The sequence below is a fragment of the Xenopus laevis genome, chromosome 2S (assembly GCF_017654675.1).
Source record: "Xenopus laevis strain J_2021 chromosome 2S, Xenopus_laevis_v10.1, whole genome shotgun sequence".
Taxonomy (NCBI): domain Eukaryota; kingdom Metazoa; phylum Chordata; class Amphibia; order Anura; family Pipidae; genus Xenopus; species Xenopus laevis.
This window is the reverse complement of record NC_054374.1, coordinates 135,976,685-136,111,824: the sequence shown is the minus strand read 5'-3', so window position 1 is coordinate 136,111,824 and position 135,140 is coordinate 135,976,685. Positions and strand designations below refer to the sequence as shown.

At 39.4% G+C, this 135,140-nt stretch overlaps 3 protein-coding genes across 3 annotated transcripts; 1 reads left to right on the top strand and 2 right to left on the bottom strand.

Annotated features, from left to right (window-relative positions):
- The first annotated feature begins 13,155 nt into the window (after window positions 1-13,155).
- On the top strand, window positions 13,156-22,482 carry neurod4.S (neuronal differentiation 4 S homeolog). Its single transcript, XM_018250120.2, has 2 exons — window positions 13,156-13,784; window positions 20,421-22,482. The coding sequence occupies exon 2, from the start codon at window positions 20,456-20,458 to the stop codon at window positions 21,407-21,409; it is 954 nt and encodes a 317-aa protein (XP_018105609.1). The 5' UTR covers window positions 13,156-13,784; window positions 20,421-20,455; the 3' UTR covers window positions 21,410-22,482.
- A 40,140-nt stretch (window positions 22,483-62,622) lies between these two features.
- Window positions 62,623-66,654, bottom strand: birc5.S (baculoviral IAP repeat-containing 5 S homeolog; the record flags this gene model as incomplete). The annotated part of the gene is given in 4 exon segments (NM_001087631.1): window positions 62,623-62,980; window positions 65,620-65,737; window positions 66,183-66,292; window positions 66,396-66,654. Coding segments are annotated over 4 exon segments (483 nt in total). The 3' UTR covers window positions 62,623-62,863.
- A 12,872-nt stretch (window positions 66,655-79,526) lies between these two features.
- On the bottom strand, window positions 79,527-129,312 carry LOC108709885 (rap guanine nucleotide exchange factor 3). Its single transcript, XM_018250118.2, has 27 exons — window positions 128,492-129,312; window positions 111,574-111,627; window positions 107,220-107,326; window positions 104,308-104,429; window positions 102,283-102,460; window positions 99,728-99,812; window positions 99,468-99,528; window positions 99,078-99,154; window positions 98,469-98,615; window positions 98,219-98,337; window positions 95,584-95,663; window positions 95,272-95,350; window positions 94,493-94,643; window positions 93,758-93,840; window positions 91,648-91,687; window positions 90,541-90,622; window positions 89,848-89,994; window positions 89,070-89,167; window positions 87,894-88,019; window positions 87,500-87,681; window positions 86,401-86,491; window positions 86,161-86,211; window positions 85,761-85,848; window positions 83,922-83,986; window positions 82,285-82,339; window positions 80,893-80,964; window positions 79,527-80,046 (listed from the first exon to the last, which is right to left on the bottom strand). The coding sequence occupies exons 1-27, from the start codon at window positions 128,630-128,632 to the stop codon at window positions 79,916-79,918; spliced, it is 2,712 nt and encodes a 903-aa protein (XP_018105607.1). The 5' UTR covers window positions 128,633-129,312; the 3' UTR covers window positions 79,527-79,915.
- Between the last annotated feature and the right edge of the window lie 5,828 nt (window positions 129,313-135,140).

The window sequence follows — 135,140 nt, the reverse complement described above, 5'->3', positions numbered from 1 at the left end:
TGGCGTCAGAACGTGCCGTTTATAAACTTAAAGAGACAGCACTTGTAGCTGCTGCTCTCATCTCTACCCTTGTTTTCCTGCAGTTTGGCTTTCATGTGCCACATTTCGTTGCTTCGCCCACACTTAACACGCGCCACCTGTTTCACTGCGTCCCATCTATTGCTACACGTTCCTTCCTCCCAGGTCACCTGCAGCTGCCTCCCTAGACGGTGTCGCTTCCTTCCTCACAAGAGTCCTCTCCACTCTCAATGCCCCTCCCGTCCCCTATGGCAAGTCTTTCTCCCCCCTCCCATCCATCATCTCAAATCTCGCTCCCCTTCGCACCAACTATCGCATGTCTGGGAAGGGGATGTGACTTCCTGTGTGAGGAGAATAACTGACTTTACTGTTGTGAGGTAATTTTGAGTAAAACAGCAGAAAAAAAGAGAGCAAACACAGAAAGGAATCAGAAGTTACGATTTCTAACTATGTTGCAGACAGAAAAAGTCTCGCTCCCCCTCCCATCAATCAACTCAAAACTCGCTCCCCCTCCCATCCACTATCGCAAGTCTCGCTCCCCCCCTCCCATCACTATATCAATTTTCACTCCCTCTCCTTCCCTTGGCCCACCCCCATCTCTGATGCAGCAGAATGTCATCACATAGAGCAAGGTCCTGCAAAATCTAAAGAAAGCAAAAGTAATACAGGTACCAAAAGGGATGCAGGGAAAGAAAAAAATCAACAAGGAGGGACAACAGCAAAAAAAAGTAATGCATTTTGTAAAAAGCAAGGACAGGATGTAAAAATTGAACTTAGAAACTGTAGATTATAATAAATAATGTACCCCCTACTTTCTAAATATATTATAAGCACCTCGGAGTTATGTGACCTGTATAAAGTCACATAACTCCTCGGTGACTGATAATATCTTTATAAATTACAGTAGGGGGTACATTATTCACTATATATATTATCCACTATATATATATATATATATATATATATATATATATATATATATATATATATATATATATATATATATATATAATGAGACCAGGTGAGGCCATGCGCACACCTCAAAGGTGAGGTAACCAGGTGCCGCAGCTGTATCGAATATCCACTTCTCTCTTGTTGTAAGCAGCGCACACTGGATGATTTTTTAAAAGATTAATTTATTTTTCAAAATTTTAAAAGCATAAAGCACAGATCAACGTTTCGGTCCTGGTCTTGGACCGTTGTCAAGATCACACCTGTTATTAAAAACAAAGCTTTATACACACATCAAGGCACTAAACAGGAAATGAGATCATTGACATTCAAATTAAGGATATCCTGTGGATCAAAGCAGTCATAGCAAACAATCATAACAAATGTGTAATAAATAGCAACAATGTTGTTTTAAACCAAAACAATTGTAGCACTTAACAGCGATACAAATTTTTTTATACTATGTAACTGTCCCAGATCTAACTACTGTGACCGGCATGACTTATGTTATTATTGCTCATCTCTGATTAAGAAAACAAGTAAGGGACAATTGTTCATTGAGACCGTGTGGCATAAGCGTATTAAGTTTTTTTATCCAAAAACACTCCCTTTGTAGGAGCATCTTGGATCGATCCCCTCCTCTCCTGGGGGGGGGTATGTGATCAATGCCAATGTATTTGAAAGTGGGTAAATGATGACCCTTTTCTAAAAAATGCTTAGCCACCGGTTTCATAGTGTAATTGTCCCTGAAAGCCGTGCTGATTGCCGAGCGATGACCATCCATTCGCTGGCGTAGGGTCAAGTCGGTTTTGCCCACATACGACAAACCACAAGGGCAAGTGATCAGGTATATTACGTGGGTGGTTGTACATGTAATGTGGGACTTGATATTGAATCGCCTGCCAGTGTGTGGATGGGTAAAACTCTGGCCTGGGGTCATGAAACGGCATGAAGTGCAGGTTGGGCACTTAAAGCACCCATTTTTTCTTCCCGCTAGCCAATTGGTACCTTCTTTTTGGTAACACTCAATTGGATCTGTCTTAACGAGTAAATTATGCAAACTGACTCCTCTCCTATAGGCCATCAATGGAGGATTTTGGAGTATTGGTTTTAACCCTTTATCAGCCTGCAAAATATTCCATTTCTTGTTCACAACTGACTTAATTTTCCCTGACACATCAGAGTACTGGGAGGAGAATACCAATCTCTGTGAGGGTCCCTTCCTTCCATAATCACCACTCACTCTCTGTCTGGCCTTGTGTAGGGCTTGTTTAAGTACTCTTCTAGGATACCCCCTTGCTAAGAACCTACCTTCCATTTCTCTGAGTTGTATGTTCTTACTAACTTCGGTGGAATTATTGCGCAAAACTCTACAGAACTGCGAGATCGGGAGGGAGGATTTCGTTGCCGCCGGATGCTGACTGTTGAAATGAAGTAGAGTATTACGATCAGTTTTTTTTCTAAATAGAGAGTAATCAAATTTATGCCCTTTACGTGTAATTTGTATGTCCAAAAATTGAATATTGGTAGTACTGGTCGTCGCTGTGAATTTCACTGGGCTGTCAAGGTTATTTAGATATGACACCATGTCCGTGAATGAGGTTTCGCTACCCCGCCATATGATTAATATGTCATCGATATAGCGTTTGAAGAATAAGCATTGTTCTCCAAACTTTGGCATAATGTTGTTTTGCTCAAATTGGTGCATGAATAAATTAGCATATGCAGGTGCCATGGCCGCTCCCATGGCGGTACCTGACACCTGCATATAGTATGTGCTCTCAAATCTGAAGTAATTCATGCAAAGACACATCTGCAATAATTGTAAAACAAAATCAACATTAGGACCTTCATATACATCACTTTGTATCACAGTTCTACGAACAGCCTCAACACCCATGTCATGAGGAATGCAGGTATATAGATTTACAACATCCATGCTAGCAATAGTGATATTCTCCTCTTCACCCACATTAAACTCATTAATGAGTCTCAAAAGATGGGGAGTGTCTCTCAAGTATGTTGGGGTGGTTTGTACAACAGGCTGTAAAACTGAATCGATGAATATTCCAATTGGATATAGTAAACTATCTCTGCTGGACACAATGGGGCGTCCTGGGGGCATTGTTGGATTTTTATGAACCTTTGGCAAAGAGTATAAAATGGGGCATTTAGGAAAATCAGTATTTAAGAATGCCCTCAGATCATTAGTGATCAGGCCATCCTCATGGGCCAATTTGATACACTGATCCACCTGTTTCTTGAAAGTATTAACAGGGTCTCCTTTCAACACTCTATAAACCTTAGGATCTGACAATTGTTTAATGATTTCACCTCGGTAATCATCATAATTTAACAAAACTATCCCCCCACCCTTGTCAGCTGGGCGAATCACTATTCGGCTATCTTTGGATAATGAGTCTATGGCAGCACTTTCAACCCTAGTTAAGTTGTTTCTAGATTTATGTGAGTTGATAATAGAAAAAACCTCGTTTTCTACATCCTGTTTGAACAGTTTAATGGCCGGATTCGTCAGCGTGGGGTTGTACAAACTTTTAAGTTTCAATTGTGCAGGCTGCTTGTCCTCCATGTTATCCCGAAAAATGTCCTTTAAACATAACAGTCTACAGAATTTGAAGAAATCTACTTCCCAGTCGAACGGTTTTAGAGGGGTAGTGGGCACAAAGGTTAATCCCTTCTTTAATAAACACTGTTCCCCATCAGTTAGAGTATGCTGGGATAGATTGAAAATAGGGATTTCTAGGTCTTGCGGCCCCTTCCTCCTCTGCCCCCTCCTCGTGTGATGCTTCTTAGATTTTCCCTTCCAGTGGGGGCCGCAAGACCTAGAAATCCCTATTTTCAATCTATCCCAGCATACTCTAACTGATGGGGAACAGTGTTTATTAAAGAAGGGATTAACCTTTGTGCCCACTACCCCTCTAAAACCGTTCGACTGGGAAGTAGATTTCTTCAAATTCTGTAGACTGTTATGTTTAAAGGACATTTTTCGGGATAACATGGAGGACAAGCAGCCTGCACAATTGAAACTTAAAAGTTTGTACAACCCCACGCTGACGAATCCGGCCATTAAACTGTTCAAACAGGATGTAGAAAACGAGGTTTTTTCTATTATCAACTCACATAAATCTAGAAACAACTTAACTAGGGTTGAAAGTGCTGCCATAGACTCATTATCCAAAGATAGCCGAATAGTGATTCGCCCAGCTGACAAGGGTGGGGGGATAGTTTTGTTAAATTATGATGATTACCGAGGTGAAATCATTAAACAATTGTCAGATCCTAAGGTTTATAGAGTGTTGAAAGGAGACCCTGTTAATACTTTCAAGAAACAGGTGGATCAGTGTATCAAATTGGCCCATGAGGATGGCCTGATCACTAATGATCTGAGGGCATTCTTAAATACTGATTTTCCTAAATGCCCCATTTTATACTCTTTGCCAAAGGTTCATAAAAATCCAACAATGCCCCCAGGACGCCCCATTGTGTCCAGCAGAGATAGTTTACTATATCCAATTGGAATATTCATCGATTCAGTTTTACAGCCTGTTGTACAAACCACCCCAACATACTTGAGAGACACTCCCCATCTTTTGAGACTCATTAATGAGTTTAATGTGGGTGAAGAGGAGAATATCACTATTGCTAGCATGGATGTTGTAAATCTATATACCTGCATTCCTCATGACATGGGTGTTGAGGCTGTTCGTAGAACTGTGATACAAAGTGATGTATATGAAGGTCCTAATGTTGATTTTGTTTTACAATTATTGCAGATGTGTCTTTGCATGAATTACTTCAGATTTGAGAGCACATACTATATGCAGGTGTCAGGTACCGCCATGGGAGCGGCCATGGCACCTGCATATGCTAATTTATTCATGCACCAATTTGAGCAAAACAACATTATGCCAAAGTTTGGAGAACAATGCTTATTCTTCAAACGCTATATCGATGACATATTAATCATATGGCGGGGTAGCGAAACCTCATTCACGGACATGGTGTCATATCTAAATAACCTTGACAGCCCAGTGAAATTCACAGCGACGACCAGTACTACCAATATTCAATTTTTGGACATACAAATTACACGTAAAGGGCATAAATTTGATTACTCTCTATTTAGAAAAAAAACTGATCGTAATACTCTACTTCATTTCAACAGTCAGCATCCGGCGGCAACGAAATCCTCCCTCCCGATCTCGCAGTTCTGTAGAGTTTTGCGCAATAATTCCACCGAAGTTAGTAAGAACATACAACTCAGAGAAATGGAAGGTAGGTTCTTAGCAAGGGGGTATCCTAGAAGAGTACTTAAACAAGCCCTACACAAGGCCAGACAGAGAGTGAGTGGTGATTATGGAAGGAAGGGACCCTCACAGAGATTGGTATTCTCCTCCCAGTACTCTGATGTGTCAGGGAAAATTAAGTCAGTTGTGAACAAGAAATGGAACATTTTGCAGGCTGATAAAGGGTTAAAACCAATACTCCAAAATCCTCCATTGATGGCCTATAGGAGAGGAGTCAGTTTGCATAATTTACTCGTTAAGACAGATCCAATTGAGTGTTACCAAAAAGAAGGTACCAATTGGCTAGCGGGAAGAAAAAATGGGTGCTTTAAGTGCCCAACCTGCACTTCATGCCGTTTCATGACCCCAGGCCAGAGTTTTACCCATCCACACACTGGCAGGCGATTCAATATCAAGTCCCACATTACATGTACAACCACCCACGTAATATACCTGATCACTTGCCCTTGTGGTTTGTCGTATGTGGGCAAAACTGACTTGACCCTACGCCAGCGAATGGATGGTCATCGCTCGGCAATCAGCACGGCTTTCAGGGACAATTACACTACGAAACCGGTGGCTAAGCATTTTTTAGAAAAGGGTCATCATTTACCCACTTTCAAATACATTGGCATTGATCACATACCCCCCCCCAGGAGAGGAGGGGATCGATCCAAGATGCTCCTACAAAGGGAGTGTTTTTGGATAAAAAAACTTAATACGCTTATGCCACACGGTCTCAATGAACAATTGTCCCTTACTTGTTTTCTTAATCAGAGATGAGCAATAATAACATAAGTCATGCCGGTCACAGTAGTTAGATCTGGGACAGTTACATACAGTAGTATAAAAAAAATTTGTATTGCTGTTAAGTGCTACAATTGTTTTGGTTTAAAACAATATTGTTGCTATTTATTACACATGTTATGATTGTTTGCTATGACTGCTTTGATCCACAGGATATCCTTAATTTGAATGTCAATGATCTCATTTCCTGTTTAGTGCCTTGATGTGTGTATAAAGCTTTGTTTTTAATAACAGGTGTGATCTTGACAACGGTCCAAGACCAGGACCGAAACGTTGATCTGTGCTTTATGCTTTTAAAATTTTGAAAAATAAATTAATCTTTTAAAAAATCATCCAGTGTGCGCTGCTTACAACAAGAGAGAAGTATATATATATATATATATATATATATATATATATATATATATATATATATAAATATATATATATATAAATATATATATATATATATATAATTTGTGAAAAATGCTGTTGCACTCTAGGGACTTTTGCAGTAAAAAACTTTATTAGAATCTACGTTTCGACCCTCAATGGGGTCTTTATCATCTCGAAATGTCGATTCTCCCTTTCCATTGACTGTAACCAGTCAGTAACCAATCAGAGACTTGAGGGGGAACTACCTAGTTTTTATTTTTATACATAACTGTTCCTTTAAGGTACTCACTTTGTCCCAAAGCAGGGGCAGAGGGAGGAGAAAAATTGTTGATCAATCATGTCAATCCCTGCCCCAATGCACCCTACAGTCTAAAGCCACTCATGGGCTGATAAAAGCTGCCATTGGACAGAGTCACCAGTTTATCGACTCTTGTATGGGGCCCTCCGATGAGCCCACCTGACCAATATCTTGGCAAAAATCAGCCAGATGTTGATTGAGCAGGTCTGGGAATCTCATCAGCAGTGGCGTAACTAGTTGTTACTGGGCCCCATAGCAAATTCAATTTAGGGCCCCAAAATATTTATAAGTTGGCCTATTTTACCAAGATATATTAAAATTAATTAGGGTCTCACTGGGCCCCCTACACTCCTGAGCCCCCCTGCAACTGCAGGGTCTGCTTCCTCTATAGTTACGCCCCTGCTCATCAGTCAATGACTGTATCTGCTCATTGATGCTGTCCTCACTCCAAAGGCCTGTATCCCTGTCAATGGGATTCCATTGTTTGGGCCATCAATCCAATATCTAAGTCTGCTCATTTGGCCTGTCCGCTTAGGGGGTTATTTACTAAACTCTGAATGCAAAAATCCCGAAAAATTTGTAATTTTTTTATAAAATCAGACTTTTAAAAAATCACACATTTTTCAGGAATTTATCCAACCCTGAGGATGGAAAAGTCTGAATCAGAAGATCCAGCATCTCAGAACTGTCGAGGTTGCATATAAGTCAATGGGAGAAGTCCCAATGATTTTTTGATGTGCGCTGGGTTTGAGCAATACCCTGAAGTTTTCAGAGTTTTTGGGCAAAAAGCATAAGAAATCTGAGTTTTCAGGTGAAAAATCTGAAAAAATCGTGAAAATCTGACTTTTTCCCGGCAAAGCTAAATTTCGGGAAAATGTAATAATAAATAAGCATAAAAAACCCAGAGTTTGTAGCAGAAAATGTTGAGATAAAATCGGACATTGATAAATAACCCGCTTAGACTGGAGTATGTTTATAAAAATGACCTCTGAAGTAGGGATGGGTGAATTTGACCCATTTCGTTTTGCCAAAAATTCGCCGCTGGCGAAATGTCGCAGACGCCCATTAAAGTCTATGGCCGTCCAAAAAATTTTGTCGCACGGCGCGGCTTTTTTTTTTGACGCACGCAGCCATACGAGTGTATGGGCGTCATTTTTTCGGCGAAACGAGGCGAAAAAATTCGCCCATCCCTACTCTGAAGTCACTATTTTCTAAATATACAGTGGTGCTTGAAAGTTTGTGAGACAAGAGATAGTCTTGTAACATATTCCAGCTTTATGGGTACCAATACTCTTTTTCTGAGGTCCTCAGACACCTCCTTTTCTTGAGTCATGATACACATGCACAATTGTGTTGTGTGTGAGATCAGGCTTTGCTGGTTCCCTGTTCTTTAAATAAAACAGGGTCTCTTATACACACCAGATTCTCCTCCCATTGACTGAAAACACCAGACTCTGATTTTACCTTCAATTATATTATAATCCTGACGATTCACGTACTTTTTCAATCAGATATGTTATTGGATCATTGTTTTCATTAAATACATGACCAAATATAATATTCTTTGCTTCATTTGTTTAACTAGGTTTTCTTCATCTACTTTTAGGCCTTGTTTACAAATCAGTTGATGTTTTAGGTCACATTCATCTAAAAATATAGAAATGTATAAATAGTTCACAAACTTTGAAGCACGACTGTACCTCTAAAATTTTATACAAGTGAATAGAGAGTTGTGGAGTTTTCATCTGATAATCTGTACAATCATTTGAGCAGATTCCATTTAACCTAATGACAGACTGCATGGGCACCTACACTGCCACAGTATCACTGCTTATACCTACATAGACTTCTCTCTCCCAGCCGAGTCCAACTGGGTACCAGACAATGTTTGGCCTGGGTCAGCCTCCCCTGATCACACCCTGTTTCTGGAGACAGTTGAGGACCAAGCATTATGCAATGTACTGCACTTGGTAAACAATCCCTGCGATTTCTAAAAATCATTACTAAGTACAGATGGGCAGATTGCATTATGTGCTCTAGCCCTTAGTCTCAAGGATATTCAGCAGTTTAATCAGCTGTTTGCTTCATCATATAAATCATGTAGATATTTGTCTATAACACTTATTTTATAGGGGACAGACAACTGTAAAATTAGAAGAAGAAGGAGAAGTACATCGCTACTGAAGAGTGGGTGTGAAAAGAGATGTGGGAGGGAAACTGGGAGATTCAGGGACAGTTGAAAACCTAAAGCTGACAGATGGGCGGCTTTCAATTTGTTTTCCCTGGGGGAAGCCTTTAGCAAAGCAATATCTTGTGATCAAGCCAGTCAAAGGGGACTCTGACAAAGCAACAGGGGTGCATGCAAAGGCAGTGCTCAAACTTCCATGTAATGAGTGAACTGATATAAGCCAGAGATGTACAGCAACATGTTCTGCATCCTTCTCATGCCTTCCCTTAGTAGGGGTTATTTATTAAATTCTGAATGCCAAAATCCCAAACAATTAGTGATTTTTGTAGTATAAAATCGGGCTTTAAAAAAATCACGAATGTTTGGAATTTATTATACCCCGAGGATGGTCCGAAATCCGGCATCTCAGACCTGTCGAGGTTGCATATAAGTTAATGGGAGAAGTCCCAATGATGTTTTGATGTGCGATGTGTTTCGTGCAATACCCCAAAAGCATACAGTATCGGAGTTTCAGGTGAAAAATACGAAAAAAATCTTGAAATTCTGATCTTTTTCCTGCAAACCACATTTTCGGTAAAATGTAATAATAAATAAGCAGAAAAAACCAGTGCGGATGTAATCAGACTTTTTGGCAGAACATTTTGAGATAAATTCGGACTTTGATACTGTAAATAACCCCCTTATTGTGTAAAGTTGGACACAAGGGACAAATGCTATGCAATTATTGTGGTAACGGAAGCTATCGAGAATTGTGCTCCTCATGCAGGGGTGCTTCGCCAATGAGGCGAGTTGAGGCTGTCGCCTCTGGCGGCAGCGCCCCACTAGGTACCAGGGGCAGCAAAAATGCTGCTCCTGGTACTTTAAGAGGGAATTTCCGGGGGAGGGGGGCAGCAGCAACTGCTGCTGCCTCAGTCAGCGGCAGGGCCAGGATCGCCCCTGTCCACATGCATGGGCATATAGCAAGATTTAAGAATTATGGGAGTATGGTTATTTACTAAACTCTGAATGCAAAAATCACAAATTGAACTTATAAAAAATAACGAATTTTTGTAATTTATTAAACCCATGGAACATGGAAAAGTCCGAATCTGAAAATCTGGCATCTCAGACCTGTCGAGGTTGCATATAAGTCAATGGGAGAAGTCCCAATGATTTTTTTGATGCAATACCCCGAAGTTTTGGGAATTTTCGGGCAAAAATCTGATTTTTTGGGTGAAAATTTTTTTGAAAATCGGATAAAAAATCTGAAAATCGGATTTTTTCCTGCAAAGCAAATTTTCAAGAAAATATAATAATAAATAGGCGCAAAAAACCTGAGCGGATTTGATCGGAGTTTGTAGCAGTAAATATTGAGATAAATACGGAAGTTTCAGGAACAACACTAGAACATAATGAATTGCTGGGTTACTGTATGCCCTGGACCCTTGTGTCCAATAGCAGTAAAATGCATCAATACCTGTATTGTAGTAATACCTAACGATTTATATTATGCGACAGAACTGATACATACTGTAAGAGTTATTGTTATAGATATTATGAAACTATTTATATAAACTATATAAATTTAATAAACTTCAATGTTCCACAAAGTTGGATGGTGGGCGCTGTAGCTCAGAACTATCTGTGTATAGATAGAGCAGCATTGGATTTCAACAGTCATGTCCCTTTTTTAAAATAGTTTATTATGTGCTCTCTGCATCCCAGTTTCATCTATAAAGACTTATATACAATTATACATTTTACCCACACATTCATTTAAGATGCCCTTTAACCACATACTATAGTTGAAGCATCAGGATTAGGCCTGGCTGATCAGTGGCAAATACTGTTACATGCCTGGGCTTTTGGACATGGCCTCGCCTTAAAGAATGCTGCAGTAGCATGACTCTGCAACAGATGTGACTGCCTCAGGACAATAGGGCACGAGCAGAGACACAAGGAGCAGAGACAAAGACTTGTCAGACAGAAAGGCGGATAAATAGCAGCCCCATATGTTCCCTTCCACCGGCTGGGGAGGACTCTTGCCATAACACTGCAGACTCTTTCCTTGTGTCACTCTCTCCCCATCCCACATCCAATGGCTCATTGTCAGCAAGCCGAGCTGGAAACATGAACCTGTTGCACCCATCTCCATCTGCTCCCAGTTTAGAGAGGACAGGAGGGGGGCAGACTGATGCTTGCTTCCAACGGATGATTTCTCACAGATGCACGGCTTGTGGCTTTAAGGAAACGCGGCGATTGATAATGAATGGATTCCTGTTAGCTGGGAAACACCCTCTCTACTTTGTTACTGCACCTTTAATGGCGTCCTATGAGGGGTCAGTCAGCTGGGGCAGTAACTGAGAACTCTCTATATTACAGGCAACAAAATGAAAACTAGATTTTGCACAAGCCTCCTTAATATTATTATAATACACAAAAGCCATGAATATCCTGTAAATTATATCCTTATAAACGGTGAGTAGTGATGTCATCAGTTATAAACGGTGAGTAGTGATGTCATTTCTGTCACATGACTCACTAAAATTTGTGTATTATAATAAATAAAGTACCCCCAGTTGTAAAATATGAGGATATTAGAAGTTACCTCGGAGTTCCATGACCTGTATAAAAACACTCGGCCTTCAGCCTCGTGTTTTTATATGGTCATGAAACTCCTCGGTAACTAATAATATCCTTATATTTTACAAGAGGGGGTACTTTATTCACTATATTATTAATATTGATATTGACAGTTTATTTGGAAGCCAGAGGTTTCCATCATCATAATTTTATCATCAGAAGGAATCATAGAAATGATGGCGGGTGGTTATCACTATGGGGGTTATTTACTAAATTCTAAATCCTGAAAATCTGAAAAATGTGTTGTTTTTTTTATATAGAAATACTGATCTTTCTGAATTTTTTATATACCCCGAGGATCGAAAAAGTCTGAATCCGAAAATCTGAGGTTGTATATAAGTCATGGGAGAAGTCCCAACGATTTTTTGATCTGCGCTGGGTTTCGTGCAATAACCTGAAATTTTAGGGGTTTTAGGGCAAGAATCAGCATAAATCTGAGTTTTCGGGTGGAAATTCTGAAAAATTCATAAGAGTCACATTTTTTCCCACAAACACAATTTTTGGGAAAGTGTATTAATAAGCCGAAAAAAAATGTGCAGATTTGGTCTGAGTTTTTTCAGAAAATGTTGAGATATATTCGGACTTTGATAAATGGGCCTCTTAATGTTGGGTATCTATCTATCTGCCTGTCTGTCTATCCATCAATCATCCAATCTGCCTATCTATTATCTGCTCACAGTATCTATCTTTATGTACATTGCATTACTGACTCAGTAAAGTTGTAAGTGTTTCTGACTTATAGTTGTTTTTGGCTGCTGGTTCATTTGCTTTGCTGGCGCAGAGATTATATTGCAGTCACTTCTTCGGCTGCTATTGGCACTTCCCATGGCACTCTAAGGGCCTCTGGATGTAAAACAGATTTATTATGGAGACTTATACATATATAAAATATGATCATTTTAAGTAAAAAAAAACACAAGTTCTACTAGTAAGTGTAATTTTTGCAGATAAAAATTACTTTGTGTCCCTATACAGAGGTAGATCACCCTAAAATTAAATTTTACAGTCATGTATGGAATAGAAATGCGTAATCTCTATCTTCATTTTTGAATCTATTCAGATTCTCTTCTGCATTTCACTGACCTGATATGTGAAATGCAAGCAGATTTCTCCTATTTAACCTCTTTTAATCTTACATACCAGTGCCTGGTTGCTAAGATAAGTTGGACCTTAGCAACCAGGTATATTTAAATCCCACACTGAGGAGATGCAGAACATAAAATAGCAAATTGCTTTAGGATATCACAGTATACTATACATTATACAATGCGAAAAATTAGTGAAGGTTATACGGAGCTCACCCTTTCGTGTAGCGTGTTGGCCGCAGCTCTCGCGATACTTCGGCAACTCCAAGCCGGCATCTGTAAGGCAATCTCTGTGTATCGCTGTTCAGCGCTGGCCCATCCTCCACATCAAGATTCGCTACACATATTCTTTGACAAAATGGCTTTATTCAGGTTCCATAAGTGATAGCAGGCAGTGGGTAAGTGGTACAAACTAACGCGTTTCGTGCCCTTTCTATTGGCACTCTGATGAAGTGCCAATAGAAAGGGCACGAAACGCGTTAGTTTGTACCACTTACCCACTACATATAAAGTAGCTCTCTCTTAGTGCCAGATCTGTTCTTTATTAAATCTACAGCAGCTCTCTCACAGCGCAAGATCTCTGAACTTAAATCTTACATATCTATTTTCTTCTGTCGTATAAAGTATGGGTGTCATAAACAAATTATTTGCTCGTTGGATTTTAGAGAGGATGTCTGTACAGAAATGGACCTTTTAAACGAAAGCCAGAGAAAGGGATGCCTTCAGCTCAGGTGTGGATATCAAGACTAAAATAAGCTAAGGACAGCAGCAGCCTTGAGCTCTGTCTAACTATATTGAGATGGAAATTAGACAGAGATGGGGTTAAGGGATACAGGAGAGAGAGACTTGTACAACCTTGTGCTCTGCCTACTGTGAGGGGAGGAGCTTAACTACAAGCCTTAGTAGTGGGAAGGGAAGAGTGAGCGGCAGTGCTCTCATTTACATTGGATACAGCAAGTCAGACCGGGAGCTGTCCAGTGCTCCAGCCTCCTGAAATAACTCAGGGAACGACCTGCTACTCACTGCCTCCTGTTGTTACTCACTGTCTCCTGTTGTTACTCACTGCCTCCTGTTGTTACTCACTGTCTCCAGCTCAGACCGGAGAGAAAAGGACGCTGCAGAGCAGGAATAAGGTAAGAATATATATGTTTTATTTTATTATGAGTGATCTAGAGTATTGTCCCGTATCCCATACTCACCTGTATTCTCTTGTATCAGTATAACCGCCTGTATGGTAAAGAGGAGTCTTACACGAGTAAGTGAATAGACTTGCCGGCTAATTCCTCCATAGAAATACAAATATGTTCTCTACTCAAACAAAATGCAGCGAGTCGACAGAGAGATAGAAAGACAGACTGATAGAGAGACAGATATAAAAATGGAAGGAATTATTCAGAAAATTAAATCATTCAGCAAGTTTAGGTGAGTGATGCCAAGTTCAGTCCCCCTGTCCTTACACACATATTAGTATCTTTAATGGATTATTGTGGATATACTGTAGCTGTACAGTCAGTGCCTTACCTGTAACACAGTATTATTAGTGTGATGCACTGAGAGCAGTGTTGTGCTTTGTTTTACATCACATCAGCAGTGGCTGACCTGTAACAACAACAATAGTAACAATAGATACAGTTTGGTGTTTTTTTCATGACACTGTGGGGCAGTTTTATCAAGGGTCGAAGTGAATTCGAGGGAATTTTCAAAGTAAAAAAATTTTAAATAATTTTTTGGATACTTCGACCATCGAATAGGATACTATGACTTAGACTGCGACTTCGAATTCAATTCGAAGTAAAATCGTTCGAATATTCGACCATTCGATCATCGAACTTCGGCTTCAATACTTTGCCAAATTAAACCTGCCGAAGTGCTATGTTAGTCTATGGGGACCTTCTACAGCATTTTTCTACGTTTTTTGAAGTCGATCGAACGATTTTATTTCGACTGCAGAATACCCAAATTCGATGAAAAAAGTTTGAATTTGAAGTATTTAAATTCGATGGTCGAATTTCGAAGTAGTTTTTACTTACGAAATTCGACCCTTGATAAATCTGCCCCTGTGAGTTTAAAGTGATTGCAAGGTGCCTTTGTTTTGTAAAATTAGGGTAAATCGGTGAAAGCATATGTCCTGGGCCTCAGACATTACAGATGCCCCTTGAAGGGAAAAAAAGAACCATATAACACTAGTTGTTAGTTATTTTTAGCAGGCCACCTAACAGAATTGTTCACCAAGACAGGGCCACAGGTCGGTTATTCGGCAACTTACATTTTTACCCTCAGATTTGTCCTCTTGCCTTCTTGCAATGGTCAGAGACCCCTGATCTCTAAATTCAGCTCGATGTGTAATGTATATAATGTAGAATGGTAGTATCATCATTTGAGGTCTCAGCTTTGTTACTTATTACCAGTAAAGTGTCTGCAATAGATTAATAGTAAAGTGAAGCACACTAGCAGTATAGGAGAGATTGTGGATGCACACCTAAGGCCAATTTCAAAAAGTTTAAAGCCTGTCTAAATGATTCAAGTAAATATGCAAGTGCATGTAATTTTGAAACAGGGTTTTTTTGTTACAAAGTTATGATCATAATATTGATAAGCCACCATACCACGTCAAGGTAAAACCCCACATGGTGGTCCCTAACTTATTTATCTTTAGTCATAGTAAAAAAGGAACATTACCTCTCTATGTAGTAACAATTCTTTATGTAAACATCTCCTGTGCTTTGGTTTCAAACTCTGTGCTAAATCTTCCCCCGCCAACTGCTAAGCGGCTTTTAAGAGGGAGAGACTGCCTTAACCAACGCCCATTTTAGAAAAGTAGAAGTCAGGTGTTGTAATTAAAAACAAAGTAGAGTGATATGTGCAGTTGCACAATAGTGTGTATACATGTGTAAGTGAAATGTGAAGGTGTATATGGTAGTGGTAAGGGAAAGTGTATGTGTATTTGGGAGTATGTATGAAAGTAAGCATAGAATGAAAGGGTGTAGAAGAGAACTAAATGAAAGACACAATTAAGTGTGTGTGTACATAGAGAAGTGTCTAATGGGACGTTGGTTTTTTCACGGCTAGATCCTCCCATGCCGCTAGTAGGGATGTAGCGAACGTCGGAAAAAAAGTTCGCGAACATATTCGCGAACTTGCGCAAAAACGCGAGCGGTTCGCGAACGGTTCGCGAACCCCATAGACTTCAATGGGAAGGCGAACTTTAACATCTAGAAAAGACATTTCTGGCCAGAAAAATGATTTTAAAGTTGTTTAAAGGGTGCAACGACCTGGACAGTGGCATGCCAGAGGGGGATCAAGGGCAAAAATGTATCTGAAAAATCTGCCTGTGTGTGCTTGGAAGAGATAGTGTAGGGGGAGAGCTGTTAGTGATTTCAGGGACAGATGATAGTAAGTTTGCTGGCTAGTAATCTGCTTGATACTGCTCTGTATTGGAGGGACAGAAGTCTGCAGGGATTTGAGGGACATTTTAGCTTAGGTAGCTTTGCTGGCTAGTAATCTACTGTTCTCTTTAAACAACTGCCATACGTTGACCTTGTAGGCATTGTTTGCCCAGTTTTTTTGGACGCAGCCACTGAAGCACAGTTGCCATAAAAAATATGCCATATAAATGCTGAAAATAGTCATTTTTTGCCATACGTTGACCTTGTAGACATTGTTTGCCCAGTTTTTTTGGTTGCAGCCACTGAAGCACAGTTGCCAGAAAAAATATGCCATATAAATGCTGAAAATAGTCATTTTTTGCCATACGTTGACCTTGTAGGCATTGTTTGCCCAGTTTTTTTGGTCGCAGCCACTGAAGCACAGTTGCCAGAAAAAATATGCCATATAAATGCTGAAAATAGTAATTTTTTGCCATATACGTTGAGTCAACGTATGGCAAAAAATGACTATTTTCAGCATTTATATGGCATATTTTTTCTGGCCTCTGTGCTTCAGTGGCTGCGGCCAAAAAAACTGGGCAAACAATGCCTACAAGGTCAACGTATACACTACTACAGCGGTGGATACGGATTACGTAAAATATATGAATGCTGCTTGAAAAAAAGTAACTCAAGTGGTTTTTTCTAGAGACGATAATATTATCAATATTTAGACAAAATGTGAACAAGCTCACACAGCTAGATGGCGGGTTGAAGAAAACAGTGTGCAAATAATGCCTACAAGGTCAACGTATACACTACTACAGCGGTGGATACGGATTACGTAAAATATATTATGGCTGCTTGAAAAAAGTCACTCCGGTGTTTTTTCTGGAGACGGTAATATTATGGATATTTAGACAGAATGTGAACAAGGTCACACAGCTAGATGGCGGGTTGAAGAAAACAGTGTGCAAATAATGCCTACAAGGTCAACGTATACACTACTACAGCGGTGGATACGGATTACGTAAAATATATTATGGCTGCTTGAAAAAAGTCACTCCGGTGTTTTTTCTGGAGACGGTAATATTATGGATATTTAGACAGAATGTGAACAAGGTCACACAGCTAGATGGCGGGTTGAAGAAAACAGTGTGCAAATAATGCCTACAAGGTCAACGTATACACTACTACAGCGGTGGATACGGATTACGTAAAATATATTATGGCTGCTTGAAAAAAGTCACTCCGGTGTTTTTTCTGGAGACGGTAATATTATGGATATTTAGACAGAATGTGAACAAGGTCACACAGCTAGATGGCGGGTTGAAGAAAACAGTGTGCAAATAATGCCTACAGGGCAAATAATGCCTAAAAGGTCAACTTATGCACTACTACAGCGGTAGTAAAATAAAAAAAAGTAAAATAAAAAAAAAATGAATATTAAAAAAAAAAATTAAAGTTGGTGCTGCTGAACTACTAGGAGCAGCAGATTAGCACACCAGTCCCACTCCCCAACACTGATAGACTAATAGCACTGGGCTCTTATAGTAGTAGTAGTAGTAGTAGTAAAACAACAAAAAATAAATAAAAGCAGTCCTTACAAGGACTACTGTTATTGCAGCAGTCAGCAGATGAGATCAGAAGCAGGACAGCTGCCCACTGCAGCTACATACAGAGCACTGCAGTAGAAGGTAGATTACTAGCCAGCAAAGCTACCTAAGCTTAAATGTCCCTCAAACCCCTGCAGACTTCTGTCCCTCCAATAACAGAGCAGTATCAAAACGATTACTAGCCAGCAAACTTTCAACTGTCCCTGAAATCACTAACAGGCAGCAGCTCTCTCCCTACACTATCTCTTCAGCACACACAGGCAGAGTGAAAAAACGCTGCAGGGCTTCGGTTTTTATAGGGAAGGGGAGTGGTCCAGGGGAGAGCTTCCTGATTGGCTGCCATGTACCTGCTGGTCTGGGGTGAGAGGGCAAAAAAAAGCGCCAACAATGGCGAACCCAAAATGGCGAACGTCGCGCGACGTTCGCGAACTTCCGGCGAGCGCGAACACCCGATGTTCGCGCGAACAAGTTCGCCGGCGAACAGTTCGCGACATCTCTAGCCGCTAGCATCTATGGCTTTTAAGGGAGACAGATTGCACAAACCAAGGCACAACAAGTGACACTAGCAGTATAGCAGAACAATTTTACTTTTACTAGTACCAATAAAACAGTGAAAGCAAGTGCTGGTATCTTACCTGAAGTACAATCTCCTTGCAATGTGGCACACAGTGATATCAAAATGTGGTAACCATGATACACATTAACAGTAATTAGGGATGCACAGAATCCACTATTTTGGATTTGGCCGAATCCTTCGCAAAAGATTCGGCCGAATACCGAACTAAATCCGAATCCTAATTTGCATAAGCCTTGAATAACCTAATTTTGCATTGCATAAGCAAATTAGGGGTGGTAAGGGGAAAACATTTTTTACTTCCTTGTTTTGTGACAAAAAGTCATGCGATTTCCCTCCCTGCCCCTAATTTGCATATGCAAATTAGGATTCGGTCAGGCCAGGCAGAAGGATTCGGCCAAATCCTGGCCAAATCCCGAACCACATCCTGGATTCGGTGCATCCTTAACAGTAATACTAGGGTTGCATTGTGACAGTAAAGTAATATATACTAATGGCAAAGTGATGATAGTAGCAGTTTTATATTTAATTCTAATGCTTTTATTATGTGTTGGGTATTCAGCATCGTTGCTGTATTTTTTTTTTTTGCAGCACAAGTGATGCACAGAGATGGCGGCTTGTCTTGCTTTAGTAGAAAGAAACAATAAATCTCACCTATAATAGAAATGTAGTATTTTTTTTCAAAAAAATGTTTCGAACAGAATAAAGGCTCTGTATTTGACCTGTACATTGCCAGTAACAGAAAATCATATCAATCTCATATAAAAAATTCCTTGTGGGGGGTTTTTTTCTGCCTTACATTTAGCAGCTTAAAAAAGTCTGGAAGCATATGTAAAGGCGTTACTTTCTTGTATTTTTAGAAACAAACAATATGGAATGCAAAGGTGTTAGTTATATAGAAACACATAAGGTTCAAACTGAATCAATTCTGTGTTTCTGTATAATAAACTTTCCATAACATTAAATATTAAAATCAAAAATACACTCTCTCTAAAAAGGAAAGAAATAAAGACATGTCCAATATGCTGTAGAGGAAAGTAAATTATAAGGTTTAGCAGGAATTTTGTTTTTTCTGTTTATACTTAAAGGAGAACTAAACACTATGATGTAGAGAGTGATATTCTGAGACAATTTGCAATTGGCTTTCACTTTTTATTATTTGTGAGATACTTAGCTTTTTATTCAGCAGCTCTTCAGTTAGCAGTTTCAGTAGTCTGGTTGCTAGGGACCAAGTGACCCTAGCAACCATACATTGATTTGAATAAAAGACTGGAAAACGAATAGGAGAGGATCTGAATAGAAAGACGAGTAATAAAAAGTAGCAATAACAATACAGTTGTAGCCTTACAGAGCATTTGTTTTTAGATGGGGTCAGTGACCCCCATTTGAAAGCTGGAATGAGTCAGAAGAAGGCGACAAATAATTTAAAAACTATAAGAAATAAATAATAAATAATAAAGACCAATTGAAAAGTTGCTTAGCATCGGCCATTCTATAACATACCAAAAGTTAACTTAAAGGTGAACCACCCCTTTAACTTGTAGGTGGCCAAGATCATCTTCATTCTGCCAAAAAGGGGGGGGGGTTTAAAAAAAAGAAACACAGGTTAAATACTATATGTTACTATAGTAACATTCTAGCTATTCTAGATTCAAAAACAAAAATCAATAAGAACATTTTGACCAAAACAGGGTGATTTTCCTCGCTTGGCTTTTTATAAATAAACCCCATAGAACAGTGTAATAAAGGTGTTACACTCTTAATAATGAACCCACTGTGGCATATTTCTAAAGAAATAAACTAAATAAACAGTACACTGAAAAAGGTATATGAATAAACTGAGTTTTTAAAGGTTCCTATGTTACCTCTAGCTGTGAATTAACTCTATATATATCACAATCATAACTATAATCAATTGAATTATAAATGATTGAATAAGGCCATTTGTTTTTACATCTCTCTAAACCTGGCATAACCCATTCAAGCCAATGGGACAAATTCATTTAGCAATATTCTTTCCTTTAAATAAGCTTTTGCATTCAGATGTGCAGTTTAACTAAAAGACATATTTGCCTGAAACTGAAACTCATTACCTATGTACTAGCCTGAATATTTTAAAATCTGTTTAGCTTGAGTACTGTGATATGTGTATATAAAAACAATACTGAGCATCCAATTAAATGTTGATCACTCTTTCATGGTTTGCCATTGCAGGATACAGTGTGAAGAAAACCTAAAATCCTGCCAAGATGTCGGAGATGGTCAATGTGCATGGATGGATGGAGGAGGACCTTAGTTCTCAGGATGAGATGAATGAGAGGAATCAGCGACAATCTGCCTATGATATCATTTCAGGTCTAAGCCATGAGGAAAGGGGAAGTATAGATGGAGAAGAGGATGATGAAGAAGAAGAGGATGGAGAGAAACCAAAAAAGAGGGGACCAAAAAAAAAGAAGATGACCAAGGCTAGACTGGAGAGGTTCCATGTCCGTAGAGTAAAAGCCAATTCAAGGGAGCGTACAAGAATGCATGGACTTAATGATGCCCTGGAAAATTTGAGGAGGGTCATGCCGTGCTATTCCAAAACACAAAAGTTGTCTAAAATTGAGACCCTTAGATTGGCCAGAAACTATATATGGGCATTATCTGAGATTCTAGAACAAGACCAAAATGCTGAGGGAAAGGGCTTTCTGGAAATGCTCTGCAAAGGTCTTTCTCAGCCAACAAGCAACTTAGTAGCTGGTTGCTTGCAACTTGGACCTCAGGCCATGTTCTTGGATAAACATGAAGAAAAGTCTCACATGTGTGACTCTTCTCTTAATGGTCATACTTATAGTTACCAGTCCCCAGGACTACCCAGTCCACCTTATGGTAACATTGATGTTCACCACTTGCACTTGAAACCCTCTTCTTTCAAACCAGTAATGGATCCTTCTGCAGTAAGCCATACACTTAACTGTACCACTCCTCCATATGAAGGAGCTCTAACACCTCCACTTAGCATCAGTGGTAATTTTTCCTTGAAGCAAGATAGTTCACCTGACATGGATAAATCGTATGCATTCAGGTCCCCCTATCCAGCTCTTGGGCTGGGTGGATCTCATGGACACGGGTCACGCTTTCAAACCAGTGTTCCAAGGTATGAACTACCCATAAACATGACTTACGAGCCTTACCCACATCATGCTATATTCACTGAATAAACATACTAAACAAATTACTTTTTATACTTGACCCTGACATGACATTTTTGGATGACAATGAAGAAGAGTGTCACCTTTCCTATTGAATTCTTAATGTATGGTGCACCACTCATTTATCAGAATACTCTTCTAAAATCACCAACCCTAAGATGACTGTTGGTCTTATTGTACATATGTTTTGCAGTTTGTAGGTCAATTTTGAGACTCTTGGAGCCTGGAAAATTATGCATAGAAAATTGACATAACATTGATAGCTATGAATTGTAATGAGAAATCAAAACATTGATGTCAACTTTGCTATTTGGTGTAAACATATAGTAGCAGATCAAAAGAACAGGAACATGGCTCAGGCGAACAAGGCTGGGGAGTGCATTGCTTCTCTAAACATTTTTCTAGAACAGTTCATCTCATGGGAGGTAAAAAAAAAAGTACAATGTATGCAAGGATCAATTTAAAGCACAAATTTATTATGTACCAATTGCACTACACTATCCAATGCTATAAGAGATAACCATTCATCTTTGATACTAATACTACTACTACTGTATCGAACAGAGCCATAAATGCATTTTTAATACAATGTGTATATTTTTATTGAGAATGCCCACACCTAGATATCATTAAGCACACAAGGCCAACACCCTCCTAATTATTATTTATAAAACTCTTTTATTTATTTTATTATTATTTTGTAATATTGTGTTTGTCACATTACCATAAAATAGAATGCTCTTACCTTTGCTGATGCTCACACTGTTAATGAATGATCATTTTGTATTTGTTGTTTTCAAAACTGCATCCTTATTTATGTCATTATTTATTTTAATATTGATTTTTAAATTGATATAAGACTCCTGGTCTATTTTTATTTAAGTTTATTGATGTATAAATAAATGCTCAATGACGACACGTGATAATACTGCTGATTGAACTGGCCAATCGTCGGGTTTGCTTCAGCCCAATATTGTGAGGCTGATTTACCATACCGTAACATTTTGTATAAGAAAATATTGTGACTGCATTTTCGAGGTCATTGTACAGAAAAGTGATATTTTCAAATAAAAAATGAAGAATATGTCCTCTGACTTGACATGTTGGATATTAAGTACATGATTTTGTCAAGCTGGCTTTGTAAGAAACTGTTAAATGGAGGAGCAGAGGCTATATATAGGTAACCAGTATGAAGAGGAGGTTGTGTGTGAACAGATGCATTAAAAAAACATTATGGGGAAGGTTTATTCAAGAAACACTAACATTGTAATGGCTAAAACTGCTACTGGCAACATAAATGTTGGAATGGCAAGGCTCTATAGGTGGTTGAAGGCACCACAAAAATAGCAGAAGTTTTAGGAATGAAAGCCCAACAGCATCGTTACCTCCATAGTTTACCATGAAATATATACTTTCTACTCCCTGCAATGTCCCCACATTTTAAATAACAAAAAGGTTCTTCACCTTCCTCTAGATAAGGGTTCTGGAAAATGATCTGGAAAAGACAAAACTTTTTGAATCGGATTTAAAAATGAACTGTGCATCGTCAACCAAGATGATTTAATTAATAGTGGCCTTTAAGTGCTAATTACAGGTACAAAATATGCTCAGCAGATCAGCAGTGTCCCAATAGGACAGGATAGCCTCAGCCAAGACATAAGCAGATTACATATGGCAATGCTATACCTAGGAAGTGAATTCTTTAGGGGATGAAAATTGAGTTTGCTCTTTGCTCACCTATGGTGAATATGCTACTAAAATTAATATATTCCATGGCTCACTTGTATGGAAAGATCTTTCTTCCTTATTTGTTTCCAAGTGAAATATACACAATGTAGTTGGATGGTGCTATGAAAATGTATCTGCATATTCCTTGCGCTGTGCAGTGCTTTGTTATTAGCATTATAAGTCAGGGCCTGTGTTTAGTAGGCTAGAGAGGGCATTTGCTTTGGGAACTCAGCATCACATGGGCTCCTTGGAGGAAATAATGTTGATAAAAGCATAGTGGACATAATTGTATTGTATAATGAGTATTGGATATTTTATATATGTATATACTATATTAGTTATTCATTACTTATTAGACAGTGTAACTCACTAACTGTTCTACACAATAAACCAACTCAAAATAGATACAAACAATGAAACAGCTATTCCGCTATCTAATTAGATTGAGTGTACAACACAATTGTACATTATTCTGACTTGTGGGTCAAAAGGACCCAACCCACAACCTGTACATATATATTTTAATACATATATGAGAATTATTACACAGAATGCTTGGGAAAATTCGTTTTTAGGGGTTCCTTAATTGCATGATGGGGAGCACCATGTCTTTAGCTTGTGATAAACCATTTAAACCGTTTCATGGTAAAGTGTGAGTTTGCAGTTTGTAGTCTCTGTGGTGCCTCAATGTGCAGCTTAGAAAGACTTAAACATTATAATTACAGAGAGACAGCGCAGAAGCAAAAAATAAAGAGTTGCTGGTATAAAGAAGCTTTTTGTAAATAATGAGTTTAATAGGTCTCATACCATATTACATATTTAAGAATAATATAGGGACTTGTTTGTTGAGTAGAACCTCAAATGTGCAGCAGTTGTTGGGTCAAATCAGTAGAATTTGTATACTTGCATCTAAAGCTGCACCTTGCATTTGTGCCAATGAGCCCTGCATGTGTGCAATGTTCCACCTCCAAGGTGGCAGTAGCTTCAGGGTTCTCACAGTAGCCTGCACAATTGGGCACAAACAACATTTTAACAGCAAGCAGTAAAAACTATGGCATCCCAAGATTTTCCAGCAAAATGATATCTGATTTATGTTAAAGTGCAGGAGCAATTGTGAGAGTTACGCGCAATTGTGCCAAGTGCATAGTCGTCTTTTGCCCACAATTACGATGGAATTGTTTCGAAAACTGCTGTGCTGTGGGTAAAAAACATGGCAACTTGCACCCAAAAATTGCACTTTGCTAGATTCTCTTTGAAGAATGCATACAATATAGATAGGAATACTAGTAGCAGTCAAAGTGCAGGGAATACTTTTTTGTTTTTCTCTTACAAGCTGTACAAACAGTAGAGGGTTGAACGCTTCACCTACCAAAACTTGTACCGGTATAAGAAAGTTCTCAGTGCTTGAGCAGTTGGATAAACTGTGATTAGGGCACATAAATTAGACAATTCCGGTCATGTGCATCTGACAGTGGGAGACAATTAAATTAACATGTCACTATTTGTATCACTGCAGCTGAGCATGTGCCTCCCTCCTCACTCCAAAGGCATCTGCTCCCACTTTCCATGACAAAAGAAACTGCTAACCAGTGACCTCTCTCTTCTGCCAGCATCAATTAATTCCTTTCCTTCCAGTTAGAGCAAATTAAATTAACTTCATTGACAGCAAAATGTACCGTAGATTCATTAACATAACCCGTTAGCTCATAGAGATTATATGGAATCTCCTGACAGTTTTACAGTTATGGAGAAAGCCCTGAAGGAAGGCTCCATTGTGGTGTTAGTGCAATTAAGGTGCCAGCATTCACATAGCCATGTTTGTGCACTTACAGGGGCAAGATGGTGATATTGCTCCATAAAAATATTTTTAAGGTTACATAATGTTATCCAGAATGCTCCTGGGGTTTTCTGGATAAGAGGTATTTCTGTCATTTGGATCGTCATGCCTTAAATCTATTAGAAAATCATGTAAACAAACAAACTCAATAGGCTGCTTTTGTTTCCAATAAATATTATTTTTTATCTTAGTGCAGATCAAGTACAAGGTTCTGTGTTATTACTACAGAGAAAAAGGAAAACCTTTGTAACACCTATTTGGGCCACTCGGGGTTAATTCACCAGCTAGAACACTAGAGCATGGGTTACACGTGACTTAGTCATTGTCTTAGACATTGTCTACATGAGCTAATGAGCCAATAAAATTATAATATGGAATAATTACCATAGTGCTGCAGTTACTGGATAATCTATATAAAAGAGAATGAATTGGAGGAAATCAAGTGGTACTCTGTCTCAAAGATATAGTGAATAAAGTACCCCCTATTGTAAAATATGAGGATATTATAAGTCACGGAGGAGTTCCGTGACAATATAAAAACACAAGGCAGAATTCCGAGTGCTTTTATACAGGTCATGGAATTCCGAGGTAACTTCTAACATCCTCATATTTTCCAACAGATGGTGCTTTATTTATTATAATACACAAGTTTTAGTGAGTCATGTGACAAAAATGACATCACTATTCACCGTTTATAACTGATGACATCACTAGTTACTGTTTATAAGGATATAATTTACAAGATATTCATGGCTTTTGTGTATTATATAGGGTTACTATTATTTTTATAACTTTCCAGCACTGCACAGGCTCCTTGGTACATTGTATACAACTGGTTGTCTCATTCTTCCCCCTTGGACATCTGTGTTTGTTGTCTAATGACCAGTATTATACTTGACAATATAATGGAGTAACTAATACTATTGACTCTTGCTGTATAGTTGAAGCGTGTGAAAGGGTAATGCATAATTGTTTTAATGGTGTTTTTTGATTTGCATGCATTATATTTGTCTATGACAGTTTTGTGGCACAGGTATACCATAGATGATTGTCAGATGGATTATATTAAAATTATTTGAATACCTGGACCAGAGACGTCTATTTATGATAGAATATGGAACGGTTAGAAACCATAGACAGCATGAAACATGACAGCATGTACTGTATCTTCTTCCTAGGAAGTATCTGAGTGAGGAAATGTGGGATGTGTGTGTATATGTGAATTCTACTCTTGCTATACATCTTTCTACATTTTCTATAGGCTGTTGAACCAAGGCAAAGGGATCAATGCAGATAAACAACTAAGCAAACAGAAGTGTTTATAATACCAACTCTCAAAGATGCACTGAATGAATTCTCAATTCAGGTTGTTGTTTTTTTTTTTTAATTCAATCTCTGGCATATTTGTGAAGAAACTCAAAATCAAAAATTGATTGGAAAGAAAGTGACATAATTCTCTTCATTATTATCATTTTGAATGTTTACAACAACTTAAATAATATTGCATGAATGTTAAAAATACACCTCCTTGGAAATGTTATATGGCTTATACTGAAGCATAGCAAAGGAATTCCAACGGCACACAGGACTGTGAGAAATCTTCAAAAATGTATTTCAATGCGGAGTGCGATGTACTCTGTTGTGGGGCTGCCGAACCTCTGCCAGTGAGCACCAGGCATATTGTTGTTATCTCTGTAAAGGTTGTGGACAAAACAGGCTCAAAACCGCAGAATCTTTGCTGCAAGGTTTATTCAACAAGGTTTATTCAGTGTTGAATAAACCTTGCAGCAAAACTTCTGCGGTTTTGAGCCTGTTTTGTCCACAACTTTTACAGAAATTACAGTCTATTGACTTCTAAGTGGGACAGAAGCAGTGGCGCAGGCAAGTAATGGTGTAATTGGTATCAACTTATATTATATTGTTGTTATCTGTTGGGTGTGCGGGATCCTGCTTTGTTCCTAGCTTGGTTATACTGAAGCATGTCAGGTTTTCCATTCCAGTTTTCAAGATTTTTTTCAATTGATAAATCTTGATTTTTTTTTTTGTCAAGATTTTCTTTAAGCACAAAAAACACCACAATCTTGAAATGTTAAGAAATAGGCCCATTGGTGCTTTATAAACCAAAGCAATTCTTTACTAGTGATGGGCGAAATTATTTGGCAGGCGCAAATTCACGACGAATAAATTAGTGAAACTGCCAGGAAAATTTGAAAGTTTGACGCCCATTTTGCTCACGAATTTTGTGGGAAATTTGCTAACTTTCGGGACAAATGGGACAATATATTGTCAGTTTCCCAGCTGCCCCAGGTCATGTGACTTGTGCTCTGATAAACTTCTTTACTGCTGTACTGCATTTTGGAGTGATATCACGCCCTCCCTTTTAACCCCCCAGCAGCCTAACAACAGAACAATGGGAAAGTTACCAGATAACAGCTCCCTAACACAAGATAACAGCTCCCTGGTAGATCTAAAAACAACACTCAATAGTAAAAGCCAAGTCCCACTGAGACTGATTCAGTTGCATTAAGTAGGAGAAATAACAGCCTGTCAGAAAGTAGTTCCATCCTAAAGTGCAGGCCTAAGTCACATGACCAGGGGCAGCTGGGAAACTGACAAAATGTCTAGCCCCATGTCAGATTTCAAAATTGAATATAAAAAAAATCTGTTTGCTCTTTTGAGAAATAGATTTCAGTGCAGAATTCTGCTGGAGCAGCACTATTAACTGATGCGTTTTGAATTTTTTTCCCATGACAGTATACACTGTACCTTTAAAGTCAGATTTTTTTATATTCAATTTTGAAATGGGGCTAGACATATTATCAATTTCCCAGCTGCCCACAAGTTAAGCATCTTTAGTATCCTAGTATCCAAAGCAGAATGGAGCACCTGGGCCCACTGAGAGTTTGTATATATATATATATATATACAGTATATATATATATATATATATATATATATATATATATATATATATATAAAGTTTCTAACCTAGCCAATGTATCATATAAGCAATAGTTCAGAAAAAGAAAAAAAAAGCTTTAATTGCGGTCTTGTCATACCATCAGCTAACCAATATTTTTAAGAGTACAAGCATTCAAGATTTAAAAATATAAAAATATAAAAAAAGACATCTGTTCCTCAAGCATTATGGTCTTTTCCTAGGTGCAAGGGTGACACAGCTATAACTTATACACCAATTTAAAACATTTTGTACAATTTGCCTGGTTCCTGTGACCTGACGTTGCACTCTGTATTAATGTTTCGCAGTTTAGGTACATAATAAAACAACCTTTTTGAGAAGCTTGATAGTTCTTGAAGAACAGTAAACTAAATGTACTCATTGGTACTAGATTTACTTTTGCAATACAAAGTGTAAAGTTCCCATTAAAGGGAGAAAATATAGATTTAGGTGTGAGGAAAGGGTGAATAAAATCCCTTCATCACAGATCTTCTTAAACTTAGATCTAGTTAAGACCCAGCTTTTTCACAGAATCCAAATCCATGTCTCATACTGAAGAGATAAATGAAATCCAAACAGTCTGTCTACATGCCGGGATTATAACTCCTAGACTGCACCCTATCTATACTACCATATGATGGGTTAGCTTGCATTTAGAGATTACATGACAGATGTACAAAGGAGCACTCACAATTCCCAGACACTTGTTAAACCAGTGGTTTTGAGCATTTTGGTTGGGGGTCCCCTGCTTACGTCCAACATAGTGACAACCACTCTGTAATTTTCCTAGGGATATCTAGAACAGCAAACTTGGATTCAGCACCTATCTCCCCATTCCTGGTCTCCAGGCTGCAGTTTAATCTATAACAGCAACTAAAAATTCATTTTTGTTTTATTTCAGGAAATAAAGAGCATAAAAGCATTCACCCTAAATTTCAACTGAAATCAGCTCTTCCACCCACCCTCAGGCCTTACGATTAGTGATGGGCGAATTTGTGAAACGCATTGAAGTCAATGGGCATCAAAATAATTTAGACGCCAGCAACAATTTTTATACGTGCAACTATTTTGCCAAATGCATTAAAGTCAATTAGCATCCGATTAATTGGACAATTTGTATGCGCACATCAATTTCTAAATTTTCGCAACCATTTCGCAAATTTATTGTGAAATGCGGAAATTATCGCAAAACTTGGAAATTCGCTGCAAATCCATGCCTGGCAAATTTATTCGCCCATCACTACTTATGATGATTGGTTTGTGTAGCAATATCCTTTCAACAAGTTTTCATGGGCACAGAAGAAAGTTTCCAAGGGCTAAGCTGGTGAGACAGAAGAACACTTATAGCTGGACACTGCACAGCCTTGAAGGCAACAATGTGGTAATAGAAACCCTTGCAAAATGAAACCCTTAGGATTACTGCAGCAGTAGATACCTTCATAAAATGACAAATAGCAATCAAGTTATCTGAAAAAAAGATAGATATCCAAAGGTTCACACTCCTATGGGCATCATCTCAGCCAATTACTGATAGAGAATGTCATGACTGCTCAATCATTAAGCACAAGAGATCATCCAACTGGTTACTGTTTATCTAGTATGCAACTTGGAATAGGCAGCCTACAAGATGAAGTCCAGCCTCCTATATGTTTATAACCAATGGTACAACCTAGAACTCATTCTATGAGACAAATCCAATACTGGCAGTGGCCTGAGTTTCAAGACATCACTATTAGTAGTTGGCAAAATTCCTCATGTATGGGCAACATGGCCTACACAGAAGATGGGGCTTCTTCTTGGACACTATGGGCAATGCTTAGCTTTAGTATGCATGAAGCATTGCTTTGCTCACAGATCAATGAAAAGTACCATGAAATTATAAGCGAAAAATTTCTCCATGTACAGATTCCCCGCAAACTACCGGGTTTCGCCGCGGCAAAAATATTTGAGAAACTAAGTCAAAAATTAGCCACGCAGCTCATTTTGAGTTGAGCAACAAAAAAAACTGATACCCAGCAATACAAAAAGAAATGGCAAGAAAGTTGTGCAAAAAATGCATTTGATCCTTCCGCATAAACCAAAGGCATCTGAGCCATCCCATTGTCTATATAAGGACATACACATAACTATATGGTTTCATTCATTTTGGGATGTGAAAGATATCTGTTGGTGCTCGGATTTATTATTAGCAATGCCTGTGTTAGTAATCTATAGATGGTACTTTTTGCTTAAACAGCAACGTAGTGTAGTAGTAGATACCATTACTAGTTGACCAGAGGTAATGTCAAAAATCATAGACATGTTTTTAAGAAACCAGCAACATGGGAGACAAGTGGATAGGAGGTCCTTTAACAATGTAGGGGTGGGTAGCAGTGAAAAATGAATGTGATGTTGCCCTCCCAATTTTTATTGGTAGCCCCAAAGCAGAAAAAAGGTGGCAAGAAAAAAATAGACTTTAACGTTAGTTAGAAAAAAATGTGTTTGTGTGCTGGGACCTTAGATTGTAAGCTCGACTGAACCAGGGACTGGTGAAAAATATTTATGAAGTGCAGTGCGATGTTTCTGTTAGGTACAATATGTCTCTTACTTGAGCAGGCAGTTCCTTAGAATTCTGGGGCGTGGGGAAGGGTTAATTAAGTATTTCTCATGGCTGTAGATTATTTTAAACTCTCTTAGGGCCATAGAGACTCCAGGGCATTCCTTTCTTCCTCTCAATTAGTAATTAGCAAAGATGAATAAATTATATTTGGAAGGATTATGTTGTCTTTAATAGACTGGAATTGACAGTCATGAGTTCCAGTGCTAAATGACAGAATTACTGTACTTTGCAATACCAGAGTGAAATGAGCAAAAATTGTTCCTTTCCTATAGTGCGTGTATAACACACCTCATAGGCAGTTAATAATATACTGATACATTAGCTTAGCACCATCTAATTATCTGCTGTATGTGTTACCAAGGCTGCACAGGTACCATATTAGTGGAGGTCAATGCAATTCATTATATAGCATTAGAGTTTAGCACATAGAGTTTAGCAATAGAATTGCAGTACACGGTTTGTACCCTCGGTGCAATTTTATTATGACACGAGAAGCTCTAGCAGACAATAAAAGTTTGTTTCAAGAATTCCTGGAACCTGGAATCTCCTTTATGATGCTAAAGACTAAAGCCAAATCCTTGAGCTTGTTGAGAGGCATTAAGCTTGGATTAGGGGTGGGTGTTACATAAATGTTGATGAAGTGACAGTTATCCTTATGTACAGTATTCTTAGATTATTGTATAGATAGTGTATTTCTTTTACCAAACACCAACAATGTCCTATGCAATGGGAAAAGGATTCAATGAAGAGGATCTCAATAATTAATGAATTATGTATATATATATATAAATATATATATATATTCTGTACTTTTTTTTAAAAATAATATTGTCTAAAATGTTAAACCACATTTGGCTTTTTGTGAACCAGTTTTTGTGATTGGTGGAGTCACAATTCCCAGATACAAATGCTGTTGTGTCAAGATCAAAAATACACTATAGCTAAAATAAAAAGCAAGAGAGTAAGGAAATTGATATTGTCCCAAAGTTTGCCTCCAGCTGCACCCTACTTTGATTCAAGTGCCAGTCTTGCTCAGCTTCAGGACCATCTGCTGCAGTAACTGACACCATCATTGCCGGCCCTCTGATCCTTTAATTGTTTGGTTTCTTGCCAACAACCAGGAAATTTAAATATTTAAATATTTCATACTAGTTAGTGCTCAATCAATTCCCTTTGTAGATGGTCATGTGAAGACATCTCAAACATAGCTGAAGCTTTTCTTCTATTTTCTTATTTTACAGACTTGCCCAACTCTCATTATAAACCACAAGTCAAATGCAGTGATTCATATAAATAGCTTGCATTTATTAAAAAAAAATCCCTAAGAGCAGCTAGAATCTTATCTTTATGTTAGAAATGGCATTGGCCTGGGACACTATTATTAATGGAAATCCCATTTGCCAAAAGAGATTGCTGGAATGAATACATTTTTAAACTATTCTATTATAGCACTCAACAACAATAGTAATGCTACATTAGATTAAGTGATAGTGAAAAGAACGCCTTGATACATGAATAAAGACCAAGCTTGTAAAACTGGAATGTGCAGTGTCCTGTGGCAAAACAATACAATGAATAAAATGCAGGTAAATATCTGCTTGAAGTTACCCTGGGTCTAGAGAGAGAGAGAGAGAGAGAGAGAGAGAGAGAGAGAGAGAGAGAGAGAGAGAGAGAGAGATAAAGAGAGAGAGAGAGAGATAAAGAGAGAGATAAAGAGAGAGAGATAAAGAGAGAGAGATAAAGAGGAAAATTTACTTACCTATGAAGTTGCGCCAGGGTTGGCTTCGCCGCACTTTGCCAGGGCGCCGCTAATTCACTAAAATCTGAAGTTGCGCTCAGGGAGGCGAAAGGTAGCGAAGTCAAGAAAAGCGAAGTTATACTAGCGATGCCTAATTTGCATACGACGCCAAGTTAAAGTACAATGGACGTATATGTAGCAGCAAATACATTACACTACACAAGCCTGGGAAAGCTTCATAAGATAAAATAGAGTTGTTATTTTGCCCTATACATGTACCCACTGTATAGTTTAGGTGCCATATGTTAGGAAATGTAGGGGACAAGGAGGGTACCCCCAAAAAACGATCTTTTTCAGCCTATCAGCCTATCACCCTTAAAAAAGTAAAAAAGACACCAGCGTTTTTTGGGACTTTTTTGAAGCAAGCCCTATCTACTCTATTGCACTTCGCCTGGTCTGAGGTGGCGAAGGCAAGTCTGGCGCAAGAGGTAACGTTCAGTTCAGTAAAAATAGAGCGAATTTACGCCAGCACACGTTAGTAAATCGGCGAAGTAACAAAATTACGTCACGCTGGCGAATTTGCACTAGCGTTAGCCGTTTTGTGCTTTAGTGAATTTGCCCCAAAGGGTGAGAGAGTGAGAGAGAGAGAGAGAGAGAGAGAGTGAGAGAGAGAAAGAAAGAAAGAAAGAAAGAAAGAAAGAAAGAAAGAAAGAAAGAAAGAAAGAAAGAAAGAAAGAAAGAAAGAAAGAAAGAAAGAAAGAATGAAAGAAAGAAAGAAAGAAATGGATAGACAGACTTCCAGTGGAGAGAGAGAGAGAGAGAGAGAGAGATAAAGAGAGAGAGAGAGAGAGAGAGAGAGAGAGAGAGAGAGAGAGACTTCCAGTGGACCAGTTTGGTATCAGACCAATGAACTTTGTATAATTATAGAGCCAGGGTCACTACAAGCAGGTATTCACCTGCATTTTATTCACAGCAGGGTTTTTCCACAGAAAAAAAATGAGTGGTCCATTGTGCTACTTTTTGTTTATTAATCCCTCCTCATCTGCACCTGGGCAATTTCTTATTTATGGTTGTGGTTATATGAGTAGCTAGAATAGCAGTGTCGGACTGGGACACCAGGGGCCCACCCAAAAACCTTTGACTAGGGGCCCACCAATTAATCTTAGACTAGGGGCTCACTCTTAGTACTATTATTCATCCTTTCCTCACTCATCTATTTTCCTTTTCTTTACATACTATAATCTATTATTCCATCTATTTAGCCACTTTGTCATAGAAATAGAGAATGGCCATGAAATAGGCCAAATGTTTAGCAGCATGAGGGCCCACTGACACCTTGGCCCACCAGGACTTTTCCAGGTATCCCTGTGGGCGACACTGCAGTATAGTATACACAATAAAACACAGGCATTCTCTCTTGCAGTTCTATCCTTGTTTACTACATATTTTTATTCTGTATCCATTACATATTTTTACAGTACAAGGGGGCTCAGCCATCTAATCCCGGTTGCATAAAGCAGAAGCAGATGAGTTACTGATAAAGGCTTGCAGGCTTTGTTAGATTATGGTTTACTATAATCTTGTCCGAGCGCAGTTTGGGGAGATTTTAATCAGAATTTCCACAGTAATAATCCTGTATAAACACTGCAGAAAAGCCTTCAATCCCTTGCAAAGTTGTAATCAGGCAGCAAAGAATCTACTTCCACTGGAGGGAATTGTTTCAGTTCAAAATACAATATTTTATGGGTCTTGCTTATTTCTTTCGGAGCCACCCTAGTGTGTCCTGGTGTCTCCGTCAGTGCAAGGGTTAACAAGAGAGACACGGCCTGATTGGCCGCTTTGAGCTCTTACAGATTCCTTTTTTTTAACACTAAAGACTCACCAGAGGTCCTGCATGAACCGTACTTTGAAATAATAAAAACTCACTCAGTTCTGGGATGGTTGGTGACTCTGTAGAAGAATAAACAAATGCATTAGGTCTTGATCATTCTTGATCTGATCACTGCTAGTGCCAGAAGCATTAAACTTGCCATGTTTCTATGCAAGGAACCCAAATATTTTACTTTTATAGAGAAAAAGAAAAACCTTATATTACGGGAACACATTTAGATCTGGATGTCTATGTTAGGTAGAAAGAGCAATTCAGAACACTGGGCATAGATGCAACTTTCAAACATCGGAATAGTCCCATAATATCCTATTGCCTCAAACATAAGGATTACAGAATAAATGTGGCCACAAAACTGACACAGACGTCCCTAGGATTTAGGCTAAAAAGGCCAAAGAGAATGTGACACTCTCAGCCGGCACAAGCTCACTGATGAAACCCCATGTGATGTGTTGACTCATGCCTTTCTTCTAAGGTTGTGTAGCGCTATAGTAAACTGACTTTACTGTGGTCAGTTTTAGCTACTTTCAGTGTGGGGTAATACCACAAATGAGGCCCTCTCTCTCAGGGGTAAGCCCTCGCAACGGGGTAGAGGCAGGGTGTAGTGCAACTGTAACCAGGTGCAATCGCACAATAAATGGGCTCCAGTAGTTCTTTAATGCTTAACCAGAACAATATATTTATTTAAACATAGCACAGATCCACAAGGAGTATTCAGAACAAGTAGCATAAAAGAAGCAAATACTCACAGCACCATGCATTGGGCTGGATCCCTACAGGCAAGGGTTCATGTCAGCAGAGGTAGCAGTAATGTGAAAGGTACAGCCAGCTTTCAGGATCTCTTTAGTTGGCATGTAGGGGAATTCCTATCATCCCTAGTCTCAACACTTTGTCCCTACTTCTGGGCTATTAGTACCCGGGATCTTAATCCCTCTAATGTCTCCTCGTAGGAGCTTTGAGCTGCTCAACTACCTAAGCTATCTATCACTCCTAGAGTGATCTATGACAGAGTACTGCTATCAATTTACTAGGGCCAATGCTCCTAGGATCACAATACCCATTCCCTTCCAGCCTGCTTGGTTGGGCTAAAGTAATGGACCCAGACCTCATGGTTCCCAAGACCTTTATACTATTGCACAGTGCCATCTAGTGTACATTGTGAGAACTACAGGGGTTACATAAGCACAAGGTCCCCATAAGGACAAACTTAGGTGTCCATATTACTAGGGATGTGCCTGTCAATAATATGTAAGGGTGTCTAAATTTTCACATCCCTACAGTTGTATACACAATTAGCTGCTTTTCAGATAGCTAAGAGGCATTGACCCTGGTTACAATATGTAATACACAATAAAAAGAGAAGTAAAGACTACTAAAGGCTACAAAACAATCACTAGAAAGGGTAAATGTATAAAAAAGGAAGACTATGTAAATGGAGCTGAAAAGCTTTCTCTTCCAGTTGCCTGACACTTGAACCAGAGAGAATGGGAGGTTTTGTTGGGTGTAAACACGCGAGGTGAAGCCCCTTAAAAGACCAGTAACATCAGAAAATTAAAGTTTTTTAAAGTATTAAAAATACAATGCAGTGTTGCCCTTCACTGATACAACTGATGTGTATTGTTTATATAAATAAGCTGCTGTGTAGCAATGGGTTCAGCTATTCAAAGGAGAAAAGACTCAGGTTACACAGCAGATAAGCTCTGTAGAACAAATTTCAAGTAGCAATTAGATCTATCACCTGGTGTAATTAAATAAATTAACTAAAGGGAACTGACTTGCGTCAGAGAAAGTGACAGTGTTAATCAAGATAAAAAAGATATCCCCTTAATTAATTATAGCATGTAATAAAATTGATTACCAAAATTGTATTCCAATTAATTATAAACACACAATAAATTATAACTAATATTTGGGAGAAGAAAAAAAAATCAGGGATTAACTCCCATATATTGCTCAATTAATCCTAATAAAGTGCTAGTGCAATAATAAATTCTGTGCGACTGACTAGGTCTTATCCGTAATTAAGTTAATTTTGTGCTCAATAAAATTCCCTGATTTTCAGGCTCTCATTCCTAATGACGTGATTTAGTACATGGGATAATGTGTGAAAATTTTCTAAATTACCCCTTAAAACTATTTCTCAATTACTATTGCTTAACAACCCTTCCTTGTGACTTAAAAAATGAACGTATTCATAAGAATCATTTTTTAAGTCACAAGGAAGTGTTGTTAAGCAATTAACAATAGTGATTGAAAATAGTTTTAAGGGGTTAATTTAGAAATTTTTCACACATTATCCCATGTACTAAATCACGTCATTAGGAATGAGAGCTTGAAAATCAGGGAATTTTATTGAGCACAAAATTAACTTAATTACGGATAGTCAGTTGCACAGAATTTATTAGGATTAATTGAGCAATTTATGGGAGTTAATCCCTGATTTTTTGTATTATTTCTCTTCTCCTAAATATTAGTTATAATTTATTGTGTGTTTATAATTAATTGGAATACAATTTGGGTAATCAATTTTATTACATTCTATAGTTAATTAAGGGGATATCATTTTTATCTTGATTAACAAGCTCTGTAGAATATAATGGTGTTATCTGTTATCCACTATTTGACCTGTGCCATATAGCCTTTTTTTCAATTTCATGTTTATAGGAACTATAGTAGTGTTTCTGAAGCAAACAGATCAGTTTTACCAGTGCAGAGCAACATTACTTGACATTTTCATTACTTTAAAACAACATTCATTTTTTGGTGTTACTGTTCCTTTAAATGTTGTTGAACCAGAAGCAAAGAATCAAAGGAAATCAGGCAGGAGATCCCGGCAGTTGTAGTTCTAATAGAGCTGGAGGACCTGCACTTTACTGTTTACTAGGAGTTCCATATCCAGAAACCACAAATCACATCCACATCATGTAAAAGTTTGCGACATATACCTTTATTAGGGAATAAAGTTCATAGTGGGGGTCATTTATAAAGTTTGCGCAGCGCGTATTTATTCGCAAATGGTTGTATTGCCCTAAAATATTGCACAAGGCAATTTTATCAAGGGCTGAATTTCGAATTCATGTGTTGTTTTTTTTTTTTTTAAAACTTCCATTAACTCCCATAAATTTGAAGTTCGACTTCGAAATTTCAATTCGACAGGAATACTGTCTTTTTTTTCCCAAAATGAATCAGTTAATAGTGCTACTCCAGCAGAATTCTGCACTGAAATTCACTTTAGGAGAGAAATGCTTTTTGGCAGGCTGCTGTTTTTCCTTCTCAATGTAACTGAATGTGTCTCAGTGGGACATGGGTTTTTACTATTGAGTGTTGTTCTTAGATCTACCAGGCAGCTGTTATCTTGTGTTAGGGAGCTGTTATCTGGTTACCTTCCTATTGTTCTTTTGTTTGGCTGCTGGGAGGGGGTGATATCACTCCAACTTGCAGTACAGCAGTAAAGAGTGATTGAAGTTTATCAGAGCACAAGTCACATGACTTGGGGCATCTGGGAAATTGACAAAATGTCTAGCCCCATGTCAGATTTCAAAATTGAATATAAAAAAAAATCTGTTTGCTCTTTTGAGAAATGGATTTCAGTGCAGAATTCTGCTGGGGCAGCACTATTAACTGATTCATTTTGGAAAATTTTTTTTTTTCCCATGACAGTATCCCTTTAATAAATCTGCCCCATACAGTGATGCACGAATCCAGGATTCAGTTCGGGATAGGCCAGGATTCGACCTTTTTCAGCAGGATTCAGATTCAGGCAAAATCCTTCTGCCCAGCCGGTAATTTGCATATGCAGATTAGGGACGGGGACGGAAGTCATAAAACAATGAAGTAAAAAATGTTTTCTCCTTCCCACCCCTAATTTGCACATGCAAATTCAGATTTGGTTCGGTTTTCAGCCGAACCTTTACAAGGGATTCAGGGGTTTGGCCGAATCCAAAATAGTGGATTCAGTGCATCCCTAATTTTGCCTTTAGGATCTATTTTTAAGCAAAAGGTGATAATAAATGGCCAATGGGAATAGTTGAATGTGTTTGCTATTATATATACCAGAGATAACACAATTATATATATAGTTGGCTATCATGCCACACATTGGGATTACATTGGATTAAACTGTAATATATGGCATATTTGACATGAGCTAATAACGATCAACTCATGCTGCACTTGAAAACATAGGAATTAGCTGTGATTATAGAGAGAGTGCATCATACATATTCGTATCAAACACTCTGCTGAATGCAACCACAGCACGGAACACAGTAACTAAGATTAGAAAATAAAGATACAGTATGGAATATAAACCATACAGCAGCCACTGGCGTTAGTGTGTTATCCTAACGGCTTCAAAGATCGTGAGTTAATTCAATAAAGGAACCAGTTGTATCATAGGTATGGGATTCATAATCTGGAAACCGATTATCCAGAAAGCTCCGAATTACGGGAAGTCCACGCTTTTAATTGAATAATTCAAATCTTTAAATGTATTTCCTTTTCCTCTGTAATAATAAAACGGTACCTTGTACTTGATCCCAAGTAAAATGTAATCAATCAATCCTTATTGGAAGCAAAACAGTTTTCGTTGGGGTTTAATCAATCTTTCAATGATTTTTTAGTAGAATTAAGGTATAGAGATCAAAATTATGGAAAACCTGAGGTCCTGGGCATTTTCGATAACAAGTCTTATACCTGTCATTTTAAATAGATCAATTGCTTGAAAATTCCAAAGGGTTAGAGCTACAGTATATAGGGCTGTTCGTGCGATCCTCTCGAAAGGTCCCAGTGGCATAGGCCTCTATTATGTTCAAAACTGGGGACCAACTCATCATATCAGTCTAATTTAGCTACCTAAGTGGGTTTTCAAATCAGGCAGTGATATGTTTGTTTGGTGACTATGGAGACTAGTGATGGGTGAATTTGAGGCGTTTGGCTTTGCCAAAAAATTCGCGAATTTCCCGTGAATTTTTTCGCCGTCGTCCGTTTTTTGGATGCTGCCGCAAATTCGCTGGTGAATTTTCGCATTGGTTTCGCGAAATCACAAATGGAGACCCTTTATAATCAGAATGAACCTTTAAATTTGATTGATGGATATGCAGTGAGTACTCAAACCAAGGCATATAATTTGTCTTCACGGGCACATGTCTTGGTGCAGGTCACATTCAAATGATATGGACTGACAAACCTTTTCACAAATCGTGTTTTTTTTCTTTTTCTCTGAAGCTCTAAAACTTTGATATTTATTAGAAACCACAAAAAACTAATACAAAAACTCATCAAGTAAAAGTTGTCAAGATCCTTTAGATTTAGATTTTGATCTTTTAATAAGTTTGTGGTTTTAGAGAAATAGAGGTTAATCGTGGTTTCAAAAAGCAGGTATGGGATCCGTTATCTGAAATCTCGTTATCCAGAAAGCACTCTGTAGTAATAAAACAGTAGCTTGTACTTGTACCCAACTAAGATATAATGAATCCTCAATGAAAGCAAAAACAGCCTATTGGGTTTATTTAATGTTTACATGATTTTCTAGTTGACATAGGGGGTTATTTACTAAACTCCGAATTTGTGATTTTTTTTTTTTTTTTATAAAATCTGACTTTTATGAATTTTTCCGAATTTATTAAACCCCGAGGATGGAAAAGTCCGAATTAGAAAATCCGGCATCTCAGACTTGCCGAGGTTGCATATTGGAGAAGTCCCAATGATTTTTTTGATGTGCTCTGGGTTTCATGCAATACCCCGAGTTTTCAGGCAAAAAAACAAAATCGGAGTTTTGGGGTAAAAAATCCAAATAAATTGCATAAAATCTTGAGCTAAAATTGGACTTTTATAAATAACGTATGAAGAACCAAATTATGGAAAGATACGTTATCTGTAAAACCCCAGGTCCCGAGCATTCTTAATAACAGATCCCATACCTGTTGTACCACTAAAATGCGACCTTTAATGAATGGGTCTCATACTATTGCATATCATGGAATAAGCAAATTAATTATTCTACAAAAAACATTGTCAGAACTGATGGCTTAATTAGTACATTTCTAATAATTCTACAGGTACGGGACCTGTTATCCAGAATGTTCGGGACCTGGGGCTTTCAGGATAATAGACCTTTCCATAATTCCTTTTCATACCTAAAAAATAAAAATTTACTTGAAAATCAAGTAAACATTAACCCAATAGGTTGGTTTTGCTTCCAATAAGGATTAATTATATCTTAGTTTGGCTCAAGTACAAGGTACAGGTATGGGGCCCATATATGGAATGGTCATCTCCCCATAGACTCCATTTTATTCAAATAATCCAAATTTTAAAAAATAGTTTCCTTTTTCTCTATAATAATAAAACAGTTCCTTGTACTTGATCCAAACTAAGATATAATCAAATCTTTTGGAGGCAAACCCAGCCTATTTGATTTATTTAATGTTTAAATGATTTCCTAGTAGGCTTAAGGTATGAAGATCCAAATTACAGAAAGATACATTATCCGGAAAGCCCCTGGTCCTGAGCATTCTGGAAAACAGATCTCATACCTGTACTAAACAAAATCTTGTTTTAAAATTTGAATTATTTGGTTAAAATGGAGTTTATGGGAGATCACCACTCATTCCGATTTTGCTTGATAAAGGTTTTAAATCTCTAGTACCTGGGGATTCCAGATAACGGATCTTTCTGTAATTTGGATATTCATACCTTAAGTCTTCTGGGAAATCATGTAAACGTTAATGTACAAGTACAAGGTACTGTTTAATTATTGTTATTACTGTTATTATTATTGTTTTATTATTACAGAAAAAAAGTCACAACGGTTTTGATGCAATCGACTTTTCCGCCACTCATCCAACATTTTTTGACAGAGACGAATTTTCGTGGCAGTTTATTGATCCTGATGAAGGGCCCACCCCGAAACGTTGAATGAATAAAAGGGGATACTCCCCGACTGCATTAACCAGTGTGTGTGCGGATCCGTTTTCTATACACATACGTTGCTAAGGGACCCGGCCGGGTCAACGGAAGAAACGCACCACCAGTTGCAGGATTGGTGAACTACAGATGTGCGGTAGGAGAAATTACATTGAAAACATGGAGCTGGTCACTGCTCCTGTATAAAGTATAACAGACAAGAGAAAGTTAGTTCACGAGAGGAAAGGATAATTTCTCTTCCTTTTCACAGCCATTTATCCATGTCTCTTAATGAACATTCGTACACATACTTTCCTAGCAACTAAGCTGACTCCAAGCAATTTTAGATACATCTATTTGTATTCTTATTAGAACTGACTGTATAAAGTGGTTGTCATTATGATTACTACTACCCAACACCATTTTCAAGATGGCACTGGTAATTCCTGGGAGACTTACGTCAAGCATGTTACCTCATTATTAGTGATGTCTTTTAAAAACAGAACTCCTTCTATTTCCTCCAAGATCTTCCCCTGTCCCTCAGATATCACTCACCGTGAACAACACCACCTTTCATTCCACCACACAGGCACACTTCCCTGGAGTTCTTCTAGACTCACATCTGTCTTTTTCACCACACATTCAAACAATTGCAAAATCTTGTCTTATTGAACTGCGCAACATTGGCGAATACAACCATATCTCAGTTCAGAATCAACTAAAACACTGATTCAGTCTCTCATCATCTCCCGCCTTGATTACTGCAACTTACTCCTCGCAGGTATTCCAACAAGTCGCCTTTCACAACTCCAATCTGTTCTAAATGCTGCTGCTAGACTCATTCATCTAGCTCGCCACTCAACATCAGCTGCTCCCATATGTATGTCCCTTCACTGGCTCCCAATCTCTTCTAGAATCAAATTCAAATTACTTACACTCACATTCAAGGCCCTTAATAATGAAACCCCTCCCTATATTTCATCTCTGATCTCCAAATACTCTCCTTCATGCAACCTACGCTCTGCTTCTGATCTTCGCCTCACTTCTTCTCTCATCACTTCTGCCCATTGTCGTCTACAAGACTTCTCTCGGGCTTCTGCTTTTCTCTGGGACTCTCTGCCTCGAGTGGTCAGACTTTCTCCTTCTTTCCAAACTTTCAAGCGCTCCTTAAAGACCCACCTGTTTAAAGAGGCTTATTCAATGTACCTTAATTAATCAATCATTGCTGTATCAGAAATCACAAATTGTTTCTAAAATCCTAATGTCTCAATTGTACCCTAACCTTTTAGTTTGTAAACTCTAATTTGTAGAGCCCTCTAATCCTATTGTATTCTGTAACCCTTGTTTGTTATCCTCCATTTATTCCCTGTTTGTTACAACTAAGGTAAAGCACTGCGTATCTTGTCGGCGCTAAATAAATAAATGATGATGAATAAATGATGATGATGCCCATCGTCATTACGTTTACATAATTACGCCAGTGCAATGATGCAATGCATCATGGTGAATGCGAAGCAAGAAATAACGGGAAAGTTACAAGAAACCAAAGCTGCTTGTGTTTATGTATTGTCACATGTGGCATTAGCCTAAATCACTAGATGGGAGTAAATTATCTGCACAGGTGCAATCAGCTAAGGGAACCCTGTAGTTCCCAGCAGGTCAGTGCTCATATTTAGTGATGGGCGAATTTCTCCCGTTTCACTTAGACGAAAAATTTGCAAATTCCTGAAATTCACAAAGCGGTGAAAAATTTGCGGGAAAAATCGTGAAATCGCAAAGTTTCACAAAAAACTTGAAAATCTGACATTTTCATGAGAAATCTTGAAAATCATCAATTGTCACCCGCGTCCAAGCTGGCGCTGGCGTTAAAGTCAATGGGCATCCGAATAGTATTGACACGTGCTGACTGACGCGCGTCCAAAAAATTTGCCAGTGACTTTTCGCAAGAGATTCGAGAATTTATTCGCTGGCGACGAAATGCGGAAATTCGCTGTGAATTCGTGCCACACAAATTTATTCACCCATCACTACTCATATTATGTCCAGGGTTCCCTTGCACCCAGTTCACCCAGGTTGAAGGACGGCAGTGGCTAGGAGCAGATATAGACACAGGTATATTTGGAAATAGCATTAAAGCAAGCAAAATTGCCAGCCCATTTTATCCCTTTCTGTTTCCAAATGCACCCTATTTTCTTGTCCTTGTATGAAATTAAAATGAAATCAGAAAAGTCCTGGGAAAACTAGAGCTGTGGCCTGTGATTAATTTGACAGGCTGAACATAGAGCTCACCATCTGTCTCACTGCAGCCAAAGTGACAGTAGCTTTTGTTTCCAACCAAATACAGGAGGGACTGACATCACAACCCCCTCCTCTCCCTGGCACCTACATAACATAAGGTTAAAGCCACACCTGAGGTGCAAGTGGGGTAGAACCTCTCTACATTCCCTTTCACTTCTCCAGCTCTGTATTACAAATATAATATTATATTAAATGACAGCAATAGAAAAAAAGAAGGGTTCGCTGAAACATTCCAAAAGCACTCAAATTCAATCTGACTATTGAGAAATCAAATTAATTACTAGAGAAATGTATTTAATTGATTTAAATAAATGAGGTGCAAATGAGAGGTTTTCCTGAGCTCACATAAACTGGGTGCTGGTAGATTAGACAGGTGTGGCCCTCAGCAGTGCAAGAATCCTGCAACCCAATTTCATTGGATAAAAAGTCTTAGGGTAGGACTACACGGACGTTTTCTGCGCGATCCGACGCGCTGCGACAAAACGCCAGAGACAAATCGCATGTGACAGAAATAAGGTAAGTGAATGCATTGACGGATGAAGTAACAGCGCGTCAAATCACACCGAAAACGTCGGTGTAGTCCTACCCTTAGAGGCACATTTACTAAAGGATGAATTGTGGATGTTTAGCAAAATTTCACCACGACTTCTCCTATTTATTAATGGAGAAGAGGACAATTTTCAGCACTAGAGAACTTTTGCATTGTTTTGCCAGATGAATTTTCGCTCATTAGAAACAATCGTTAAACCGCAAATTTATCAAAATGTAAACTTTCCAATACGTTACCCTTTTCACCAAAGTCTACTTTGCCTGGTTCTACCTGTGTAACTGTTAAATATATGTTCTTTACACTTTTTTAACCATTTGAAGCACATGCCACATTTGTATTTAGGCTCGTGTCTAGGACAATAGAGGATCTCTTTTGTCTTGCCTTGGACATTTTTAAGAATAAGTGGCCACTTCCAGCAATTTCACCATCACTAATAAAGACATTCATATGCCCTGTATGTACCCGCCATATTTAAATTGACGTAAGCGTATTTTAATGATGTTTCACTAGGAAGAAAAAAACGCTAGAGAAAATTTGCTAAGAAACTTTCCGCTGATGAATTTTCATTATTTTGATGAATATGAGTAGTCGTAGTGAATTAATGTCTGACGTAGTATGGCGAAAATCTTGATCTAAGTATGGAAGGCATGGAGAAGAGGCGCTTAAGGGGTGATAGGAAAACTATGTATAAATATATAAGGGGATCATAGAATAATCTCTCTAATGCTTTATTTACCAGTAGGTCTTTCCAGCTGACACAAGGTCACCCATTCCGATTAGAAGAAAAGAGGTTCTGCCTAAATATTTAAGGGTTTTTTTATAGTGAGAGCTGTGAAGATGTGGAATTCTCTCCCTGAATCAGTTGTACAGGCTGATACATTAGATAGCTTTAAGAAGGGGTTGGATGGCTTTTTAGCAAGTGAGGGAATACAGGGTTATGGGAAATAGCTCATAGTCCAAGTTGATCCAGGGACTAATCCAATCATCTTGGCGTCATGAACATTTTTTTCTCCTTCTGAGGCAAATTAGAAAGGTTCCTGAGGGTTTTTTTTTTTTTTGCCTTTCTCTGGTTTTACATAGATGTATAAAGTTGAACTTGATGGATGTGTGTCTTTTTTCAAACTAACGTATTATGTTACCATGTTACTTTCAAATTACACTATTTGTACTATAATTTAAACATTCAAAATATATAACTATTAAACTAAAACTTCTTCCATGAAACCCCCTGGTTGCCTGGCTGATTTGCAGTTGGTTCCATGTGTAGTCTCTATGGATCACATAACAAATGCTTTGATCAGCAGCACTAATTAGTGGAAGCCAACATTACATTCCCATACAGCATGTCAGCGTTCTTTCATTTTTTTTTTTAAAAGGTTTTTATTTTTTTTGTTTTGAACAACACACAAACAAGACAGTCACAGTCCATGTACAATTCAGGATAAACCACACAGCATTATTCACTGACAGAGCAAACACAATGCTTATACAGTACAGGGAAAAAATAGAAGGTAGCAATACAGGTCAAATTCCGATAAACGGCCTGAGTACGACCACCAAGAGAGTCTAGACAGGTGGTGCCTCTGGAAGCTCAAGTGTTGGGTTAGCATGTAACCAAGAGGCCCAGATATTATTAAATTTAGTAGGTGAGCCTCACGCTGCATATGTTAGTTTTATAAGTGGTAGAGTTTTGTTCACCAGTGTAACCCAATCCAGCAGTTTCGGTAACTCAGAACTCATCCACTTAACGGCAATTAGTTTTTTTGCATAAAACAAGACTGCCCTCATCAGTTTCCTGGAGTCAGCCCGAGGGAGGAGGTCCTCCACTACTCCTAGGAGACATACCTCTGGAGACTTAACCCTAGGCAAAGCCAGATTCTCATCCATGTAACCCATCACCTCAGACCAATATCTGCTAATGTGGACACATTCCCATACCATATGCTCAAAGCCCGCATCCACCACTTGGCATTTTGGGCACTCGGCATTAGGTGACTTCCCCATAAATTTCAACCGAAGTGGAGTGATATATACCTGGTGGAAAAATGTAAATTGTATAAATCTATCTCTCGTGGCAATGAGGAAGTCATATATGTGAGCAGTTGCTTCTGCCCATTGTTCCTCGTCAAGGGCAGGAATCACCTTAGTCCACTTAAGTTGTGCTTTGGCAAAAGGGGTAGGTGTGGCTGACGGCAGTAATTTGTATAAATGTGAGAGTAACTTATCTGGTTCCCAGAGCCTATCCTCCCATACAGTTGTGCCCAAAGTCGGTTTGAGAGAACTAAATTGTGACTGAAAGGCATGACGCAACTGCAAATATCTAGAAAATTGTAGACCGTGATTTCCCAATTTCTCTTTCAGCACTTCAAATTGGGGGAAAGTGCCGTCCACTATTAGATCGGATAGCCACTTGATTCCCATCTGGGGCTAGTAATAGAAGTCAGGAAGATTAAGAAACTGCTGGAGATTAGAGTTTCTCCAAATGGGCACATGCGGGGAGGTACCCTTGCTGACCCTCGACTTTTGTCTCATTACCTTGTCCCATACTCTGATAGGGGTACTAAGAACTTCAGGTATTTCAGGTGAGTCTTTAAGGGATCTGTATGGCGCATTACGCAGGGCCTCTAGCGAACCCATAATATTACCGTGCAAGACTGTTAAGGGGTTATCAGGATCCGGATTGAACCAATTATGTACATAAGTTAGTTGTCCGGCAAAAAAATAGTGCTGCATATGAGGTAAGGCCAGGCCTCCTGTGTGATACGAGGCCGTTAGAGTGTCCCAACCGACTCGTGGGGATTTATTTGCCCAAATAAAGGACCTCATTTCACTATTAAGTCTAGTAAAGAACCGGTTTGCCAGCATTACCGGAGCATTTTGGAGCGGGTAGAGGAATTTCGGGAGGTAGATCATTTTAAAAAGGTTTATTCTGCCCCAAACCGTTAACGGTAGTTTAATCCAGTGCAGAGCATCGTTCTTAAATTTGGCAACAATCGGATCTAGATTGGTTTCACAGAATTTGGATGTATCTCTAGTAATTTCTATGCCCAGGTATCTGAATTGGGAAACCCATTTGAGACCAATGCAAGTATCCCCCACTCTTGAGTCCGCCAGAGAAAATAGGTTGCTCTTTTGTCTATTTATCCGAAGCCCACTGTAGTCACCAAAGATCTCTACCGTGGTTAAGGCTTGGGTAAGGGAGTCACCATCATCATTCAGAAATAGGATTATGTCATCCGCATATAAGGCTATTTTGTCTTCCGTCTTGTTGACCCTAAGGCCTCGAATCCCTGCATTAAGACGTATCGCTATGGCAAGGGGCTCGACCACCAAGGCAAACAGGAGGGGGGACAATGGGCAGCCCTGCCTAGTCCCTCTGCCCAGAGCAATTTTATCAGAGAGGATGGTATTAACACGAATACGTGCAGTGGGTCTTTGGTATAACAACTGCACCCAAGCAATAAACCGAGGGCCGAACCCGAACCTTTTTAACACTGCCCATAGGAAGGTCCAGCTAACTGAGTCAAATGCTTTTGTGATATCGAGGGACGCTAATAGGCCCTCAGAGTGTGTCACCTTGGAATATTGAACATGAGTAAAGACTCTTCTCAGGTTCAAGGAGGTAGTTTTTTTAGGCATAAAACCCGACTGATCACAATGTATCAGTTCTGTTATGACTCTCGCAAGCCTATTTGTTAGTGTTTTTGCCAAAATTTTGGCGTCCGTATTGAGCAGGGAGATAGGCCTGTAAGAGTCACAACGGGTCGGATCCTTCCCAGGTTTAAGAATTAGTATGATCACCGCCTCAAAGAATGAGTCAGGGAGCATATGGGATTCTAAAGATGCATTAAGGACCTTAGCTAAGTGGGGAGCTAGTTGTTTGCAGAGGAGTCTATACCAGGCAGCCGGCAGACCGTCCGGGCCAGGGGTTTTGTTGGAAGGTAAAGCCCGGATTGCCTCAGCAATTTCCTGACGAGAGATAAGATTATCTAGGAAACTACTTTGCTCAGCAGACATCCTGGGAATGGGAATGCTGTCTAAATAGTTCTCTAAATTGGTTCCGTCATTAGGGTGCTGTTCAGCATAAATGTCACTAAAGTACGAAGCGAACACATTGTTTATTTGTTGAGGGTTTGTATGAGGACTGCCGACATTGTCAGTAACAGTTGAAATCACCGTAATATCCTCCTTAGTTTTAGAAAGGTGGGCCAAGACCTTACCATTCTTGTCCCCTGATTCAAACACTTTTTGGCTCTGGTACAATAGTTTCTTCCTAGTCATATTCACTAATTGCATGTCTAATTCCTTTTGGGCCTTTACTAACTGGGCATGTTGTTCCTCCGTTTTTCCCATGGCAAATAAGGCTTGGGCCTCTTGCAAGTCTGCCTCTTTTTGCTTCAAGACCTCCCTAGCATCCTCCCTGGCACATTTTATAGCAGTAATAAGAGACCCCCTGGACACTGCTTTAGAGGCATCCCAAGTTATATTAGTACTCGCAGTGTCGACATTAGCCTCCCAATAATGGTCATAATCTTGAACACATTTGGATGCGATTGATTCGTTAGTTAACCACAATGGGGAGAGACGCCATAAAGAATGTTTGGAAGCTATACCCAGAGAAATTGTAAGCTCAAGTGGGGAATGGTCTGAGTGTGCCCTCGGTAGATATTGGATCTCCTGGAGGAATTGTGCAAAGTTAACGGTGCCTAACGCCAAATCGATGCGTGACAGCGTGCTGTGAGATTTAGAGTGACACGAGAATTGTGTTTCTGCTGGATATTTAGTACGCCATAAATCAAGAAGCCCTAGAGCTGCCATCCATCCCCTGAGATAGGCGGCAGATGCTTCCACACCTGAAAGTCGGTCAGCTTCTGGGTTCACCGTGCTGTTAAAATCACCTAAGTAACAGATAGGATCAGCAGGAAGGGCCAACACCTTTTGAGATATCTGTTCTAATAGTGTAAGGGAGAACGGAGGAGGCATGTATATGTTTACAAGGATCAATGGCTGATTGTGAATCTTGCAATGTAAAATTATAAATCTACCAAAGAAATCAGTATGGAGAGTGAGAAGTTCAAACGGTACCCCTTTTTTAATCAGTATAGAGACTCCTCTGGAGTAGGTTGAGAAAGGCGCATGATATGCATGTCCCACCCAGTGGCGTTTGAGGGCTAATAGTTTTTGACCAGTCAGGTGGGTCTCTTGGAGTAGGACCACCGCCGGGCGCCGTTTATGAATCAAGTTAAGGACAAGCGCTCTTTTGAATTTGGAATTGAGTCCTCTAACATTCCACGTTACAAGTGTCACATTCGCCATGATTATAAGAACAAAATGAGTTGCCACCAGAGCGAGATGCCCTGTCGTAGCCTGTCAGATAGCCAACAATGCATAGACTGTGAGTACACACAACAAAAAACACAACATATAAAACCCCAACTTGATGTACAGATCAGCGTAGTACGTCTCCTTACGAGACTTTCCATGGACTTGAGACCCCCCCACCCTGCCCACCCCCCAAACCTGGGTGGGCCTATACCAAGAACTGTTAACTTGCTGAGGATGATGTCCAATTAGCAAATCAGCTACTCGACAACCAACAAATGTGTAAGCCAGGAAGGCGAAAAGTTAAGTTCCAATTACACCGTGCCGTTGCGCACGTCCTGCTTCACCTCCATAGAAATAGGACTGGAACCAAAAAAAAAAAAAAAATGCAATAGGCAACATAGAACAAAAATGCAGAAAGTCTCCCTGCAGAGGGGATATGGTGGGCACTGCCCAGGCCTGCGCAGCAAACGCCCGGGGGGGGGAGGGGGGCACCGTTAGCTTACCAGTACAGGTATCTACTCAGTTCAACGATGAATGTGCATAGTGGCCATCAGATGTAGGGCTGTCCACTACCATAATACATCCGGACTGATGGAAATGCGGCTGAGGTGTAGGCATTAGGGTGGGGTACTTCCAAACTTGTGTTGACAGCCCTGCAGTCTCCATCTGTCATTTAGGAGCAACTTGAGACAATGATGCAGCTGTAGATGCGATGCACGATGTGTTGTTGAATAGGAGCAGTACCGGCCCCAAAAATACAAACAACGGTGGTTCACAACGGAGCCCCCTCACCAGGATCCTCACCCTCTCGTTGTAGGTCAGGTCGGGGAGCTAAACGCAGTGTGTCTAGCCATTGATCAGCCTCTCCTGCTGTTTGAAAAAAATGCGTGCGATTCCCCTGAATGACTCGCAATTTAGCTGGGTACACCATCGAGTAAACAATGCCAGCGCCCCTGAGTCTCCGCTTCACCCCTTGATAGGAGGCCCGCAGCTTCTGCACAGCCTGGGAGTAGTTGGGGTATAGTGAAATGTTCGCGCCATTGAAAGTCAGTTGGCCTGTTTTTCGTGCAGCCGCCATAGCTGCGTCACGGTCCCGATAATTTAGGATCCGCATTATCAGGGGCCTAGGAGGAGCGCCCGGTGGCAAGGGGCGCATGGGGACACGGTGTGCCCTTTCAACAACGAAAATGTCAGAAAAAGTGTTCTCATCCAATGTCCGCTTCAGCCAGGCCTCTACGAAAACTTCAGGGGAGTCGCCTTCACTGCCCTCCGGAAGGCCCACCAAGCGCAGGTTATTGCGCCGATTGCGATTCTCCAAGTCCTCTGCCTTAGCCGAGAGAGCTGCTACTTGTTGCTGTAGAGTAGTTAGCATTCTGGGATAAGGGGCTACAGTATCTTCCAGCGTGGAAATACGAGTCTCTGCTGCAATGGTCCGTTCTCGCAGATTTTGTAAATCTTGGTGTAGGAGAAACGTGTCCACTTTAATCGCTTCAAGCTGCGCTGTGGTGCTGGAGTGCGAGCTGGTAATTGCCTCCAGTAGTTCAGCATTTGAGGGCTCACCGGCAGGCAGATCTTGACTAGAGGCAGGTGGAGGGGGAGACCCAGGCCGCGAGGCCAAACCATCCTCGTGGTCCCGCTCAGGATGTGGCGTCTGCAGGTATTTGTCCAGTTTCTGCGACTGTTCAGGCTTCCCTCTCTGTCCATACTTTCCCATGGTTGTATTAAGCAGTAACAGCATAAATTACTTGCCGTTCCAGCTGCTGTGGCAATCAGGATAACTGGGTTGTTAGAGAGCTGCTTTAAACACGACCGTTCAGATCGCCATCTTGGCCACGCCCAGCGTTCTTTCATTTTGAATGTATAATCAGTGTCAGGAGTTTTGGCTATAGGACATCAGGCATCACAAGGAAGTGAAGTCCAGGCCATGGTAAAGCTTCTGGGTCATTCCAAAATATGTGGAGCATGAGATACCGAGCATTGACACCATTTCTTCAACTGCATAGAATAGGAGAGAAATGTGACGGCGTAAAAATCAAAGGTAATGGAGAGTTCGAAGACTGATATTTTGGTTTGGAGAACCAAAGAGACACACTGTTTTAAAAGGAAAAAGGTACAGAGGCATGTGTTTGTGATGGAGGATGTCACCAAGCCAGCACCTTTTATGATGAATATATTCAATGTATAGGAGGATCTGACCTATGGCCAAAGTGGACAGTTAACAGGTGAGAACTAACAGGATTTACCATTATTTGGCTGAGGAATAAAGTAACCTTATCTCAGTGCAGACACATGAGGGAGCAGAGGCCAGTTGCACTAATGTGGGGCATCCATGCCGATAAGTAAAGCTCCCCATAGAAGCGACGATTCTTCTTGCCGAACGACCAATTTTAGGGAAGTCCGACCAATCCTTCCAAATTATCGTGCGGTTAGTGGGATTCGAACTATCGTACATCTTACGATTTTTCTGCCGACATCTGTCAGGAAATTGATCGGCCAGGTCAAAAAAATCTTTGTCGGTCCCAGTGCAATCTATCTATGTTTGCAGGGCCAAGCAGGCAGCTCCCCTTTGTTTTCATGGCAAATTGGTCTTTTTAGTTGATGGTAAATTCGTATGATCGTTCTGAGAAGATCGTGGTCTCACGATCGGGATCTGATCTTTTAAAAATCTCAACATCTATGGCCAGCTTAAGGCATCAATATAAGAAAAAAGGCAAAGGAATGAGAATAATTTCTTATCACACTTATTCTAAAGGCTTTCCCTTAAGTTCTTTTGGTCTATTTATTCCAGATTTCAGCCTTGTACTAGAATTTCACGCAGCGCAGGTGCAAGTCGCAGGGCATTTGTTTGATTATGGGGATGGGCTGTTTGAATCCCAGACTGTACATGGAAGCCCAGCTTCCAAATCACACCCCCTCCCTCTGGGACACAACTACAGCCTGTGGGCACCAATTAAAGAGCCATTACACTGAACAGTAGGGGAGGAAGAAATGGTTCCCACCAGCCCCTTACAAAACAAACAAATCTGTGCTACTTACTTCAATTAACAACGAATAACGGAGGAGAAATATGAGATGGGACCTTTTCTCACATGGAAATAAAAAGGTGACCATGTGCAGGGAAAATGTTCTGTACAGAAAGGGTTAACATTCTTGACACCCACTAAGGAGGCCGAACCTTGTCTGCCGTAAATAGCTGTGTTCATTGTCTGCAGAGACAAGTGCCAAGTTATTTTGTTTTGTCAGTGACATTTGCTGTCAAGGTATTAAAAACCCAGGTTGTACTTGTAGATCTAATTCTTGCCTGATACTGCCATTCTTTTACTGATGCCAACTCTCATTAAAGTTTATCGTGTGTGTATATATTATATTATTCTGTATCGGTTGTATTGATCAGCATTTGAATTATATAAAAGCATTTTAATTCTGCATGTCTCTGCTGCATCCTAAATATATACAAAGGGATGAATGGAGCTGCAATCACAGGTACGTTAATGTGGATGCAGATGTTCTGCTTATTTACTCCATTCATCAAAGGTACCTGGGTCCTAACATTCCCCTTACACTTCCCCTGCTCCCATCAGAGGTGTAACTACAGAGGAAGCAGACCCTGCAGCTGCAGGAGGCCATGGAGGTATTAGGGGGGGCCCATTAGGCCCTAATTAATGAACCATTTTAATATGTATTGAAAAAACAGTCCAACCTCTGAATATTTAGGGGACCCTAAAATGAATTTGCTGTGGGGCTCAATAACATCTGGTTATGCCACTGAAGGGCATGTTGATTGGTGGTCATTTTGACCCATCAGTTGCAATTGCTTCAGGCACAACTCATGGCTACAATAAGCGTTGGACTGGCTCAGTCCAGAGCCCATCTGGGCTGTAGCTTCAGGGACCCACACACCTTCCGGGCCCACACCCTAGTCAAAACCCCCCCGGGTACAAACTCCATCCTGGTCCAACTGCAACTCCTTCAGCCTCCCACAGCACAACTGCAACTCCCCTCCACCTCCCACAGCACAACTGCAACTCCCCTCCGTCTCCCACGATGCATAATTTATTTTCTTCTGGGGGCCGCATGGGAGTTTAAAGGGCAGTGCCTCATAAGATTTCAGAAGAAGGTCTGGGTCGGTGGGGCCCACAAAAACTGGGGACCCACTGGGTTTTTTCCCGGTGTCCTGCCGGCCCAGTCCAATCCTGGCCACAATTATGCTGGAGATCTGGGAGAGAATGTTGAATTGTTGGTAAAAACATGTCACTTGCACCTGAAAATTGTAATCTGTGTTCGTAAATGATCCTTATAATGCTTGATGAAGAGACAACATTTTTTTATTTTTAAATCTAAAAAGCCTGCATTTTTACATACAGTTTATCATGTAGCCAATAATACTGTATTCCTGCTGCAAAAAACAAAGCCTCTGTTTTTCTTCAAATATTTATAATGTTGCTATTTGTTTGTTCTGCCTTATATCACCTTGCCAATCATTCCGTTTCCTACTTGTACAAGACATGTTGCTGCTATGTCTTTACTAATGCTGAGCGGGCAAGCTCCTCTCTTGGTTGGAATGACGGACAGTAGAAGACAAGGGTTGAAGATCACATTCAGTGAAGGAGAACCTGTTGGCATCTGGCTTTTGAAAACATGGCAGAATTGTAACAGGAGAAAATGTAGCAATGACTTTTCCTTTTGTTGCATAAATAGCTAACATTGGAGCATAAAAAATCTATTAAATAAAAAAAAACATGCAGCAGGAGGGAAAATATTTTAATCTCACTATAATATATAAAAGTTTATCCCTTGATATTTGCAATTCCAGCTGTTGGATTTTCCCAGGTTTCACATTGAGTTACTCCATCCTATAACAGCAGCGCACACAGCAAATTGAGTTGGGGGCAGAACATTTAACATGCACGCGCAGTTAATTCATCACTTGCACCCACTGCGAGCAACACAGAGCACAGAGCCAACAAGGAGTAGACTACAAACTGAGTTGCTGTACAATCAAGTGAGTAACTGGCTGGTGAGCAGCAGTGTTATATTTACAAAGTTACCCAGAACTATGTAGCAGATATTAAAAAAAACACTGTTGTACAGCGGTGAAGAATTTAATAAAAGTGAATATGGAACACTGCATGTGCCCCATACTTTTGAATTGATCTAGTCCTGTGTTCCAGTCTGCACTCCATGGGTGGAATGTGTGACATCACAAGACAAGGCAGAAACTCTATGCTTTGACTGATCTGTCAATGAGACTGAGCAGTTGTGAAACTATAGAGGAACCAGACCCCAGCTTGCAAGGAGGAGCTGGACCACAGATTCTGCTTCTCCTATAGCAAAGAAATCTCTCCTGTTATCCAACCTGAAAGTGAGTGGCAAGGAGCAGGGGATGAAAGCGGGTGGGACAGGAGCTGAGGGGTGTTAGGGTTTGAAATGTACACTGGACCCCTCTGAAGATATTTTCGCGAAGAGCCCTAGTGCGGTTACATGCTAAGACTGAGGTTTCTTCAGGTGTCCACAGCAAGGATGTTTGTGTGGATAAGATAAATCATTACTGAAATGACAGGTTGAATCCCTGGGTTGTGAAAAAGAGGATAAGTCTTTGGCAGAGTTATTTGCCACAATTTCAGTGTCATTGCAGTGGGCAAGCGGAATTGCGTCTGATGCAACTGCAGCCAATGTGTCAAAACAGACACAAGTTAATTGTAACGGTCGGCATCCAACACCAGAACAAATGCTAAGCACCCTGGTCTCGGCTCATGCTTCACCTGTAGTGTGACCGCCTTTGGCTTCGGGAGGAGCCCTCAGTTACTTGGATGCCACCAGGACTTAAACGAGAGGTGCAAGGCCAGATGTTCTGGATAGGCAGAGGGGCACAACTGTTTAGGGAGAGTCTTTGGGCAGAAGGCCGTAGTACAAGGCGTTAGGCAAATAGAGTAGTCAGATCAGGCCAGGTCGGGGCAGGCAGAGAATAAACGTAGTCAGGCAGGCAAGGGACAAACCAGGAAGTCAATCAGAGGATTAAGGCAGAATCGGCGTCAGATATCAGGCAAGGGGTCAGGATACAGAAAGTAGAATAGTCAAGAACAGGCTGGGGTCACAACAGGTAATCAAAACAGGTTTTCAGTAACAGGAATAGCAACAGCTAAGCACCAGGAACAAATCCTATCACGGGCAAGGTCCTGTAGCTTTAATAAGCCTTATATACTTTCAAATTTGGCGCCATTGTGATGACGCCAGCGCGCCTGCACCTTTAAAGAACAAGGAGGCGCCCGCGCGCGTCCCTTAAGGATCCAAGATGGTGCTGGACATCTATTAGAAAATATTGGAACTATTATTAGCCTGTAAGCAAGGATTAGTGTGACCCCTCCCCCATAACAAGGAAAAAAGAAAGAACCAACAATAATGATCCCCCAGCTGCTGTGATGACTCATGTCCTAAATCAAATCTAGAAGAGGAAACCAGAGACCCCATTCTTTTTTCTCTTGGGATGCCAATCGGTGCTCAGGTTTGTTCTGCAATGGGACATTCCCTGTGAGGTCTCTCCCCCGTGTGAATGCACCCATAGGTCTGGAGATCTCCAATGGGTTTCAGAGCCCTAGACAGATGGCAAAGAATGAGCTTGGTTCCACCTGACCCCTCCTTTTACTCCCTTTTCTCTCATCGCACATGCTTTGACACACAACCACACTTTGCTCAATTCTACACAGACAATACTCAAGGCTACATTTTAATTTTTACAAATATTCGTTGCAAACGCCTTTGTTATCCTTTAGACATTATGGCAAAGCGCTCACTTTCGATGAATAAGAATCTATGAAATGATAATGGAATTACTTTATTACGAACCCAGTTGCTGCAGTCAGATATGGTTTATTTTATACTGAGTTACAAAAGATATAAATGCTTATGAGTTTTGTGCAGTTAACAGGTAAGAGGTAAATGCCTTACTTTGCACCATGCTCGTTTGGCGATGTCGCCAAACGAGCGGATCTTTGAGTCTATGGCCACCTTAAGTGGCAAATGCAGGTGGGATGCAGCATTTTGCATTTCATCTGCGTTCGGCGCATACATGTGTCTGTGTGAGTACAGCCCCCTTGACAATTATTGAGTGCGTCTACTCCTGCGCTCCACTGCGGCTGAACGGTAGAAAGAGCAACACAAAAAACGGCAGTGTGTAAGAGCCCTAACACTCCCCTGATAATCAGAGTGGTCCATTGCTAAATGACATGCTAAACTGAATTGGAAGATTTAGACTTTGATGCAAACACCCTAATTCTGTAATACTGATATACTGTATGTACTTTAATTATTTGCCCAGTCTTTATTCCCATGTCCAATATGAAGACACAAACACAGAAGAAAATTCTGCATTCCCAACATCTATTGCGTTAATGTTCCAGAGTTGTCAATTCCTGGATGCCCAACCACATCTCCATATACTAAATAATGAATGAAGTTGCAATTTGACTTTTATCTCTTCCTGGACTGTGAGTTGATTTTAAAGTAAAAATAATAAAAACACCCTTTCCTCCAACTTTCAATCACATTTTAGTTCTATCTACCTTCCTGGGGATTTTCAGGTAAGAGATCTTTCGGTAAATTGGATCACCATACCTTAAGTCTATTACCATCATTTAAACATTAAATAAGCATTGCACTTTTTTATTGCTGCTTAATAATAAGTGGGTTGAAAAAAGGTGTTTCTGGGGGAAGGCATGCCATGAAAACCACCAAGCATGCTGGGAAACAGCACCTGCATAAAGCCCTGCTCAGTGGTGTTTCAGGACCCTACACCGTCTCTTAATGTTTTTGCATTGGACTGGGTAGAGGAGGGGGGTGAATCTTGAGCTGAGACTACTAGAAAAGCCAAAAATCCGATTTTAAAATCTGTATTTTTGGCTCTTTGTTGTCCTTGGTAACTTGTGGGCTTCTGCCACCTGAGGCAAGTTATGGGATTCGTTATCAAGAAACCCGTTATTCAGAAAGTTCCCAATTGCAGAATTGCCGCCTCCCATTTTATCCAAATAGTCAAATTTTTTTAAGATGATTTTTTTTTTCTCTGTAATAATGAAACAGTACCTTGTACTAGATCCCAACTAAGATATAATTAATCCTTATTGAAAGCAAAACCAGGCCATGGGGTTTATTTAATGTTTACATGATTTTCTAGTATTCTTAGGAATGAAGATCCAAATTACGGAAAGATCCGTTATCTGGAAAGCCCAAGGTCCCAGGCATTCTGGATAACAGGTCCTATACCTGTACTTTATTTTGGCAGCTACTAGGGATGCACCGAATTCACTTTTTTGGATTCAGCCGAACCCCTGAATACTTTGCGAAAGATTCGGAATCCGAATCTTGATATCCATATGCAAATTAGGAGTGGGAAGGGGAAAACATTTTTTACTTCCTTTTTTTGTGATAAAAAGTCCCGAAATTTCCCTTACCTGTCCCTAATTTGCATATGCATATGCAAATTAGGATTAGAATTTGGTTCAGATGGGCAGAAGGATTCGGCCGAATCTGAATCCTTAATAGCCTGTAATAATGGAATCTGTATGTGCCAGGCTAAGAGGACAAGCTAAATATTAGTTTATGTGCCTTCTGTCCAGCAAGCTCCCCCCGCTTGCAATGAGTTAGCCCGGCAGGCCTAATGGGACAAACAGAACAGATGGTCTGACTGCAACAGTAAGAGGAGGGGGCTGGGATCTCTGCCATCTGTCGGGGTGGAGGCACAGGTGACTGGTTCAGAGGAAACTTTTAGTTCAAATGCCAGAAGTTGATTTTATTTCTGCAGAGGAAAATAGTTTTCCCCGTTAACCCTTTGATGGCTGTCTCTCTGTTTGCAGCCTAACTGGCTCACATAGGTCCTATAGTCCTAAAAGGAACAGCCCATAAACTTAAATGACACAATTCAGCCGACACAAGTGCTTTGTGCAGCAACGATCAATGTGAATGGGAATGGCATTGCTAAAGGCAGCCTGCTAATGATAACGATCCTCTAACAGCTTGCATTCTTGCTTTCTGGCACATATAGCAATCCAGGGCTATATATTCTGTGTACATTTCCCAAACTGAACTACAGCTCACAGAAAACCCTAATAACCAGGACAAAGTGCCCATTTTACTGTAATAAGAGCTGCACATAAAGTGTTCCTGTTACAGTCCCTTAAACCCACATAAAGCTGAGGTCTCCAGTGGATTTTGAGACTCCTCCACATACAATGGCTCCCCCACAAAGAATGGACTCACCCCACTTGCACCCGTTTCAACACAACTCAGTAGGAATCTCCTTGATGTCTCCCATAGGTTTTAAATTGCTTCCAAATCACATATTAATGAGTACAAATACAATTATCCAAAGATAAAGCTGCAGCATTCAAAGAGCCACCCAGCAGGACATCTGTGTGGGCGAATTTATCCAGCAAGCGCGAATTTGTGGCGAATTCCCGCTATTCGCAAAACTTCCGCAAAAATTTGCCAGCGAAAATTCGTTGGCCATCCAAAAAAATGGACGCCCGTGTCCGGTTTTTGGACACCGTCGCATTTTCGCTAGCGTCAAAAATGGACGCAGGTGTCAAAAACAAGACGCCAGCATCGTTTTTACTTAGAATTTTTCACTGTTTAGTGAATTTCGCTCATTTTTCTGCAAAGTGAAATGGCCCAAATTCGCCCTTCACTACTCCCAAGCACTTGATTTTGTTAGAGAATGAATGTTGCACAGCTAATTGCAACATGAATTAAGGAGTCGCACGTACAGATCTTGTTCAGCAAGGAACCAATGCACGGAACCTTTATAGAAATGCAGAATCACAAGTTCCCTTCAGTATGGTGATGGCTTTTAGTATGATTGTAGAGAGTGATATTCCAGGACAAGTTGCAATTGGTTTTTATTTTTTATTTGTGGTTTTCGAGTTATTTCGATTCTCAGCTATTTAGTTTGCTGTTTCATGCAATCTGGTTGCTAGGGTCCAAATTACCATAGCAACCATGCACTGTTTTGAATAAGAGAGTGGGATATGAATAGGAGAGGGCCTTAATAAAAAGATAAGTTATACAAAGTAGCAATTACAATACATTTGCAGCCTTAGAGAGCATTTGTTTTTTAGATGGGGTCAGGGAAAGCTACAAACAGTCAGAAGAAGAAGGAAAATGATTAAAAAAAACTATAGAACTACACAGGCAATTTTACCTGCGATGGGTTCTGTTCCGACGCAATGAGACTAATCGCAGGCGTCACGTCGGATGCGCCGAATCTAATGTAAGTAATACAAATATCGTACGTAGAAGCTGATGCAACATGCAGCGTTCAGATCCGAAAGTCGTGTCGGATGTAATCAGCTTCTACGCGTGACATTTGTATTACATACATTCAATTCGGCGCATCTGACGTGACGCCTGCGATTAGGCTCATTGCGTTGGTACAGAACCTATCGCAGGTAAAATTGCCCATGTAGTTCTACCCTTTAAAGTTAAATGATCTGATTACACTATGCAATTGCATTGGATAACTCTGACAGTGTAAAGGTGGCCATAGACGCAAAGATCCGCCCCCAATATGCCATTAACGAGCATGGCTATATCGGGCGTAATCTGATTGTTCGGCCGTACGATCCGATTACGATGCGCAATGGGCTCCGGCAGGAATCGGTCGGGTCAAAATCAACCCTGACCGATCAACCAAACGACCAATCTCCGCCGGACGAAAGATGTCGGCACACGCCACACACGAGCCAAAAATCGTACGAATCCTCGATTCGTACGATAGGATCTGTGTGTCTATGGCCACCTTAAGGATGAGCTGCAACATGCTGGGACAGCCAATCCTATTCCCATTCAACTCAATGGAGCCGCATGGAAATCAGAAGCACATTTTTTTTTAAGCACCCGCTAGGATCTAGCCAAATGCTGGTCCAAATCCAAAACCTAATTTGCATATTAAAATTTGAGAATTCTGCATCTGTGAACAAAAATAATTGCTGCCTTGGTATTTCCAGATAAGGAGTCTTTCCATAATTTGGAACTGCATACCTTAAGTCTGCTAAGAATCATTTAACCATTAAATAAACCCAATACAATTGTTTTCCCACTAATAATTATTAATTATATCTTAGTTGGGGATCAAGTACAAGGTACGTTTTTTTTTATTACAAAGAAAAAGGAAATATGTTGAATTTTGAATTATTCAGCTTTAACTAGAATGGAGGGTTGCTTTTGGAATGGAAAAAAAACATGCTTAGAAGAGTCAAAAAAGCCAAGTAATGGCAATATATTTGTTTTTTTTATGCTCAACGTGCGTTTGAAAGACGCAGGAGCAAACGCCATGTAGTCAATAAAAAGGTCCTTGGTTCAGATTTGTTGAAACAAAGAAGCTTAATAGTGGCCTAAAATAAAATACTTTAGTTTTAAAACATGGAATAGAATGAAAATTGTACAGTGTCAAATTGTGCTTTTTAAAACAGACTTTACAGAATCCCATTCTCGGTGGGATTCTATAAAGAGAATAAATGGACTGCTATTATACCTATTGGTTTGTTTTTACTTTATTGGTATCAGACTGGGCAAAAGGGATGTTAAGAGTTCCAAATATTTTGTTTGTGTCTAGGTAACTTTTTTTTTTAAATTTCTTAACAGGGCAGTGGCTTTATGCTATACATACCTGAGCTGGGGGTTGCTACCTTGTTATTCAGCAACAAACGCTGTGGAATTACGCTGCGTTCATATTACAAGAGATAGGAGCATTGCTACTTGCACTGGCAGAAAGGTCAAGTTAAAATCTTACTATGCATAACTCAAGAGCCTGCTATTGGGCTTTTGCAGACAGCTCAAAGACAGTCAAGATGTTCCCTAAAGAGCAAGCAGTTTGTCTAACCAGCACAGGCTGGAACACTAAGATGGCCATATACTACGACCCACTTGTTGAAAAAGAAGCATACCTTTCCCTGAATATGCCATCGAAACTTGGGTTTAATCCTATCTTGAGCCTTAAAATCGAATGATCAGATTACAACAGCAGGAAGGCCATTGGAGCAAGTGCCATATCAACTAGCTGACACGGTCTTTACATGTGCCCTCTCTCACTAATTTAATTTAGTGCCGAGTGTGTCCAATGAACAGCAGGTGTCCCGGGTTTAATTTCTTTACATCAGCAGTGTAATAACTGCCAATATTGTAAAAAATAAATAAGTGCTAAAAAGTGACTATGCAAGTTTAAGGGAGTTAGGTCCATTTATAAGATACAATTTACCATATAGTCATTATGGTATTATATAGGATTCTCTACCACATGGGACATTGTCGGATCCGACGCTGGGCGACAAAATGCCCGCGTCAAGTCGGATGCGATGGGAAACAAGGTAAGTAAGGGTAGGACTACATGGACGTTTTTGGCGTGATCCGACAAACATAAGGTTAGAGATAGAAATTAAGTTGCAGCGTTGATCCAACGCGTCACGACTTTCGAATGCAGCTGCGGCGTCTGCATCAGACAGTCGAGTCGGATCAACGTTGCGACTTGATCCGACATTTCCATCTCTTACCTTATTTTTAATCGGATCTCGCTGAAAACGTCCAGGCATATCTACCCTGGCTTACCATCGCATCTGACTTCATGCGGGCATTTTGTCGTCCAGCGTCGGATCCGACAGGTCGCACGGAAATCGTCCGTGTAGTGCTACCCTAATATGCGTTGGATTGAACAAACTACCCAAATGCAGGGGTCAATCTATAAGTAGCCACCCTGTAAACTTCATAACATCAGGACCAGAGAAGGAGTATACTCAGCCGCTGCTTTCCCTCTCCCAATTGTGCCCGGAGACACATACAGTAGACCCCTTGGACCTCCCTGACCCCCTTCTACCCCAGGTCTGCTGAATGGTAGTTGTGCCACTGTACCCAGGTTCCTGGAACTTAAAAACACGCAACAGTGAGTAGACAGAATTTTTAGGGCTGCTGTTGGAATTACATGCCATGATTTCATAGGGCAAATGACATTTATAAATTGAAAATAGCACTGAAATCATACAGGCGCTAAAAACCCCTAAATAAGGCTTTACCTGATAAAATAATTAACTCTAAGCAAGATGTTAAAATTTTTTTAGCTTTAAATGTTATACAAAGTAGTTCCAAGTCATCCCATGTTCTTTCTGCACTGTTGTAGCAGAAACAAACTTCAGCCAAGACACATGCACCCGATTCTGCATTTCCATGTGCAAGTTTGTATGATTTGTTTTTTCTATAACTGCTCAATACAATACCAGTCAGTAGCACAAAGTATGATTAAACTATCAATATGCTAAATCAAGAAACTGTGACATCTACTGTTCAAAGAATGGAAGTACAGTCTAACTTCAGACTTGGGAGAATATTTGTAGCAGAATTTAAACAGGACAAAAATGCAATATAATAAAATTTTATTTAATTTAAAAAGTATGAGAACATATAAAACCACAGCACACACTTCCAACATTTCTTAAAATAAATAGGTGGAAATTGGACTTTAAAAAAAGCATTTCAGCAACAGAGAAGGGTCAGCATCCATGTTACCAGACATCTGATGCTTTAGGCTTTACTAAAATTAATTGTGTTTGCCACCTCAGAAGCTTCTATCACACCCATGCTATTGGTCTTTGCTTGTATTCAGTGGTCAAGATCTATGGAGCAATGGTGTTGGTTGGAGAAGTATTCCAGCAGGCGCTTTGTAGCTGCAGTCATTTCTTCCTCGACGTACTGGAGAACGACAGTAGAAAACTTGCGCTGAAGGAAAGGCAAAAAAAAAAAAAACAACATTTGGTATCTTATTTGTCTTATCGATATTTTGAGTTATAAAACGGTTTTAGGATAGGATGAAGGGTATTTGCCGTGGACCATAGCATCACAGGGCCAACTTGGGAAGAACATTTTACAATAGTGATACAAAGTCTAGATAATTCCTCCACTATTGCTGGGGTGTAATCTGAACAACTGACATTGGAGGGGGGCAAGCAATGTCTTTAACTGTATTAAAAGGGACATAGAGTCAAGGAAGGAGGGGGTCATTCTTCCACTGTATAGAGCACTTGTAAGGCCCCATCTAGAATATGAATTATATTATATTAAATGCCGTACAGTTTTGGTCTCCATCACTCAAAACAGGACATTATTGTATTAGAGAGGATACAGAGAAGGGCAACTAAGCTGGTAAAAGGTATTGAAAATCTTAGCTATGAGGAAAGACTGGCCAAATTGGGGATGTTCACACTGGAGAAGAGGCGCTTAAGGGGTGATATGATAACTATGTATAAATATATAAGGGGATCAATCTCTCTAATGCTTTATTTACCAGTAGGTCTTTCCAGCTGACACAAGGTCACCCATACTGATTAGAAGAAAGAGGTTCCATCTAGATATTCGGAAGGGGTTTTTTACATTGAGAGCTGTGAAGATGTGGAATTCTCTCCCTGAATCAGTGGTACAGGCTGATACATTAGATAGCTTTAAGAAGGGGTTGGATGGCTTTTTAGCAAGTGAAGGAATACAGGGTTATGGAAGATAGCTCATAGTACAAGTTGATCCAGCAGGGCCTGAACTAGGGGTAGGCAGAAGAGGCACGTGCCTAGGGCGCAAAGGCAGAGGGGCGCCAGTCACGTACCTCTTCTGACGCCATCCCCTGCTCGGTCCCTTGTTCCCTCAACCTGCAGCGGTACTGAATAGTGAGTATTTGCATGCGCAATCACGGGTCCTTGGCTCTTTCGCGCATGCGCACTTACGCTGCCTCAGGTCTTTCGCGCATGCGCAGTCGCGCATCCTTGGCGAGAACAGTGGGGAGGCGACGAAGTCGGCTGGGTTGCCTGGGGCGCCCGGCCGACTTGGCCCGGCACTGTGATCCAGGGACTAACTTTTTTACAACCTGTCTCCGGCTTCACGATTTCATGGGTTCAGGCTTGTGCCAGCGGTTTTTGAAGTTCCCTGGTGTTTGACTCCCCTTGCTGAAGGTCTGGGGCGTGTGCACATGGGCCCCACGTTTACAGCAGTAAGCTTACACGGAATGCCTTTAAATGTAGCACATACTGGTTAAATAATTTGTCTAGTTTGATCCAGGGACTAGTCCAATTGCCAGTTTGGAGTCAGGAAGGAATTTTTTCCCCTCTGAGGCTTCAAATCTTTTTTTTTTAAACCTTCCTGGATCAACTAGCAGTTAGGTAGGTTATATATAGACCTAGAAGGTTGAACTTGATGGTCATGTCTTTTTTCAATCGAAATTACTATGTTACGATCCTTGAATTATCTATTACCATCGCCCCCTAGTGTGGAGTTTCAACATTAACATCAGAAACATTGGGGCTCATTAGTAACTTCACACAGAGCAGATTGGTTCGCACAGTGAATATATTTGCCCTGCGCATGGTTTCATTTATAAAGCTGAATAAGAGCAAAGAGAATTGGCAATTTTTTTTTTTTTTTTTACAATGCAAATGTCTATAAGAGCATTTTAAATGTCAAATATCGCAAATGGCATTTGAATTAAGCCACAACTTTGGTGGAGGAGAAAATATTGAAAAAAAGTTTTGCAGATTTAAGTTACTGTCAATACTATTTTCACGCACAACAACCTCGCACAGTGGGCACACTCACGCAAACACCCATCTCATTTACGAGCCATTTACAAAAATGTATTTACAATGCGAATTCGCAAAAAACAGAAAGAGGGGCAGTGCAATATATTAGCGTTCAGGAAAAAGCATGAGCAGTACAACCATTTGTTAATAAATATGTGCCACGGGAACTTTATAAATGACCCCCCATTGTCTTGAAACCTGCCCTAACAATGGCATAACATTTTTCTGAACCCTCGGGTGGGAGATTCTCAATCCCTCCTACCCATATCCCACTTAGGATACACACAGTAGACCCCATGACTGTCCTGGCCCCTTTCTCCACCGGGACTCCTATAGCCCCAAGGTCTATTGTATGGTAGTTGCGTCACTGTCCCCATAATCCCAGAAAATAAAAACACACAACACTAGACAGTATTTTGAGGGCTGCTGTTGGGATGATGAGCCATGATTTCCTAGGGCAAATAACGTACGACTATAAATTAAAGATAGCACTGAAAATATAGGGGATAAAAACCCAAAAGTAAAGCTTATAAATTAAATTCTCAGCCAATATCAAATTACAAATATTTGATGTTTAAAGTTTTTTGTTGGTGTAAACGCTATTCAAATAGCATCTTATGTCACCCCATGTTATTTTCTATAGTGTTGGTTCCGACTCATGAAACAATGTAGCAGAAACCAGCTTTGTTCCAGCCAAGACTAACGCCAATACTTTGCATGCGTCTCCAAAGGTCTGCCATCATCTGGCTTCCGCTACATATTTTAGAGGCCCTATTGTTCGCAGTAGCTCTTACTTACATAGAAACTCTTGATCCGATCACCTTCCAGCCGCAGAAACCCCTCCATTGTGAGGTCATTGGCACACTTTGTCAGGGAGAGGAAACCACAGTTGGCAGAACGCTTGGAATGTTCAGTCCTTCAAGGAAATAAAACAAACGTCAAAACAGTGTAAAGAAACACATTCCCCATTATCTCTTCTCCCTTTTACATGCCACATGCTCCAGATTCTACAATTCCCAGCCCCAGTTTGTCCACGATAGAGTTTAAAGCTGTGAAATCAGAAATCGGTTATTGTATCCCCCACAATAAAATTTTCTACATTATTATTTTATCCCATTATGACAGTGTCCTTTCAAGGGCACATATAGACAATGGAAATAAATTGTAACAAGGGGGCATAGGCGTTGGGGCATTTGCCATAGAAATCCCCCCCCCCTCCTGAAGTCTCAGTTTACATATTCAGTATAAAGATGAGGAAGTCTGACAGCAGGTACTGGATTGGCCTTATATAACTTTCTATGGAGCACTAAAACTCCTCTACTCCCAAATGGGCCTTGGCTTCACTTCTACAATAAACTCACCAAGGGTCATCATCTGGCTCCCAGCCCTCCAGCTCCTTCAAGCAGAAAAAACAGCAAGCAACATCGGGTTCATTCTCAGTGGGGCAGTGAACAAAGCCAGCTTTAGCCATCTAAGGGGGCAATAGGCAGACAAGTGAGGAGTTTAGGGACATGACATGGAGAGCTCCCCTTAGAGGCAGAAATCCCTCAGTTTTATGTATAGTTTCTACTTACACTTTCTGGGGTGCACTTGCAGTTTTCAGTAAAGGGCCAGTCTGCGAATGTTGCAAGGCGGGCGTCATAATCATACATATTCTTAAAATCCTGCAGGCGTTGCACTGCTTGCACAAACCTGTTCTTGGCAGAGTACATTTCTTTTGGTTTTGTTTTTTTTTAAACCACCCCCAAGAGAATGCACAGCTCCCCTTGCTACAGATATATCACTGCACAGAGAAAAGATGTTAACTAGCTGCACCTAAATCACTTCTGCTGCATTAACCCCTTCCCCTCCAAACTGTGGCTGTGTGTATAATTTCTGGGCTGTGGGAGTGTATATAGTAGCATTCCCCTTTAAACTGGGCCACTGATGGAAAATGGGTTGTGAAGGGCTGAAATCAAATCACTGCAGTCACGCACATTGGGGGGTGTTTCCTAAAAGTGGCATTAGGGATCTCACACCCTTTAGGGAACACACTTATAAATGCCCCTGTGTGAGAGTTCACCTTCAGTTAACTTTTAGAATGTTATATAGGGATATACTGAATCCACTATTTGGGACTCGGCCGAATACCAAACCGAATCCTAATTTGCATATACAAAAGGAAAGGAAAAAGTGGAAACAGTTCTGATTTCCCTACCCACCCCTAATTTACATATGCAATTTAGGATTCGGATTCAGTTCGGCCAGGCCAAAGAATTCGTCTGAATCCGAATCCGGCAGAATAAGGCTGAATCCCGAACCGAATCCTTGACACGGTGCATCCCTAATGTTATAGAATGGTCAGTTATTAACAACTTTAATGTTTGCCTTAATTTTTTTTTGTTTATTTGTTTTCCTCTTCTGATTCTTTCCAGCTTTCACAAGGGGAAGGGGGTCACTGACCCTTACAACCAAAAAAAAGACTGCTATTTGAGGCTACAGTTTCATTGTTGTTTTTATTATTTTTCTTTCTATTAAGACCATCTCCTATTCATATTTCACTTTCTTATTCAAACCGCTGCTTGTTTGCTAGGGTCTGAGTTACAAGATGAAATTCCAAACTGGAGAGCTAAAGAATATTAAGCTAAAATGTATAAAATGTAATAACCACAAATAATAAAAAATGAAGACCAAGTGAAAACTGTTTCAGAATAGCACTCTTTCCAGCATAAATTAATCATTGGAAAAAATGTAATGCGTCTATTCCTGCGCTCCCCTGCAGCTGAACGCAGAAAACGGAACGCAGGGGAGCGCAGGTAAAAACGCTCATCTGTAAGAGCCCTAAGGGCCTAATTACAATGTATCTCAGTTTTACTTTGTCACAGTTTAATAATTAAAGTGCTCCCCATTCATAGCTAGATGGCCGACCGCTGAATCAGGCAGTTTGACACTGTACTGGGTCCTGATTGATTTCTCCTCAATTGTCTTTAGGTCCCCAATTACCAGGCAATCATTTATCTGCAAGATGTGTGTCCTGTAAGCAAGCACTGGCAATAAAAGACAAATGATTTAATATGCGTGTCTATTCTTGATAAAGGTTTTGATGTCATGCCAACTTCTTGTACAATGATTTATGGCTGAGGAAACGCAGGTCTGAGCTTGAGCCAGACAGTCTCATAATGAAGAGAAACCGTTATTAATAACCCTAACACTGGGGGTGATAAAGAAGGTTATTGTTCCATATCTGATTTCAGTTTATGTGTTCACAGAAATGCAATAGTCTTAAAAATAATTCTCCTATAAAAAAATATAGGAATAAAAAAAAGGAGTAACAGACTCCAGCAACTCCATTAATGGGGGTGGTTCAACTTTAAATTAACTTTTGCTATGAAGTAGAGAGTGATATTCTGAAACTATTTGCAATTAGTTTTAATTTTGTGATTTTTGAATTATTTAGCTTTTTTCTTGGGTCTAAATTGGGTCTAAATTCCCCTAGCAACCATACACTGATTTGAATAAGAGACTGGAACATGAATAAGATAAGTGATGCACCTTCCCAGTATCAAAATGGAAATCATTATATATATATATATTTTTTTTTTTTTAAACTGGCACAAAATAATGAACCCCGAGAACAGTGATTCCCAACCAGTGGCTCATGAGAAACATGTTGCTACCAGTGGCCTCAAAGGTGCTTATTTTTTAATTATTGACTTGTTGGCAAGTTTTGGTTGCATAAAAACCATATGTACTGCCAAACAGAGCCTCCTGTAGACTTCCAGTCCACATAGGACCTACCAATAGCCAACCACAGCCCATTTTTGGAACCAGGTCCGGACTGAGAATTAAAATAGGCCCTGGCATTTCAGGTACACAGAGGCCCAATCAGCCCATAAAGAGGCCCAAACAGCTCCAACCAGCCCACTAAATAGTGACTTTCTATGGGACCTTATAGCAGCCCCTCTGGCATTTGCCAGAACCCACAGATTGCCAGTCCAGGCCTGTTTGGAACCCTAGGAACTTGGATGGTTATGTTGCTCTCCAACTTTTTTTACATTTGAATGTAGCTCACGGGTAAAAAAAAAAGGGTCGGGATCCCTGCCCTAGATTTTTTTGGATTACAAAATATACAAACAAAATATACATATTCTGTTATTTTAAATGACTGAGAATGTTGAGCTGAGATTGAAAGATTACTTTACTCAGGGATGGATTAATGTAAAAACTCCCCAAGGATGTAGCCTAATTGTCCAGTTTGATGAGGGCCCATCTAGCTGTTTTCATTTATTACTTCAATTTTATTTCCTTTTAATATCTAATTTTATTTCTGCTGCGGGTTATAGTCTTGTGCATTTGCTGGGTGAAGCAGACAAGTAAGGCATCGTCACTGACTTGTGCCGAACCCAACCTGGCGTAGAGAACTCCTGAGCACACATGCCTGGATCTCCAGCAGTAGCCTAGAAAGGGGGAGTCTGTGTGAATGTAGCTTAGGTGTCCCACGTTATTATTCCATCACTGACTATACCCGATAATACAATATTAACTCTAACATAGGAGCAGCACATACTCTATAACCCAAGCTATTAGTTTTGGGCTGGTGTCAGTTTTCATAGCACTCAATTATTGTACTTTGCAGTCTGTGCTGAGAATCATGTACAAGCTATTTAGCATATGGCTTAAAATCAGACCTTCTTTAACAATCTTATATGGGCAAAAGAAGGGAAACCTGACCCACAAATGAGCCATCTGGAGCAATGGGAAGCCCTTAGGGCTAATGGTCTTTACTTCTATTCCTCAGTTCCTGTGGGGCTAAATGAGCACAAGCCACTTACTTGGAGACTTTCTGTTATTTAATACATTTACTGTCCTGGGTGCAGAAGGGTCCAGTGCCTTGATGCACAGTATCAAACAGAAGAGTGTGTTCTCTATTATGTGCAATGAAAAGAGCAGGTTTTACATCCCAACGAGCAGAACTATGCAACTGATCTCCCTGAGGGGCCAGAAAGAACCGATAAGAAATCTGCATTTGGAACGTAAATGATTCCTTGACTCTGCTATATATACAGTTGTTTGGGAAAAGGCTTGTGTTTTTGCACCTGTATTTTGGAAGGTAAAGCCATATGGGAAATAACTATATAGCTGTGGCGTGTGCCTCCACAAATGTAATCCAAAAATCAAAGTCCTTCACAGTAGTCTAATCCCAAGCAGACCCCCCAGTCCAATTTATTCCATATATTTGAATAAAATCAAACAAAAAATGAAAACAGGATAGACTTAGGGGCAGATTTACATATGGTCGAATATCGAGGGTTAATTAACCCTCGATATTCGACTGCCGAAGGTAAATCCTTCGACTTCGAAGGATTTACTGCAATTCGTTCGATCGAACGATCGAAGGAAAAATCGTTAGATTCGAAGGATTTTAATCCATCGATCGAACGTTTTTTCTTTGAACAAAAAAAGCTTGGAAAGCCTATGGGGACCTTCCCCATAGGCTAACATTGAGGTTCGGTAGGTTTTAGATGGTGAACTAGGGGGTCGAAGTTTTTTTTAAAGAGACAGTACTTTGACTATCGAATGGTCGAATAGTCGAATGATTTTTAGTTTGAATAGTTTGATTCGAAGTCGAAGTCGTCCATGGTCGAAGTAGCCAAAAAACATTCGAAATTCAACGTTTTTTTTATTCTATTCCTTCACTCGAACTGAGTAAATGGGCCCCTTACTGTTAGTGGAAAAAGAAGCCCAGATGATATATAAAAGGTAGAAAATTCTTTATTAGAACATATTCAAGTTTGATGCGTTTCGTGCCAGGCCCACATTTGGCACAAAACGTGTCAGGCTTGAATATGTCCTAATAAAGATGTTTCTATTTTTTATATATCATCTGGGCTTCTTTTTCCACTAACAGTAAGTCTATCATGTTTTTCTTTTTTTGTTTAAAGCCATGTGGGACTGCTAAGAAAAGGTTTATACAATGCTTTCTACTTTTTCTACTTCAAAAGGAGTAACCTTGCTTAGCTTAAGGAGAAATTAATCTCTAGTAACATAGTGACAAAATAAGTTAGGTTAAAAAAAGACACACGTCCATCAAGTTCAACCTTTTAATTCTATAGGTAACCTACCTAACTGCTAGTTGATTCAGAAACTACAATCCAGAATCTCTGTTTCCATGGGCTATTCTGTATGGTATATTACAGTATACATTATATTTTCGTTTATTTATATTAGTGGGAATTGCCAATTTGGTTCTAGACAGAGAGATAATGAAATATACTTTTGGCAATCCACATAGTGGCAACCAAATAGCCAATCCCCAGGCCCAGAACTAGGGGTAGGCAAAGAGGCACCTACATAGGACACAACAAAGGGGGTGGCACTAAGAAGGTAACTTTTGAAGAGTCTTCTGCTTACCCCTAGTCCCGGTTCGTTTGCTCCCTCTGCTCCGCTATCCCTTCTGCTCAACATCACTGGGGGGGAACAAAGTTGCCAACTGGGCTGCCTAGGGCGTCCATTGGCTTGGCCCACCCCTGCCATCACAGCCCTTATTTGGCACCCCCAGGACGTATGACTAATTAGTTCCATCATATACCAAACAGATGCACCAAAATCAATACATAATGTTGAATGCATTAAGCATCCATCCAGCATTAACATTTCATATGTTTACAGCTTAATACTTCCTTTTTGCAAGAACCACACAGTGTGTGATGGGAAACATGCATACTGCCACTGCATACTTATAGTTAATTTGGTTTGAAAAAAGACCATAGTCTATCAAGTTCATCCTCTACAAATGAACCCCACTGCACATATATACACTTACCGGTACGTATAATATACTGGATACATACAGTGATACATATTTTGCATGCATTTGCCATAGGGTGCAGCCTTTATGCCTTTCATCATTTCATCATTCTACTAATGCAGAAAACCATCACCAAGGAAGATTTCTTTCTGCATTCAACTTTGCTGTCTGCTCTGGAGGATACAGAGTGTTTGGAAGTTACACACTGAACATGCTATGAATGGAAGTTCTATACATCTAATGGGAAATGTTGCTGAATTCTGCATTTGTGGTGTATTGTATGTGATCTTGTGTATAACACCGCCCTCCATACAGGTGTGCACAATACTTAATGTATATCCCTCTACCTCAGAGTCATATATAATGCCAGGTGAGCTTTATCACATTTTATCCAGATGTGAAGGCAGGGGATGATGAGGAAGAATCTACTTCCCAAATATAGCCTGCCCTTCTGCATGTGTGCTGGAAGCAGCTCAGCATAAAATATTCTAATCCTCTAGGCCTCTGCTTCTTGATATTTATTTTTTTTATACTTGCAATTTTTATTATGCTTTCAGATTACAAGTAATATACATTTTGTAATCATTTTTAAAATCAAAATAAAGAACAATTAAAAGAGATAGAAAAAAATAGAGATAGAAAGAATTCAAGAAGAAAAGTAAGGATTGAGAAAAAGAGGAAAGGGATCTTTTGTCTGCTGAAATCTATGTTTTAATTACTTCTTTATTAGTTCAATTGATTGCTTTGTTTTCCTTGCAATAGTTGGTGAAGTATTTTTTGTTTAGCTTGTGAATGGATATGTATATTTGCCAGCACTATTTTCTCATATGATAGATTGGAGTCTATCAAAGTGCTTCATTCATCCAGATATAGTAGCAGATATAATTGTTGTAACTCTTTAAATGATTTCATTGTTGTTTGGTTTAAAAGATGAGCAATAGTCGTTAATCCTTTTGATTCCCAATTATTTATTTTAAGATCTAGTATCTTTGTTTCTAGTATATTAATTGGAGTATTCCTTGCTGGAAATGTATGGATTTGGGGTTCAATGTGAATTTGATTTCACAGCTTCAATGCAGTACTCATTGTGTGTTGTTTCGGTATATATTTAAGTGGTTCACCTGACCACATGATTTGCTGTAATGTTTGTGGGTATATTGCTTGTTGTTCAATATATAGCCAATGTTTTTGGTATGTGGGAAGGTTCCACTGTATCATTTGATCCATTATTGCTGCTTTGTAGTAATTTTCAATATTGGGTACTCAAAATCCCCCAGCTTCTATGCTTTACATTAAATATTTGCATTTAATTCTAGTTTTTTTGCCACCCCAAATAAATGTTCTGAATAAATAAGGCACTTTTGGTAGTGCCATAATTTTCACTGTTGCCATTCTGCCTATCCATGAAATACATAATGGCCTCCATTTCATTGGGCTTGAATGTCATTAAGTACTTTGGGGTAGTTAATATTGTAAGTATCATTGATTGACCCTAATTCAATCCCCAAATACTTTATTGCACATTGTGACCATTGAAATGGTACATATTCTGTAAATCGATTTGGTTATGTTTAATTTATAATAAGAGATCATATTATCCATTGATATTTGAAATATCACCTCTAGTGATTTTTTAGGATTGGTCAGGGATAATAGAATGTCATTTGCGAACAATGCCAACTTGAATTCTGCAGTACCCACTTTAATTCCAGTTATTTCTTGAGAGTCTCGGATAGTTTTAGCAAGTGGTTCTAGAGTAAAGCTGGCCATAGAAGCAAAGATCCGATCGTACGAATCATTGTAAGATCGGACTTTCCCATCTCCCGACCTGCCACTAACCATTCCAATTAAATAAAGTACAAAAGAATAGATCAGCTGATGTTCTGCCCCTGAAACCAATCATACGAAAGTTATGTCCGACCAAAGTTAGTGACAGTCTCCCTCTGAAAATAGTACAATCGGCAATACTTTTAACCTGTCCAATCGACCAAAAGACTGATCTCCGCCGGACAAAATATGTGGACTCTCCACACACGGTCCGAAAATGGTAAGAATCCTCGATTCGTACGTCAGATCTGTGCGTCTATGGCCAGCTTTAGATTGTAATTGAGAGGAGATAATGGACAGCCTTGTCTGGTACCGTTAGTTATGTAAAATAGGTCTAACAGAAATCCCATATTTGTAACTTGAGCTGATGGTGATGTATAAAGTGCCATTATTCCGTGGAGTATGTCAACTTGAAAACCAAATGCTTTAAGGGCTTCTGTCATATATTGTCAATGGACTCTGTCAAACTCTTTTTCAGCGTCGAGTGCCAAGATTGTAGTTGGAGTCTTCTGCCTGGTGACAATTTCTATCAAATTTAATATTTTCCTTGTGTTATCTGATCCTTGCCTGCCTTTAGTGAAACCTGTTTGATCTTGATGTATTAGTATTGGTACATTTTCTTCCAATCTATTTGCGATAGTTTTAGCATATCATTTTAAGTTGCTGTTAAGAACAGAAATTGGTCTGAAGTTAGGACATTGATAATTTTCCTGGTTTAGGTATCATAATTATACTAGCTTTAGGCATTTCTTTCGGAAAATTTCCTTGTTGGAGAATGAAATTAAAGAGAGATATAAGATGGCTTCTTGATATTTATATGTTAAAGGAGGTTGTTCACCTTTGAGTTAAAGTTTAGTATGTTGTAGAGGGTGATATACTGAGACAATTTGCAATTGGTTTTCAGTTTTTTTATTATTTGTAGTTTCTGAGTTATTTAACTTTTTATTCAGCAGCTCTTCAGTTTGCAATTGCGGCAATCTGGTTGCTATGGTCCAAAATTACCCCAGCAACCATGCATTGATTTGAATAAGAGACTGGAATACGAGAGGCCTGAACAGAAAGACGAATAATAAAAAGGAAGCAATAACAATAAGCATGTAGCCTTACAGAGAATTTGTTTTTTAGATGGGGTCAGTGACCCTCATTTGAAAGCTGGAAAGTCAGAAGAAAAGGCAAATAATTAAAAACATGAATAAATAATGAAGACCAATTGAAAAGTTGGGCCATTCTATAAAATACTAAAAGTTAACTGGAAGGTGAACCACCCCTTTAGATGCCAGTAAACAGATACATTTAAAGGGAAACAATACCCCTGAGCATTGCACATCTCTTTAAAAATATATTGCATGAAATGACAGTATATTTTAATAAAAAATAGACCTTTATAGTAGTATGTACTGCTGAATAATTCTACATAGCAAAACTGCAATTTTAATAACTCTGGGCCACCTCTTCCTCCTTGTACTCACTGTGCCCACACACAAACCAAGGGCACACATACATGTTAGGTTACATCAGCCACAAAGTAGTATTAAGCTGGGGTTAAGACTGACAGCATCAAAATTATTTTGTTAAGCTCTTCATGACCGTAAATTTGGAAGAGGATCCTAGTATCTATTATAATAAGGAATCTCAACAGCCTGGCACAAGAGCATTTATGGTTTTGAATATTCTTTTTAATTTCTGTCTTTATCCAGTCTGGAAATGAATTTAGCCATTAAGTGCAATGAGATAATAAAATAATTTTCTTTTTGTCTTATGGATCCAGGTCATCACACTCAATATCTCCTGGCCATTCACATCTGCATAATTCTGCTGCTTGTTGCCTTGTCTAATCTACTCGTCTGCAACTGGAGGTAAATTTAAAGGGATTATTATTAGTGTCTTATTGATATATTGAATCTAACTATGCCTTTCTTCAGGCTATTTTGATAAAGGACAGCTAAGCCTACAATGCAGATACTCAATATTACATTTCAGTAACTTTTACAAATCTGTATATGCAACTTCTCAATCAATTGCCCTCTTGCTTCTTTCTTACACTGCATCATTAAAGGTGCCTTTTCTGTATGGCTTTTCAACCTATACAGAAGCATTTCATAGTAGCTGTCTTCAGAAAAAAGTCTAATGCATCTAAAGGTGGTCATACATGTAAAGATCAACCTCACCAAACGAGCGCATCTTTTATTGCTGTTCCCACCTTGAGGTGAGGGGTTTGGCCCTTGGCCCAACAATCAGATCATAACTGACATTAATGCAGACAATCAGGAAAAAGGCCACATAAATACACAGATGCAACCCTCAAAGGAAAAATCAAACATGCCCGATGGATATCCCGACAATTTTCATCTAGATAATTGTTGGACAAGCTGTTAACTGGCATCATACATGGGTCAATAAGCTGCTCAAACTTTATCTGCTGTGTATAACCACCTTTACTTCTTTTTATGATATAATTTCAGATATATTTTTTCCGATGATGCTTAAAACTATTAATAGTGGCTCTTTGACATATAAAGCAATTGGTAGGGGTCATTTACTTCTTTTAAATCCAACCGTCTTCCTATTTTATCTTGACAGGAGGAAATGCTTAACCAGAAACCAAAAAGACTGGTCAGAGATCAAGCAACTTCCACGACAAGTTTTACCTTACATGTGCAAGACCTAAATCCTCTCATTTATGATGGTCAGAAAAATTCCTTTCCTCGTATGGTGGACCAGTTGTCAAAAATCCTCCCCCGCGTCCTCCTTATTGTCCCTAGATGGCCAATCTCTTAGTGTGAATGAAGACTTTTGTTTGAACACTTCAGACCCTACTGCAGGAGAAAAAAGGGAGGTGATCCAATGATCATCAGTTCTTCACTGTTTAATGCCATCAGGAGCATCAGTGCTTAGTAGCTTACTAGATAACTCCTTGTTTAGCCTCAATGGCAAAAGACACAGCTCTTCTTTAAAAAGTGGACTAGACCCAGAAACTTGAATGATTCCCCTGGAGTCACCAGTCAAGGAAACCTCCTCTTCAGTTGCTGCTCAGTTTAGGGCACTCAGTCTCCCCAGAGACTTGGACTGCAGTACACTTCTGTGTGACAACTCTGCTGACCTGCAGTTTACATGGGATAACCTTGGGCTCTCCAATGTAAGTCATCCTGCAGGACACAAAGATTCCTTTTATGTGCTGGGCACTTTAGAACGGAATGGTTCTGAAGACTCTAAGAAGCAAGATTTTCTTCAGCTACGTAAACCTTTTCCTATTCAACCAATGGCGTGGTTTGTGTCTTTTTGAAACTGACTTTTTTCTGGAGGTTTTCTGGTTGGAATGGTAAACATAAATAATGTGACCAGCTTGGATTCTGGGGTGGATATCATTGAGATCCAGTGAGGCAGGAACACGACGGACTGTTTAATAGTTCAGACAGAGTGGCTAGTTGTACAATGAGGCAAAAACCACAAACAATGGATGGCAATACATAAATAAATGTACATGTCAATGAACCTCTAGGAGACAAAGAAGTTCACGTCTCCTAAAGGCTGCTAGGAAGCTAAACAGGGAATGCAGTGGCAAAAGAGGGAAGACAGACCTTTAATTGACATCAGCTAAAGGTTTTAGTTCCTATAAAAATGCTTTGCCTGGATTTAATTAAAATACTTTATTTATATTTAAGTATGGGTTTTTTTTACAGGCCATAACTTCAACACTTCTGGATATTTTATATATTTGAATGATCCACGGCTCTGTGTACAATCGAACTATCAAATAGGGTAGCTTTTCTAGAGACAGGCAAAGTATCCTTAACATAGTTGGATTAAACCCAAAGATAAGACATATTCATGTTTACCCATTGAATACTTCACCAATAAACAAATGGTCAAATGTTAACAGAGCCACCATTGGTATACACAGAACCATAATTGAATAGAGACCACCTCTTATAGAATTGGCATTCAGTGAAGTATTCCATTATTATGGAGAACAGGATGCAGGGATGTATTATGACTTTATACTATTTAACAGTTTGGTTCAAAGAAATTGCTTTAACCAACACACTTCTTAATGTTTTACAAATACTTGTCTAGTATGCTGTGTATGTTATTTATAAATACATTTTTAACATTGACATATCTCACATTGTTTTTGAAGTCCCACCGGTCACGTGGGAGGCTGTAGAAATCCCTGTAGATTTCCAGCATAGTGCATATTACGTTCTGCATGTCACTTTCAGGTGTTCCATTTACAACTTTCTCAAAGTATTAGCCAATCTCTACAGAGTAATATTTACTACTCCATCAGTTACATAGCATGATAATGCAAGGGCATTAAACTGAGTGAGAGTTGCAAACACATTCCACACTTAACAAATATGCATAAAAACAAAAAGGCATAACTGTCCCCCCTCCCTTAAAAAAGTTTCCATGTAACTACTGGCAACTACTAGATACCCTATAATCTTAATGGAATAAGCAGTGACCCAAACACCAAGCAGTGGTGGGGAGGAACAGGATTTCGGAAATGCTACTTGTTGGTGGCAGATGAGTTATACAGGCATGGGATCTATTATCAAAAACCAGTTATCCAGAATGCTCCAAATAACGGAAAGGCTGTCTCCCATTTATCCAAATAATCTAAATTTTAAATGATTTCCCCTTTTCTCTATAATATAAAAACAAACTAAGAAATAATTAATCCTTATTAGAAGCAAAACTAGCCTTTTGGGTTTAATTAATGTTGACATGATTTTCTGGTAGACATAAGATATGAAGATCCAAATTACTGAAAGATCCATTATCCGGAAAGCCTCGGGTCCCAAGCATTCTGAATATTAGGTCCCATACCTGTAGCATGCAAGTAAGGCTTTCATGGTAAATTGTGCCTCAAACCTATAGTTCCAGATGTGCTTTTTTTACTTCAATAGATTATGCGTTATAGGTGAGTGTTCATTGCATTGTTGACATGCGATAAAAAATTTAATCTGGCCCAGTATCTTGGATAGTTTTGTGGACAATGAGCCAATATGCTAATCCTGATTTGCATAGTTGGTACAGCATAGCTATGTAAAGAATCCAGAAATTTTAGATTCTGCTAAAAACGAAACCAAATCTAAACCCTTAGGCTGATATTCACCGCTGAACACAATTCACAAAAATCATCTGCACAAAGGCAAGAAATTGTTCACCATTATGGATATAACTGGATACTGAGGATTCTAAGGAATTAGCATTTTGGGAGAGTGTTCTGAGCTAAATTTGGCACATTACTAGGTAGTACAGGTACAGCACAACTTGTGTTTGGCAAATCTCTGGTACAGTATATAATTCCTTTTGGGAAATGAGGATTATATTTATGTATCCGTTCAAAGTAATCTTAATGTAGTTCCTAAATGTACGTATATCGCATTGCATGTCTGCTAATCAGAGATTCAGATCTTTAGACTGATGGCACAAAGGGGTCTTTTCATCTTGCTGAAATGCACCCAAAACTGCCACCTTCCATTGACCAGCACTAGTCATTTTTCAGCACTAAAAGACTCACTATAGCATTATTAGGAACTTTATCTGATAGGGACCTCTCAAGCATCCAAACTGGCATGAGATACTGCAGTACTTCCATAAAGTCTGGAGGAAGCATTCTTATCTTTTACACAGTACATATACAAAATAGTGGCTTTATACAGGTAGATTACATCTTCTGCATGGGCCCATATGTCTTTCTGGTAAACGTGAAGTTAATGGTAACTTATTTTAAAAAATATATATATATATATCTTCTTTACACAAAATATATACATTCTACACAGTTAATTAGTTTAACAGGGTAAAGGATAATTCTTGTTTATGAAGTTTTTGTCCAACCATTAAACAAGTAGGGTATTGTATTTTTAAAATCCAAGCACATTCCTTGGCTGTTCTTCAATTGTCTCACTGTTCAAGTTGCTCTTTAGGAAAGTCCTCCCTGAAAGATCTGAATTACTTCATGTAGATCTAGGCAATTGTCATTGTCCAACCATAATATACATTTAATGAACTGATCCTCTCACATAACTAATCCAAAATGCTTTGGAAACTGAATTCAGTTGATCAGCTTTGAAAATTGTGAGCGTCAAACCTTTATTAAATGTCTGCCACACATTCAAAAGATTTTAGTACAGTGATAGACAAAGTTCCGACATCCCTTAGCTGAAGAAACCTTTATTTGCATCAGAGAATGGAAGACGTTGCTCAGGTTCTACCTGAAGGCGCTTTAAGCAGCAAGAAACATTTCAGTTTAGTGGTAGCCTGTTAATGTTTTGTTGGCAGTCTGTTTTCCATACAGTAAAAATTCCCAATGCCTGAGAAAAACCATAAAAAATACTGCTGGGAAAAATTTAGAAATCACAATCCAAGAGCTGGAGTGCCGATAAAAGTGTTCTGCTAATCTTGACCCTGATACAGGGACGGGGTTGCAGTTTTTTCTTACTTCAAATCTGTCTTGCTCTTATATAATGATCATGCAGAAGAAGCAGGCTCCAGGCTACGGGACAACTCCATCAGTTTCTTCTGATTATCAATCACCTTCATATGCTGAATGTAAGCCCATGTTGTAGCTGGGTTTCTTAGGGTCATCGAGTGTTCTGAACCTGTTAAAACCATGAAAAGCACATTAAAAAAAGATACACTGCTTTGCTTTTATTCTGCACACTTCCAGAAGACCAGCCTATAGATGTGTAGACCAAATCAGAGCTGATTGATGGCCCTGTTTATGTTCTTGTTGGCCTAGTTAGTTTTCTTAGGTTCAAGAAATCATTCATGGTCTTCCCATGCACTTTACTTCACATATCAGTCTATCTAATAAAAAGGCCTATGCATAATTAAATCGATTTATGAGCAGCTTCCCTAAATCTACATATAAAGTCACAGTAAAAAGAAGAATCTGCAACAAATGACATGAGCTTCGGGGGTGGGAAGTAAATGAATGGAGGTAAATGAATCGTACTGATTACAAGCATCCAAAAATGTATATATAAATATAACATAAGATGGGTGACTAAAGTTAACAAAGGACAGTGAAAATTGTGGACATGAAGAAAGGCTGGTTGACAAGGAGAAGATGTGCTTCTGGAAGGAGATTATCACAATATACAGTATAAATAAATATATATAAGAGGACCCTACAATAAACTCTATGGTGCCTTAGTCACTATTAGATCATTCCAGGGGACATAAGAACATTCCTGTGGAATACAAGAATATCTTTTTTTTACAGTGATGCCAGAAATGGTATTAATACTACTCCACTACTCTTCTTTTAATACTACTACTTGATTTTGATCCATGAACTATAAATAAATAAGGATTTGCTCTTTTCGTCACTTTTTTTCAACTGGATCAGCAAGAAAAGGTCCACAAAGTCCACAAAATTCCTTAAAAATCACCCATGTAATGAAACGTTGTAACAAAAGCAGTTAAATACAGGTTGCGCTTACATGCAGATATCCGGGCAGCACTAGGATCCTCAAGGATGTATACAGGCCGAGTTCTTAAAGGTGATAGAGGAACTGGGAAAAAGCATTAGGTCATTATAAACTGTCCTCCGCTAAACTGGGAAAGATTATTAACAGAATTTACCATCACTAATAACACAACTTGTTGTAGATAACAAGAAAAACATCACTGCTCAACTAAACTTTTAGAGGAATGTATATCATCTTTTATGTCAAACTGGGATGCCAGGGGCCCACCAGAGACCTTAGGCTGAGGGCCCACTTTCCAAACTATTACATCAGCCCCTTTTTTCTCCTAGTCTCTACATAATATACTCTATTCTTCCATTATTAAGCCTCTTTTTCTCACAAAGAAATAGGTAATGACCATGAAATAGGCCAAATGTTTAGCAGCAAGAAGCCCATTGACATCTGGGCCCACCGGGAGTTTTCCTGGTATCCCGCTAGGCCAGTCTGACACTACATCTTTAGATATACAGTTGTGTTCAGAATAATAGCAGTCAACATCATTAACCTGATCAATCACTGTTTTTGGATGAAATTATATTTCTACATGGTAAAACATTTACTAGTAGGTGTAGTAGAGTAATAGAAAACCAACAGACCTAACAGTCATGACATGCATGCTGCTGATTCTGTGTCATTGAATCATTAATTGAGGCTTGTTCCAAATAATAGAAGTGTGGAGTTCAATTAGTGAGCTCATTCATTCTGTGAAAAAACAAGTGTGAAATACGGCCCTTAGTTAAGGAAGGAAGGAGCAATGTTGTGCATGCAGGTTATAATGTATTTCTCTCTGAAAATATGAGTAAATGGTTTGTTCCAGACACTGTTCAGAAAAACAGCGTACTTTGATTAAAAAGTTGATTGGAGAGGGAAAACATATAAAGAAGTGCAGAAAATGATAGGCTGCTCAACTAAAATGCTTTAAAATGGCAACCAAAACCTGAAAGATATGGAAGAAAACAGAAAACTGCCATTCGAATGGATAGAAGAATAGCCAAAATGACCAAGACTCAGCCAATGATCAGATCCAAGAAGAAGGTCTATAGTTGAACAAGCTATTATTACTTTGAACAAGCCTCAATTAATGATTCAATGACACAGAATCAGCAGAATGTATGTCATGACTGTAGATTTTATATTACTACACCTACTAGTAAATTATTTGCCATGTAGAAATATAGTTTCGACCAAAAACAGCGGACTGCTATTATTCTGAATACAACTGTATATAAAAAACAAAAAATGCTCTGTGCACACAATAAGACAAGTCCCTTCCATAAAACATTCAGGGCAGACTAAGGCAACCACTTCTTACAGATTAGAAAATACCCCTTTTATATTTATTTAAGTTAAGATGAATGGACTCACCGTAGGCCTGGCTGCGGCAGCGGTGGAACATCTGCACTGTCTTTGCAATCATGCGCTAAGGAGGAAAAAGCACATAAGTACAGTTAACCATAGGAATTTCAATATTTGTTTCATTATGAAAATAGTTCTTTTTTCAATAACAGATGAGCCTTGATCGTTTTGTGGCAGAATTGATCACTGTTAGTTTGCCTTGGGCCCCTGAATGTGCAGATAATTAGGAGGATATGATTTAGGCCAGTTTAGGGAAAAGAACATTTATCCTCAACCTCAAAATGAAAATAGCCCCCTTGGTCAGAACTGCAGTAGCCAGATTTTTGCCCATATACATGTAATTTTTTCTTAGGAGCAAACAGGGGAAACTCAGTCTTTTGAGCAAGTGCCATTTTAGGGACACTACATGCAGCAGAAGTCAAAATGCCACATGTCAGTAGTTCTCAATCATAAGTGTTATTGGTTACAACACTTTTCACTGAAAGCTATTCACACCAAACAGCAGACATTGTGTATATCATATTGTTTAGTTTCCATATTTTCAACTAAATTAGCTTGTCTCATTTAAATCATAGTTGAATGATCTTAAAAGTAATCTTTAAATCCATGTATGGGAGAATTAGGTAACTAAATGGTTTTACTAGGTAGGGGGAGATAAACAGATATGTAATTGCTCTACATACATACTGTGTAGGGGCTGCTGGAAAACAAATATAATGCTAACACTAATGACACATTAATTACACGTTGATATTGTTAAGATTCTATTTCCACCTAAAGGATTTTTTTGGATGGAGTATTTGGAAATTTCCATAAAAACTGTTTTCCTTGGACTTAGCGGTTATTATTAATTGGACTATTGCTGACTACTGCAAACTTTGAATCACTGTATGCACTATACGATTTTAACACTTGGTGTCACTCTAATTAAGGCTATACAAGCAATGTGAATCTATATGGTGGGTTATCGCTTGAGGAGGAGCATATTGTTGTCCCAAAACCTTTGAGCCTATCCTGTGTGTCCAGAGCACCACAGTAAAACAGGAACACCCCACTTTTAAACTGGAGGTATTGGTATCATTCTTTATTCATTGCTATTTACTACTGGCGAAGGAAGAGGCCAGTACCAATACCTCCATCCCCATATTGGTGTTTATTGCAATACATTAATGGGGTTGTCACCTGGCATGTCATACACCAGCTGAGGCCAGGACCGGTATTACAAACTTACTGGAGATGTGCTGACTGGTAAATTTTAATCCTGCTTCTTCAATCCCAAATTTGCCCCTGGTTAGCCCCAAATTAGCCCCATAGCTCACTCATAATAAGGCACCTCTCCCCAACCTGCCTACAACCTGACCACTCTTCACCAATGTGACCTCTCTCCACCCCACAAATGTCATCATCCAACAAGCATTTCTGGGCTGAACACTGATCCAAGAGAGCAGGGATAGGCAGATTCCAGTCCTGTTAATACACACAAATATGGTCTGAAGGAAGGCTGAATCTGAGGTTTGAGGTTTGGTGGAGAAACTGCTGCATGTGCCATAAGCCAAAGAAAATATTTTAACATTATTACTGGGGTTACAGGTATTATAAGAAAAATAAAATGAAAGTAAGAATATTTTATTATGTTACTAACTCACCATTTTCTCAAAGTTTACAAGGTTGTCCAACGTGCTTCTATTTCCTTCGTGTAAGAAAGTGAGGTCTGTAAAACAATCATTTTCAATGAATATAAAACATGCCTCATTTGTGAAGAACATTAGAAATCTCCAAGGAACAAAATACAAAGTTCCATGTTTGTTACCATTATATACTGTACAGTCATTCCTTGTTAACAATACATTACTGCCATGAATAAATGTTTTTTTTGTGTCATTAGTTATAATTGTCATATCTTGTTCTGGCTATGGCGGCTTGAGGGGACACTCACTGCTCCTTATGTCCCCAACCTTTTTCACCCGTGAGCCACATTCAAATGTAAAAAGAGTTCGGGAGTAACACAATTATGAAAAAAGTTCCTGGGGTGCCAATTATGGGCTGTAATTGGCTTATGGGAGGCTTTGTTTGGCAGTACACCTGGTTTTTATACAACCAAAACATGCCCCCAAGCCAGGAATTCAAAAACAAGCACCTGCTTTGAGGCCACTGGGAGCAACATCCAAGCAATTGGACAGCAACATGCCGCTCACAAGCCACTGTTGGGCTTTTTCCTGAAAAGCCTGAATTTTTTGGATTTTTCCCCGAAAAGTCCAAAATAGTCAGATTTTCGGGCTAATTCCAGCGCAGACCACAGAAACTTCCCAATAGGATAGGGACCTGTCCCTCTGACTTACAGTATAAACAACTTCGGTAGGTCTGAGATGCCGGATTTTCGGATTTGGACTTTTTCCATCCTCGGAGTATAATAAATCTTGAGAAATGTAAGTTTTTTTCTGCACTAAAAATTCACATTTTATAGTAAATTTTTTTTTTTATTTTTTAATTTTTAATGTGCATTCGGACTTATAAATAACCCCTTTAATGACCCTCAGTTTAGGATTGAGAGAAGCGCGTTCCTTATTTCCTAGTGTTACCAGCATAACTTGTTCCACTTCAGTATTTGCTAGTGCCTACTTAGGGCTTTGTTAGTTCAAAGCTATTGACCTCATGTGGATTCAAGAGCTGAATTTTAATCCCTTTTTAAGCCCATACCTTTAACCTTTTAAAGCTTTCATCCTTCCACTTTATCTTAGTCATTTGAATATTTTTTTGCCAATTAAACTCATGCTGCTCATCATCTTCCTGATTAGGGTGTAGAGCAGTGATCCCCAACCAGTAGCTCGCGAGCAACATGTTGCTCTCCAACCCCTTGGATGTTGCTCCCAGTGGCATCAAAGCAGGTGATTATTTTTGAATTCCAGGCTTGGAGGCAAGTTTTAGTTGCATATAAACCAGTTGTACTGCAAAACAGAGCCTCAATGTTGGTTGACAATCCCCATAGGGGCTATTAAATGGCCAATCACAGCCCTTATTTGGCACCCCAAAAACATTTTTCATACTAGTGTTGCTCCCCAACTCCTTTTACTTCTGAATGTTGCTCACGGGTTCTAAAGGTTGGGGATCCCTGGTGTAGAGTGTAGGATTCACATATCATTATTCCTTTGTTTGCTGCATTAAAAGGATTGTTACACTTGGTTCAGGCTTTCAATTTATGATCTTCAAGGGGTGGAACCTGTTCACCTAACAGGTGTGTCTGACACAATACTCTTTTACATACAGCCACTTGGCTCAACCAGAATTACTTAAGGGCAATCCTGGAGGACAGGTATTACTTACCACTTAAACCTGGAGTAGGGTGTGTTTGTCACAGTCAGTCATACATGTTATTAGGTAAACAGTGCTAAAGAGTTAACAGTATACTCATCTGTCCTGCTATGCACATTAGCAATAAAGTTTAAACACAATGTAAAGTGTGCATGCAGAATTTCTCTCTCTTTTACCTTTAAGGATGAGTGGAAGAAATGGGATCAGGGGGGCACTTAGTTTTGCTACAGCAAGTCTGTAAGATCGGTGGTTCCATGAGGGGTCCTAAGAATGACATTACATTATTTAAGTAAATATATTCACGCTGAGCTGCAACAAAGTCAATGTTTACAAATGTATCCCTATAGACATTATATTAAGAAAAACACAACAAAGAACATGTTACTCAGTATGTAACCACAAGAGGACAAGCACTTTTTCTAAGGTGTAAATTATTAGATTGGCTGCTTGTATTTCAGTTTCTAACCCATCTGAGCTGGCTGACATCTGAAGAATTCATTACTAATGCCAATAGCCTATAATAATTAATTACTAAACATTAATGGAGGTATAAATAATGATTCCAAATGTACTTACCATGAGCCTCTCAAATATTGAATAGAGTTTCCTGATTTTGTTTGGCAGTTTCTAATAGGAAAAAAAAAATATCTATCAAATCTCTTGTCTCATAGCTTCATTTCTAATGAGAAATCGTAGCTGAGCCTATGGCTGTTTAGTGCACATTAAGCCCATTTGAGTGTTTTAAAAAATGCTGATGAGTGGGGCAAATGAAATCTTAAAGTGATATGAAAAATGTGGGATCATTCGACTACTTACTTGCCAGGTTCTGGACAAGCGGCTGACGGCTGTGTTACTGAGACCGAACATCACCGCAAAGAATGAGTTCAGATTTTTCTGTTCTTTGAGGCTGAATGACAGAAATAAATACGGTAAGATGGCAGCAGTTTAAGTGAACAAGATGCTAAGGTAATTATGCTGCTAAACCAAAATTCCCATCAACCTATGAAAAATGAACAGAAACAGCTTAAAACTTTACACATATATAGTAACATATTAAGTTAGTTTGAAAAAAGACACACGTCCATCAAGTTCAACCTTAGAACTCTATTTTAACCTGTCCAACTGCCAGTTCTTCCAGATCTATCAGTACCAAAGAGCATTTAAAACATCTGAACACTTGGGGAAATGTATGAAGTAGATGACAAAATAAACTGTTTAACTGCACTTTGTTAACAAGTGTGAACTGCACCAGGACTGGGAATTAGATCACATGTACTAATAAAAAGGAGTAACCCCTGTAAAAAAATGCACTAAGTTCCCCCGTAGCAGTAACCCATAGCAACCAATAAGATGTTTGCTTTTTAACAGATGACCAGTAAATCCTACTTGTTGATTGGTTCCTATGGGTTACTGCTCCTGAGCAAACTGTCTTTTATTACATAACCTCTTTAGGTTTACTAAGGGATGCAAAGTATAAAGTGCAAAACCTGGACCATCTTACATGTTTTTTTTTTCCAAATAATGCCCCCCCCCCACCGATCATTTCCATATTCTTTGCAGTTGCTTTAAGTCATCTGCAAAATTTTGCATGGTATCATACACCTTGAGCTTATTAACCTTAGTTATTACTATTATTGCTATTACTATTATTAAGAAACCACAGCTGCTAACCAGACCAATATACTGGCCAAGGATGCACACAACCCTGGAATTGCCACTGGGCATTGTGATACAAATGCAACTGCAACCTTATTCACAGAAAAATGCAAGGCACCTGTTTTGGTGCACTGAACACCATTGCTCTAGACAAAGCTCATTGTGCGACCGATATAACGCTGGAAATTTGGTGAAAAAACACTGCATTCATATATGAGCCTTCTGGTGCGAGGGAGTTTTACAAGGAACAGTCACTTACTAGGCTGCCAGTTTGATGAACTTTTTCAGAAGCTGTGCTCTCCGCTCCTCCTCCTGGCACAGACACACTTCAGTCGCCACCCAGAACTGAACTTCATTGAAGCGCCTCATGAACCTCTCAAGGTTTGCAGTAGTCGCATTACGGAACCTCTGCTTCCCAAAGGTGTGATAAATCAATTCCACCTGAAATATGGATGAAGCATTCTTGTGTTACATACTCATGCGCAATCCATAAGGGAATGTTAGAATGCATGCATGTTGTATGACTGCCAGATCTTCCCCTGTAAATTGTTAAAATGTTATTAATTGAGGCCAAAGCTCTAAAATGTTTGAAGCCTGAAGACTGCCCCCATTTTTGCATTGTCTAAGGTAGGTCTCAAAATCCTAGAACGTACCTGGTGAATGCTCTTAAACAAGTTCCAGTCATTATCTGTCATCTGGTGTGCAAGGTCCTTGGAGCTGATCAGTTCCAGTATATCAAAGCTGCTTGTGTTTGGTCCCAGTTGTTCAGGGAGGATGGTCTGTAAGAGGCGTACAAGACATTCTGTGATTATATGTATTCATTTCGGCACTGGTGGTATGTCCGTAAATTAAGGGGAAACTGTGCCATTAAAAAAATATAAGCTCTTTTCTGCCATAAATCGCTCACTTATTTTTTTTTTAGTTTTATCGTTCGTGATAGTAACTTTTAACCAGAAACCTATATACCAAAGCTTCTCCCATTTCTCCCAACTCGTTCAAATTGTTCAAGAGCTTTAAGCTGACAATAACCACTATATATTCCATGGGCAGGCCCGGACTGGCAATCTGTGGGTTCTGGCAAATGCCAGAGGGGCTGCTGTATGGTTCCATAGAAAGTTACCATAGAGTGGGTTGGTAGGGGGCTGTTTGGGCCTCTGCGAACTTGGAATGGCAGGGCCTATTTTGACTCCCAGTCCAGTCCTGTCCATGGGTCAAACACTTGCAAGCTTTTTTATTTATTTATTTAATAATGTGGGAAAAAAATTGCCCTTTGCTTGAAATAGGCAACTTGGGCTCATCCGAAATGATGTTCTGCACTATTAATGGTAAATGCCTGAAGTGTAACTTGGTAACAAATGGTGAAAAAAATATTTTAGTATGCTAATAATCTGCCCCACAATTATACCTGTTAATTAAAAAAATGCAAAAGTATGTTTGAATAAAAAATGATGCAGCCAAATGAGCCTGTTATAAAGCCATGTACAAAAATGGCATAAAAATATGCCCCCATTTCTTATACACCACTTTTATTTAATGGAAGATTTCAGGGATCGCAACGGATTTTTTCCACTATTTTCTGTAGTAAATCTTTATATACAGTTTCATTAGTAGGCCCGTATGCAGGTCTGGACTGAGAGTCAAAACAGGCCCAAATAGCCCCACAGTCCCAGTAAATAGTGAATGTCTATGGCATCTTACAGCAGCCCATCCAGCATTTGCCAGAATCCACAGATTGCCAGTCTGGTCCTGCCTGTGTACACAGTTCATGTGCAGCAGAATTTAATAAATTTTCTTGCCCAGTGGCCCATTGTTTTATACATTTCACTCACCACATTGTTCAATTCATGAGTATAGCAGATGAAAAGTCTTTCATTGAGCCCCAGAGATGTGAATACACCAGTGTCCTCATGTTTCAGACAGACCCTTTCTGCCAAAGAAAGAAGTACAGACAGATATGCGGAGATTAGACTTGCTCTCTGTCTTTACCAGGTCCATAGTTTTACATCGTTAAACGGGGGGAGTCCCAGTCATTCAGAGGTACTGAAAATAAATAACTTATCCTCACGGGACTAATAACAACAAATCCTGTCTTTTGCAGGTTAATTTGAAATTTAGCTGATCAAAAAGTTTCAAGATTTTTTTTCGTTGGTGTGCTAGAATAACAATCAAGTGTTACAGGCCAGCTCTCGCAAAAACCCATGATACTTCTGTGTCCAGCTTTTGTTAGAATTGTCTTTGTCTCTCCGCTGTATAATCTCATATTTATTAGAACTAGGTGGGTATTGAAACGTGGTGTGCGATTTGCCAAAAATCATTCAGGAAATCCTTTAGGATATCATGGGTCAGTCACAGACCTGTTTTAAATGTGTAAAATCAATGTTGGACATTTAAAGAGGGGTTGAATCCGCATACAGCCCAAATGGCCACTAAGAGTTCATGGGAGTGAACGAGGAGCCAGGCTGAAAGCCTCCACCAGTCTATGGCACCATGGCGAAATAAACATTTTCTTAGCACTTGTCGGCTTCCTCGGTTGATTCTCATGCCAAGTTAATCAACCAAGATAAGGATAATGTAATCCAGCCTCAAAGAGAACATTTCCATACCTACCTCCACTTGAGTTTACTTTGACTATGATATGATCTCTGTTATATCCATTCTTTGTTGCTAATGACGATATCACCTCTTGCACAGAGGCATTAACAGGCAGCATTGTAGTGATACATGAGTGGTCCGGTCGATAAATATCGTAAGGCACTGGAACAAGAAGCATCTAATAACCAGCCTTGCATAAATAGTAATAAAGATAAGCCCTTCTACATATTCTGCTGTTATTTTCAGAACCTGCCATATACAGTAACTGATGGTAGTTAACCAAGCATAGATCCATGTCGATGGCAAAATAATTATACCGAGTATTCGTTATCTCTTTTAAAAGTAACTGAGCTAATTACATGGGAGCTAATAAGTATGATAGAAAAACAATTCCTGTCATGGGAAAACTTTTTTTTTACAAAATGCATCAGTTAATAGCACTCATCCAGCAGAATTCTGCTTTGAAATCTGTTTTTCAAGATAATGCATCTATAATGCAACCAAACAAAAACTGCTTGTCAGTCTATTGTGTTCGGTGCTGTAGTTTCAATCTCATTGTAGCAGTGTAAAATTAAGAATATCTTGAAAAGCTAAAACAAATAAGTAATGTAAATTGCAAAATCATTTTACATTAATTTGTTTCCTTTAAAGCTGAAACACAAAAATGTAGTTTACTTTCTGAGGCAATAAGAATGGTTTTTGCCCTACCTTTGTCACCAGCTCGGATAGTATATGTGTTGCTGGATACATCCTCCTCCAGATTGGAAAAAAGGTTCCCATAGCTGTTAATCTAGTAAAACAAATGCAGCGTCATAGAAAAGTAGCAAACTGACTAATAACCAAAATATATCCTGGTGTCACACAGTAAGGAGACTATATCTGATGGACACTGTATTGCCCTTGAGGCTATTCTGTGCAGCATATGTGTAAATAAGGTGTTGTGTGGATGGTATGAGGTCTAAAGGTGGCCTAGTAATATTCATAGTGGCATACAGTCTGTGGCTTGACTAATGGCAAACAAGGGAAAGTTGTGCTCACCACTATTTTTAAAACCATTAGGTGGCGGTGCAATGAGGGTCTGACCACAAAATACATATAGACAAATACAAGATTCCTCTGCACTCAACCCATTATCAATATATTTAAGACAGAGACATTTTGTGCATACTGCTACTGAAAAATGTCTTACCCTTTAAACAAAACAGGGATTGTTTGTCCATATATTGCAATATATTTAAGCTGGCCAACTACGTCAAAGTCATCCCATATCTGGCCAGTCCTATGCACAATTTTCATCTGATTCATTAAGAATTCTATTGCTTCATTATACATTTTACAAAGGGACTAAGTTTTACCTGCAACTTACTTGCTGCTTTCAAAGTAAAACTCCCAAACTTGGCTGCCCTTTTATTAGACACCAGTGGGATCACCTGACTATAGCTGGGAAGGGTGGGAGCTACAACATGGAGCTGGTCACTGCTCCTGTATAAACTATAACAAACAAGGGAAAGTTGTGCTCACCACTAATAAAAACATTAGGCGGGGGTGCAATGAGGCTGTGACCACAAAATACAAGCAATTGAATTCTTAATGAATCAGATGAAAATTGAGCGTAGGACTGGCCAGATATGGGATGACTTTGACGTAGTTGGCCATCTTAGCAGTATGTACAAAATGTCTCTGTCTTAAATATATTGATAATGGAGTGCAGAGGACTCCTGTATTTGACTAATGGCACCACTTTTACTATTATTAAACTTTATTTACGTAGTTATAACTTATAAAGCATTGCTCTTTTTCCTACAAGTAGTGTACCTTTATTTGGGGAGAGTGATTCCCATTGCACACTTCCAATCTGCAGGAAAGGTAATAAAAACGGAAAAATTTGTAAAATATACCCATTTACAGATTTACTAGCAAGAACAGTAAATTATGCACTTGTTTTTGTAAAATCTAAGGATATTAGAAGTCACCAAGGAGTTCCAATAAACATACAAAGACACCAAGCTAGAGACCATGAGTGTTCTTTTATACAGGTCATGAGGTTACTTCTAATATACTGTAATTACATTTTACAACAGGGGGTACATTATTTTTAACAATTCGAGTTTCATTGTGTTATGTGACACAAATTACATCATATTATATTATCATATTATAATTGATGACATCACTAGGCACTTGTTGTGATATACAAATAGCTCTTTTGTATAAACAGACATGCCACTTTCTTCTGTGTACAATGGACCCTGTGCCCTCTACAGACCCTATTTAGCAAACTTCTGCTTTATGTATGATAATCCTAACCCCTTTTCCCCAGTTTACCTAATGGCAATTTACACCCACTCCATGTTTAATTAACTTGCCGTGGGTTGCTAGAAAATTAGAGCACCTTTTACAATAGTAAGACATTGGAAAATAGCATACAGTCAATGGTTAAAGTAACTTGCCAGATTTAAAGCTGGTACACCCACCTTACAGGTAGCAAGTAAATTTACCTAGTTTCCCCAAAGTCTCTCCTGGTAGTCGATGCCTGGTGTTGGCTGGAGGGGTCGGCACCTCTCCCAATCTTATCTGAACAGAAAAGTAGCCGAACAACACAAGCTGGTGTAGCGGGGATCTCCCCTGCACGTTTATTAAGTCAAGTGATGTAACGTTTTCGGGGGCGTGCCCCCTTCATCAGACATGACTTGACTTAATAAACGTGCAGGGGAGATCCCCGCTACACCAGCTTGTGTTGTTCGGCTACTTTTCTGTTCACACCCACCTTACAGAACAGACTGCTGGGTGCAGTACAGCTTTGTTTATACAAGATCATTTAATAACCAATGAACCATAATCAGCAACAAAAACTCCTTAATTGCCCTTTAGCATTTAGTAATACAGTATATTGGGCAATCCCTTTCTAGCAAATTTTGCCACATTAAACTCATGTTGTTATAAATGAGTTGAATGAATATGACTTGTGCTGAATACACCTTTTTACTGTTGTTTAAATTAAAAAAGATCTATGGTTTATTTCTTGAACTAAACAACAAAACAGAACAATTGTCATTTTCCATTGTCCTGTTGTACATCCTGGTTCTGCCAAATCACTGTTTGCAGAGAAATAGGTAGTAAAACAATTTACCGGTCGACAGATAAGTCTTCTGTATATTGAGTTACTCCTTATCTCAAACCCTAACAAAGGTGGCAGTTCAGAGAAAGAAGGGTTCGTTTACACACAGCTCATTATCTACAAATTCCCATGTTTGGAGAGGGAGGGGGAGTTCATGGAAAGATAAAACACTTTTCAATTAGTGCTTGATTACTGGAAAAAAATGAGAAATTGCCATTTATTTTTTGAATAAATAATTGGCAAATGATATTTCCAACACAAGTCCTATATATTGCCCTCACCTTTGGCAAACACTAGAACAGAGGTTTCAAACAGTTTTTAACCAGTGAGCCATATTCAATTTTAAAATGATTTGGGGAGCAATAAAAGCATGAAAAAAAATTCCTGGGGATGCCAATAAGGGTGTGTTTAGCTATTTGGTAGCCCCTATGTGGAGGTGCAGTTTAAAGGATGCTCAATTTGGCAGTACATCTGGGTTATGCAACCAAAACTTGCCTCCACACCAGGAATTCAAAAATAAGCACCTGCTTTGAGGCCACTTTGAGCAACAGCCAAGGGGTTGGTGAGCATCATGTTGCTTACAAGCCACTGGTTAGTTATCACCATTCTAGAAGGATATCCTGGAACTTATTCCAAAAAAGTTAGAAGAATGTTATCCAAGTGAGAATCTGCTTGGATTTCGAAGGGAGTGGGAGAAATTCTCTGATTTCTCAAGGCACTGTTTGTAGGCATATCAGTAGGCATCTAAGCTTACATTTTATAGACTGGATGGAATCATATTCAAACACAAAGCTGTGTGCCACTTACGTTCTGGTTTTCCGCCTATCCTGAAGATTCTCTCTACAAAAGGCAAGGAGACGTGTATCTCTGCTAACATGTTCTGAAAGTTTCTGTGAAAAACAGTTGGGTTCATTCCAGGATGTTGCATAACATAAATAATAGGTCATAATACTATGTATTGGATTGTGATTAGAAACCATATGCTCAGAGAACAACAACATGAGCACCCACTAGAGGGCATGAGCACACAATATGAGTCTTGGCAAACAACATCAAAGCGAAAGTAAAATACTTCAAGAAAGGTTTAATATGCCCATTATTGTATGATATCCCTAATTCTATATGTTGCCTCCTATGTAAGTATCATACATAAAGGTGGTTGCCTTGGACATTTCCACTGACTGATTTAAGACGATTGCACAGCACATCTGTTGTTAAACACACAAATAAATTAACATAAATCTAAGCACACATACTGCAATAAACTTAGTAACCAGATGAATTGGTAAGTGTTATGTTTTGGTAGCCGAGGATGAGTAGAGTATAACAGTGCTTTATTAGCAGGCTCATGCAGGCATTACACAACAGTATCTTTCACTTTCACTTTTAAGCTGACAGGAAGTATGCACGGTATAAGTCTGGGCACAGGGACATCTACAGGCCATTTGTATAAACACCACAGTAACATTGCTGCACTTTCAATAGAAATTTTACAGAAGAAGAAGGGATGCTCAGTGTAATAGGTCTACAGTGGTCACGTACATCTAGAAAGCTCTTGGCACTTGGTTCAGCCTCCAGTAACCTCCCATACAGAGAAACCCACAGGCTAACAAGGTGCAGGATGTTCTGCTGCTTCTGAAGAGAATAGGTTGCCTTTTCTGGCTCATTCACTTCTGATTGCTCCACGTTGAACCTAAGTGGCTGTTAAGGGTCATTTGATTCCATGATAAAACATTATAGTTTTCCTGCGCAAAAACTAGTTTATATGGGCTACCGTCAAACGGGGCTGTTTTGAACATTTAAGCTAAACGCATGAGAAGCCTATAGCCATATATTACTGGCTGAAAAAGTGTGTGAAGGCTTAGGTAACTAGGAAAGTTTCTGTTTCCTATAAAGACAGATTAAATAGTTTAAATTTTAGATGTAAAAATCTGCAATTGGTCTGCTTCTTTACATATGCACTAAAAGTGAACCTGAGTGTGTCAGGGAGGGGTATCAGACAACTCCATGAATGTCTACTTTATGTAATGTTAAGAATAATTCCAAAGACACATCAAGTTATAGGCAGTGATGTATACTGAAACTAGATTCCACACCGCTACTGTTTAAAGACAGCAGTCAGCATGCCATCACAATTTCACTGGATACAAGGAGCTAATAAGTTGTAGTTGGAAGAGGTTCTTGAATGGCTACAACAGATGAAGAGCTATACTGGATAGGTAACAGGTTATTACCTAAATGCAGCATAGACTAGGATGGATCTCACTGTGTTATGGGCTATAATAATCTATAGTAATAAAAGATTTCCAGTGAAAGGATATTGGTGCAGCAAAGCTTGGCACAGCTGGGCTGTTGGCATGAATATACTGTGAGTCAAGAGGAAATCACCTGCAAAGGAGTCTGTGAGAAAACCAGAGAAGAAAAAGCTCAGGTTATTTTGACACTTAATCAATATCATTACTGGCAGAGGTTTAATCCATAAAAGAGTATCATTTAAAAAAAAAATGAAGGTTGGAAAATTGCTGAGCAATAACAGAAAGCAGGAGCGTCACAATGGGGAGGCTGGTTCCACTTTATTCATTTTCTTTGTTGAAAACTACAATAGAAATAGCATCCAAGACAGATCTACATACCTCCTGAGTATGAATCTAGCTTCATAGTCTCTAGTAAGTGTTCCAGGATTTTATCAGATGTCCCAGACATGACAGTGTACCTAGAAAGTATTAAAGGAAAAAATTTTATACTTGCAGACAACCCTTCACATGAGGACTTAATGGGTTGTTTTTGTACAGTGTTATTAACATGGTTATACTGTTTGTAAGAGATTATATTTATATATAGAAATCCAATAAAATCAATAGAAAAATATGTTGATAAAAAAGGGGCTATGTGTAGTGTTTCTTCCCCTCTTGTACTTGCTTGAAAATTATTTTGCATATATAGTGAAAGAGTACCAGGAAGGTCCCTTTGTACACTGAGAACCAAGCATTATATTTAGGAGAGGTCATATATAAACACAATAGGGCTGATTTTCCATGTGCACAAAATTGTAGTCTTCAGGGTCCCTGTATAGAGCATTTAAGTCTGTAGCAATGGCACATGCAAGGGTAACTTTGCACCTTGTATCCAATGCCTATGTGTCACCAGTGTATTATACAGGGATGGCAAAAGCGACTTGCATACATGGGGCCAGTTTCAACTCAGAAAAAGGTTTATCATGGATGAGATTCAATTTGAGATGCAATTCAATTCAAACAAATGGGAAAAACTGGATCTGAATAAGGAGAAAAGTTTTTTTTCTCCTCAAATTGAATCTTGTCCATGAGTTTTCAAGTGATAAATCATGAGATAACTTTTTCTTCCTGAAATTAACCTGGCCCATGGTTGTAACTATTTGTCATCAATTCAGCAAATGCAACATAGAATATCATAGGGGCAAAATGCTAAATACTGGTATGCTTTATGGCTGTTTTTTATGCACTTTACACCTTCCCCCAACATTGTTAATGACCCAATATACCTAGAGCACATTTACTTAGCTTGAGTGAAGGATTAGAATAAAAAAATACTTCGAATTTCTGAGTATTTTTTTGGCTACTTTGATCTTTGACTACGACTTCGAATCGAACGATTCAAACTAAAAATCGTTCGACTTTTCGACCATTCGATAGTCGAAGTACTGTCTCTTTTAAAAAACCTTCGACCACCTACTTCACCACCTAAAACCTACCGAGCACCAATGTTAGCCTATGGGGAAGGTCCCCATAGGCTTTCTAGGCAATTTCTTATCGAATGAAAATCATTCGATCGATGGATTAAAATCCTTCAAATTGTTCGATTCAAAGGAATTGCGGTAAATCCTTCGACTTCGATATTCGAAGTCGAAGGATTTAACTTCGATGGTCGAATATCCAGGGTTAATTAACTATGGATATTCGACCCTTAGTAAATGTGCCCCCTAATATTCCCAATGTTCATGCTTTGATAGTACATTAATTACGATGCAATTAATTTTCTCTTTTCCTGTGTTAATCATGCAAGCCAATCTATTTCACTGTGCTTTAAATTGCACTGGTTTGGTGCACACCATTGAGTGGTTGGAATACAGCAACTGGAGAGGGTACAAGTACCTGCCACAAAGGAACTGTATAGCCATGCCCAAACAAACAAAATATTTACAAATACTGTCACGTTTCAAGCCTGATAAATATACTATGGCCCTGATGTTTGCAGCTCTGGTAAGATGAAACAAAAGAATGGCTCTACCGCACATCACTAGCAGCCTTGTGGCTCCCAGGGCTATTTTTCAACCACCCAAAACCTTCTCAGAGCAATCTCTCTAATGGAAAATCTTATGTATCACCAGCAAACATAATATCTTCAGTGAAAAGAGATTAAGTTAATAAAATATATTTATAATACTTGTGACATTTATTTTATCTTCTACACTTTATATATTTTTCTGTCTTTCACTCTTTTTTATTCTGCTTCCCTTGTATCCTGTCTTCCAGATCTTGTTACCTGTCCTGCTTCTTTCTACTCTTTATATGTTTTTGCTACCCTATTCCTTCAGCCAGTTCTGTTCTCTGCCATGAGCCTTTATCATCTGCTCTCTTATTGCCCTCTCCTCTAATCACCAGTTGCCTAGCCTTTAACTTGTATTTTATTTATTTGTATTTTTTTTTTTTTAAATATGTTTTAATTTGTTTCACTAGCATGGTTATTAATAAATATTGCTTTTTACTGTAATACATTGTGTCTAATTTTCCACAGTGCAACGGGATAGGGGGATAAGTCCTCTTTTGTATATAGGATAATTATTTATTTGTATGTTTGATTAGATGGGGCTATTGTAATTAAATGGTTCAACGTTTCAGCCTTCACTGAGGAAGGTCATTGAATGTTATTTTCAAATAAAGTTTTTTTAAGACCTGTGGAGTGCAATGCTACTTATTGATTTTATGCAATTCCTACTCTGCTCTGAAATATAGCAGCATAATAAGTCAACTCAGTAGTATCTTTACAAAGTCATGAAACTGCTTGTTGGTATATAATACCCTTGCATTCAATTGTACAATGTAATGTATACAATATATGAGGTACAGGAGGCAGTGCCATATCTGCTCACACTATGGCTATTTTATAAAATACCTATTTAGTGCAAACATTTAACTTATATTTTTATAAAATCTCAAAACGTTATTATGTAAACAAATGAATTGTTCTCTGTAAATGGAAACTAGTGAATCTATAATCAGATGTACCTACTTTTGGTTGGAGGCCCCAGGAGTTTGGAGGTTGCTCCCAGTTGATATCTGTGGATTCTTCTCCAGAACCAAAACCACTTTCCCATGTTCTTTTAGTCGTACTGTGTTAGCTTCTACATCCTTTGGGTAAGATCATGCAGTTTAGTGAGATTTGGGTATTCAGCAGAAATACGAACATGCAAAGAACTATGAATGACCCAATATATCATGCAATCAATTATTTAATATAGTTAGAAGACTAAGATACATACCCGAAGAATCCGATTAAAATCATGCTTGTCCACACGTAGAAAATGGCAGTTGTCTTCTCGCAAGACTATAGTAGCAGCTCTTGGGGCATCATTCACAAGAGCCAATTGCCCAAAATCATCTCCCTCGTGAAGTGTTGCAACCAGGCCCTAATTTATGGAATTCATAGAGTGAAACTATGAGAATGAGAGCAAATAACAGCTCTGTGGTCTCAAAGACTTGGTAATATTGACACCAATGTATTCAGTTTACAATTTAGTGTTCCATTTTTTTATTTTAAGTATTCAGGTGTAATTCAAAAAGATGTTTAATATTAATCTATTTAAATATGTTTTCCTTTACTCAGAATCACAATGCCACAGTAAGGCTTGTATAAATTATAATTATCTCCTTAGTCTCTCTGTTATAGTCTGTGAATAAATCTAGGGCCAAGGCAAGCAAAATGGGCTTATGCCAAGTCAATCTCTCATACAATTAAGTGCATATAATGTAAAATAATTGGAAGAGCAAACTATTTATGCCTATGACTATATTCTTTGAATAATATGGAGCAGAAAGTAAAGTTTTTAACAAAATAAAGTCAGTAAAAGCAAAGTGTATTTAAAGTGTACCTTCCCGTGTGTAATTACGTTGACAGAACCTTTCCATATAATATACCAGGAGGTGCCCTTATCTCCTTGGTTGAACACTGCAAACACAAGAGGATGAACAATAAGAGTGCTGCATAAATTGGTTAAAAAAAAACTTTTTTCAGTGTGATGATAATAATAAATCAGTGTTATGGAATAAATGCTTGATGCCAAAAAGGCAATCCTTTCAATCCCTAATTTATTATTGTTCTAACAATATAAATACCAGTTGCCTTGTATCGTCTCAATTGCTCAATATATATTCAGTTTTCACTACAGTGAGTGAGCAAGCATCTGATTTGTAACAATCCTAAAAACTACAGATGAGAGCCAATCTGGACTACGGGACAGTTTTTGGTACCAAATACTTACACACTGCACCAGCTTTCGCATGAGACTCAAATATCAAAACAGAAGCCAATTCCCTTTTCACCTGTAAAATGGACAAATATTGCAGTACTTTAGGTGTATTATTATTAATAATAATAATCTGTATTACATTTATATTAAAGGACAGCAGCTGCATGCTTTGATTTTTCCCATTTTGTCATTATATCTTGACCTATGTAAGATACAAATCTAAGACAAGCCTTCCCCTTTGTAATGGCCCGGCGGGAATAAGATGTACTGACCGAGTTGGAAAGATGGGACACTGCCTTGATGTGCAGTAACTCCTCAAATATCACTTCCAGCTCTTCTTCAGTGCGTTGGCAAGGGCTAAATATCATGAAAACAATGATTTAGCACAACTGATGAACCAAATCTTTAACTATATACACTGAGTACAAAAGCAAGGAATCATTCACTGTAAAGATTACACTAAAACTGTGAGGGAGTGACTACAGTAAGAGCATTCTTACTATTTTCAGCTAGTTTGTTTACTTTGCAATTGTAATTATGTCTGAAACGTATTTTTTATAGGTAAATTCCCTTTTAGAGTATGCAAGTGGAGTACAGTTGAGAGAAGGAAGATCTTTATGCATGGCATGATCACTATCAGTGCTATTCCGGACTGGTGTCACATGCCATCATGAATTCCTTCCCCTCCATCTACACACCCGTAGGTGTTACAAGGGTGGTGTGACAAATGCAGAGAGGAGAAGTACATATTTGCTCTTAGCTGGCATTCAGCAGTTCCCATGATTGTACTGAACAGGTAAACTTTGAAAAATCAGTTTGGAGTCTGTGTTTACCAAAGGCACAAACATTGGGTAAAATGTAAAAGCTACACTTGTAACAAACCCCTCATCCAATCAGTTATATTATAGTTTCTGCTTGTAAAAAAACATGCACTTTTGTTATACAAAAACTAGACTACAGTTGTAACCTGGGAACAGAACAACACTTTGGTTCTACTTTTAAATTTAAAGTGTAACAAATATATAGAGAAGAATTCTCTAACAGACATCACAGATGTTTTACACTACAAATTTCAGAATCCCAGTAGAGCCAAAGTTATGGCAGGAGATTATATCACCCCCATGAGCAGTGTACTCCTCCCCAGAAGAACAACGTGATGTAGATTCTACCACACAATACAAAAGTACCCCTAAAGCTGGCCATATATGCAACAATCCGATCGTACGAATCGTGGATTCGTAAGAATTTCGGACCGTGTGTGGAGAGTCCCGACATTTTCTGTCCGGCGGAGATCGGTCGTTTGGGCGATAGGACAGGTTAGAAAATTTCTGTCGCCTGCCGATAATATCTCTGCGTGTATTGCTGATTGTACGATTTTCAGTGGGAGACTGTCACTAGCTTTGTCAGACATAATTATCGTACGATTGCTGTCAGCGGTAGAACATCGGCTGATCTGTTCTTTTACCACTTTATTTGATAGGAATGGTAAGACTTTGATCTGAATGGTTAGTGGCTGTAAGGCCTAAGGCCTCAGGAGTAGTGAGGACCAAGGGAGGAAATAACAATGTCCAAGTTCGCAGTACAGATGAGGATGAGACAGAAGAATGGTCAAACAGGCAACGAGATCAGTCCAGGCAGAAGAGGTTCAAGGTCGAAGATTTCAGGCAAAGGTCGGTACACAAATATCAAGAAGTTCGCAATGAATCACACCCAGGAGTAGAAAACTAAACCTATAATTGGGCACTGATGATTTCCCAGAGTTCCTTCTTATAGGCCCAGGTTTGGCGCCAATTTTGGACGCATCGGCGTCATAACGTGTGCGCGGACGCGCTGACGTCAGCGATCGACGCGCTGACGTATGCGACCGGCGCCGATTATTGACGCCGACGCCCATTCCGTCGCCGTCGACCAATCTGAGTGCGGGAAGAGGTGGATGTCATCCGGCTGCGTCCGTGAGGAACCAGGGAGCCACCATCTTGGACGCCATTTTGGAATCCTGACTCAGACTCCATTACAGTGGCGGGTCGGGAGATGGGAAAGTCCGATCGTACGTTGATTCGTATGATCGGATCTTTGCGTCTATGGCTAGCTTAAGGGAATTGTTCAGTGTAAAAATAAAAACTGGGTAAATAGATAGGCTGTGCAAAATAAAAAATGTTTCTAATATAGTTAGTTAGCCAAAAATGTAATGTATAAAGGCTGGAGTGATTTATGTGATAACATGTCAGTCAGAACACTACTTCCTGCTTTTCAGCTCTCTTGGTTTACACTGACTGGTTACCAGGTAGTAACCAATCAGAGACTTGAGGGGGGCCACATGGGTCATATCTGTTGCTTTTGAATCTGAGCTGAATGCTGAGGGTCAATTTCAAACTCACTGAACAGAAATGTCCCATGTGGCCCCCCTTCAAGTCGCTGACTAACTCAGAGTTATAGAGCTGAAAAGCAGGAAGTTGGATTCTGGCTGTTTTATTAGACATCTGTTCACTCCAGCCTTTATACATTACATTTTTGGCTAACTAACTATATTAGAAACATTTATTACTTTGCACAGCCTATCTATTTACCCAGTTTTTATTTTCACACTGAACTATTCCTTTAAGAGTAGTAGAGTCCCCAATTGCAGCAGAGTATCATGTTGGTCCCTGATTGCAGTTAAGTCCTCATTAGCTGTAGAGTATCATGTTGATTCTTCCATAAAATATAAAAGTACCCACCAAAAATAGTAGGGTCCCCCAACCAGAATATAATGTTGGTTCTGCCATGCAATGTGATGCAGTGCAGATGCAGGAATATATTCTAGCTCATATAAAGGCTATTGTCTTACGGCTTGCGTAAAATCATGGTTAGAAGTGCAGCTGGTCCCAACTGAGACAGGAATATTAGAGACTCTTGCATTTCCTCTTCTGTATCTCTGTCACTCAGCATGGGGTCAACGTATGGTTCAGCTCTTGTGAATCGATAAAACTGGGAGTCTTTATCCTGGAAATTGGGTTCTTGTCTCACTGTAACAAAGATAATGATCCGTTATTATTTTTATATGCTCCCTGGATATCACATAGCAACAATTGAACTGAAATAAAGAAAGGAACACATCTGAATATAACTGTACATGTATTTAAATGACCACAAATTGGAAAAAGGGGAGTAATGAGACTCAAGAAAGAAAGTAATCTGACCAGATGTAAGGCTAAATGCTGGCACGCCCAGAATGATGGAATGTTCGATAGCAGGCACAGACACATGGAGAGTTTTATGGTGAATTCAAAGCGATAAAAGGTTCCATGAAAGAACTAGATATTAAAGATATAAAGTTCAATAGCCGACCAGCAGAAATGGAAGGTTTTATGACTTGCCCCTTTCAGATTATGTTCATTTTTATAGTTCAAGTGCTGTTTAGTAAGCAATGTGTAAATATTAGCTCACTAAAGCAAACGTTGCTGAATATGACATTCTCTTTGAGCAGCAAACAGGTCTGATGCATATATTATGTTATTCATATTGTAGCAATCACCTGGGAACCTTAGAGCTTAACATTTTCAAAACAAAAAGAGTGTGGGACAAAGGGACATTGCATAAAAATGACAACAACCATCCAAATGTCAAAAAAATTAGAGACTAAAAGGATGTTTGGGGAAACCCACTTTCTGGATATAGGAACCTACCATATGCTACCTGGCTTCATTTTATACAGAGTCCACCTTTTCTCTTTAACTTTTAAGGTGACCATAGACGCACAAATAATATTTTGTACGATATTAGGTGTGTCTATAGCAGGAGACAAGCCAACATTGGCAGAAGGCTTGGATATCGCCTCGTCAATCGGGCTGGCCAGAAGATTTTGATTGGACACCTTTCAAGGCACCCGAACATCATCCACTGTTAGTAGAATTGTATTGTTTCTACCTGTATATCTGATAATGCAGCTCTAACTGATAGTATGGTCACAGTATAGATTGCAATTGTAACATCTATTGCCACCTTTATTTGTCTTTTTATTCACATCTCTAGAATTTTTGCCAGTCCTAATCCTCAAACAACATAAAAGTACTTTGTTTAAATAGGTGTGATGCCTATTTAAATGGTATATTCAGTTTCTTTAAGTGATGCTGACACTAAAAACTACTCTTCAAAATAATCATATACATTAAACGTTATTTCTAGGTCATGTTGCTGATAAGTCTGCTTTTGTCAGAGATTGTTTCTTGAAATTCCTAAACCTGCCTGTATTGTCCCTTTTCAACCTGTCAGTTAGATAGTTTCTAATGCTAACAGACTACTGCTGCACAAATATGGCAGTCCCCTCATAGAGGAACATGGGGGATTGGATAGGTAATGTAAAAGCAAATACAACAAATTTATAATAATTATAAAAAAAAGTTTACTTTCTGGTGTTAGTTGTTTTTAACCAACATCTAAGGCTCTGTGATACATGCCTATATTTTTAGCAATCAGTCCTTCAGAATTAAATATTATACAGTATTGCAGCCAGACCTTTGGCTGTCATTCTGTCTGGTGTCCTTCTCTGCATAAAGAAAGACCTTTAGACCCATGGAAAGGCTGTGTAACAATGCCATATGCAATTTCTTGGGGGTGCCTTCCTCTTGTGACAGACAGCAGATATTTCACTGCTGAACATTGTTTTCACTTAATAACGGCTACTCTTCTTTTCTTTAGACCATGGCTGTTCAACTGGTGGCTGTGGGCCAGATGTGGTCACCAGTGTACTCAAGTGCTGCACAGACTCAAACATTAAGTAGGGTTGCCACCTTTTGTCAGAGATAATACTGACTGGGGTGGGTCTGTAGGTGAGCACCGGCATGGAATACAGTCATGATGCAAAATTCATTACCATGCATAAGGGCTCCTTCATCCACCAGCACTTGCCATATCCCCACGGCTTGGCTTCTGGACTGCAGGCCATGGCTGATGCCCAGTAACCAGTCAACAAGTTCCTTTCCTGAGCAACACTGCCTGTAGTAAAGAAGATGAGTATGCAATATTAAACCATATTACACTAGAGAAGATACTGTACATAAAATGCAAATACATTGCAGAACTGTCTGACATAAAATAGCTGAATTAATTGGCTATATTCTAAAACAACCTAATTTAAATATGTTAAATTTAACTATATTTATTGAGCATTAAGTGTAAATTCCTGTTCCCCTGACTAACAGGTGTAGACGTTTCCTTCAATCCCCCTATTTGTCACACCAAACACGCATTCTCCCAATTTACTAACAATTTCTCAATATCACAACCACTGCATGAGCAATTTACAAGCATTGCACCCTTTACAACTTTGGTTATTTTCACTTAATCGGTAATGGTTTCTCTATTTATACATGGAATTTTGCTTTCCTCAAGGGACATATTTGTGCCAGGAAAAAATTAAACTTGTTTACTTACTACTGGGAAAGTCTAAACCAGTGCAGTAGCACTGCCATCAGTAGCCATGGGCAACTATCAGCAAATACCACAAGTAGACTAATAAAAGTTTCTGATTGGCTTCTATGGGTTACTGCACTGATGCAAATTTTTCCCGTATTAGTAAATGAGCCATAATGTGTACTTTTTGCATCATTCTCTGTAGTGAAAATTCTAGCTATACAGTATATGAAGATTTTTATTTATCTAGTCTAAAGCAACTGTGCTTAAGAAATCCTAACAGTGTTTCACCACTCACCCGAGTTACTTCTTCCATGGGATCACTGTGATTGAATTTTAGTGATTGTACAGATATGGGATCCGTTATCCGGAAACCCATTACCCAGAGAGTTCCGAATTACAGAAAGGCTGTCTCCCATAGACTCAATTTTTTCCAAATAATGCAATTATAAAAAAATGATTTCCCCTTTCTCTGTAATAATAAACCGTACCTTGTATTTGATTCAAACTAAGATATAATTAATCCTAATTGGAGCCTATTGGTTTATTTAATGTTTACCTTATTTTCTAGTAGACTTAAGGATATGAAGATCCAAATTACAGAACACTTGTATATAACTTGTTACCTCTTTTTCTCATTAATATATTTAGGAACCTCCTTATGATCCCTTATCTCTCTTTCCAAAGCCATGTTTCTCTTTCAAAGACCTTTAGTGGAGGGCTCATGGAGCATATGCAATCAGAATGAGCTACGCATTCCAATGAAGCAAATTTGGCAACTCCTGTTTGTGTAAATGAACGTTTTGTGCACATAATAAACCTTGCCCTCAAATTTTATAATAGAAGAAAATATGAGAGATAAAGCCTATTTTAAATCATTACTTGTAAATATGTGCCCCACCCTTCCTAAAATAAAATGAATATGTTTTGTTTGTAAGAAGCCCATAGCACAATGTGTTGAAATTACTAATTGAATGAAATGACAATATCTTGCTAAACATCTTGTCATAAAACAAAGGACCTATTTAAAGGGAATTAATTACAGATTTAGAAAACACTGCATGTTTTGTATAGTATTTCCTACCGAAGAGGCAAGGGTTGTCCCATGTCAGAGTTGTAATGATTTCAAAGGTTGTAGCCAAGAAATTGTTCTACCACCTTTGGCCCTAGATGATAATCAATTTATAGGGGCAAATTTACTAAAGGGTGAAGTGGCTAACGCTAGCGAAAATTCGCCAGCGTGACATCATTTTGCCACTACCTACTCTAACGCTATTCCGCACCCTAAAAAATCATTGGGACTTCTCCCATTGACTTATATACAACCTTGACAGGTCTTGACGTAACTACGCTAATTCACTACCTTGCAGATTTTACTAAACGTTACCTCTTGCACCAGACTTGCCTTCGCCACCTCATCCCAGGCAAAGTGCAATAGAGTAGATAGGACTTGCTTAAAAAAAAAAAACGCTGGCGTCTTTTACTTTTTTAAGGGTGATAGGCTGAAAAAGATCGTAATTTTTTTTGGGGGTACCCTCCTTCATCCCAACATTTCCTAACATATGGCACCTAAACTATACAGTTAGTACATGTATAGGGCACTCTATATTATTTTATGAAGCTTTCCCAGGCTTGTGCAGTGTAATGTATTTGCTGCTACATATACGTCCATTGTACTTTAACTTGGCGCCGTATGCAAATTAGACATCGCTAACGTAACTTCGCTTTGCTTGACGAATTAACGGTAGCGTAACTTTGCTACCTTTCGCCTCCCTGGACGCAATTTTGGATTTTAGTGAATTTGAGCAGCCCTGGCGAAACTACGCCTGGCAAAGTGCGGTGAAGCAGTCGCTAATGCATTTTCAGCCAATAGTGAATTTGCCCCATAGAGTAGTAGAAAAAGTGGCACTACACTATTATTGTGTTTTTTCCATGTGTGTTTTTTGGTTATTATTATATCATTATAATTTTTTCTTCTGTAGTTTAGTGCAGGAAAGTACAGAAAAGAGGTTCAAAGAGGACCACAAAAACAACAAAGGCAAAGTCTTGTTGAGCTTCATCCCCCTGAATGTGATAAACTATTGCTTGGATTCTTTGTGAAGGACTATCTGGGTTGTTCACTAATTTACACCTGAGGAAGGGGGTTGTCTTTTGTGGACTTCCATGAACATGTATATGTGTTTTGTTGTTGGTTGTTTGTGTGGAGATTATGTTGCAGTGTAATCATGTTGTCCATGACCATTGGTTAATAATCCCATGAAACTTATTCATATATATCACCAAGCTTGCACATATTACATCTAATTAAGATGCTGCACAGAATTACTGATTGACGTAATTATGTATATGAGGACCAATAGACAATAGCTTTACCTGTGGTTGCGGAAATGGTGTTTCCTATCACGCATCATGGCTGGCGACATGGTAAGCAGGTAAGTGTGCAAAACCTTTGCTGCCCTCCAGACTTTATGTGTTACCACCTAAAGTAGAACAAGAACAATGCATGAAAATGAGAATGCTTAAAAGGTTTGTTCATCTTTAAACTATTATTTGTAGTTTTCGAGTTATTTAGTCTTTTATTCAGCAGCTCTCCAATTTGGAGTTTCAGCAATCTGGTTGCTAGGGTCCACATTAACCTAGCAACCACGCATTGATATGAATAAGAGACTGGAACATGAATAGGAAAGGGCCTGAATAGCAAGATGAGTAATAAAAAGTAGCCATAGCTATACATTTGCAGCCTTACAGAGCATTTCTTTTTAGATGGGGTCAGTGACCCCCATCTGAAAGCTGGAAAGAGTCAGAAGAAGAAGGCAAATAATTAAAAATATATAAAAAATAAAAAGTGAATGTCAATTTAAAAGTTTCTTATAATTAGCCATTTGATAACATACTAAAAGTTAACTGAAAGGTGAACCACCCCTTAAATTAATTGATTAGACTAAACAAATGGAACCCCAATACAATCTAATTAAAATACTTCGACTTCGAATATCGAAGCCGAAGGACTTTTTACCGAATTTGCGAATCGAATGATCAAAGTAAAATCGTTCGAATTGAACGTTTCGAACGATTTTAGCGTACGATCGAACGATTTTACTTCGATGTGTAAAGAAAAATGGTCCAGAAGGTCCCCTTAGGCTAACATAGCACTTTGGCAGATTTTTTAAAGAGACAGTACTTTATTATCAGTACTTGATTATCGAACATAAACTATTTTTACTTCAAATCAAATTCGAAGTAAATTCGAAGTCGTAGTATCCTATTTGATGGTCAAAGTATCCTAAAAATTTGTTCGAATTTCGAATTTTTTTACTTCGAAAATTCCCTCGAATTCACTTTGACCCTATACTGTCAATAGAAGAACCTCAACCATCACACATGGTGGTGGAAAGTATTTGGGGTAGTTATGTATCCACAAGGCCGGGGAAGCCCACATTATAGCTGACCCCAAAGTAAACATTGTTTTGTACAATAGTTAAACCTTGTGTCTCAGACCCTCCTCTAATATTATTAGTAGTGATGGGCGAATTTATTCGCCATGCGCGAATTCGCGGCGAATTTGCGCTATTCGCGCCGAGCGAATAAATTCGCGAAACGCCCGCGAAAATTCGCGGTAAAAATTCGCCGGCGTCAAAAAATTTTTTTTTCAAAAAAAGTCGCCGGCGCCAAAAACGGGCGCCGGCGTCGGAAAAACGGACGCCGGCGTCAAAAACGGGCGCCGGCGTCAAAAACGAGACGCCGGCGCCGTTTCGCGAATTTTTCGCCGTTTCGCGAATTTCGCGCGATATTCGCGAATTTTTCGGCGAAACGAAACGGCGCAAATTCGCCCATCACTAATTATTAGTAATAACCACAAGGCCCTTCTTTATCTCTTATCTCCATGCAATTTGTATAATGATCTATAAGTTACTTAATCATAGGGTATACTTACATTTTTGTAACTCATGACTATGTCATATTGTCTTATTGTTTTGTTAATAGAAAATTGAAATATAAAACCTGGTATATCTCTTTGCCACAAGTTTAGACTTTTCTTAATTTAGGAATAGATGATAGTTGTTACACTATGTCCCAATATGTAAAAAATGTTGAAATACTGTTAAAAAAAACATGAAGCATATAAATATTGTGGTTAATTTTTCATTCTCTTCCTATACATGCCACTGTCTTGTATCTTATGCATGATACATTATTAATTAACTATGCACTAACCAAGGTACCGTGGTCCTCAATTATTTAATTAGGCTATACTTTAAACTGGAGAAAAAACCCACATAACCTATTAATTGGCTTTCAAAAGTCGAACTGCATTAGACCAACGAAAGATAAATGCTGCCTGGTAACCAAATGCAACTGAACTGGCCACCTGTATTGGGAGTCTGAAAATGTAACCAGAATACAGTAGGAATAAAAAAAGATATAGGGACATATTTATATCAATCCCTTTTTAACTGTACCTACTTAGGCAGGCAGTACATATTTGAGGATCCAATAAATGATGCTGCTTAATAGAAAAGTGACCGTGACATTATGGGAAATTCCCATTTTTTAATTAGAAATGCAGAGAGATTTTGTAGCTTACTTTTTATCATTTTAATTAAGCAAGCAATATCATAAAACAATGAAATCAATCTTACAATGACAACGTGAGCATAAAAATTGTTTGTTAACTACGAAATGTGCAACCATCCTAATCATCTCGGACTAGTGGAAAAACAGGTTAATTATACAGAGAAGCCATATCTACTGTTTAGTCAGATACTTTAACAATGCAACCTGCTTATTACATGTAAAGTAGTCTAATAGCACATAAGAGCTAATGTAATAAAAGTCAGAACCTTTGCAAAAGGTCTAACAACTTACAGCAAACCAATCAATCAGATGCCTTCTGTTAAAGGGTGACCAATGGCGATTGATATGGCTTATTATGTGCAAATTTTATTACATCACCCTTAAAGGAGAACTAAAGCTTAACTAAAGAAGTAGGCTAGAAATGTTGTACATTTTGTTTTGAGCTTCTATACCAGCCAAAGGCAGCCACAGCCTTTTAGCAGGGAATATCTGTGTCTCCAAAGATGCCCCAGTAGCTCCCCATCTTCTTTTATGCTGATTCACTGCACATGCTCTGTGCTGCTGTCACTTACTGAGCTTAGGGGCAGATGCACAATATACAGTATACATAGAATATAAATGTCAGAGTATAAGGCTGATTCATAATTATTACAGATAATACATGTCAGCTCAGAAACTAGTGCAACTAGAATCAGAATTTAGAAATCAGCCCTGTAGCATCAGCTTATATTACAGGTCAACCTTATTTTCTGCTTGATCATTGGTGATGGCCCCTAAACAGCTTCTCAACATCAACAGCTGCTCAGAGCCAACTGAGCATGTGAGCGACCCTCAGTGACAAGTTTGAAGTCCTGGATCATTGCTGCTATTGACAAGCTGAAACTTTAGGCATTTTTAGCCTTATTCAGTTTTAGGGTCGAGTTCTCCTTCAAGAAGAAAACAACATATGTCACAAATAAGAATCATGTCACATTGAAAGATTAATAGGCCTAATAAGCAGCTGACTAGAAAAGAGGTTTCATTGTTTTCTATTTATTGCTGGCTTGGCACTTCTAATTGGCATACTAGAATTATTTAAGAATAGTTATGCATAATATTTACATTGTGCTTTTATATTCAATATCCATTTATGGGCCCTAGTTGGTTGAAGCTCTATAGCAAATATTGTTTTTGGCCAACCCATCACTGCCATCTGCACATTATAAAAAAAAAGTTTAAATCCCATCCAAATGCAAATTTAAGCAAGCACAAAAGCTTAATAGGTGCCTAGACTCTCCATCCAGATCAAACCAAGTGTACTGTAAATCAAAACACCTCTATCCACCTGTTATCACTTGCTTTAGAGATCTATGGAAAACAACTTGGCTTTAGGGCCAGTTTAGGCTCGAAACAAGCTAACATACTAAAATGTTGCAATATAGTAAACTGTAGATCCAGGAATATCTAGAACTGAAAATAAGCAATTATCCACACATCTCATCCTAACTGGGGCCAATGCTTGGCCCCTGCACTGCTTTGGGTCCCACTACAGAAACAAGCCCTATAGTTTCTATCTCTCTTACTAGGCTATGAACAATGTTAGGGGGGGCTGTTGTTGCTGCTGCTATGTGGCCTGTCCCCTGAGCCTCTAAGCCACAATACTGTAGACTTTCTCTACAGAGATTATGACACAGCAGTGGCCTATGGAAGGAAATATGGAATGCTGTGGCCAAATAAACTAAAAACCGTGAAGACTTACAAAGTTGAAACTGGAATTGGTGTCTCTAACACCCTTATAGATACTAGAGAAAATAAAGCAAGAAGAAAGTAATTATCTGCTCATTAAGCAAATAGTCAATTTAGGGAGAAATAGTAAGTGATTCATATGCCAATCGGCTATTATACTTATTATGGGAGTCCTGAATTAAGTTCCAGCATTTCCAGCTACTTATCACAATTTCCCTATGCCATTTACAGAAATTCTATTAATAAAGCTAAAGAGTAGTAATCTGTGATTGAAATAAAATACCTCTGTACCCATTTAGAAAAGCTATATTCTTAGTATTCTTGTTCTAGAGGAGATAGCCTATGCTACACCCCAGCAGATTGGGTAACACAGACAGAGGGTTCATTCACCACATTTAAGCTGGAGTCTAAAAGATTCCTCTGTTACCTGTTTCACAGTCTGGCTGTATTTCTCCTGAGATTCGATATCAGGTAATGGCGTCTGGAAGAGAATAAGAGATTCCACATTTTTAGAAAGAGACTGACACATAGTAATCAAAGCATTGTAATACTGGCCTAAATGCTGCTTCTCTGATTTACTTCAGAAAGAAAAGCCATCAAATTCTCTGTCCTAAAATTTAGTTTTGCAAAGAGAAAATATTAAACAAATGGTGCCAGAGTATTGAAGCAAGCACATTTTATTCATTTTGGAGTTGTAGTGATGGACAAAAATTCGCAAAACTGAGAAAATTCACGAAAATGCATTGAAGTCTATGGGCGTCAATTTTTTTTGTCTCTACATTTTTTTTCACCCATTGGATTCATGGACACCTCTCCAATTTGAGTACTGGACACCAAAATTGCACTTCCAGATGGGGCCTTACCAGTGCTGTAATGGGGAAGAATGGCCATCTCCTCCTGTGAAATTATACCTTTTTTAATACAGCTCAAAAACCTTGTAACCAGCCAGAATAATCCTGTTTGTAGCTCCATTGTACATTGCCCCATTTTACAGTCTTTGCAGCAATGCTATACATTTCCTAGTGTAGTTACACTTATGGTACAAGGTGATCTACCAGTGCACCTGTCACACTGCCTGTTACAGAAAGGGTTAAAGTTGCATTTATTGCCCTGTTACATAACCCATGTTTCTCTCTCTCTTAAGGGCCATAAGCTACCATGTTTAGTATTAGCTATCAGGTATGCAACAATAGTTAATTCCCTGCTGCTCACTGACTTTATTTCTCCTAATTAATAAATACCCAAATTGATCAAGCCACACCCAACTCAACAAACCACAGGAAAGTAAGTGCTCTTACTCATGAGCGTTTTTACCTGCACTCCCCTGCGTTCCGTTTTTCGGCGTTCAGCCGCAGGGGAGCGCAGGAATTGCATTTCATTATTTCAAATGGGGCTATACTCACACAGGTGCATGTAGGCGCCGAACGCAGGTTGAGACGCAACATGCTGCATTTTTCCTGCGTTCGGCGCCTACACACGCCTGTGTGAGTACAGCCCCATTTGAAATAATGAAATGCATCTATTCCTGCGCTCCCCTGCGGCTGAACGCCGAAAAACGGAACGCAGTGGATCGCAGGTAAAAACGCTCATGAGTAAGAGCTCTTACAGAGCAGAGCTAGATACCAACTAGTACTGCAGTCAATTTGTCTTGTACATAAATGGGCAAAAAACATAAAATAAGCAGCATGCTTTAGGTCTGTTTTAGTGTGGAGCAGAGCTTGCAGTTAACAGTGGGCTGTATTTATAGCACTGCAGGGGTTCTGCGACAGATGCAATGAGTCTGATAATGTTAGGATGGCCATAGATGCAAAGATCCGATCGTACGAATCATCGTACAGTCTCCCACTGAAAATCGTACGATCGGCAATACACGCAGAGATATTATCGGCAGCCGACAGAAATTTTCTAACCTGTCCGATCGACCGATCTCCGCAGGACGAAAAATGTCGGGACTCTCCACACACGGTCCGAAAATCGTATGAATCGTTCAGATCTTTGCGTCTATGGCCAGTTTAAGTGGCAGAAGAATACCCAGGTGGGTTGGGTTAATCTCCTCCAGCTATAATCTGTGTAAATTATTGTCTCCCAGTGACAGATTCAACATTAAATTGTTCAAGAACTGCAGGACTGCTTAATAAATAAATGATATCCCAATACATCCCAAGTGTTTGTTAAATTTAACAGTTCCTTTTTCTAAAGACACAGATATCAGTATGTATTCCTCTTATTCCTTCAGGTGCAAGGTGACTTAATATTCTCCCTCCCAGCAGCTGTTACCTGTACACTGCTTTGTGCCTGGGTGAATGTGTTTGCACAGCAAACATGCCAAGTGCCCTGCAATAACAGAAAGTGGCTACTAAACAAATATGCTGTAAGTCTGTTTCTATGAGCTTTATCCTTAATGTGTATTAAAAATCAAATAAGTTTAGGTTCAATGATATTAAGCCTGCATGAGTACAGATGTTGAGCTCCAGAGTTGTCACTATCAGCCATTAGCTGTTCTTGGGAGTTGTAGTCGAACAACCAGAGCTCAGTATCGTATTGTTTTACGATTGATTAAGGCTGATGGCTAGTGATGGGCATATCTAACTCATTTCACTTTACAGAAAATTTATGAAAATGCATTGAAGTCTATCGGTGACATGTTTTCACCCATAAGAGTCTATGGGAGTCATTTTCATGGCGAAAATGTTTTCTCATCCCTACTGATGGCCATAAATATTGTGATATTCAGTGTCTGACCATGGATCTTCAAAGAGGCACAAACAGAGCTGCTGCCTGTGGCCAAAATCCCCACGGATTCACAGACAAAGGGAATTTCCTCCCCACCCAATCGACATGTAAACAGCCACTGTACTGAGAAACTAATGGGATTTTCCACATTTCACATATCAGCCATCCATGGTTAATTAGAATTTTCTGCCACTTCTATAGGAGTGAGCTAAGGTCATTCAGTTGATTTAGAGAATATTTCCAATGAAATAAAATTAAATATGTCACATGTGCAAAACAACATAGTTTAATTCATGCTAGAGCTTCTATAGAAACTTATACATAATGGCTTGACTATGTATCACCAGTTATGCTCCTTTGTCTGGCTGTCACTAATGTTAAACCAATTTTAATCTCCACTTGAAACAATTCTGAAGCTCCAAAACACCTGAATAAGAATCTGAAATTGGATGAAAATTGTTCATTTCTATATGGAAGTATACCTGGAAATTCGGTAGAGTAACTTAGACCCAGGACCAGCAGCAGAAGCAGCTACAACCCCTTAGTTTAACAGTCTTACATGGCGTGGCCCTCAGGGCCAGATTTCCTTTCTGTCCGTCCCTAGGCCATGGCCCTATTCCGTGCGGTCCTAGCTCCCCTGGGCCACACAGTCCTAGCACCCTCACTGACCTCCTCGCCACGAATGAATGTGTGAGAGCGCCAGCAAGCGTCTGGGTGACATGTCGCCCCTCAAATTTCGCCTCCCTAGGCCCGGCTCTGGTTGCCAGTTTGGTGGCTTTCCATGGGACCCCTATACCTCCTGAACCCCCCCCCCCCAGCGATGGGTGAATCTGTCCCATTTTGCTTCATGGAAAAGTTTGAAAAAGGCACAATTTCACATATATGTATTTATTTTTTACTTTTTCACTGCACATATTGTGCTATTTTTGGGCTACTTTTGGGCTGGTTTTGTAGCTGACTGTTTTTTTTTTGAAAATTAGACCTGGCAACCCTGGGCCTCACCACAAATCCGGCCTATGTTGTCTGTTGTTTCATTCACCATTTTGCCTTTCACCACTGCCTAACTGCAAAGTTTGGCCATTATTTTTTGGCATCTTCAGCCATCCAACAATTAATTCTGTTTGGTTGGCCATCGAATGGCCACATATCCACACTAAAAGCTTTTGAAGATCTAACTTTTAATGCCTTCTTTAGGCTACTTTAAACTTTTCTATGTCTTACTTCTCATTGTAAACCCTGTACTGTGTTGCCTTTATTTACAAGCCACTACTATACAAATGAAATATATAAACAGGCAAAGGATGGGATATAATCTCAAGAGGAAATGCACCAAGGTAATAAAAAACTGAAGCATCATCACAAAGCATAACATGTACTCATGGCATATGTATATTTTAAAAAAGCCTATGGTGAACATATTGTAAATATTCATACAATACATACAACTAAAATGTTGCTTAGTAAACCTGAATTACCTGCTTCATGTGGACGAGTTTTCCCCATAGGGTAGCTACCCAGGCCATACTGACTTAAGGAAACCTGGACTTCCCAAAGTTTTGCAGCTGTGAGTTATGAATTTCTGTATATCCAATGCATGTCCCACAAAGCTGTTTTGCGCAGGTACAGGCCCAATTCTGTATTCTGCGTCAAGCCAGTGATAGGCTTATTCTGTGTTTTTAAAACAAAACTAAGTGAGAAAAATACATTTCCCTTTTGTTTACACAACAGACTTTATTAGTAAGAAAAACTTTAGATTATCTTTGTTCTTCCATAAGATTTGTCTACTGTTTCAGGACTGTCTGGATATTTTGGGCAAACATGGTGATCTCTTAATCAAAAAATTAAAAATACAAAAGCAAATCTCATGCAATTGATGTATGTGTATGAAAATAATGGCCATTTTACATATCTGATGTCCATTGAAGAACTTCAGATTTATGGTTGGTTATTCCTGGTTGAAAATATCTAAAATGTCAGGACAGATGAGTAACCACCTTTTGGATCCCAAATATATCCTCATAAAGACTACTGGAAGCAGAATATGACTACCACAAATACCAACCAACCATGGGCAAAGGTGCAAATAAATGTGTTGTAAGGGGAGCTAGTTTACACTGCTTTGTTCTCAAGTCCTTCCACCCCTGCCCACAGTATTTAAGCCCAATAGTATCCCCTTTCTGTTTATAAGGTAAGAATATTTCAAATTGTTACGCCTCAGCCGATTTACACAAAAGGCTTGGGCAATACTGCTACCCACGTTTCATTTTTTACAGGGTAGTTATAGCTAACAGTAGTTAGAGTGATAAGGGCTTGACATCCCCTGGCAGCATAAACTTATGAAAGTCATGGAACCGGAAGACTTCCAGCAGGACCATGTTTATTCTCCCATTTCAGGTAACGGGAAAATATTTTGAGCCAAAGATCTATAATATTGTTCCCTTGTGAAAGGGTCATAGTGGAAGTAAGATTTCACTTGCTCTAACCGACAATGTTTTGGTATAGTCAAAAATAAGACACATTGTTCCTGTAGAGTTTTATGTTAATTTACGCCTTTAATACAATAGGAGCACACCCCTCCTTTCCTCCTCCTCCCTCCCCTTGCAAGGCTTCCTGCCATGGACCGATCCAGAAATCCTGAACTACAGGAGACATCCGGCAGGAGTCTGGCCTCTTTCCAGGCTCCAAGCTCAGATCCCAAGTGTATTTGGCAGAAGTTTGGTGTTGCTATAGTGACCCACCGTATGCTGTAGGGCACTCCATCTTGCCTTCAGCTCAAAGGCACTGTTTGAAAAGCATTTCCCATTATATATCATGTTATGCACTGACATTTAAATTAACTGTTTGCCCAGAAAGATCTCAAGCTACCCTTTTCACCCCGGGAAATCACCTCCCTCGTCCTGTTCATATATTTAGCTGTGTTCAAAAATAGAGTTAAACTGTTCAGCTGCTCAGTGAAGATATCTCAGTGGCAAAGGGAATTAGAAGGTGATAGAACAATAGGCAGCAAAGCCAAAGCACAGAGCAGGGATCCTGAATCTCTGCTGCCATAAGGTGTGATATTTGATTGCATTTGAACTATGTAGGTTAGCACGTCCTCTTAACATTGTTGGCAGCTGGAATGTTCATTTGTAGATCATGGTCTGTAAATGTGACACATATATGTGAAGAACAGAATGACAACTCCTTGAGTAAATTGCTGCAATATGAAAATATACAGAATCATGTTCCAAGAGTTAGTGCATCTCTATATCACCGGTGATGAAAAAAATATATATATTTTTTTAGTATGTACTGAAAAGTAGTTAGCAAAAAATAAATGTATTTTTTCTAATCGGTCATTATATTTCTAGCATTTTCTCCTCTGGTGAGTGACTGCAAAGAGACTAGCAAATTTAAAGCACATGGGATTGAACAGTTTTCACCAGCTCAGTGAAAAAGTAACTGAGATAAATAAACCATAGTCAAGAGAAGTCCTCAACTATCTCTTTAAATAGAGGGCATCATATGATAAAATAACCCAGAACCAACTGCTGGTAAAGAAATGTAACATTTTAAAAGAATAATATAGGCATTAGATATGTCTGCACTGTGCATATCAAGTAGGGATGCACTGAATCCAGGATTTGGCTGAATCAAATCCGAATCCTAATTTGCATATGTAAATTAGGGGTGAATAGGGAAATTGACGATCACAAAAGATTTTTTTCCTTTCTTGTCCCTAATTTGCACATGCAAATTAGGATTCAGTTGGGTATTCGCCGAATCTTTCGCCAAGGATTTGGCCGAATCCCAAATAGTGGATTCGGTGCATCCCAAATATCATCAAGCAATTAAGATGAAAGATGGATCTCATTTAGAAAAATAGAATCCAGACTCCTTCCATTATGTTACAGAGCTATTCCTTCACTCTACACTTTCAAAATCCAATAGGTAGTGTCTGTCTGCCAGGAGAACTACCAGGACATACTGGAGATAGTAAACCAGCAATAGATGGAATACAGAATAAATAATAAGTGATACATGGATTTAGTTATATAAAACTTCAATAAAATGTACGACCTATACATGTTTTCTCCAGTTGTTGCACGACCACAGTTCTAGCCAACGACAGACTTGAGGAACACTTGCCCAAAATAACACCGTCCAACCAAACATTCTGTTAAATATACAGTATTGTAGTACTGTTAGATAATGTATATGCAGGAAACTTACACCTCCATTCTCTCCATTCAAGCTCATCTCAACTGCTGTCTCTTCTGGCCTGTCTCACAGCTTTGTAAGAATGGTTTTAAAAAAACGATTAACATCATTACAAGAATACTGTAGCAGGTGCAAGCTTCAGAGAACTTCCTGTGGTATCTACAACCCTCTGTCATTGGTGTCTTTATTACACACAGAAACAAGACGTTTCTATAATTATACGGGCAGAAACCCACATCTGAGTGTGTATTGAATTTCCAGTCCTGTAGATGTACAGGAAAAAATTACTGTCTGTCTCACCTACTCTTCGGAATTGCGTATAAGTGTATCTATAAACACAAGGGAGCTACAGCCGCCTTCAAGAAGTTTGCAGTAATTCCTGGGTCCTCCCTGTGGGCTTGGTCAACAGGCACAGCAGATTGGCACCCAGTAAATCATGCCCAATCAATATTTTAACCCAAAAAAGCAAAAACCCTTCCCTAGTAATCAGGTCCGGATTGAGAATTAAAATAGGCCCTGGCATTTCAGGTACACAGAGGCCCAATCAGCCCACATAGAGGCCCAATCAGCCCCTCACCAGCCCACTATATACGACACCTTATAGCAGCCCCTCTGGCATTTGCCAGAACCCACAGAATGACAGTCCGGGCCTGCTAGTAATTAAAAACATTTTTAAACTCTTCCACTTCACAAGGGATGGTGATATGTGTCCAAAACTTCACTTTGCACACTCCGCTTGTGTTAAAAATCCATAACTGATCTTTCTAATTTTGTCTGCGTGTGTATTTTATTATCTTATTGCTCATGAGCTCCCATGGGTATCATTCCAATAAACCATAATCCAAATGGCACTCGCATGAATAGCAATGATGCTTTCAGATTGCAGCAAACATTTCAGGGGCAATACCCCTTCTTTAAATGCTTCAGAGGTATAATTCCTGCTTTTATCCCCTAAGACGTACTCTGACACGTTTAGTTTTATTTTTTAATTCCTCATAAATAGCCCCAGTTACATCAACAACACATTTGGGTCTATTAAGTAAAGTGTGATGCTTCTCCTGGTCTGACCAAAGTTTGCCTCAGTTCGTCAGGTATATTTTCAAAACACAAAACACTCCTTTACCAGATAGTTATAGGGGTCGCACCGCTCGTAGGGTCTCCAAAAACTTCTCCCCGCAAAGGAAGATGCAGGCAGCGCTGATGCACATTTTCCCTAGCTTCTCGTTCCCTAGCTTCCAGTTCTCATTCCTTCTCATATCTGAAAGTAGGTTCCTCCACATTGCAGAAAAGCACACACACAGTGTGCAACTAAAACTTTCTTTAACCTTGTATGGTATTTGCTAATAAGAAGCTTTGAAGAATTAATGATCATTAATGATCAGTGTTGTGCACAGTTTTATAGGGATGGTTCACCTTCAGGTAAACTTTTAGTGGGTTATATGATATCCTGTACTAAGAAAGATTTCAGTTTTATTATTTTTTATAATTTTTTTAAAGTGCCTTCCTCTTCTGACTCCTTCACCCATCAGCCAAAAAACGATTCTATATAAGTTCTGTTTTGTTATTTTTTTATTACTTATCTTTCTATTTCGACCCTCCTCTATTCAAATACCGGCCTCTCTTTCAAACCACTGCCTGATTGCTAGGTTAAATTAGACCCTAGTAACTAGATAGCTGCTGAAATCACAAACTGGAGCTCTGCTGAATAAAAAAACAAAATAATCCAAAAGCCGCAAATAATAAAAAAATTAAGACCAATTTCAAATTGTCTCACAATAGCGCTCTCTACATCATACTATCATTTAACGGTGAACAACCCATTTAATGGCCAAGCACTATTAGTGTACATTTTTACATGTTTTAACATTATAACAACAAAATCTAAATGTAAAATCAACTTAACATTAGTGTCCACTTGTTAACCTAGAAATGGAAATTGCACAGACGTAGCATGGATGATCGGCTGCATATTGCACGGAAAACATTGTAAGTTCAGCTTCTACTTGGCGCTTCATGTTACGGTCCCTTTCCCTACTAACGTCATCAGTTCCTTGAACAAATATTTCCATACAGCCAGTTCCTTCCATTCTACCTTCAAGTTGTTCACTGCTATCACCTCTAAGCACTTACAGATATTCCTGTTTACCACACTGCTCCATCTGTGCCAGCTTATTGTTTGACAGAGCCTTACATAAGAAATCAGTGCTGCTTCAACACACCAAGTGAAAATATATAGTAACACAGTAAGTAAGGTTGAAAAAAGACACATGTCCATCAAGTTCAACCTTTTAGTTTTTTTTTTTAATCTGCCTAACTGCTAGTTCATCCAGAGGAAGGCAAAAAAAAACCCATCTGAAGCCTCTCCAATTTGCCTCAGAGGGGGAGAAAATTCCTTCCTGACTCCAAAATGGCAATCGGACTAGTCCCTTGATCAACTTGTACTATGAGCTATCTCCCATAACTCTGTATTCCTTCACTTGCTAAAAAGCCATCCAACCCCTTCTTAAAGCTATCTAATGTATCAGCCTGTACAACTGATTCAGGGAGAGAATTCCACATCTTCACAGCTCTCACTGTAAAAAACCCCTTCCCAATATGTAGGCGTGAACATCCCCAATGTGGCCAGTCTTTCCTCATAGCTGAGATTTTCAATACCCTTTACCAGCTTAGTTGCCCTTCTCTGTACCCTCTCTAATACAATAATGTCCTGTTTGAGTGATGGAGACCAAAACTGTATGGCATATTCTAGATGGGGCCTAACCAGTGCTCTATACAGTGGAAGAATGACACCCTCCTCCAGTGACTCTATGCCCCTTTTAATACAGCTCAAGACCTTATTTGCCCTTGATGCTGCTGACTGGCATTTATCTATTATATATTTATAGAATTCCTTACCAAGTAAAACAAGGTTACTTGTTTTGTGTTTAAGAAGTGCTGCATTCAAAGGTTATTGCATGGTTGACCATAATGACCACTGAAACCTTTAAATTAAATTAATCCAGTTGGTGTAAGAAAGATAGGGCAGCACCCATTCATTTGACCAATCCAAAATATGGATATAAATAGGACCTATGTAGAAGACAACCTATGGCAATTTTTTTAGACTGAAAGCCCTTTTGGGCCATCTTTACCTCTTGTGTTGGTTATTTTGTATGTAATCTGCAGATAACTGATAAGATCTTTAGCAATTCTTCAAAACGTATCTGTTATCTACTGTGTATCCTGTGCTTGAATGGCTACACAGCAGCCTGTTTATAGAAGTTATACTTGTTTGATTCTCTCCTCCTTGCTTGATTTATACGAGAACTACACAGTTGTAATAACGATCGCTTACCCTGGTGGTCCAGTGGTGTGCCCTCTGGCATGTGGGGGTGTCCACCACATTCGTTTCAATTCTGTGTCCGGTTCCCCTATGGTGCAATTCCTGGTTTATGTGCCGGCGTGATGATGTCATCACGCATTGGCACGAGATTCAAAACTATAAAAGGGGAATTCAGCGTTTGGCAAGTTGCCCGTTGTTAGGTTCTATTTGTAAAGTTCCTAGGTGCCTGATTCTATCTGTTATTACTGGTTTGATCCTTGCCTGACTTTTTGACTATTCTGATCCTCTCCAATCCTGACCTTTGCCTGCCTGATTACTCTGACCTCTCCAATCCTGATCCTGCCTGCTTGTGACTACTCTGACCTCTCCAATCCTGATCCTGCCTGCTTGTGACTACTCTGACCTCTCCAATCCGACCTTTGCCAGTCCACTCACTATTCTACATTCTCCTATACTGATTTCGGCCTGTCTGATGATTCTCGGCTTGTGCTGGCCCGGCCTGCCTGTTCCTGGTGGTGTTCTTCCTTCCAGTATCATGGTGAAACCATTGTGACCCTTTGCTCGTCCAGAACTGTTAGCTTTGCTCCTCTCTCAAATAAGACCTGGCGGCATCAGACTAGCCGAGGGCTCCTCCCGAGGTGAAAGGCGGCGGTTATAGGCAGAAGTGAGAGCCGTGACCAGGGAGCTTAGCTTGGGTTCTGGATATAGGGTGCTGAACGTGATAACAGTGTTACCATTCCCCAATCACACACATCTCTGCCAAAAGGTTAGATACTGCAAGAGAAAAAACTGAATATTCTAAAACCCTAGTAACTGAATGCATCGACCTATTATGATTCCTAAAACAAAGAATCTGTCACAAGTAACAGTTATCCATAAAGCGTGTACAGAAAATTAATATCTCATAATGAAAGATTGTATATAATGAATTTAATGATTATATTCATTTGGCTACTGTTACTTTCTACGAATATCTATCTGCCATTGGCACTGCATTTAGAGATGTGACTACAGGGGGCACCAGGGTTGCAACCAAACCTCAGGCCAGGGAAGACCCTTTGAACACAAATTCTCATTGTACAATGAGAAATATATACAGCCTTCTTTTAGATAGGCAATATAGGAAGACAGCATGTATCAAGCAGTTTTAAGCAGAATAGGTCTAGGTACAGCATTGTAGAAGGAAAGTGAGTCTACTACAAGCTACAGAGGGATAGCAGAGTTCAAAGGCAAAGTTTACACAATAAAGCATGCCTACTTATTTGCCATTAGCACTGTAAGCACAGGTCACAGGGATTGCAACCAAGTCCATTAGAGCATAAATTTGCATTGTACAACCCAACATGGAATGCAGAGGAATACAGCAGGCTTGAAGCAGTGGAATTAATAATCTGGTGGTAACGAGTTTACAAACAGGAGGGGAACTGGGTCCAAAGTTTGAACCACAAAATTAAGAGAGGATTCCAGATCCAAGAGAAAACATTTGTTGCACATGTGGCTTTCTGACTGCAGTGGTGTCACCAAACGTTTTGACATAATATATACTGGTAGCAGGAAACCAAACATTGTGTTATAAAAAAATGTGTCCTACAACAACAAGAAGTGTTCTAGCTTTTTTAAAAGAAAACTATACCCCTCCGAATAAAACAGCTCATATGTAAAACCCTGCTTCATGTAAATAAACTATTATCATAATAACATACTTTTTTAGTAGTACGTGCCATTGGGTAATCATGAATTGAAAATTGCCATTTTAAAAATTAAGGGCCGCCCCCTGGGAACCTAGTAGTGATGTGCTAGTTGGGATTTTCCCCGCCCGCCACCCAACCTCCCTCAGCCGCCCGACTTCTAGGTTCCTTTTATAGACCCACACCGCCCCGCCGATGATGTCACAAAAGGGGCGGTGTGAGCAGGGGTGCGTCTATAAAAGTTCAACCCAAAAGTCGTAAGCCAGCATTTGTAAGGTTGCGACAGGGAGAGCAGTCAGAAGAGCTAAACCCACACCTGCCCGAAACCCAGAGAGGGGGGTGCGAGGTCGGCGCGAACCCGCCCGACCCGCACATCACTAGATCCTAGGATTCACGGTGCACACAATCAAACCATACATGTTAGATTACATGAGCCAATTAAAGGAGTTCTGTCTTTTGCTCCCACAAGTCTTCCTGTTAGAGTTGTAGTATTTCTGGTCAGGTGATCTCTGAGGCAGCACACAGACCATCACGAAATTGTGGTTCAAGGTAAGAGATGTCCAGTTTGGTAAGATTCTTTAAAATGCCAATTAATTTGATATAAACTATCTGTTGCTTAACCATTAATTTTGGGGGTGTAGTTTTCCTTTAATGCTTGTGTTGCTCCCAAACTCTTTTTACAATTGAATGTGGCTCACAGATAAAAAAAGGTTGAGTACATCTCACTGGTGCAATGCAAGTGCTCTGGTTTTATTTTTTGAGACTTTGGTGGTGTCATAGTGTGTGTGTTTGAGTGTACTTTGCCCACCCAAGGAACACAGAGTAGCAGAAGAAAAATGGTGGTGCTGCTCTCCCCCAGCATAATACCTGGGTTGGTTAGTTTTTCAGAAGAGACAACTCAGTGGGGTGCATACAAATTGGCAATTTGTTCTAAAATGCTAGAATTAGAATGCTGTATTAATAATGTTATAATAACATCCCAAAAGTGCAAGCCAGCACTCTCTACTTGTTTTTATGAGGAGGTGACCAGAAACATGAACCTTGGGGCTACAGTGTATGTGATTTACTCAGATGGTGGTACCACATAGAAGGTTACTGATAAAATGAAGCAATGTTAGCCTTGAACATTTTTATTTAAAATTGGATAGAGAAATGTCTGCGGATAGATTACAAAGAGTGGTGATAATTAGAACATTTTGCCGTGGAACCAGTGTTAATAGAGTACCTCATGGTCATGTAAATGAGGGAAAACTTAAAATCAGGGGATGTAAAATGGGAGTTCTACTGTATATGTTGCAGCAAATACATTACATTACACAAGCCCAGGGAAGCATAATAAAATAAAATAAAGTTGATATATTGTCCTACACATGAGCCCAGTGTATAGTTTATGTGCCATGTGTTAGGAAATGTTGGGGGGAAGCTGGTTACCCCAAAAAAATGTAAGCTCTTTTGCAGCCTATCACCCTGAAAAAAGGAAAAGACGCCAGCGTTTTTTTGGGTCTTAGCTGGCGAAGTAAAATAGTGAATTTGTGCAGTAATGTCCCTTCACTAGAGTGCAACTCCGCCTTGCGATTGAGTGTAAATGAGCATCAGCGTCAGTCTCTTTCGCTAGCGAAGTTACGGCTGCGCCCGATAGTAAATTGGTGAAATTCCATAATGACGTCACGCTGGCAAATTTTCACCAGCGTTAGTCACTTTGTCCTTTAATAAATTTGCCCCATAGTTGGGTTCACCAACCTTCAATCCACTGTTACAGGACCATGGTACACTCAAACTTTTGTTTTTCTATATGTGCTGCAAGCAAAATAAGCAGTTTTTTTTCTTACTACAGGTATAGGACCTGTTGTCCAGAATAATGAGGATCTGGGGTTTTCCGGATAACGGATCTTTCTGTAATTTGGATCTTCATTCCTTAAAGGGCAAGTCAACCCCAAAATAAAAATCTGCCTAATAAAAGAAAACATACTTCTAAGCAACTTTGCAATATACATTAATTTGAAATTTTCTATGGTTTTTGAGTTATTTGTTTATGTTTTGCTTTTGAAAGCAGTGTTTGTCTCTTTCTATTCTCTGTCCTGATGTCTAAGACTGTTGATACAATGTAAGACAAGACTGTTGCAACATTGTTTAAAAAGTAACAACTGGGAGCTAAGCATATGCTGCTTTCAAAAGCAATTGTTTTCACAAATAACTTTAAAAGTACTGAACATTTGTAATACATGTATACTGGAAATGTGCTTAGAATTATGTTTTCTTTTATTAGGCAATTTTTTTATTTTGGGTTTGACTTGCCCTTTAGGTCTGCTAGAAAATCATTTAAATATTAAATAAATCCAATATGCTGGTTCTGCTTTCAATAAGGATTAATTATATCTTAGTTCGGATGAAGTACAGGGTACTGTTTTATAATTACACAGAAAAAGAAAATATTTTTTACAAATTTGGATTATTTGGATAACATGTAGTCTACGGGAGCCTTTCCGTAATTTGGGGGCTTTCTGAATAACAGGTTTCCAGATAACGTATCCCATACCTGTATTACGAGTGCTCTATACATTCCTACTTATACGGCCACACCCAATACAGTATCAACACAACAAAAGCACTGTCGGAGCTGATAAGGAGCTCTGGCCAGGCTGCAGTCAGATAATGGCTGTTTTGGCGAGGCTTAAACTGAAAATGAAGGTATACTTGCCTTTTAAGACAAAGATGTGGTATAATGGGCTGTGGCAAAGCTGCAAGAGATGCCAACAGGGACACACACTAGAGTACAGCAGTGTGTCGGCAGCAATAACTAGGAGTAACCTACCATGCCTTTGTAAGCTATTTTAAGCAGGGCTCTCTGTTGCTATATTTGTTCTGTAACCCTTTCAAACCTTGATAAATTGCTAAAAGTTATAAATTACTGTTTGTTATAAGTGTATAGCACTGCGTTACTTGCTGGTGCTATACAAATAAATAATATTGATTAATGAGTCTATCCGAGAAATCAATTGTGACAACCCATTTCCCCAGGGGCTTATCTAACAAAATGTCACTAGTAACTCTACTGCTGTACCGATCCTATTATCTCTAGCTCTAGATCTGTGATGGCCAATATAGTTGCCCAGTGCCATGGGAATCTTCTGAACATCAAAGTTTCAAACAGTGTTATGTACTTTCCTCTTTTACAATTATGCGAACTTGCCCCAAACCTTTCATCTTCTTAATTACCCATAGGTCAATGCATTCCTATGCATTATGTAAGTGATGTAACCACATAATATCATAATAGAGCTATAATAATTTCTATCTGCAATCATTAGGGAGGTTAATTATAGACATCTTAGACATGGATACTTCATTGTATGGCACATAATATCCCAGAATGCATGCTAGAAATAATGTAGCAGCAATATTGTATGTAATATCGCACAACACACAGCAGGATAAATGAGTATACATTTTATATATACAAAACTACTAGATCTGATCTCAAATAAAAGCTTAGATCTTTCTGTATTTAATATTGATCTGTTGCAGATCACCATCCTATCTCTTTTTCCATCTCACGCACTCACTATTCTCATTCTCCTGGACTTATCTGTACATACTGTTGATCATTCTGTTCTAATGCAAATTCTCCATTCACTTGGTATCCAGGATAGAGCTGCATCCTGAGAGTGCTCCTTCTCTGTTACTTTTGCAAACAAATCCTCTCCCCCGTTCATCTTAGTGTGGGGGTGCTTCTGGGTTCTGTACTTGGTCCTCTGTTGTTCTCCTTGTACACTCTTTAGGAGAATTTATATCTTCATTCAGCTTTAAATATCACCTGTACGCCGATGACATCCATATATATTTAGACACCCCTTCACTAACCACTAACGTTCAGACCCAGATCTCAGACTGCCTAGTAGCTATCTCTTCCTGAAAGAACCAATGCCACGTCAAGCTCAACTTAGCCAAAGCTGAGCTCATGGGGTAAAATTTAGCCCATCTCTTCCTTTTACTATTACTACTATTACTAATGATGGCATGACCATTAACCATGTTAACTCAGCACGCTGCTTGGGGGTCATCTTTGACCAGTCTCTATCCTTCTCTTATCGTATTAATACTACTGCCAATACTGCAATATAGCCAAGATACACCCCTTTTTTCAGAAACAACAGCCAAAACACTAATCCATGTCCTTGTCCTATACCAGGGCTGTCCAAATGGCGGCCCGCAGGCCGCATTCTTTGGCCCCCCAGATGCTGTGTCTGTTTACCATATGTAAACTTTAAAAGGTATCACTACAGGGATAAACTGGTCCCTACATTGTTTAAACCTCAAATTCAGACTATAATCCCCTGTATTGTTCACACCTGAGATCCAGACTGAAACTGCCCACATTGTTTAAAATGGGGAGTGGCCAACACTGACTTCCATTATCGGCCCTCCCGAACATAGGCCAGTAAAATTTTGGCCCTCGGTACTACAGAACTTGGACAGCACTATCCTATATCATTTAGACTATTACAATCTCCTACTACTCCTACAGGTCTTCCTGACTCCCATTTCTCTCCTCTCCAATCAATCTTAAACGCCAAACTTCCAGGATGTTCCTGCTCTCTCCTAAGAAGGAACCATTCAACCCCAACTAAAATCCTTAACATAGCTGCCTATTAAGCAGAAGATAAAATATAAAACCCTTCTGCAAACATTCAAAGCCCTTCACTCTCTGCTACTCATTACATTTCTTTTACTTGTCTCACTGTACATTCCTGGCTTTCTTCTCCTCTTAAAGCAAGCTTTCTTTTCACACCATCCACATTCACTGGCCACCTCTCGTCTCAAACCTTTTTTGTCTTGCTGCTCCTTACCTCTGGAATTCCATCCATGAATTGCTCCGTAAGGAACCCTCGGACATATAGACAAATAGCAGGGGACCTTTTTACCCATAAAGTGGATCACCGTACCAGAGGCCACCCCTTTAGACTAGAAGAAAAGAACTTTCATTTGAAGCAACGTAGGGGGTTCTTCACAGTCAGGACAGTGAGGTTGTGGAATGCACTGCCGGGTGATGTTGTGATGCTGATTCAGTTAATGCCTTTAAGAATGGCTTGGATGATTTTTTGGACAGACAGAATATCAAAGGATATTGTGATACTAAGCTCTATAGTTAGTATAGATATGGGTATATATAATTTATGTGAAAGTAGGGAGGGGTGTGTGTATGGATGCTGGGTTTTCATTTGGAGGGGTTGAACTTGATGGACTTTGTCTTTTTTCAACCCAACTTAACTATGTAACTATGTAATATTATGATAGATATTAAAAAAGGTTATTTTTCTCTTTAAGGGCGAATCCTCCCTTTAATATAATATTTCTTTAATCAACATACAGTGCCGGTGGCACAGGCAATAAGATATAATTACCCATCTGATGCCTTGGATGCAGCTGTGAATATCCACTCTCTGCTCCAGCTGAATCTCATAGGAGTAAGTCCTGAAGAAGTGCATCTTGTTCCTGTGCCTCATACCAGAGGGACTGCACAGCTGCTGCCCGATTATTCTCATTCACAGATCCCACAGGGAGGGTTCAGGGAGAGAAAGAAGAATGGAAAATAATCCTGCCCAGCAAGTCAGTCTCATATTAGCAACAGAAATGATGGTGGTATCAACTGCAGGTCACACTATATTGGCCCCTTCATGTAAAAGAAGAAGGGGGCACAAGAGAGTATAAAGTTGCTGCAGAGATTGCCATTGTGAACTGCCACTTAAAGGTACAGAAGAAATCCAGTGGCCCCAGCATGGGGTTATTGTGATTCAAAGTGGGTGAATCCAGTGGATGGGCAGGGTGCCTGGTGGGGAGCATAGTCCTTGCCATTCAGGCTGCATCTTGAAGCAGAAAAGGTGCGACTGCCAGTTTCTGTGCCCAGTCCTGCTGCAAGTCTCCTTCTTCCTTAATCCTGAGGAGTTCCCTGCTGATTCATTTCAACGTGCGCCCCCTAGCGAGGAGCAGTGAAAGAGACCGGTGAGAAGTGAAAGGCGCAGTTTATAACAGCAGCGGGGAGGGATCTGTTCAGTCAGCGGCAGCGCCCGGGGCTAAAATACGCGCTACTGACGCACTAGGTCTCCTCGCGGTTGTCTGTGTGTTGGGACGATTGTAGGAACCGAGCAAAGAGCACAACAAGCCCGAGGCATAGGGTGTGTGTAAGTGTGTGTGTGTAAGTGTGTGTGTGCCAGCGCCTCAGCCAATGGAAAGTGCGCAGGATTCCCCACAGCGGCAGCAAGTCCCGGACTAGTGTCAGTCAGCCTGGGGAGGGACCAATTACTGACAGGAAAACAAACTCCATCTCTCTCCACAATGGCCAGGTGCACTGTCTAACTCTAAGCTCCCACATCAGTGCCTACAGCTTGCCATAGACTCCTTTTTCATTGTATTAATACTGAAATGATCCAGTTAAGCTGCAATTCAGTTTAGTGGCAATTCAATTTTGACCACTCAGGCATATTTTAAATGTATATTTTTGAGGGTTATTTTTTTGCTGTTCCGTGCTTCTCTGTTTCCGCCGCGGCGCACTCCAGGGTCGCCAGTAGGGATGTCGCGGACTGTTCGGCGGCGAACTTGTTTGCGCGAACATCGGCTGTTCGCGTCCGCCGCAAGTTCGCGAACGTCGCGCGACGTTCGCCAATAGGCGTTCGCGTCAAAATCGTTCGACCATTCGACCATTCGATCGCTAAAATCGAACGATTTTCGGATGTTCGAAGTTCGCGAACTGTTCGCGAACGCCGTTCGCGAACACCGGCAAAAAATGCGAACAGTTATCGGCGGTTCGCTACATCCCTAGTCGCCAGGTCTAATTTTCAAAACCAGCCAAGGTCAGCTACAAAACCAGCCCAAAACTAGCCACGAGGCACTTCAAAGGCCTATACTATAGGCCCATCTCCAAGGGCCGCCTCCAATTTGGATTGACAGTTTAATATACGCAACTGATTGGTTACGTTTCATTTAAATATGATTGTGTGTTAAATGTTTATTTAGCCTATGGCACGAAACGCATAAGGCCTCTGTTGTGATGTTTTTGTTTCAATAAACTAACTTTTTCACTACATCTATTTTTGGAGTGTGATCCAGTTTGTGCCAGCCCATCACTATTTTTCTATTCACTACATTGCCTTCCTGAGCTTAAAGTTTGGGGTTTGTGCAGCTGGATGCCCCGGTTGCTTGGGTAAATTAATCCCAAAATCACTGCCCAATGCATAGGCACTGAACATTTTTCTATATATACTGTATAACCCAGCTACAAAACCAGCCCAAAACTAGCCAAGAGGCACTTCAAAGGTAGCCCAAAATAACACAATATGTGCAGATAAATGAATCTATGTGAAAATACTTCTTTTACCATTTTTACTGATTTTCACATTTTTCCGTGAAGCAAAATGGGAAAGATTCTCCCCCTTCACCAGGGGCGTAACTACAGACAGGGCCGCCATTAGAAATCACGGAGCCCCATACAATAACATTTTCGCCCACACTAGCGCCCAAGCCCCACCCCAGATCCCGCCCACTCCACCCAAGCCCCACTCCATCCAAGCCCCACTCCATACTGCCCAAATACCACACAGACATCAGCACACATACAAGTTATAAAAAGCTATTGATGGTCAGGGCCCCCCTTATAAGTTAAAAAAAGAAACATTGGTGCCAGGGCCCCCCTTACAAGTTAAAAAAAAATTGGGGCTCAAAATTATTTTTTTTTTTTAAAAGCATTGGTGCCAGGGCCCCCCTTGCAAGTTAAAAAAAATTGGGGCCCGAAATTTTTTTTAAAAAAAAAAAAAACATTGGTGGCAGCGGCCTATAGAATATTAAAATAATGCATTGGTGGCCAGGGGATTAAAAAAAAACAAAAAAAAAACCCCACATTGGTGTTCAGTAGAATTGAACTCGTGGCTTCAGCACTTCAACTTCGCCTCCTTTCGTGACTTTGGGTCTTTTCGCAGCTTCAGGACTTCAATTTCGGCTATTTTCGTGACTTTGTGTCTTTTCCCGCTTCAGGACTTCGGTTTCGGCTATTTTCGTGACTTGGGTCTTTTCGCTACTTTGGGAGTTCGGCTGTTTTCGCGGCTTCGGGTCCTTCGGCTGCAGCACTGCCAGGCCCCCCCTTCATGCCTGGGCCCAGGACACTTGTCCCCCTGTCCCCCCCTGATGGCGGCCCTGACTACAGAAGGGGGATCAGGAGGTATAGGGGCCCCATGAGGCCCGAATACATATACAATTTCAATAAATAATGGTAAAAAATTTAGCCTATATACATTTTGGTGGCCAGCAGATTTTTGCCCCAAAATTGTCTGAAATAGAGGAAAGTAACTGGAAAATGTGAGAATACAGAGCCCATTATTCTAACTCCCAACTTCTACACAAGTCAGTCCCATTGCATGCTGGATATTGTAGTCTTACAATAAACTTGGCAAATTGTTAAACAAAAACTACATTACCCAACATGCACTGGGAGTTGGAGGCTTGGCACATTAGGGCTAGAAAAAAAAACTTTGGCTGGTTTCCAAAGTAAAAACCAGCCAAAGACCCAAAAAGTAGCCCAAATCAGTACCTTGGCAAGTTTGTACTTTCAAAACCTGCCAGGGCTTTAAATTAGTAGCCCGATTTGGCTGGAAACCCGCCAACCTGGCAACCCTGGAAGAAACCCAGCTGTAGAGGGGAATCAGGGGCGTGGCTACACACAGGCAACAAGGCATAGTTATGAAGACATATCAAGAAACATGTCACTGTGGCTACAGTGCATGCGCTTAACCTTGTGATTTGCTGAGATTGTACAGGGACAGGTAGTTCTGTCAGAAGTAGCCTGGCTCTTTGATTGTCAATGCGAAAATATTTTCAATTTTTTCCATTAGCCCCATGTGTTACTAGATGAAGTGGAATTTCCAACTTTTCTGTAAAATAAATTCCAGTCTTCCTTTATTTTTATCACTTATTTACCCTAGTAATATTATAAAATAACATTTTTACAGATGGGCCTGGTACACACATCATGTACAGTCCACATTTTATACACACTAGGGTTGGTGTTGCCACCTGGCTGGTATTTTACCAGCCTGGCCGGTAAAAATGATGGTTGATCCCAATGTTATTAAGAGGGGGAAAAGATAAATATATAGGAAGGCTGGTATTTTTTTAGGGTTGATTTAGTCAGAGTGAAATTCTGATAGGACAGTGGTAGTGGTATAACTACTATACAGCTGTGACTGGTTGGGGTGGGTCTGCTCTGTGGTATTTTGTCTCCCCAGTAACCTCTGCCACTGCAGCCCTCCCAAAACAGGGGCAATATAGGGGTGTGTGCTGCCCAGCAGAGGCCTTTCCGTTGCAACCTCCCCCTTGTCCCGTGAGCTTCATTTTTCAGCATCAGAGGGGGAGGCAAGGAGGGGCCCCGTACCTGTTGCAGTCTCTACACTAGAAGGGCTGAAATTCCAATTTAAAAATGAGACTTTTCAGCTCTTAAAGTTACCAGGAGTTACTTTATGCCGCCCCTGGAAACACACAGAGTGCTGCTGCTGCTGCTTGAGGCAAGAATCCCAACTTTCCTAGAAGACCTATCAGAAGAGGAACATGTCTTTTAGCCCTCGCCTGGTAAAATGTTCAAACCTGCACTCAAGTTCAGTTGAGGCCTCAGATATTGCAAGTTCTTTTATAGATGAACTTCTGCGCATGTAGAACATATTCACTCCCTGGCCAGAATCAAACTTAGAACCCCAGCTCTGCAAGGCAGAAGCGCTAACCACTGAACCGATGTATACTAAAATAATGATTGATCTCTTAACACAGTCATTTTGAATTTTGGGTGTGTCTTGTCCATGCCTGTTCTGCCTCAGCCAAACGGTATTCTCCTATGATCCCATGGTAACAGAATAACCATATCATGTAGTATTTGGAAGTAATATAGTTTGTGTCAGACCCCTTTACCCCCCACCACTACCACTTTCCAATGCAGTAGCAGATATTGTCCAGCAGCCATATAATCGTTATCAGAAAAAGCGTCAGTGCTGCTCTGGGACCTTTATGTCAGTACTGCCAATATAGTGCTCCATTTGCATCCACTTACAACTCAATCATTTCAAACTTTTACCAATCTCTCAGTATCCCTCCTATAGTGAACAACAGCAGGTGGATCACAAAGCAAAGTAATCATTTCTGACAATCCACCAATTATCAGAACAAAATGTGAACAAAGTTTTCTAAGGCCAGCCGTAGGCAGATAGGCTAAAGCAGCCTGCTTTACTGCACTCTCTAAATGTACAAATCTTTTTTAATTCCTTATTCTAACCTGCACCACAACTTCCATTCCCTTCTTTCTAGATGTCTACTTTAAAAGCAAAATTGATGCTATAAGAAATGGAAATGCTTTGCCTTGTCCTGTACACTTCCGTTCCCACTGAATACAACTTTTCCCAATAACTGTACTGTACTTATTGAGGCTAGAATCGGCTGATATCTTCTTGAACTAGAAAAAAACTTGAATTCTAATTTACTATTCGACCCTTAATAAAGCTGCCCCTGAATGTTTCATGGTAATCCCAATGGTCTTTAATACTGGAGAAAATAATTTTAGTATTAGTAGGGATGCACCAAATCCAGGATTCTGTCTTTTTCAGTAGGATTCTGATTCAGACAAATCCAAGTGCCTGGCCAAAACTAATCTGAATCCTAAAAATCATTTGACGTTTTGTCAGATAAATAAGGAAGTAAAAACACGTTTGTGACCATTAATATTTCTTTTGTGTGTGTTTTAAGGGAGGTTAGACATTGCAGGCTCTGTGCAGGTTTATTACCTGTTTGCTGGTGACGTAATTTACGCTGCGTATTGACAATCAGTCCTGCTACATTTTGCATGTAAATTGCTTGGCTTTTTTTCACAAAAGTTTAATTAAATTCTTCCAAGCTGAATTGTGGGGAATGAGAAAAAACTGTATTTACGCTCAACCAGACGTTTTTAAAAACGCCCTGTAAATATCACCCCTTGTGACCTCGCCCTTAATGCTGCCTCTTAATAGATAAACCATCCTTCAGTGCTCTGCCTGTTGGACAGTACTATCCTTTAACATTGCCTCTCTATAGCTGAACCACCCTGTTTCCTCTGGCTTTCAGAACTAGCCTTTAATGTCCTGTCTTGTGAGTAGAACTTTATCATTGCTATTAACCTGTATTAACTATGGCGATAAGAAATACCATTTAATGTACGCCTGAAGCTTTGTCTTTGGGAAGCAAACAGACACGTCTGAAGAGAAAAATAACTCTGTAGCTTTACCTCTGATGAGTAGAACTTAATGTCACTTCCGATGAACAGAGCTAGTCTTTCTTATTTGGAATGGAGTGCATTCTTTATATGACTTCACTGTTACATAACACTGCTCTTAAATCAAAGGGCATTCTATGACATTCAGATGCATAAAATAAATGTTTGCAGATCCTGATAAAATGATGGAAACTTGATGTTGTCCAACATACTTCAGAAATATTTAACCTCCAATAGTCTGCTCCAGCATGACCTGTGATCATTTAGATTATACTGTATGACTGTAAATATACCATTGACCAAAGTGCAATCCACCCTTAAAGCTGCTCTGCATAGCATCTTACAATAAGAATGGATGTGCATTTGTAGTGAGACAGTAGCAAATCTATCCTGTTAATAGCTTTATATGTATAGTGAATGATCCATGCATGCTACACTTGAGTGTTCAAGGAGAAGGAAAGGCTGTATTTACTTGGGGGTGCCAAACGTTAGGCACTCCCAAGTGATTGTGTATACTTACCTCAGGGCTGGGCCAAGCTGACTGGGCACCCTAGGCAACCCAGCTGGACAGCCCACGCCCGAGGGCATGTCAAAACGAACGCACGCATGCGCAGTAGCAGAGGGGAGAGAGGTGAGTGACAGAGAGGGGAGGAGGTGATGGGGAGGAAGAGGGAGGGGATTGGAGTGACGGATAGGGGGAGAAGGAAGGGGGTAACGGGGAGGAGGAGGAGGGAGGGGAGTGATGAAGATGGGAGGATGTGACTAGGCGGAGGAGA

Bases quoted from the DNA above. Each gene is read 5' to 3' on its own strand.
- neurod4.S (XM_018250120.2), top strand. From the start codon at position 20,456: ATGTCGGAGATGGTCAATGTGCATGGATGGATGGAGGAGGACCTTAGT.
- LOC108709885 (XM_018250118.2), bottom strand. From the start codon at position 128,632: ATGAGAATAATCGGGCAGCAGCTGTGCAGTCCCTCTGGTATGAGGCAC. The intron at 102,461-104,307 runs GTAATGAATTTT...TCTTTGTTACAG, and splicing joins TGAAGGAGCCCTTATGCATG to TGAGACAAGAACCCAATTTC. The intron at 88,020-89,069 runs GTGAGTGAAATG...CGCCTCTTACAG, and splicing joins CTCATGAATTGAACAATGTG to ACCATCCTCCCTGAACAACT.